We start from the raw sequence: 144179 nt of genomic DNA, 5'->3' as shown, positions 1-144179 counted from the left end.
GAGAGAGAGGAAGAAGAAGAATAAGAATAAGAAGAAGAGTAGAGAGAAAAAAGAGTTAAAGAAGAGGAGGAGGAGAACATAGGGAGAGAAGAGATAGTGAGAGAATATAGAGAAAGGGAGAGATGAGAGGAGCAAAGGATATATATATATATATATATATATAGAAAGAGAGAGAGAGAGAGAGAGAGAGAGAATTAAGAAGAAGAGAGGGTGAGATAGAGTAGAAAAGGAACCTAGAGGGAGAAAGAGAGGGGGTAGTTAGAGACTTGTGCAAGGATCACAAGGAATATAAGTCGGCTTCCAATTCATCACATGGAGACACCCTACCATAGCTAAAGTACTTCACCAAGATTACCTACCCTAGTGCAACTTGTAATCATCACCTTGCTCTTGTCATATCTCCTATTCGTAGAATTATGTCTCATATGCTTTAAAAGATTCTGACATAATCTCAATACTTAACCCACTCCTATAAACAAAAATGTTTGATCTCTTAAATCCCACTCCCACTTCCCTTGCATGTTTTCCCCTGCTTCTACAAACCTTGGAGTTTTAAGTTCAAGTCCAAAAGGAGGAATCGAGGAAGCACTGACAACAATGATCCTCAAACACCATAGAACTGGAGCGAGACAAGTGGTTGCATATGCGAACAAAGTCCCATCTGCATCGACTTCTACTCATGTGCCATTGAATATATTTAAATTTAAAAAAATGATTGATTAGTTTATACCTAGTTGGCTACTATTAGTACTTGCAACAATGAAGGGTAAAGAGTAGCTACTATCCTTGACTATTCTTAAATTATTACATATTTAGGAGAATTTTACAACTTATAACATCTTATAATATGAAAATAAAATTTACATTAGAAGCTAATCATGATTATGCCTTAAAGAATGGAAGTACTAGAAGTAAAGATAGATGTTGTGCTCCTATATGTTAAAGTGTTGCATGCCAATGAGTGATATATAGGAGAAAAGCTTATGACCTTCAGGAAATACGAAGAGGATCAAGAAGTATCAAACCCCAAACACTAGGGGGACTATTATGTAATGTGGAAACATGTTTTGATTTGTGATGAAATGTTTATGATATGCTTGTTGCTAAAAAAAGCGATGGTTTTCTAATTGAGAATAGGCTACTTACCTTGTTTGTGGATTTTGAAAGTGATATTATATCCACTTGGGCGAATTCTTGGATATGCCCTAGGTCTCTCCCAAGACTAGTGGCAAAGCTCTTTACCAAGTTGTTGGATTTGTTGATAATGGGTATTAGGACTAGCCCCAGGTGCAAGAGGTCTCTTTGTAAGAAGGATATTAGGCTAGGAGGCAACAAGGGTAAAGGACCGGCCTAATCCTTGCAAGCCTAGGATAGTCCTATTGGGGGTAAAGATGCCTACGTCTAGCTGCCCATGTATTATGTATTACTACACTAATAGTACCCGCACACTTGTACACTGCAAGTGGCATATGCCCATCATTGTCACTTCATTCTTTATTTTTTCAGTGACATTTGAATAAAGGGATGATCGGCCACACATTGTGACTGTTGGAGTTTCCACATCTTATGTCTCTCTATCTCTTGCTCTTGCTCTTGCTCCTTCCACCATAGCTCTTGCTTCCACTCACATGCTTCACTTCGGGCTCACTCCCTTCAACTGGTATTAGAGCCATCTTCTCTGAGAGCTTGAGCCCCATGCAACATTGCTTCTCAGCTTCCATTTGAATACCTACAGTAGTTCACAATCATGGGTAACCATAGCTTCAACCTTCAAGGTATGCATTGAGCTCCATCTTCTCCTAGCTTCTTTCCATCACTTGAGGCTTGTTCTAGGGATTCTCTAGGACCTACTGGAACTCCCCTTGTGCCACATTCAGCTTAGCAATGGCAACAAAAATAACTAGCAACTCAACATGCATTGTGCGAGTTTACTGGTATCTATCTTTGATCAGCATCTGATCATTATCTTCAACTCTTGAGCTCCTAAACACTCTTGGGCATTAACTTGGCATTGCACTCAAACCTTTGGGACTGAGTTTATGTATCATTTGAAACTCATGAGATCAGCCATTGTCTCACAGTTTATAACAATTTGCTGTAATACAATGTAGGATAGCACTTATCTCATTGTCTAAAGGTCACTTATGCCTTTCGGAATGTCTATTTGATGTTGGATCACTTAGGGATGCTTTTTCAATGTTATGAGATGTTATTGGACTAATTTGAGCATAGTTTTGGCTCAGTTTTCTTTGAGATTTCATTATTGTAATAATATGGTTGAATGTTATTTATCTAGAAAAAGCATATGACTCTTGTCATTTGATGCTTCTAGGGCTTGATATTGATGTCTGCATGTTAGCTTAACACTTGGGGATGCTTGGTACATGTCTTGAGATGCTTTTTGGATAGGTTTGAGCTTTCTTTGCTCAGTTTGAAGTAGGGTTCTTTGTTGTATATACAATGGACAGCAAGTATTTATCTTGAAAGCTTTATGCTTTGAACACTTATATGCTCATAAAAGAGAGTGGCATAATTAGATGACTAGATGCTATATAAGATCTACCCAACAAGGATTAATGGCATAGATTTTAGTATTGCGCCACTAACATGAGATATATATATATATATATATATAGAGAGAGAGAGAGAGAGAGAGAGAGGAGGAGGAGGAGGAGGAGGAGAGTAGGGAGAGAAGATAGAGGGAGAGAGAGAAGATGAAGAGAATGATAGTAGAAGGAGATAGTGGAAGAGAGAAAGTGAGTGAGTAAGCGTGGAATGAGGGAGAGCAGAAGTAGTGAGAGATAGAAGAAGAGGAGGAGGAGGGAGAGAACATAGGAAGAGAAGAGATAGCAAGAGAATGGAGAGAGAGAGAGTAAGGAAGAAAAAGAAGAGGAGGGAGAGAGAGAGAGAGAGAGAAAGAGAGAGAGAGAGAGAGAGAGAGAGAGAGAGAGAGAGAGAGAGAGAGAGAGAGAGAGAGAGAGAGAGAGAGAGAGAGAGAGAGAGAGAGGGAGAGGGAGAGGGAGAGGGAGAGGGAGAGATTTAAGAAGAAGAGAGAGTGAGAAGAGAGATAGAAGAGGAATCTAGAGGGATAGAGAGGAATCTCTTCACCAAGATTACCTACCTCAGTGCAACTCATCTACCTCTAATCATCACCTTGCACCTATCATATCTCCTATCCATGCAATTACGCCTCAAATCCTTCAAAAGATTCTGCCATAATCTCAATAATTAGCCTATGCCTTTAAATCAAATTTTCTAATCTCTTAAATCCTACTCATAGCTCCCTTGCACATGTTCCCATGCTTCTATAAACCCTAGCTCAAAGTTCAAGTCCCAATAGGAGAAGGAGAATTTGAGGAAGTGTTGACAACAATGGCCCCAAAATGATGGAGAGATGGGGCAAGACAAGAGATTCCAAGTGTGAACAAAGTCCCATCTACATCAACTTCTACTTATGTGCTATCACATAGATTTAAAGTAATTAAATAATTGATTGATTAGTTTGTACCTAGTTGGCTATTGTCTATATTTGCAACAATGAAGGGTAAAGAGTCGTTACTATCCTTGACTATCCTTAAATCATCACACATTCAGTAGGGAGTTACAACTTATAACATCTTAGAATATGAAAATAAATTATCCATCATAAACTAATCATGATTATCCCTTAAAGACTGGAACTAATAGAAGTAAATATAGATGCCTTGCTCCTATACATTAAAGTGTTTCATGCCAAGGCATTATATCATCTAGGAGAAAAACTTATGACCTTTGGGAAATACAAAGAAGATCGAGAAGTATCGAATCTTAAACACTAGGGGGACTATTATATATCGATCTATATGATTGCACCATAGAAGTCACAAATTGTGGAAAAATATTATAATTTTTAATGAAATGTTTATGATCGAGAAGTATCGAATCTTAAACACTAGGGGGGCTATTATATATCGATCTATATGATTGCACTATAGAAGTAAGTCACAAATTGTGGAAAAATATTATAATTTTTAATGAAATGTTTATGATATGCTTGTTGCTCATAGAAAAGAGATGGTTTTGTAATTGAGAATAGAATAATTGCCTTATTTGTGGATTTTGGAAAGTGATATTGTGCCCAATTGGGAAAATTCTTAGATACACCCTAGGTCTCCCCCAAGACTAGTGCTAGAGTTCTTAATCACCAAGGGGCTAGATTTGTCTGCAAACAGATGCTAGAATTGGCCTCGGATATGAGAGGTCTCTTCATAGGGAGGATATTAGAAACACGTGCTAGAATCGACCGCATATATGAGAGGTTTCTCCATAGAATCGGCCCCCTCTCCATAGAGAGGACATTAGAAAGAGGTGACAAGGGTGCCAAGGAGCTCTAACCGTAAATTCCTTGGGCATCTAGGCTAATCCATGCGAGCCCCCTAGATAGTCTTTCCAAAAGGATCTAATGCTAGATAAGGATGGATTAGTAGATTGTGCCCATGCATGAGTATCAAGAACTTTCGATACAATTCCTAGTGTGAGGAACAAAATGTCGGCACGAGATTGTGCCTCTTGGAGAAGGTGCAAGTAAATATACTACTTGTAATTATTTACAAAGGACCGTTTGAATTGTATTTTTATCTATCTATAATCTACAGGAATGAATATCGAATTTAAAATGATTGATTAAGGAAGGTGACTATTATATATTAAATTAACTCATGCTAGGACTAATTAGAAAACTAAAGAAAACCCTAAAGGGAATCAAGTGGCTAGATCCATGGGTCTTGCCAAAGGTAGGGTGGTCTCAGTTTGCCACCAAGAGGCTTCCATCACAATTTAAGCATTAGATAAGCAATGTACTAGGAAGAGCTAAACGTTGGCTGTCCTAGCATGTCATCCATCGAACCCAACCAATGCAATTTTAGGGGGATAGGGCTGAGACTTTACCCTATGAGTAGAGGGATTGATGCACATTACTTTTCCCTCGTTTATCACTCTCTTAAAACCAAGTGTAATAATACCATATATCCATGCTTATGGTTGATATTGCATGCTTGATTAGATTCCAGAATGCATTTGAGAAGTGGTTAAAGCTCATTCTATACCATGTATCCATGCTTATGGTTGATATTGCATGCTTGATTAGATTCCAGAATGCATTTGAGAAGTGGTTAAAGCTCATTTTTTGGATCAGCTTTACCTACAAGTCTATTGATGTACATTCAGGACAGTTTTCTGCATATTCATGAGAGCATACCTCACTGTTAGGAAATTTGATATGTTTCTATGCAAGAACATTATGGTGATGTTTTGAGAAACTTTGCATGATCTTTAGAGCTCAATCTTAGTAATTCTTAGAGGTTATTTTAGTTTTGAATTTTCAAGACAAATTTTTCTTGAATTTTAAGACTGCACTCCTAAATTGCAGGATAGCCACCTGTATTGTCAAGAATTTTAGGACTGCACTCTGTTTTGGTTAGGAAATTGGTATGTTTACTATCACTAAATGCTTTTGAGGGATTTTGGGCAATGAATTGATGTATGTTCTTTCTTCTACATACTTGGGGATATTCCTAACATACTAGTAAGTGGATTTTGGAGCTTCCATTGCTTAGCATTAGCTACCATTTACTATCCTCTTCCATGAAGATCGCATGCATAAGCAGTCCCATAAGTCTGAGGAAGTCAAGAGGGTTGTTTTCAAGGAGGATGTACCTTTTAGAAAGCCATTTGTGCCTAGTGGACAGCAGCATATACCTACTATAAATACTCTTGACAATGCAAGAAATGGTGTTGGAAATGACCAGCAAGGTATTGCCCATGATATACCACAATTTCAGCCTGAAAACATGCAGTTAGGACAACCTAAACTGTCAAGACAGCATGCTGGAATTTTAGGACAGTAACCTATACATGCAGAATTACAGGCCTGTATTTCAAGACAGCAACCTATAAATGCATATTTGAAGGCTCAACAACTAGCAAAAGCAAAGCCTTCATTGTGTAGGTCAACCCAACCTTCAAGGCAGCCAAATAGGTTTAACCCTAGTGCGCAGTATGTTGTAGATTATGTATTGTTGATAGATTGTGGTGAGCTATCATGCTTCAAGGAAGCAATGACTAGACTGGATAGCAAGAAGTGGTTCAAGGCCATGCTGTCGGAAATGGAATCACTTGATAAGAATGGTACTTAGGACTTGGTGCAACTGCCTAAAGGGCAGAAAAATCTTCCATGCAAGTGAGTTTACAAAATGAAGGTCACTCACAGGTCACTTCTCGTTCTTCGCCAAAGTACAAAACACGGTTAGTTGCAAAGGGGTACAAGCAGGAACATGGAATTGACTTTGATGAGATCTTATCTGCTGTAGTCAAGATGACTACTCTAAGAACCATTTTGGGCTTGGTTGCAACTGAAGATATGGAGCTCATACAGATGAATGTAAAGATTGCATTCTTGCATGATGATCTATATGAGGACATATATGTTGCTCAAGGCAAAGAGGCGATGGTCTATAAACTGAAACGGAGTTTGTATGGGCTGAAATAGGCACCGGGGAAATGGTATCATGAGTTTGATACTTTCATGCAGTCTCAGGGCTTTTAGAGAAATCAAGTTGATCATTGCTTGTACACTAAGAAGGCAGCAGATGGCAACCTGATTATCTTGGTTCTGTATGTTGATGACATGTTGATTGCTGGCAAGGATACTCATGCCTTAGATTCATTGAAGCAAAGTCTTCATGGTAGCTTTCACATGAAGGATCTTGGTGATGCCAAGCAAATTCTTGGGATGCGAATACTCAGAGATAGATTGAAGGGGTTACTCTATCTATCTCAGCAGGAGTATGTATCCAAGATTTTCAACTTTTCAATATGGAGGGGGGGAAGCAATCGGAGTTCCATTGCCTTCATATGTAAAACTCGGTGCAGATGAAAGCCCTACATCCAATGATGGAAAGGCTTAAATGGCCAAGACTTCATATGCTTCAGCCATTGGCAATTTTATGTATGATATGGTTGCTACACGTCCAGACATTGCCTTTGCAGTGGGAATGGTTAGCATGTACATGGCAAACCTTGGCAAGAAGCATTGGGAAGCAGTGAAAGGTATTATGAGATACCTCAAGGACACAAAGGATTTGTGCATCTACTTTGGTAAGCAGAATACATCTATCATTGGCTTTACGAATGCAAACTATGCTTGACATGCGGACTACAGGAAGTCCACTATAGGGTATGTGTTTACTTCATAAGGGGATTTGGATATCCATGCTGCAAAAGTGTATTGCATTGTCTACTATGGAGGTAGAGTATGTGGTTGCCACCACTGAGGCATGCAAAGAGGCCTTATGATTGTCACATTTTGTTGCTGAGCTTGGGATTACTGAGGTTCCTATCCTCCATTGTGGTAGTCATAGTGCTATCATGTTAGCACGGAACCCTGTCTTTCATGCAAAGACAAAACACATACAGGTGAAGTATCATTTCATCAAAGAGGTACTTAATACAAGAGAATTGAGCTTGTCAAGGTGCACACTTATGATAAGCCTGCAAACCTTCTCACAAAAGGTCTTCCAGCATAGAGGTTTGACCATTGTCGGCAAATGATGAATATTGGATCGGTATAGTCTCTTCAACTTTGTACATACTTAGACTTAGCTAATTCTTTTCCTCTACCTTTGGGCACATTTCCTTTAGGGGGGAGGTTTTTGGGATAAAGAACAGTGCCCATGTCTGCCCGTAAGGGCTAGGTTGTACATAGTACATATACCTATCTAAAATCATTATTGAGGTACACTCTTCAATACCACAAATCATGTATCTCTGTCTCTTCTCTCTCTCAACTTGCATCTCTACACAGAAGCTCCATTGCATCTAACTCAAGAGTGGATGTGTTGGTGTTGGTTGATTTCCAAAGCTAATGACCATCATGCAGAGTGGCACTAATAGTGGGATCCTACTCTTCGGTGGCGACTAAGACGATGTGGCTTTTTGGGACTCATTGGCTATCTTAGCAGCCCGTTTATAATCCTCCTCTTCATCTAAGAATGGTAGAAAAATGGTGGCTAGCACATGAATCCAATTGTAATAAAGCATAAGTCACCTTAGTCTAAAGTAGGCTAGGGTTAAGTATAAAAGGTGGAGATGTAACTTGTGAGGGATCTTTTTGCCATTTTCAAACAATACATGTTTTGAGGTTCCTTCCTCCCACCAACTAAGAGGGTGCATACTCTTAGCCACCAAGATATGGGGTGCATACCATGTCCCACCTTGACGTGAGGTGAATATTCATGTTGCAGCTTACATCTTTGATTCTCAACCTTCCATGTTGCAGCTTAGCTACCTTGGCTATGGCTACTTTACAAACATGGTGTATTTCTTGTATTTCTTTGCAAGAATGGTATATTTCATGAATTTCCAATTATCTGATTTGCTGTGAGAACAGGTTTATTACATTGGTATCAGAGCATGGAATTTGATCTATGGGAAGAGTCATTTTCTTGGAGAATTTAGTCACAGGGATAGGAACCAGTTAATTGGAGTACCAAGATTTGGTCACACAGTGTAGTACAGTTCAAACCTTGACTAGTTAGAGATCTCTGCAACCGATCGGGACTAATGTTGGAGGTTTCTTGAAGAAGATCTTGAGAAAGATGGATATTATTAGCTGAAATAGCAAGATGTGCTCAAATGGAGGTCCATTTTGAAGGTTTTTGACCCTAACTTGAGTCTAACTGGGATTACAGATGTTAAATCGTGATTACTTTTTGGGGCCAATTTCTCTCTCTTCTTCCTCTCAAGATTTTTCCAAGATCCATGGCTTCTACTGATTCTATCTCTTCTCAATGATCTCTACTACACAATGAGACATCAGAGCTTGATTCTCCATGCTCTAAGCTTTCTAGAGAGTAGTCATATGGCTTGGATGGAGCATTTCTCATCACATGGTATGTAAGGAGCTGTTGGCGCAATTTGTGCTGAACAGATCCTCCCCTCCTACACAAAAAATCTCAATCAATGAAGCTTGTCTATGGCTTAAGCAAGCTTTGACAAGGTTCCTTCATGTCTTCAGTAAGCATACATGGTTTCTTCACACTTCCTTGATTATCCTTGATCATTCTTGAGCTTTCAAAACCCTGGCTATGGCAAATTTAGGACAACAGTGAGTCTTTTCTAAAATTTCTCCAAAATGTTAAAGGGCTTTTGTTCTAACAAGCATCCTTGAGCTTCTTCAACATTCATTGAATCGACATTGAAGACTTCTTGCAAGATTAGAGCACTTCTTCTCTTGAAATGAGTCAAAACAGGGCAGCCACTTGAATTTTCAAAATTCTTGGACTTTGAAGGATGGTATCATGGGGCTTTTAGTTCTTGATGCATCGTAAAGCTTCTATGCATGGGATTATATCAAGAATCCATGGTCTTGCATCAATATTGTAAGAATAGGGCTTCTTCTTGTCATTGCAAGTGTATGGACAGCATATGCAAGCTTCAAGCTTCAATGGAAGAGTTCTTTATCAGGGATTGAGGTCTTCTACCTTTGTGGATGCTCGTCATTGATTTCTTTCCAAAAATCCAGCCACATTTGGGCTACAAGGATCACTTATATCAAAATTTTGGATATTGGAGCTCTCTTGAAGATAAATTGGAATCTATGAGAATTTCATCATGGGAATTGAAATTTGAATGTATTCTTGGTTACATCAAGCAGGAGTTCATGAATTTCAAGTTTCATACGGAGCTTCCATAATCATCTACTTCAACAATACAAGAGATATCTCTTAATTTTGCTCTTAATCCCTTTAAAATCCGATTGCTTAAGCCATCCATTTGTTGAAAAGGGATAATTAAGAGTAATCTCATCTAAGAATTACCATTTCATTGTATATAGACCCAATTTAGGGCTGAATGATGTCATGCTGAATTCTTTTCATTTTGCCCAATAAAAATCAGTAATAGTCAATTGTTGTTAATCCTTTCCATTTGTTGGAAAATTTGTGCTAATCCTAACCTTGAATGGCTTGTTGTGATGGAATGTGATATGGCTGAAAATAAGAATCAATCAGTAAGTGGAATAGAATCGTAAAGCAGTGAGTCACTGCTGTAGGTATTCCTTACCCATATCCATTTCAATTCAGTCCTATTCCATTTTGTTCTTGCATGTCATGAAATGGCAAGATCTTGATTCAGCTAGGTGGTGGACCATGGAAGACCACTTGGGAAAGAGTCGATGAAGATTTGAAGACTAGGGGTACCAAACAAGGCAGTCTATGACATCCTTGGGTAGATTTATAGGTCTTTTCACACAAGTACCTACTATCAATTGCAAGGGTTTCCTAGATACTTACAGGTGTCTTATAGCCCATCACAAGTCTATTAATTGCTTTGAAGGTCTACAAGTAATACATGATTCATCTCAGGGTCAAACAGGGTTCCTATAGGGTGTTAACAAGTTGCAGGAATTCTTAGAACAAGTACACAGTTCCTATTACAGAAAATTCTATCATGATCTGATTTGGGATCTTGATAGCTTGATTTGAAGAGCGAATGTTAAGATTTTATTTGAATCAAAAAATTTATTAATCGAACATCGGGAGAAAAAGTTATGGCCAATTTACTAAGAGGGGGTCTAGTGGACTGTACCTAGACAAGCTATCTTGGATGCACTATTTGAGTTCATTCTGCCCATATACCCTATTGCAAGCTGAGATATTACAAAATTTGGAATATCTCTAATATATAAGCTTCATTTGGTTCAATAAACCATTGGCATTGGTGCAATACTAATAAGCAGGTTATTGACAATTTTCTCCTCCATAGTCATTTTGACAGCACCTATCCTTAATGGCCAAACACAAGAGAAAAGATCAAGTCATGGAGACCATTCAAGAAGAATACATCAACGATCAAAACAATACTAATGAAGCCCTCAATCATGACCAACAAGATGATGATGTAAGCATTGGTAATGCCCATAGTGCATGGTTGGGTTATGATGGAAATCCCTTGTCTCACGAACTTTTTGAAGAGCACATGTTTTCAAGAGAGATGCGTACTTTGAACATTGGGATGCGTGATCAATATGAGAAACTTTCCAAATCCTTGGGGAAGATTGAGAATACATCCAACAAAGTGGATGAAGGACTTCAGCAGCTAGTCAAGTTCATGAAGAGTGGATTTGAGGCTATAGTAGCCGCTATCAAGGATTTGAAGACTCAACCCACATCTTCTACACCAAATGAACCCACTATTCATATTGAAAATACTTTAGTTCAGCCCTCCAATATGAAAGGAAAGGTGATTGATCAGCCTATTATGTCAACCTTTGAGAAATAAGAGCCATCTACAATGAGGAGTACTCATTAATAGCCACCAATATCATCAAAGCACCATGCTTGTCCTCAATTCAATCCAAGACGTGAGGCTACTTATGAAAAAGAGGAGGATATAAGAAGAGAGGAGAATGAGGAGTTTCATGGATGTGACCCCTTCTACAAATCTTTTCCCTCTCAATCTGGCATCAAGCAAAAAGAATTGGACTTTCATGATAAGAGTAGAAGATTTGATGAAAGAATGTCATTTCATGATATCACCCACAAAGATAAGTCATTTTATGGTCATCCTACTAATGAATAGCATCATTCTTTTGGATTGGGACAATCAAATCATGGTGGTAATAATCCTATACCAAATTCCTTTGGAAGAGATTCAATGAATAGAGATTTTTTGAGACAATCATCTTTGGGACAGCATTCCAACAACTTTCAGCCAACTTATAATGAAAGGGAGTACAAAGAGAAGGTTACCATTTCCAACTTCAAGGGGATAATGCATCTCTAATGGAGTGGGAAGAATGGGTAAACAAATTGGAGATGTACTTCACACTTTTTCCTCCCCATGATGAAGCCAAGTACTATTTTGTAGTACTCCATCTTGAAGGCTACATGCATACATGGTGGAGATATATGCAAAGAGTTGGTCACAATTTTACTTCTTGGGAGGATTTTAAGAAGGCAATGTTGGAAGTGTTTGTCTCTCCAATGGAAAAAAAAAGATTGCAAAGAAGATGGTATGATCTTCAACAAAGGGGCATGTCCGTTTGTGATTACTCTAACATGTTCCTTAATCTCTATGTACATTGAAGGGATTGATGATTTGGCCAAATTAAAAAAAAATATTTTTGGTTTAGATTCAGTCCTCTCTTCGAAAGTAGGTGCAATGCAGCCCAAGACACTTCATGAAACCATTTTATATGCTAAAAGGTATGGGCAGAAATATAGAAGAGATTCAATGGGAGATCAGCCAAAAAATGCAGGGTATTCATTACCTAATTAGCCTTCAAAGATTGGAGCATATTTCAGCCAGCAAAGGGATGTTTATAGGCAAGAAACCAAGGGAACTAGTAACTACAACAGTAATTACAACAAGTTGCAACGGTCTATGGATCAAAACCAAGTGGAGAAAATGGTTATAGACCAATGGTTGAAGCAAAAAAGAGCTTTGCAAGGGCTAAAAATGCACAAGAGGGATTTCAAAACTGCACTTACAGCAAAGTTCTTTCAAATGAACAAATTAGAGACATGAGGGCAAAAGGGTTATGCTTCAAGTGTGGAGAAAAGTGGACACAAGACCATAGGCTAAAATGCAAATCTAAAAATAGCAAGCTTAACTTTGTCATCATTGATGAGACGGATGAGGATGAAAGTGAAGAGGGGAATGTATTTCAGGTAGAAGCAAACCCTATGGTTGAAGAAATGCATGACGAAGAGGAAGGAAATAATGATGAATTTTATGATATTGTGGACAGTTTTCCTTTTGATCCGGGTGGTTCTTTATGTGCAATTTCTCATGATGCTTGGACCGGTTGTAAAGGAGAAAATACCCTTAGACTTGAAGGGCTGATCAATAGCAGAAAAGTTCATCTTTTAATTGATATGGGCAACACCCACATAGCTTCATTAATACCAAATCTTTGCATGGGTTGAGACTGCTTCCTCAACAAATGCAAGTGTCGTTGAAGATTCAAGTTGCTAATGGAGCGTATGAATCAAGTAATGAAGTATGCCTACACACTCCTATTACCCTATCTTCTTCATGTGTTATGGAAGTGGACTTGATCACCTTGGAAATGGGTCCCATAGATACTATCATTGGCTGCGATTGGTTAAAAACCATTGGAAAGTTTTCTTTGGATTTTCAAAACATGTTGATGGAATTCCAATGGAATGGACAACCTATGATATTGAAGGGCATTGATCAAAAGCAAATGGAACTCATCTCTAGGAAGAAGATGCGGAAAGAAATCAATGCAAGGTCATGCATATTCACTCTTTTGCTTGCGAAAAGTGGAAGATGCGTAAAGAAATCAATGCAAGGTCATGCATATTCACTCTTTTGCTTGCGAAAGTGGATGAAGAGTAGTCACTAAATAAGCCATCTCCAAGAATGGAAAACCTATTGGAAGAATACAAAGATTTATTTCAGCAACCATCATCTTTGCCTCCAAAGAGAGAGGTAGACCACTTTATTGACTTGCTACCCAACACAAAACCCATCAACAAACCTCCCTATTACCTATCAAAGTTTGAAAGGGAAGAAGTGGAAAGACAAGTTAAAGAATTGCTGCAAATGGGTTTAATTCAGCCAAGTCAATCTCTGATTGCCTCTCCTGTGCTCTTGGTAAAGAAGAAAGATGGATCTTTTTGCATGTGCATTGATTATAGGGAGCTTAACAAGTCCACGATGAAAAATAGATACCCAATTCCTCGCATTGATGACCTTTTGGATGAGCTCAAAGATGCAAAGGTCTTCACTAAGATTGATCTTCGTTCGGATTATCATCAAATTCGAATGAAGGAAGGGGATGAATATAAAACAACCTTCTTGGTTATGCCATTTGAGCTTTCAAATGCACCCGCTACTTTTCAAGCACTTATGAATAAGATATTGCAGCCTTTCTTATTCAAAATAGTCATTGTATTCTTTGATTATATCCTCAATTATAGTAAATCCAAGGTTGAGCATTTGATGCATGTTCGAGAGGTCTTTGACACATTAAGAAGACATACACTCTTTGCCAAAATGTCAAAGTGTTCTTTCATGGAAGATGAAGTGGAATACTTGGGTCACATTGTTGGAGAGCAAGGCATTCATAAGGATCCTAACAAGGTGAAATGCATCAAAGGGTGGCCTACTTCTACGAATTCTACTACCTTAAGGGGTTTCCTTGGATTATCTTCATTCTATAGAAGGTTTATAAAAAAGTATGCTCATGTGGCAACTCCTTTGACTGATAGGCTAAAGAAAGAAGCTTTCTTTCGGGACTCCATAGCCGACAAGAGTTTCAATGAGCTGAAATCTCTATTAGTTTCAACACCTATTCTTGTATGCCCATATTTCTCTAAGGAATTCATTATATGTGCGGATGCTAGTGGACAAGGAGTTGGGGCTATTTTGTATCAAGACCATGGAGTTATAGCCTATGAAAGTTGCAAGTTTGATGACAAGGAACATCAACTATATGTCTAATGAACAAGAAATATTAGCAATTTTGCATGCTATCAAAAAGTGGCATCACTATATATATAGCAGTCATTTCAAGGTGAAAAGCAATCATCGTGTGCTGAAATACTTCCTTTCCCAACCAAATTTATCTTCTAAACAAAGAAGGTGATTAGCTACTCTTCAAAGCTATGATTTTGAAATATCTTACATGGCTGGAAAAGATAATGTTGTGGCAGATGCTTTATCACGTATGTGGGCATGTTCTTTATCCTCAATTTCAATCATACACAAGGATTGGACACATGACATCCAAGAAGAATATTTGCTTGATGAGCAAGCATCAAAGGTGATGAAGGAATTTTAGCAAGGAAAAGGAGAAGAGTATCCCAATTTTATTTGGCACAACGGTCTTTTATGGTATCATGATAGAGTCTACTTGACACTACAATCCTCTTTCAAAGACCATATTTTGCATGAGATGCATTCTTCACCTTTAGCAAGTCATCATGGGGTATTCAAAACGTTTGACAACATCCATAAGAGCTTCTATTGGAAGGGCATTTGGCAAGATGTAAAGGATTATGTAGTGCAATGTCTTTCATGCCAACAAAATAAAGACTCGTCTCTTCTATCTGGTCGCTTACTTCAGCCACTTCCTATTCCTCAAGGCAAATGGACTGATATCTCTATGGATTTCATTGTGGGATTGCCTACAACTAAGCATGGGTGGAATAGCATTTATGTAGTAGTTGATCGGCTGACTAAATCAGCCCATTTCATCCCTACAAAGGCCCAATTTATAGCAAAGTAAGTGGCTCAACAATTCATGGAATGTATTTTCAAGCTTCATGGTTTGCCAATGAAGATTGTGTCTGATCGCGACACTAAGTTTATGGGCAACTTTTGGAAAAGTTTATTCTCTTCAATGGAGACTCTTTTGACTCCTGGTACCACATATCACCTGCAAATGAATGGGCAAACTAAAAGAGTTAACAAATGGCTAGAGGTTTATTTGAGGCACTTTTGCCATGAGACACAAAATGCATGGGACCAATGGCTCCATCTTGCGGAGTTTTGCTACAACAATACTTACCATATGAGCATTGGAATGTCTCCTTTTGAAGCTTTATATGGCTACAAAGTACATGTACCTTCCGCATTGTTTCATGAAGTTGTAAATCCACAAGCCTGTGAGGAGGTTGAAACGATGGGGGCCCTTGTGAAGCAATGCAAGGACAACATTCATAAAGCTCAAGAGACAATGAAGGTCTATGCAGATGAGAAAAGAAGACATGTGGAGTTTGAGGAAGATGAATGGGTATTTTTAAAGGTTCCCAAGTCAGGTTATGCTTCTCTTAAAGGAGGATGCAACAAACTTGCTCATAGGTTTTATGCCCCTTATCGTATTATCAAGCAAGTTGGGGATCTTGCTTATCAATTAGACTTACCTTCCAACACAAGAATCCATAATGTCTTTCATGTGTCTCAACGTAAAAAGTATGTGGGACCTCAAATTCAAATTCTTGAAGAATTACCTCCTTTGGATGATGATGGTTTAATCATCTATGAGCTCGAGAAGATTATTGGCAAGCAGAAGAAGGTTCTAAGGAACCGTATTCTTGTTGAATACCTTATCAAATGGAAGGGTTTGCCTATCGAAGAGTCTTCATGGCAACAAACATCATATTTGAAACAATTTCTATGGCTTCAGCAAGAGGACTGTTCATAAACAGAGCAGTAAATAACTTGATGTATTAAATTTCTGTGACAAAGTAAATTATCTTATTGGCTTGAAACTTTGATTTTGAAGGCATGTTTCTATATCTCAAACATGGAAATCGGCCACTTCTAGCTCAAGATATGGCCCATTTTTGTAATTTAGCCTGTTTTGGATAGTTTTACAGCAGTTTGTTCCATTTATGTGGTCCATCTTCATCAACTTCTATGATCTTCATCAACATGGAGCTTTATTTCAGCATGAATTCCAAATGCTTCAAGTTATCTTTGTAATCATCCTTGTAATTTGTTTCCAATTCAGCATTGAGAACAAAGCTCTTTTAGGCCGTGATGGCTTGTAATAAAGCATAAGTTAGCATAAGTCACCTTAGTCTAGAGTAGGCTAGGGTTAAGTATAAAAGGGGGAGATGTAACTTGTGGGGGATCTTTTTGCCGTTTTTAACAATACATGTTTTGAGGCTCCTTCCTCCGACCAAGTAAGAGGGTGTATGCTCTTAGCCACCAAGATATGGGGTATATACCATGTCCCACCTTGTTGTAGCTTACATCTTTGATTCTCAGCCTTCCATGGCAATATTACTTCAAGCTTAGCTACCTTGACTATGGCTATTTTACAAACATTGTGTATTTCTTGTACTTCTTGAAAGAATGGTATATTTCATGAATTTTTAATTAATTGATTTGCTGTGAGAAGTGGTTTATTACAAGAAATCTATTCGTTTATGGATTGCTTTGCTGGATATAACCAGATGACTATTGCAGAGGAAGACAAATTGAAAACGACATTTATTAATGTCTTTGGTACCTTAGAGTATCATGTGATGGCCTTTGGTCTATGCAATACACCTGGGTCTTGGCAATGAACAGCTGATAAGACCTTTGGTGATATCTACCCATAGGAGTTAAAAATCTTTATTGATGATTTGGGGGCAGCCACCACAAGGAAGCGACAACTGATTATTCTTCTTAGGAAATGTTTTGAGCGTTGTAGATAGTTTTCAATTTTCTTGACCCTGGAAAGTACGTATTTGGAGTGCCCTATGGGTTGTTACTCAGCCATGTGGTTAGTTCAACCGGTATTGCGACGACTGACCTTGAAAAGATAAAGGTTATAGTCTCTATAAGCCCACTGCATACTCCAAAAGAGGTGCACAGCTTTCTGTTATCAGTGGGATATTACCAAAGATTTATCAATACACTAGTGGAAAGAGCATTGCCATTGACAAACCTCCTATCTTTTAACTATATGTTTGAGTAGAATGAAGCATATCAAGTATCCTTTGAGGATATGAAGAAGGAATTAGCAAAAGTGCCAATCCTAAAAGCATCCAGAAGAGGTGAAGTTTTCTATATATTTTTAACCATCACAATGCATAGTATCAACTACTGTTTAGCTCAAATTTGGGAGGAGTATCCAATTGCCTTTGCTAGTAGGAAATTGAGGATATCTAAAGTTAACTATATGTACATGGAGAAATTGTGCCTTAGAATGGTCTTCTTTACGATGAAGAAATTTAGGAATTATATTATCTATGAGAAGCTAGTATTATTTACGAAGGCAGAAGGACTCAGATTGTTGGTGAAAAAGTTGCATTCGCCTAACCATTTAGCAAAGTGGTTAATCACTTTGCAATAGTTCAATTATGAGATTAGGAGCAAGCCACCAAAGCTAGAGGGTATTGTGGAATATCGTAAATTTCAAAGAGCCAAATGAAATTCTAGCTAAGGAAAGTGATATTGAAGGTCTATTTAAAAGTAATACGACTTCCATCCCTTCTTGGTATGCGGCTATAACACATCATTTATCTACATGAGGATTCAGAGCTGCTTTATCAAAGTCTAAAAAGAGAAAGATCAAGCAACAAGCATTATGCTTTTCGATTATAGCAAGTGTCTTGTATCAGAGAGGAGTACATGATATCTATCATTGTTGTGTAGTACCTGATGAGGTACCATTTATTCTTGAGGAGTGCCATGATTTAGCATGTGGGGGACATTTTACTGGCCAACTTACTACCCAAAAAGCTCTTCCTACTACTGGATATTGGTGGCCATCAATTTTCCAAGATGGTTTCAATAATGTTAAGCTCTGTGATGTCTGTCAAAGATATGATGCAAGGGAAAATCGTAGGTAACCTCTAAATCCCATTTTGGTTACGTTACCCTTTGAAAAATGGGGTATTGATTTTGTGGGACCAATATACCCTTCATCAACTACGCAAAAGTGGTATATTATTGTAGCAACGACCAGTTATATTATGGAGCAAATTGTTTGCCGCTTCAGTCCACCGAAGGAGATTGTGTCTGATTGAGGGATACACTTCTTGAACAAGGTTATAGTGGCCCTGACTGAAGCTTTGAAGACTAAGCACAACAAGACTACCCCATATAATCCTCAAGCAAACAGTCAGGTTGAGAGTACAAATAAACAACTTGTGGGAATCTTATCTAAGATAGTATCGAAAAGCAACCATGATTGGGATAAGAAATTATACCTGGCAATGTGGGCTTAAAACACGACATTCAAGAGAGCCACAGGCCACACCCCATTCAAGCTAGTATATGGGGAGGAGTGCTTTTTGCCATTAGAAATAGAACTTTCCACTATGTGTTTTGCCCTTAATCATTCTTTGGGAGAGGGAGAAGTGTTACAAGAACGATATACTTATCTGGCACATCTTGATGAGATTCAGTTGTGCAGACTTGTTGAGAGCGGAAAAAGACTAAATTTTTGACTGATTTTTGTTGTTTTTGAGGTCTGGATTATTGATTTTTGATGGATTTAGAGTGATGTATGGTTGTTAAAGGAAGTGTTTGAGAGTGTTTTGGATTATATTAATTATGTTTTGGAATTTCATGATGATTCTTAATAGAGATATGAAGCTCTGTGATGTTCTGATAGGTTCTATTGAGGTTCTGATTGGTTCTGTATAGCTTCTGTTTTGTTTTGATTTTCTTATGTATGAAGTATGGATTGATGATTGATGAAGATTGAAATCTTTTGGAAGATTATTGAATAGTTTTTGATAGTTTGGAATGGTTTTAGTATGAGTTATGAGGTTTTGATGACCTTCTGAAACCTTCTGTAAACCTTCTGTAGAGCCTCTATCTCTGCTCTGTAACTATTCTGTATCTGCTCTGGTCCTGTACTGTACTGTTCTGTAGATATTCTGTAAGTGTTCTATAGAATGTATGTGTGAATTTGGGAAAGTTTTTTAACTTTTGGAAAGGATAAATCTAAGTTCAAAAGAGCTAAAACAAATGGAAGAAGCAGCTGTTGACTGAAGAGAAGATTAGAGTGACAGTTATAGTAGTGAGCTATGATGAGACACTGTAGTGGCTCTGGTGCCTCTTCACATCAGACATACCTCTTGGGAGGTGCATCCACGACCTAAGAAGGATTGTTGAGAGTTATTAGTATAGTATTGTAGTGAGGAGATGATGTACTATTGATAGAGAGAGAGAGAGAGAGAGAGAAAGAGAGAGTTAGAGATAGTCAATTCTATCAAAACAGTGCAACTGTATATGAGAGATTGAGAGAGAGAATTATGAAGACATTGAATATGAATACTATGTGATTGATTTCCATTCAAAAATGTTGTATTCTTTTTTGTTCATTGTTCTATTGATGGATTCTATGAAGATGTTGAAGAATATGATTGATTCTATCAAATCCGTGGGAGTTATCTACTATGATGTTGCGTGAAGATTTGTTGTTTTCTTTGTTTTGATTATCAAAAGAATGAAATAAAAGCTTGTTGATGTACAAGATAGATTTTCTTGCAGTAGAATCCCCTTTTCCTTAGTGTTCCTCTTGGGGCTCCATGTTTTTGGTGCGCATCAGGGGAAAACTTGCCATCAACAAGCATCAGAAGATGTTGAAAATGAAGGAAATGGCATTGCCAAGAAGAGAAGAATTCAATGGATGTTTGCAAAGTTCCTTCTTCCACTGAAGAGTTGGAGATTCCCATTATCAAAGCCACTTTCCACAAGAAGTCCATTCCACAATGGCGGAAACATATTACCATCATGATGCATGCTCTATGTGGTGGACTGTTTCCTCTCCCTGTTGAAGCAGCAGAAACTTGCATCTTGGTGGCAAATTGTTTTGGAACAAACTGAAGAGCAGAAACAGAGAGAATGACCATCCATGGATGATTTAGTATTCATTGAGAAGTTTTCAGACATCATCAAGTGGGAGATTGTGAAGAAACTTCAGGAGTCGTGGTCTGTGGAGGTTCACGAAAACAAGAAGGAAAAGAGTTGGAATTTGTTCATGGATGCTCAACAGCAAGATATGTGAGATGCTTGGTGCACTGACAATCTTCTGTTTGTCAAATTAGCAACCCACTGAAAGTTGGTAGATAGAGTGTTTTTCACAGCATACACTGTTGAAACCCTCAGAAGCTGGCATTATTATGATGACACAACAATGATCCTAAGAAGAATGAGTTTTGATACTTTCAGAATGGAATATCTCCCCCTCTATAGTGGTTTGAAAGCCGAATTCAGATATGTTGAAAAGAAGGAAGTAGAAGAGATGTTGGCCAGAGAATCCCTCAGATACTATCATGTTGAGTACAGACCAACAGGTTAGAGCCAACCACCTGATGAATGATGCAATCAAGAGGCAAGCATTAGAACCAACCCAGAGGTACGTGAGAAGAGAGAAGGCAAAAATCAAAGCTAAGAACGAGCTCGCAGAGCAGAAGCCTCCTTTGACGCCCTAAAAGCGCTCTTTACAGAAGTCCCCATGGCAACTCAAGGTCCCCTTCCTAGTCAAATTCATCGTGGAAATATTGATGACTAGCCAGCAAATGTAGTCCCATTGCCAATTTTTAAGGGAGAGTACAATGAAGACCATGATCTTCATGTAGCAAAGTTCATGGTAGCATGTGTGGCTAACAATGCCAGAACCCTTAAGCATTGGTTAGCGATATTCCCTGCCACTTTCAAAGGCGCGGTGTTTCAGTGGTATGAGAGACAAGCAGTAGGAACTTTTGGCACTTGGGACGACCTGAAGTTGGCATTCCTCACTAAATTCAAACGTGAAGGTTTTGAAGAGCAGATGCGAGAGGAGTTCATGAACCTAAGTCAGTCCTCTGGAGAAAGAGTAGAAGCTTATGTCTCGCGAATGGAATCCATCCTGAAGAGATGGACTAACCATCATTTGGATGAAGGCATTTAGAAAGGAGTGTTTCTTAGAGGCCTACAACCAGAAGTTTGCAAGTTTGTGGAATTGAGAAGACCAGTCAATCTGTAAGCTGCAATGGAAGGTGCAAGATTGTATGATGAAGTTGAAGTAAGGCTATCAATGACTCCAGGAAGAGTCTTACCTCCTCCCATGCCAGGAATGGTATATCCACTAAATGCAGTCCCAGGGACAGTTCCCTATCCCTATCCCCAGATGCAAACAGTGTCGCAGTATAATGCACCTAATCCACTGTGGTCACCACAGACGACAGTGCCTCAAATGATGGTTCAACCACAACAATAGTAGCCTCAAACAGTTTCTCCAATGGCAACTCAACAACAATGGAACCCTACCAACTGGAATCAACAATCCCAAGTCTCAACAAGAGCTCTGAATCAGAACCAAAATAGAGGACCCTCTGGATCGACCCAACCAGTGTATGTAGTAATTACAGAAGCTTCCCAAAACCCTACTACAAGTACTTCAGGAGGTGAAAATCTGAATGACTACTTATCCAACTCAGTTGCAAGTATCAAGAAAGAGCTTATGGATGTGATTACAGAGCAGCTACAGACACTGAAGGTGAATACTGCCAATATATCCACTCTTGCGGGAGCTGGAAGAGATGTAATGTGCTCTAATACATGGTGCGGAAAGTGTCATCAAGCGGGACATTTAGCCACTGAATATACTCGAAAACCAACCATTCCTGGAGCCTTCTGTTCCTATTGTTTGTGAAAGAACCATACAAAGGATATTTGCTCTCTGAAAGAGATGCACGAACAAAGACAGAAAGATGAACATGCAAGATTCAACTTGCTAGAATCCAAAATAACAACACAAGATATTGGACCAAAGCCTAGGGAGTTTGGTCCTAATTTCGGTCCAAGGAGATTTCCCTCTCAAAGTTACAGAGGACGACAGTCTGGCGGTGGTCAAAAGAAGTGGAATGTTATAGGTGTGGAGAAAAGGGTCATATCTCCCCGAATTGTCCAAATCCTAGACTATCTGTGGATTACAAGCCCTTATGTAGCCGATGCAAAGGTGAAGGCCACACTGCAAAGGACTGTCCAAGTCTAGCCCTTGTAAAGGCCAATGGCACTGGTAGCCAACAGAAGGTACAAGAGCCGGCCTCCAATTTCGTAGAGTTGGAAGTTGGAAGTTGTCACGCACGCCAAGAAGAAGGGACCAGTTGTGCAAGAAGAGAACAACTCACCTACCAAGACTGTGAAGTTCAACCTACCAATAGAGGGACAGAGCAGTACAGGACAGACCAGTGCAGTGTGCCACAGAGAGTTACAAAGACAATCCCAAAAATAGAACCAAAGGTCCAGGAGATAGATGATACAGAAGCACTCCAGAAATAGAGGAATTACCGATGCTGCAATTATTAGAAGAAAAAGGAAAGATGAAAATGGGTGTAGCCCCATTCCCCAGCAGGCTGGAGAAGCCTGTGGATCCTATCAAAGATTATGACTTGCTCAAAGACCTAGACACCTTTCAACCTAACTTAACATTCCGGCAGTTTTGCTGATGCTGTCTCCCAACTGTCGAAAGAAATTCAAAAGCATCTTGACAAGAAGACGTGGACTAAGGATTGTTCCTTCAACAATGACCAAGACCAATAAGGCCCCTGAGCCTGTAAAGAAAGTAGATGTGGCTAATGCCTTCCTAGATCTTGGAACCCCAAAGATTAGTGTATGGATAGAAGGATGCTTTATTTCAGATGCATTGATTGATGGAGACTCATCAGTAAACATAATGATGGATGTGACAATGAAGGACTTAGGGTTGCAAGGAATTGAACCTACACACTGACTTATCAGATTGGCAGATCAAAGCAAAATTAAACCGTTGGGTATCCTCCCATACGTAGAAATAACCCTTGCAGGAAGAGACTATTGGCTGACATATTTGGTGGTCAAACCAAATTCTTATGGGACCTCATACCCTCTGCTCTTGGGAAGACCTTGGCTTTTTGAAGCAAGAGTCAGGACGGACTGGTTCAAAGGAACCCTGACCCTAGGCAGAGGACCCAACAAAGGGGTGTTGAAGTTGTATGGATCGCAAAAAGGCAATGGATCCACATCCATTGAAGTCATAACTGACTCCTCCAATGAGGTAATAGATGGTACATTAGGAGATGAAGAGGCTGTTAAGCTGATCTTTCCTAAGAAAACAGAAGCACAGTCCCTAACAATGGGCACTGTAAGCCAACTACCAAGGGAAGCAAAGTCATTGTCCATGGGAGAATACCTCCTGCCTCAAATCGAATAGACTTCTGAAATCACCTCTAACAGTGAAATAGAAGCATGGATGTATTGTTCTCCCTGTTACATGACAGTCGCAGAGACAGAACAGATACAGAGCAGTAACAGATACAGAGACAAAGCCTCCAGAGGAAGAGGATGAAAATGATGAGGAAGAAAACGAAGCAGGCTAGAAAATGCAGATGAAGAATTTCCTCTGATAATGGATGATCTTGTTGATGTCCCTACAGAGACCTCAGAGGCCGAAGATCTCAAGGTGTTGGATGGAATGACCATGGTTCCATTTGGGTTGGCCAATGGACCACAAAGTATGCAGAATCTGTATAAGCAATGGATTAAAGGCATAAAAATTAAGTTCACCAGTGGCTCCTGTCACCCTGACTGTTCAGTCCAAAGAAAAGATGATGATGATGCCCCTTGTCAACAGAAGCCAAACCCCTCAGAGCCATGGCCTCTAGAAGGTCCGTGCTATGTGACATTCCTGGACACATCCTCTGAAGATGAATACCTAAGTCCAGAAGAAAGTACCACTCACGCAGAAGCAAATAAAGCTCTGATACCCTTCCAGCAACCTCAACAAACAAATGAGTCATCTGTTCAGAAGGAGGACACTGGTTCTAGTGGAACATCAGATGAGGATACTACTCTTTTGAAAGAGTCAGACCTCTTTCCATAAGCAATCCGTGGGACATTCATCTGCGAAGTGGAAGGTGAAAGACAAGTAACATTCTTGGATACTGACGACACTGAACGTCACCTGAAAGTGGGTCTCAATCTTCCAAAAGAAGAATTAATGGTCTTGCGAGACCTACTCAAAGAGAACTTAGACGTGTTTGCTTGGTCATATAAAGACCTAAAGGGGATTGATCCCACAGTATGTCAATATCACATCGACCTAGAGCCTGATGCCAAACCTGTAAGGCAAAGACAAAGACAAATGAATCCTAATTACTCTGCTCTGTTGAAGGCTGAATTATTGAAACTTCTTGAAGCAGAATTCATTTATCCCATGGCTAACGGTGAATGGGTTTCGCCCATTCTGGTAGTACCCAAGAAGAACAGGAAACTTCGAATATGTGTGGACTTTCGAAGATGAAGAATGATCATTTTCCTATCCCTTTTATAGACCAACTGTTGGACACAGTGGTAGGCCATGAGCTCTATTCCCTCTTGGATGGATTCAGCGGATATAACCAAGTCCAAATTGCAGAAGAGGACCAATCTAAAACAACCTTCACCACAAAATGGGGGACATATGCCTATAGAGTGATGCCATTTGGGCTCTGTTATGCTCCTACCACCTTCCAACGAGTAATGATTGCTGCCTTTCAAAATCATCTTCATGATTTCATTGAGATGTATCTTGATGACTTTTGTGTCTATAGCTTAATCAGTGAACACTGGGGACACCTAGAGCAATGTTTTGACAGATGCCAAGAGTATGGGATTTCTCTCAACCCTGACAAATGTGTCTTTAGCATCTCATCAGGAGTTCTTCTGGGCCATATTATCTCTGCACAAGGGATTGCAATAGACTCAGCAAAGATTGAGAAGATTGCCACCTTGGCAGCACCAACAAACCTCAAGTAATTGAGAGGAATTCTTGGCCATGTGGGCTACTACAGAAGATTTATTGCACATTTTGCAACCAAGGCAGCCCCTCTACACAAGCTCCTAAGTAAAGATACAAATTTCCTTTGGACTGATGACTGTGAAGACGCCTTTAATACCCTAAAAGAGTGCCTTATCCAAGCACCTATCTTGTAGCCTCCTGACTGGACAAAGGAGTTCAATGTGCACACAGATGCATCAGTTGAAGGGCTAGGTGTTGTCCTATGTCAAAAGGGCCCTTCTAAATTAGATCAACCAATATATTATGCAAGCCGAAAGGTCACTGATAGGGAATGGAACTACACAGTGACAAAGCTTGAGTGCTTGGCAATGGTGTTTGCACTAGAGAAGTTTAGACACTATCTACTGTCAACGCATTTCAAGTTCTACGTGGATCATGAAGCCTTGTCATTCCTAATGAACAAAGCAGATGTTAAAGGACGATTGATGAGATGGTTACTCCTATTCCAAGAGTTTGACTTCGAAGTGGTAGCTAAGCCTGGCCATTCCCATGTCCTAGCCAATCATCTGTTCACAGATACCTCAAACTGCACAAGAGGAACATGATGATCCTGACCTTCCTGATGCTTCTTTGTTTCTAGTTGAAATAGTTACTCCCTGGTATACAGACATACCCAACCTCCTGGCGACTCAACAGTATCCTCTTGGCATCTCAAGCCGTGAGAAGAAGAAGCTTCTATTAGAATTAGTCCCCCTACACCTTGCTAGGCGGTGCACTGTACAAGAGAGGCAAAGATGAAGTCCTGCGAAGATGTGTTGCAAGGGATGAAATCGGCATAGTATTTAAAGCATGCCATGACGAACCATGTGGTGGACACTTTGCAGGAGAAGCGATAGCCTGAAAGGCTCTGTTAGTAGGATATTGGTGGCCGACCCTCCACAAGGATGCACATGACTACTCTAAGAGATGTGATGCTTGTCAGCGAATGGGGAAACCCACCAAAATAAGTGCCATGCCACTGCAATGCATTCTTCCCCTAAAGCCATTTGAGAAGTGGGGGATTGATTTTTTGGGTCCCATTGATCCACCTACCAGACAGAAGCAAAACAGATACATCTTAGTATATACGAATTATGTCACAAAGTGGTGTGGAGTTAAAGCCTTGAAGCGGGACAATGGTAATAGCATAGCCCTGTTCATGTACAAGAATATTATCACCCGTTTTGGTAGTCCCCTCTGTTAAGAAACATGGATCTTGAACTCAGTTTAGCTATGGAGGCTTGAACTCGTAAGCAAGAAACATGAAGAAGATTGATGATTAGATACAAACTTTTACTCAACTGAATTAGGTTCCAAGATAGATTAGCTTGGACTCATAAACACAATCTTGAGTGGATAGAGTTACAGATTCTAAGTACAAAGTACAATAGCATTCATACAGAAAAGGTGAACCAAGTACATGCTTTTATAGCTTTCCAACTTCTCCATTGTCCTCACTGTGCATATGGGATTCAGGATAGCTCTTCTTGGAGCCTACATCATTTGTCTATTTCTCAACACCCCCCCTCAAATGATGAGTCCCTACACTTGCTGGCTTTTGCCCCCCCTTCATGATAACATGGCCCGGAAGACTAGCTCATAGGCAGCCTAGTCAAGTTAAAGCTTGAGACTTTACATCTTGGCAAGGGTTGTACAAATCAAATCCACTAAGGAAAAGAAAGATCCACTATGAAAAAAACATATGAAAGGTACAATGAAAGTTCTTCAAAACAATCTGTCAGAGTTGTTGATGGTAGCGGAAGCATATTCTTCTTCTTCTCTTTCTTCCATGTATTGGTTCTGGTGATGATCACTTTGCAATTGTTGGGCTCTCTTCTTGTGGAAACATTCACTGGCTACATGGCCAGTCTTACGACAATAGTGACATGTAATCCGATCCTTGTTGTTGTTGGTGGTGAATCCTCGACCTCTTCCTTTAGGTCCAGCAGCTCCTCTAGTGTATAAGAGGTTTTCCCTTGGGCTAGTTTCTTTTACATCTTTGCTTTTAAACTTGCTTTCTTCATCAAGCAGTGAGTGCTCAATATCTTTGAGTGAGAGACTCGGAACATTACTTAGAGTGGACACAAGGTTTTCATATGGATCCTTGTTTACACTTGCAAGCAGTACGGCTATTGCTTCATCTTCCTCAATATTCTTTTTAAGAGATGCAAGCTGAGTTTTTAAACTCTTAAACTTATTAATATGTATGGTCATAGAAGCACTGTCTTTGATATCCAGTTTATAAAACTGCATGAGAAGTTTTACCTTTGAATTCTTTGCTTGAGTACCAAACATTCTATCAAGTTCCTCCCAGGCGGTTCTAGCATTTCTAATGCCAGATATATGATGTAGCACATCATCACTTAATCCCCAGGCAATGATGCCTAGTGCCTTATTATTCATCTTCTTCCATTCTTTGGATTTGAACTGGTCTTCTTCAACGAACCCGTCTTCATCATCTTCCTTCTTGTTATTTGCATCATCTTCAAACAAGTCCCACAAGTCTTTCCGCATAAGATGGTACATGGTCTTCTCCTTCCAAGCATGGAAGCCTTCACCATTAAATTTTGCTATATGTTCTACTTCAGTCATTTTAGTAGGAGGTCTTACCACGAGAACTCTCGGGCAGTGTCTATCCCTTTACAAGAAGATTGAGATTTACAAGTGATTTGATAATTTTAAAACCATTACATAACTTGAGAATGTTCTTTGAAATTGGAATCAAAAGATGAGTTACTCTTGAGTAACTGAAATATTCAAGTGCCAAGAAGCACTATTTGAGTATCAATAGATACTATATCTTTGAAGATCTTGATATTTTGCTCGATGTTGCTAGGTAATCCTTGAACTTCAGAGATAATTTCAGAGTGATCAAGGTCACTATTGATGATGCCAATAAGAAAAAGATAAGGTTGCCAAGCTTTCTAAGTTCTTGGCTATGGCTTCCACTGTTTAGGGTTTCAGACAGCCCTGGTTTTTTTGCTGTAGTAGGAGCTTGGCGCAGCCATTCGAGCTGAAAATTGGATGGGGGATAGCCTATAGTATAGGCTTTAAATGCCCCATACAAGCAGGGCGAATCACAGCCTCCAGACGTCGCCCAGGCTGTACGACTGCCACAGGGCGCAGCAGAGACAGCGAAGGCCGATTTCTGTAATGCTGGGCTCTGCGATGGACAATGTCGTGCTCTGATGCGATAGGGAGCTACGCTGGGAGCAGAGGAAGAGTTTCTCAGTAGACACCTTAAGCTGAGATTGCCTGTATGATGAGATCTGAGAGCTCCACTGAGGATAGGTACAATCTGGCTATGGTGGCCAAGAAGAAGTGTGTGAAGATAGAGTAGGAGATGAACTCAACCAGTTGTCTTGAGCTGGGGTTGAGCTATGATAAGCTAGAGAAGTTGGAGAAAGGGCTAAACTGAGCTCACCATAGCTCTGATACCATGTTAAGAAACATGGATCTTGAACTCAGTTTAGCTATGGAGGCTTGAACTCGTAAGCAAGAAACATGAAGAAGACTGATGATTAGATACAAACTTTTACTCAAGTGAATTAGGTTCCAAGATAGATTAGCTTGGAGTCATAAACACAATCTTGAGTGGATAGAGTTACAGATTCTAAGTACAAAGTACAATAGCATTCATACAGAAAAGGTGAACCAAGTACATGCTTTTATAGCTTTCCAACTTCTCCACTGTCCTCACTGTGCATATGGGATTCAGGATAGCTCTTCTTGGAGCCTACATCATTTGTCTGTTTCTCAACACCCTCGAGCTAGTAAGTGACAGAGGTACTCATTTCCTTAACAAAATCATGGAGCTGACAGAGCTGTATAAGATCCGCCATCGCAAGTCTACTCCGTATTACCCCAGAGCCAATGGCCAAGTTGAAGTCACCAATCGCATCCTCTGCTCGATCCTGACAAGAACAATTGCCGCACATCATCGCGACGGGTATGATCGACTTATAGAGGCCCTCTTGGCATACAGAACCTCCCATAAGGCAACTACAGGATAGACCCCTTTCCAGCTAGTGTATGGTACAGAAACCGTCTTCCCTATTGAACTGGAATTGCCCTCTTTGTGAGTGGCAGTTAAAGAACGCTTGGGAGATGATGAGTCACTGCAACGCCGTCTCCTGCACTTGGGATGCTTGGATGAGATACGGCAAATGGCCCTACAGTGCATGGAAACCACTCAAGCACGACGCAAAGCCTATCATGATAGCACAAGGAGTTCAAAGAAGGTGATATTGTCCTAGCCTATGATTCGAGATTTGACAAGCTTCAATAACGGTGGATAGGCCCATACAAGGTCCTTGCTATCAATCCTAACGACTCTGTTCAGGTGTAGACCATTGATACCTCTGATGATCCCTTCCTGATCGTTATTAATTTTTGAAGTAATTCCCGTAAATTGGACGGTTTCCCATGTGAACGCGTCTTTATTGCTTTGGAACCCTGATTTGATGTGCCAATCCTGCCCTACCCATTCCCCCTGACATTTTTTCTTCTTACTTTGTGTCATTTCAATGCACGGTTAGTCCGTTATTAATTTTTGCAGGTTTTTGGATCCTTTTTGTGCCTATTTTTCACATTTTTCCATGTGAACCTACCCTATTTTCACTAGAATTCCAATTTAATTTGACAGCTGTGTCCCGCCAGCCTTTCTCCCACTTTTTCCTTTTTCCTCTCCCTCTTTTAACTGTCGGATTTTTATTTAATAATTTTTCAGAGTGTTTCGAATGTGTTTTTTGTGTTTTTTCCATATGAACCCTCCCAATTTTCCCCAAACTGAGTTTTGATGTGCCAACCCTGTGAATCCCTTTCTTTCAAACATTTTTCCTTTTTACTGTCCTCTATTCCATCACAAGGTTTTTCCCGTATTAATTTTCGAGTCCATTTTTGGGATTTTTCCCATGTAAATGAGTCCTATCTCGGCCGAAACCGTATGTTGCCATGATAGGGTTGTTGGACACATTGTTTTGCACATTTTTCCTTCTTTCTGCACGTCGTTCCGATGGGCGGATTTTCCAATATTAATACACGTAAGTGTTTTCGGGCTTGTTTCTTATGTTTTTTCCATGTGAACACCCCAATTTTGCCTCAGAACCCGTGTCGCATTTTTCAATCATCTTCCCCTCGTCTCTCGAAACCTTTTTTCTTTGTACGCTTTTTCAATCCAATGCACAGTTTGGATGTCAGAGAGAGAACCAGGGAGAGAGAAAGATGAGAGAGAAAGACTGTAGGAAGAGAGAGAATAAGAGTGACGAGGAGAGAGAAAGACTAGATTTAGAGAGAGAAAAACAAGAAAGAAAGGGAAGCCATAGAAGCTGTGAGCAAGAAGGGAGAGAAAGACTGTAATTGTATTAATGTGTCAAAAAGATATGTAAAATTACATGTCCTCTCCTTTTATACCAATGTTAGTGTGACATGGCATAATATCAATATTATTTACACTAATTCCTTATTCTTAGCTTCTTACAATCCATCCCTTCCCAAAAGTTTTTGTCCTCAAAAACAAACCTGAAAGACTAGAAAAGGATAGATGAAACAGAGTACTACTCTGATACAAGGGCTACAAAAAATAGGAAAAGCACTAGTTTGTACTAAGTAATGGAGAGGATCGTAAGTGGGAAAAGTGAATAGGCCATATGAACATCCATTTTGAAATGATAAAACTGAAAACTGAACCATCATAACTCCCAGAAAGGACACCTGCAAGAAATAGACAACTTGATGTCTACTACAGAACCTGCTGTAGTAAAATGGAGATATCTTATGATGGGCATATCCAAATCAAGTGTGCTATGAGTCAAAAGAAAACTCATTAGACATACTTGCAACCCATATAGATATCCTTCTTTTGTAATCAAACCAGAATTGAAGCTGAACCAAAATAGTAAGCTGTCCAGAAACTGTCTGCAGTAGAACCAGAGATAAATGGACTAATTTTCAGCCAAATAAGCCTCTCAAAGATGAAAATTCTGAACCCCAATATGGATGTTGGCCTAATGAAGGTGCAAAATCCTGCTCAAAACCTCCTGGATCAAAAGATATTCCGTCATAATGATTGTCCAAGAGAATAGAATGCCTCTCAACCACATACTCCAATCCACCTGGATCAAATGGATACGATGAAGTATCCCCATAATCAAATGATCACATCCATAATCCCCTGGATCATAGGGAAGCACAATGCCATCTTCATATTCATGTATGCCCAAATCATGTATTATATCATCATCAAACATGTGCCAATCATCATAACCATGATCAAGGTACTCATTATCAAATGCGTTCAATGGCTGTTGCATACCTTGATTAAGTGTAAACTGATGCCCAAAAATATCATCATGAGGTTTCTCTAAGAGTCTAAAACCTTCAACATGACCATCTACATCTGCAAGTGTTTCATGTGATTCATCAACGAAGATGCCATCAGCTTGTACATCTTGCTCATCTGCAAGTGCCTCATGTAATTCATCAACGAAGATACCATCAACTTGTACATCTTGCTCTTCATTGTTCCCTTCTTGTACATCTTCTTGGACTCGTACATCTTCTTGGTCTTCTTGCTCATCCTCTTGTTGATCATGTTGTTCATTATCCAAATCTTGTTGTTGAAGAGGTGGATGCTCATAAGCATAAGCATGTTGACCATAATAGCCATTCTGCTGCCAAGGTTCAATGGAATGATACTCTGCATTATAATATGGTACATCATATTTATAAGCATTAACATGCTGTCCAGATGTATTTGCATACTGCTCATATTCATTTGCATGTTGTTGCTGTTCATATTCATAAGATGCATGTAGATCATAGTGTGTACCATCAGCATATACATGTTGTCCATAAGCATAAGCATTTGATTCAAGTGTACCATCAGCATATAGATGATGGCCATAAGCATAAGCATTTGATTCAGGTCTTGTTGTTTTTTCCATAACCGCCTTTATAAGAGCAATACACTGATCAGTCAAAACTCCAAGTTTGTCAATTCTAGCTTGTGTTTGAAGCCAACCTTGTCCAAGTTTGTCAATATTAGCCTGTGTTTGAAGCCAACCTTGTTCACTAGAGCTGGAGCTATTGATCTCAGCTGCCATTGCAGTCAAGTTGAAGAGATATGTTGTTCCTTGAAAAATATAAGTCCAAATAAGGTGTATGATAGCTTGACTCGAAGGTTAGAATGTCTAGTATCAAGTAGAAATCCTGGTTTGAATTTAAGAGTAGCAATACCCCTCTCTGTTTAAGAATTTCCAGAACTGTCCACAGTGAACTGCTATTGAACTGCCGGTACTAAATAGGCTCTAGCTCGAGAAATATGTGTCCAAATGAGACGTTTGATGGCTCCACTCGAAGCTTATGATGTCTCAATTGTTCCTTTGTTGTTAGAATGATGCTACTAATTTCTGTAGCAACTTTCCCAATATGTCCCTGTTTGGACTGCACCCTGTTTTGGCCCTGTTCCAAGTGTTTTGAGTACTTCTTATCCAACTTGAGTCAATATCCAACACCTATACACTCAAATGAGTAGGAGAGAGCATTCCATGAATATGGCATTACAAGATTGCATCCCCAAAGCATCATACCCTTGAGAATGCTCCATCGGTCTTCCATAGGCAATAGGTTGATGACGAGAAGTCAAGTGGCACAAGATTCTTCAAATAGATCATTGCTGAGCCTTCAAGAAATGATTCAATCTCTTCAATGTTGGGGAAGAACCTTCAAATGTTGTCGGTCACTGATATTAAGAACATTCAGGAAGTGTTGAAGAGAAAAAGCCCCATGAAATTCTTCAAATTTTTGAACGATTTTAGTGCTGTCCAAAACTGTCAATCCTAGAGTTCCAAATATCATTGATGATGCTAATGCAATGTATGAATCTGGATCTCCAGTGAGCCAGGAGACAATCAAATCTTCTCTGAAGCATGGGAAACTGCCATTGGTTGCATTGTCGATGGATGACAATCAAGCTATTGATGCGATATGAAGCCTTGCGTCTCCCAGATAACAGATAGTGTTAACTGTCTTATTGCATTCACAAACAACAGATTTAATCACGATATCAGTTTGAATGCAATTGCATTTTTACGATTCAGAAGGTTAACCAGGTAAGAGGCAAATACTGAATGTGTAAGAGAGAAGATTAATCAGGAGAAAGGCATTACAGCCTCCTGAGCAGTGACAAGAATCCTGCTCATGGATGCAGATTTGCAGCAGAATTTGGTTTCTTATGCTGATGTTGCTAATGGCAACGCAATCATGGCAGAGTATGCAGATGGAGACCCCGAATCATCATGCATGGCTTTAAAATGCTTGCAACATTTGCCTCCCCTGCATAGTAGGTTCAGCTATACGACCTGTAACCGCATGTTTATCTGCCTAATTGAAGGCCTCTTCATCTATTGTGTAATTGTTGATGAGGCTCTTAACAAGACCAAAGCATTCATGTTCTTGGAGCATGTCAGGGATGCATTCAAGGTGCTTCTACAGCAACAAGGCTCTGACAGAGTGAACCCTCCACCCTACTTCTTGCTTGAAGCTATATTGTGACTGCTTTGTAGCTAGAGTCTACTGTGTAGATTCATTTCATGTACATGTCAGGGTTGCTTGAACAAGCCAGAGTTTGAAGAAACGGTCTTGGGGACAAGACAACAAATTGAGTCTCGTAATCCACTGGCCTTTGCCCCCAAGATTATACAAGGAGCTGATCCTTCAACAAATGGGGATGATTCTGGTGAGACTCCTGCTTCTGCAAGGCACAAGAGAGGTTGTAACTGCAAGAGGTCTCAGTGTATGAAGAAGTATTGTGAATGCTATCAGGCAGGTGTTGGCTGTTCAGACGGTTGTCGCTGTGAAGGGTGCAAGAATTTGTATGGAAGGAAAGAAGCTTTGGAGGAGACAAGGACCTCCCGAAAGGGCCTTTACTTTGTTTGCAAAACACTCATCACAATTATGTGAACCTAGCAATTGATGGCAAGAATCTGAAGATAGAGATTCTCAAGTTGAGAGAGTAGATGAACAGTTAGTAGTGGATGAGATGGACACGAGAATTGGGACTGAAGAGCAGCGAGATGATTTGACTCCAATCACTCCTTTCCAAAACTCGGGACCAAGCAGATCTACTTTGAAGTCTAGAACTGCTACTAGAAGGCGATTTTCATCTGAAGTGCTGCCCTCTTCTGAGAAGCCTTCTGGGTCACCTTCCCGACTTCTTAGATCATCAAAGGTATACAAAGCAGCAATCATGTTGTTTCTATGCCGACACAATTACCAAACTCAGCAGCTTCCACAATGTCTACGCCTAAAATGCTGAAGATTGGGGAGTTTTCACCCATGTGGCGGTGCCACCCCACATGCGAAACATCCTACGGCAGATGTTCCAAGGTCTGCACCTGAGAATGTCCCAGCAAATGCTGTGATTGTAAGAAGCAGTAGTGAGATAGAAGAACCAACATATAAAGACATGTGGTTCCTGTGAGGAAGTGGGCAAATCTTGGACTTCTTTGAACTCTTGATCCAGTGTGCCACCGACTGGAGGTGGAGTAGCTGAATGTACTAGGTCTGGAAATGCTTACTATTCTTGGCCAAGATGGAACCTGAAACTGTGGATCTGGTCTCCAGGACTGTTGCAATACTCTCCAACTATTCAAGTATGCCAATGTTTATCAATGTATTGCAACTCCACGCAAAGCATTTGGCTTCTTCCATTTTTGCCTCTAGCTTTGAAAAAAAAATCTTCACTGCTACCTGCAATCTTTAGGGTTTCAAAAGACAAAATACTTGTGAAGAGAGGTTGTTGAAAACACCATAGATGCTGGAAGGAATCCTTGAAGAAGGAGAAAAAGAAGAAAAGTTTGCTCTCTAAGCCTCTTCAAAGCCTTCAATAATGGTGCTCCACTTGTTAAGAATGAAGAGTAAAGAAAGTTTCCAGCATAAAATGCCTGTAAAAACCTCATGGCCGAAAGCTAGGAGAAGATCTTTGCTACAACTCCATGAAAGCTTGGCAAAAGCTTGGAGAAAGAGGAAAGGAATACCTCTTTTGAAAAGTAACCACAGTTGAACTCCAAACTAAGCCCGGTTAACCATCCTTTACCCTAGTTAATTTTGCATAAAATTTGATGACGTCCAGCCATTTAAGCCTTTATCCGCCATATCTAACCTTGGATATCTCCATATGTAGTCTCTTGCTAACTGTAGATGTCCTGCAGCACTCCACTAGTCACTGTCTTGTACCATTTTTGTCTGAAATTGATTTTGAAATAGGAAAATGGGACTGAAAATGGAAGAAAATAATGGATCAAAGACTCAAGCTCTAATACCACTTGTTAGAGAGAGAACCAGGGAGAGAGAAAGAGGAGAGAGAAGACTACAGAGGAGAGAGAATGACTACAGGAAGAGAGAGAATAAGAGTGACGAGGAGAGAGAAAGACTAGATTTAGAGAGAGAAAGATAAGAAAGAAAGGGAAGCCATAGAAGCTGTGAGCAAGAAGGGAGAGAAAGACTGTAATTGTATTAATGTGTCAAAAAGATATGTAAAATTACATGTCCTCTCCTTTTATACCAATGTCAATGTAACATGGCATAATATCAATATTATTTACACTAATTCCTTATTCTCAGCTTCTTACATTAGATTTTGTTAAATTTCCTTCCTTTTTGCCTTGTAGCCGCATTTCTCGTGTCACGCATGAACGCACCTGTTTTTGGTTTTACATGCCTCAGGGCACCCCCGTCGCCTCAGTGCCTCGCGTCACCGTCCTTGCCCCATCTGATCCCACCGATGCAAATTTTTTTATTCCCGCTCCGCACATGCACGCGGGACGGGGGTGCGCTCCTTTTTCACACCCATAACCAATTTATCTTTAAAATGTAAAAAAAAACAAACAAACAAACAAAAAAACAACAAACCCCATTTTTTAAAAACAAAAAAAAAACTATAATACCAAAACAAAACCCACACAAAAGCCATATATATATATATATATATATATATATAATAAAACAAAAAAAACAAACAACAAAAAAACACCCACCTAAAAATAATAATAATTAAACAAAACAAATAATAATAATAAACCCACATTTTGAAAAAAAAACAACACACAAATAACCAAACACTAAAATTTATTTTTTAAAAAACACATACGAAACGAAAAAAAAGAGAGAAAAAAAAAACAAACGGTTACCTGATTCCCCTGTCGCGTCGTCCTCCCTCTTCGCGCCCTTCACGCCCAATCGCCTGACTCCTCTCCCTTCTTCCCGGCTCCCTCCTCCTCCACAATGCGCCCCCCCCTCGGGTCCCCCCCGGTCGTGTACCGCCCCATCTCCACCACGTTGTGCAATGCTATGGCATGCAGTGCCCCCTCATCGTGTAGCGGCTCGTCTCCGCGCAATGCCCCGCATAGTCATCACTGTTGACATTGTCCACCACTTGCCATCGCGCCCCTTACCCGCCCGGTTTCTGCTGCGGGTTTCTGCCGTCAACACCGCTTGGCTCATCACATGTCTGTCATTATTGGCCCGCTCCACCACACTCGCCACGACCTGCAACGCCGTCACGCCTGTGATGTGACGCCCTGCCTAGAGTCATCGGTTGGTTGCTGCCCTACCGACCGCCATCCTTTGCCCTCCCGTAGCCGTTGATCCATTGCCGCCTAGCGCCTTCGCCACCTCCGCCCCCACCTTCTCACCCCCGTCGCCTCCTCTCCTCCTTCCCTGCCACCATAATCTCCTCCTCCTCCCCTCCTTCCCTTCCACCACCTGCCGCCCTCCTCCTCCTTCCCCTCCACCACAATCTTCTCCTCTCCTCTTCCACCGCCACCACCATGCCGTTCATCAATTTCCTCCTCCCCCTGGTTAGTCTACACTAACTTAACCTAATTGACTTAGGTTACTAACTTCACCTAATCAACTTAGGTTACTACCCGCACCTAATTAACTTAGGTTCCTCACCTCCCCTACTTAACTTCGATTACTACACTAACTTACTCTAACCTAATTACCTTAGGTTCCTTAACTCACTTACCCTAACCTACCTTCCTTAACTTATTCACCGTAATTCAGTTACTCACCTAAGTTCCCTTCCCTACCTTAGCTCCCTTCTTTCCCTCTCCTCTACTAACCATCATTTTTCCCCGTGTAAGCCCCCGTTTTTACCCCTTTGCCCCTCTTTCTCCTTTGTTCACCCGTAGCGCGCATGTGTTTGTGAGCTACTAGCGGGCGTTCACGTGCGAGGATACGCCTTCGACTTGACCGTGCAGTGGTGTGTTGCAGTCAATCGTTCACACGCAGTCATTTTCAACTGTTCACACGTAGCTCGAGTACCACCTTTTAATTTCAAAACCCAAAAAACATATAAAAACACATAAAAATAAACATAAAACACCAAAAAACTTCAAGAATTCATTAAAATTTCATTTAAAATCCAAAAAGAAATCCTAAAATTTTACCAACATTGCTGAAATCATTTGCACTATTTTTTAAAGTGGGAATTCAAGAAAATAAATTGCAAAAAATTCAAAACTTTAAACTTCCTTCAAAAATACATGCAAAATGAGTAAAATTCATTAAAAATTAGTAAAAATTCAAAAATATTTCCAAAAATATTTCAAAAATTTTCACAAATTCCCTTGCCCCTTTTTCCACTAAATTCTCAATTGAAAATGCTTCCATAAATGGCCAAAGTATTATTTGAAATCAAAATCCTAAATTTAATACTTCACCTCATGAAATTTCATTTTAAATTCCAAAAAATCAGCTGAAAAATCATGGATACATTCAAACACATTGTTGACACTTGTTTAATTGCTGAAATTTCACCATTACATTTCACAACATATTCATGTGTCATATATCCTGTTTTAATCATTTTTTTAAAGGAAGAAAAAGAATGAAAACAAACAAAAAAAACCACACAATATACACAATACAAACACACTTAAATTATAATTTAAAAATTAAAAAAAAGGAAAAAATTAACAATAATAAAAAATAAAAAATAAAACAAACACACTAAGGTGCTTTATCATTTTTTCCAGTCAGTGGTTTTTGCTTTTTTGACTGGATTCCTTGCATTTGGGACTACTCAGTGTGCCTTCAGTCTATTGCATACACACCCCTACCATGTATTTATTTTTTGTGCTTTATTCATTTTCATCATCCCTTAACCACAGTTAATTGCTAAAGTGAACTATATTCACTCACTTTTTCACGTGCGTTCTCACTAAACACACAATGTTTCTAATAATTAAAAATCAACCAGCCGTTCACTTTGCACGTGCTACGTACACTTCAGAGGCACCTTAATTTTTAATAAAAATGAACCAACCGTCACAAAAAAGCACGCGCTAGCAAAAAAGCGCTCCACATCACCATTAATTTCTAATCAATAAATTTGCATTTAGAGACCCCAGTCTGGGAATCGCAGTCCAGGTTTCGTTAAAGCACCACTTCACCCTAATAAATTGTAATTAAAATTTTAAGAAGGAACCGTCATTTTCTTATTAAGGTTTATAACCTAATAAAATATCACCCATTGTTAATAATTTCTTAAAATGAACCCTTCATTAAAATCATATTCTCTCACTGCACTTTTTTTCCCTTTTTAATAAACACGCTTCATGGGATGGGCACGTAAAGTCCTCTTAGCTGAAATTGTTGGTCAAAGTTATGGTTAGGTGTTGAGTAGGTTTTTAAGGTATTATGGTTTGCTTATGTGCTACAATTACGGGTGCGGTTTGAAGTTTTTTTTCTTTTTTGCCTGATACGGGGTCTTGGGTGCTTGTTTGTTGCATCACATAAAGTTTTTGGTTGCATATGTGTAAAGGTCATGCTAAATTTTTTCTAGGATGTGGGTTGTTTAGAATGGTAAATTGGTTAGTTACGTTTGTGTGTGTACTTCTTTTTATCGATTTCTTTTTTATAGCTATTTTGGTTGTTTTGCAGGCATTCTTTGTGATTGTTTGTGTTTGTGGTGTGTGTGTGTTTTCAATCTGAATGGCGCCTCACGCTCCTCCTCCTATCCAGTATGTCCCGTTAATCAATAGGGATTATTCTTCCCTACTGGCTTTTGAGCCTATAGCAAAAGCAGGACTTGCAACTTTCATGATTGCTTCACTCCCACTAATTCCAGACGATCCATCTCTGTGTGATGAGTTTCTTGACATACTCAGCCCTTAAGAAGGGTGTGCTTCCTCCTCCTCCATTTGATCCAGTTCCTCCCCCTCCACCTTCAGAAGAGTCGGAACCTATTGACATAGAGGATCTTGATTCCCCTCCTCCATTGGTCATTCAGCGAAAGCGCTTGAAGCGTGTGGCAGATAAAACTCTCTGAGTCCTTCCTTTAGTTACAGTTCCTGCTACATCTGGCAGTGACCTCCCTGCCTACCTCACATGTAACAATTTATTCAGGGCACATAGAGAGGGTTCTTTGGAAATATCAGTCCCTTCACTGAACAGTTTAGTATCAGGAGATGCCATTCCATTCCTTTGTAATGACATCCAAAGTTCGATTGAACTTTCAGTGTGACAGCTTGTGTTCAACAGCTATATGTTTCTTTCTATGAAGAATTGATGCAGTCCAAAGACCGGTTGCATAAGGCAACCTCAGAGTTAGCCTCTGCTAAAGACACTCTTGCAGATCTGTTTAAGCAGATGGAGCAGCAGACCCAAATGATTGAGACCCAAAGGGAAGAAATATCTTCTTTGAAGATTCAGTTAACAGCAGCTCAATCAGAGGTCACTAGAGTCTCGGAAGAGAAAGAGAGAATGTCCAAAGAAGCTCAAGAGTTTCAGATTCTTTTAGATGCAAAACTACCAGCTTTGCAGACTGCTCTTAATACATTGGAATCACAAGCTTTCCAGATTAAGCAGTTATAGGACCAATTGACACAGTCACGGTCTATCCCTCCAAGCCCCAATGTTCCTATTATTCCTTCTATATCTCAGCAGGACTTGGGAGTTCTCCAAAGACAGGCCACATTGTATTCATTGTTTCAAGATAAAGTGGAAAGATTGCAGTCCAGAATGGATTTGTTATGGTCTACATTTGAGCACTTTCAGGAGTATGTTCCTCTGAACCATTCTTTCTTTGTCCACTATCAGTTTGCAGAAGTTGGCCTTCTATATGAAGCTTTCAATGATGGACTTCTACATTTGAGCACTTTCAGGAGTATGTTCCTCCGTACCATTCTTTCTTTGTCCACTATCAGTTGCAGAAGTTGGCCTTCTATATGAAGCTTTCAACGATGGATCTTCCTCTTTCAGAGGATGGTTGGAGTGGGGCTTGGTCTCCTGATTTGCTGACAGAAGTGGTCCTTATGGTTTTTGAAGATTCTGTGACGACGGATACCATGTTGCTGTCTTACATGTATCTACGAGGTGATCTGTTGATTTCAGATGATGTAGATCTGGCCTGGTATGTGGGAGATGTGGTTTTGCAAGCTATCTTGTATGTCAACTATTTGGAGTTGAGGATAGATGACATGTTCCAGTGTTATTCTTCTAAAGTGGCTACTTGCCCTGACAATTCATGGCATTCAATGATTGATTCTATCGTCCTGAATCAACGTCAAAATACAGCTTCTACTTATGTGCAGAGCACTAACCAACTGAGGGTGGATCTCCTAGCTTATCTTTCCAAGAACCATCCATTTGATTCATCTTTCTTTGATGCCTATCAGAGGCGATCAGTTTTAGGTCCCACTATTCCTAGCCTATTGTACTACCAACAAATGGCCCATTGCTATGATACTTATCTTTCCCTTTATCAAACCAACTCATCAGCTATCTTACCTCTCCTTTTCCAACCTTAGGGTTTTCCTCAAATTCCCATATTTACCTATTGTTCTTTCATTGAAGATCGAGTCTTTTCCCCTTCTCCACCATGCCCTTCTCCATCTATCCATATACCTTCTACTTTTCCTATTTATCAATTGACACATTTCCTAACTCATTCACTTAAATTTTCAGCCACTCCTTCTTTAGCTTATTCCTCCTTTTATGATTTTACTTGCCCATCTCTTCATCCTCTTTTACTTATTCCTCTTCCATCTCCTGCCACTTCTATTTCTCAACCCCCTCAGTTGGTTAGTGAGTATGATGGATTTGATCAGCAGATTCTGAGAAGAAGAGGATGGAGCTCAAATGATTCTCTCACAAGACCACAGATTAACTGGCTATTAATTTCAGGGGACTGGACAACTACTATAGTCAAGCATACCAGAATTACCTCCATTTTGCTCACCAATATTCACAATATCTAGATCCTTCAGTGAGATTGACAGCTCATTTTGCTTGGTATCTAGCATATATGCATAGGCATTCCCATAACGATCAAAAGGCCATTCCAAGCTTTGTATGAATGTCAATATGAACATTGGTCCCCCAACAGTTGGATGTCCTATATTTTCATGCCCTATGTCTACCTAGCAGATACCTTGTTTTGCTAGAAAGAATGTACTGTCTTCAGTTCTTTCAAAATCCTCCAAAGACATTTGTGGATGAGTCCTTCTCCATAGATCGTTTTCGAAACCACCAAGCCTTCAAAAGGGATCACCTCATTGATGCCTTTGCAATGTATTTTGGATGATTCTTAATAATGTATATCTCTCTTTTTGGAGGTGTCATTCAAATGGTTGTGTTTATGTATATGTTGTAATAATTGTATGTGATGAGTTTGTGCTGGTTGAATAATTTGTTCGAGAGCTCTTTTCAAACTATTGATGGTGGATGGCAAGCCTATGATGGAAAGCTGAAGAAGAACCTCTTATATCCTTTACAAATTTGTTATGACTTTTAATTGATTATCAAATGTGTTAATGAATAACGAAGTTTTCCTTTAGAAGTATTCTTTTCTGGAGATACAAGTGATAAGTTGGGGTCATGGTTTGGCGAGATTATTGCAAATACTAAAGAAGATCAAAATTGATCTCTTTAGTGAACTTATATTCTTCTTTTCCTTAGATCGCGAGGACGCTTCCTTTCTAAGTGTGGGGATATATTGAGAGTGAAAAAAGACTGAATTTTTGACTAATTTTTGTTGTTTTTGAGGTCTGAATGATTGATTTTTTATGGATTTAGAGTGATGTATAGTTGTTAAAGGAAGTGTTTGAGAGTGTTTTGGATGATATTAATATGTTTTGGAAGTTCATGATGATTCTTAATAGAGATATGAAGCTCTATGATGTTCTGATAGGTTCTGTTGAGGTTCTGATTGGTTCTTTATACCTTTTGTATAACTTCTATTTTGTTCTGATTTTCTTCTGTATGAAGTATGGATTGATGATTGATGAAGATTGAAATCTTTTGGAAGCTTATTGAATAGTTTTTGATAGTTTGGAATGGTTTTAGTATGAGTTATGAGGTTTTGATGACCTTCTGTAACCCTCTGTAAACCTTCTATAGAGCCTCTATCTCTGCTCTATAACTATTATGTATCTGCTCTCGTCCTGTACTGTACTGTTTTGTAGATATTCTGTAAGTGTTCTGTAGAATGTATGTGTGAATTTGGGAAAGTGTTCTAACTTTTGGAAAGAATGAATCTAAGTTCAAAAGAGCTAAAACAAATGGAAGAAGCAGCTGCTGAAGACTGAAGAGAAGACTAGAGTGACAGTGACAGTAGTGAGCTATGAAGAGACACTATAGTGGCTCTGGTGCCCCTTCACATCAGACATACCTCTTGGGAGGTGCATCCATGACGTAAGAAGGATTGTTGAGAGTTATTATTATAGTATTGTAGTGAGAAGATGATGTACTATTGATATATATATATATATATATATATATATATATATATATATATATATATAGAGAGAGAGAGAGAGAGAGAGAGAGAGAGTTAGAGATAGTCAATTCTATCAAAACAGTGTAACTATATATGAGAGATTGAGAGAGAGAATTATGAAGACATTGAAGATGAATACTATGTGATTGATTTCCATTCAAAAATGGTGTATTCTTTCGTGTTCATTGTTCTATTGATGGATTCTATGAAGATGTTGAAGAATATGATTGATTCTATCAAATCCGTGGGAGTTATCTACTATGATGCTGCATGAAGATTTGATATTTTCTTTGTTTTGATGATCAAAAGAATGAAATAAAAGCTTGTTGATGTTACAAGATAGATTTTCTTGCAATAGAATCCCCTTTTCCATGGTGTTCCTCTTGGGGCTCCAAGACTTTACTACATCAAGAAGTAGGGAAGAGGAAAATGAAAGCCCTTCATAATCTTTGGGCTAAAAAGTACAAATTTGTGAAATGTCAGTTAGTGATGTATTATGATGCTTGTCAGGAGCTCTTTCTAGGAATATTAGAACAACCCAAATGGGATGGACCATACAAGATTGTACTTTTAGGAAAGAATGGCTCTACGGCCCTTCTAGCAAATTTACAGGGGTAAGAATTTAAGACTAAAGTTAACTTTAATAAGTTGAAGCCTTATTAATGTGTAAGGGCTGATGTTAGGCTTGGTGCCTATGCAAGTCCTCATGATTCAACTTTAACGTGCAATAGGTACCAAGATGAGCGGATGGGACGCATCATTCCCTATCTGGAGCATCCGTACCTTGAGCAACATTACCGCCAAGGTCGAGTGATTTGGTGGAGCAAAGGGTATCAGGTTACTGAGTGGCAAGACGGATCCTTTATGTGGGAAATTAAGGTTTACTGCCACCATTGTCATAACGACTTCTGACTAGCATTCTTATCGAGTTCAATGATTAGAAGGAGGGATTGTGCATGTTATACATCCTCTGTCTCGACTTGATTTTGATTATCATAAGTACAAGTGAGCTTATTATTATGGCATGGCCTATCAATGAAGCCTAGGTTTATACTTTGTATTTTGGCAGAGATTCCAAAGGGCATGCTAAACATGCAAGCATTGGCGTGTTCATTAAAGATCCCCAACATAGGGTTGTCATGAATATGGGAGTTTATTTAGGAGCCACTTTTACTAATAATATGGAAAAATACAAGGCCTTGATCATGGGGTTCAATATAGCCTGATGTGGTGGTATCCACCGATTATTGATTAAAGGTGACTTGCAGTTAGTAATCAATCAGCTAAATGGGACTTACAATGTGCAAGATCCCATCTTATGGATGTACCGTCGTGCAGCCTTGGATGTGTTGCATATCTTTGAGATGGTGACTTGTTAGTTAGTTCCTCGACGATGGAATCGCTTTGCAGATTCCTTGGCTAACTATACTTTCATGGAAGATGTCTTTTTTAATTGCGGTCCTTGGGGAACCCTTACAATTACCTCCTAACATTAGCCATGGACTACTTTGGGGTATTCTTGTGCTGACATGTCATATTTCGAATGCCGATGGTTAGTTTGGGTTATGAGTCAGGTAGCAAGTGAGCATGTTCTTACTCTATCATGGACGCATAGGATTATGTATCATCATATTCATCAAACACCCCTTGTTATTTATGTAGGGGGTTAGCTAATAACCTAATGCACTTAGTGTAGGGCCTAAGAAGCCTTATCCTTGTTCTCCTTGTTTAGTTTTGTGCTTTAGTCAAGGAACATTAGGACTAAGGGATTGTTTCAACAGTACGTTATGTTGAATAGTAGTAAAATGTTTTATTTCATAAGGCCAAGAGGGCCGTCCTATTGGTTGTGAAAATGTTATATCTCTTTAGGCCAAGAGGCCCATATGTCTGTTTAGTGTAGGCACGTTTAATGGTTTTATGTTTTAGTGATTGCATCACACAGGTTGGATGAAGTGCCTAGAGGGAGCCTTTGTTGCGCGGGAGATTCTTGTGGCTATTCGAGGTAGTATCGTCATCTTTTTAAGTTTTTCCCTTAAGCTAATAGTGTTATATGTGTATGTGGGGGTTATTTTATTTTTGTTTGGGAGAGACTAGAAATCAAGGCATAAAGTCCTAGGGTTTGGTTAGGTATATTTGGGGGAATATTGAGTAGTCGTCTACCTCCTGTTGAAGACCTGTGATAGAGGGTAGTCTTTGTGACCTTGTCCTTCCTGCTTGCTAGGCAGATGTCCTAGGAGTCCCTGCTAGTGTGAAGCAGTTAGGAAAGCCTGTCAAAATAGAAAAGAAGAGCAAGTTCTAAATATATCTAAAGATATAAATTGCAGAAGTGTGTAAAAAGGGGTTCTAACCCCTCAATTAGAAAAGGAAAAAGGAAGAAAATTCCTAGAAGCAGTTGATTATCACCTTGCGGAGGCCTACCATCAATGCCTTGTCTTCCTAGGGGTAGCAACTAGCCAAAATAAAAAGAAATAAGGAAGGTTGGAGCAGAAATAAAAGTGAGTGAAATAGAAAAGGACTAAGTGTTGCCTCGCGAGAGCTTGGTAGGTTCTTGGGGTACTGAGTTAGGACCTGAGACCAATGCCATGTTCTCCTTGGGTCACTCTACACTCAGCTCTCTCCTTTTTACATGCTCGAGTATGGAAACCTTGGGAGGAAATTGTTTTACAAGAAAAATATGATGACCAGTCTATAGGAGTCCTTGCCTAGTAGGAGGTCCTGGTCTAGTTATCCTAAGTTAGGTAGGTAGTTCAAACCACCACTAGAATGACCTCTTTGATAGGATTTTTAGTCAGTCCGTGTTAGAGTAGTTGGTTAGCAACTCACTTTGGATTTCGATCAAATTATGCCAGGCCTATCCCTTGTGGATTCTCATGCCTTGATTTTGTCAGGGGGTAGGGTGAGAGCTGTTCTTGTGCTTTGTTGTGTATATTTTTTGTGGCAGCTTGATTTTTTCTTTAGTTGTTGTTTGTACAAATCCATTCATGGAATTTGACGGGCTGAGTCACCCTATCCCATGGTCGCCAATGAGAGCAGCATTTAGAGACCCATAAAGTGCTAAAAAGGAACAGACTAATGCAAATTTTATGCAAGAATTCAAAGCCAATGGAAGAGGAACATGAGTATTTGATAATTTTTAGAGACCAAGGAAGATGAAAATGGCAACTTCGACTATTGCGGTGGTTGTAGATTTTTCATAATTTTTTTGACGGTTGGATTGAAGAAAGATAGCTTCTCGGTCATTCGAGATATCAAGTTGGACATGCAGAATTTTTCAAATTTGTAATCGGTCAACAGATGGAATAACTGTGAGAAGCCAGGCAACTCAAAGGTAAAAAATTGACCAAAAAAGTGGACAACAATTGGGCATGGGCTTTAGGAGGGACCATGGCTCCTTTTTTTAAAAAAAGGGGGGGGAGAGAGAGAGAGAGAGAGGGGGCGCATTTCAAAATGGCGCGATCAGAAACGACCACCCCCATGGCGACGATTTGATGTGGGAGGGGTTGGAGGCCTAAAAACAAGCTACAAAACATATCATGGCCAGCAATTCCTTGATTTTTACACTCTCCATTGCCACTTTCTGATTGCAAAATGGCTACTCGAGGTGGAGAAGATGTAGAATTAGTCGTTCTCTCTCCTCTCTCCTCTTACTACCCGTTTATATGTGTGAGAAGGGGGTGGGGTTTGGTGCAAGATGTTGATGGAATGATGGTGTTGAGCAAAGGAGATCGTAGATCGAGCTATAATAGAGCATCAGTGGCCAAGAACGAGCGTCAATGACCTCCCAACCATGAAATACATATCTCCAAAACTGTGATTCTATGCGTGAGTAGTTATTCCATTTATTTCATGATAGATGTTTGATGGAATTGTTTGTAAATGGTTGCCTTTGGTTCTTAGTGCTAAAATCTATCAAAAATCTTAAAGAAAACCGAAAAAATTAGTCATATAATAATGTATACCAAAACACGCAAAACCTGCAATCATGCGATTTTCATAGAAATGATAAATTTTGGAGGTTTTGTTGTGTTAGTAACTGGCAATCAAAGTATGAAATCCCATGATTAGGTTAGGTATATCTGGGGGAGGTTTGAGTACTTGTCTACCTCTTGTGTCATGACATTGTCAGGTCTTAAAGACCTATTTTAGAAGTCAGTCCAAGTGACCCTGTTTTGCTAGCCTACTAGGCAGTTGTCCTAAGAGTCCCTACTAGTGTGAGACAATTAGAGAAGCCTGCCAAAGTATAAAGAAAAGAAAGTTCTAAATATATCTGAGAATAAATATACATAGGTGTGTAAAAAGGGGTTCTAACCCCTAAAATGGAAAAGAAAAGAAAGGAGAATCCTAAGAGCAATTGATTATTACCCTCTGTAGGGGCTTGGCAGGTTCTTGGGTACCGAGTCAGGTTTGAGGCCGATGCCCTATTCTCCTTGGGTCACTGTATGCTCAACTTCCTCCTTTTTACATGTCCAAGTATAGAAATTTGAAAGAAACATGTGTCACAAGAAAATATATGATGACAGGCTATAGGAGTCCTCGGTTGAGTTGGAGTTCCTGGTCTTGTTGTCCTAGTTAGGTAGATAGTTTAGGCCACCACTAGGATGACCTCTTTTGGCAGTTCTTTTAGCTAGTGTGTGTTGGAGTAGTTGGTTCGTGACTCACTCTGGATTTCTGTCAAATTATGCTAGGTCTATCCCTTGTGGATCTTCATGCCTTGATTTTGTTAAGTATATTTTTTGTAGAGTGAGAGCTATTCTTCCGCTTTGTTAAGTATATTTTTTTGTAAGCTTGATTTTGTTAGGGGTAGGGTGAGAGCTATTTGTCCACTTTGTCGAGTATATTTCTTCTAGCAGCTTGATGCTTTTTATCCTCAATGAGTATGATCAACCCCAACCCATAAATCAAAAATATCAAAAATTTTATCTAAATAAATGAAGAAAATTAATGAAAAAATTAAAAAATTTAAGTTTTTGCGTTTAAAAATCAAGAAAAAATATGCTTTATGTTTGTGGATATATGGCATGACTGGGCCATGAAGGATAAGCCTTAGTTACACCTTGTCTCTATATTAAAGGACATTTTTACCACTTTTACAAGAAAAACACATGGAAAAATGCCTCCTACACTTATTAATGAATGCATAACCTAAACGCTAGGGAGAAGGAGGGGTTTTGAGGGTGATTAGTTGTTGATAACATTTGAAATTATGATCTATTTTCTTGTGCATACCATATAGGATGTTTATAATTTAAGTTTAAGAGAGTCTAGTAGCACGAGAAGGTTCGATGCTGACCCTTAGTAACACAGCATTACATGTAGGCTAAAATCATTGAAAGAAATGTATTTGCACCTCACACTGCTAATTTTTAAATCATAAAATGATTGAGCACTAGGGTTCATGCACAGTTGCATATTGTGCATATCACATGGTGTCATTACTGGATGCATTGCAATTATTTTCTTATGCATATGACCCACGTGGAGTATGTGAGATACCTAAGATACTTAAGATGTAGGTTTAGACAATTGGTTTCCTTGGGGGATTGTTAAGTGAGGAAATATCTTATCTCTTGGAACATTTGAAAACAAGAGTGGAGTTTGTTGCATACATATTATTTGTGTTAGCGGCACATCAAGGGGCCAATCCCCAAGGTGTAGGAGAGCCGTAGTGGGGCCACGACATTCAGTCGAGGGGGGGGGGTGCCTCCTTTTGTTTATGCCTATGAGGTGTTTTATACCGATGTATGTGTAGGGACTCCCTTTGGGGAGTGTGGAGAAGACTTAATTGTTGGACTACAATCCAAAACAAATACGAAATTTATGATAGAAGTTAAGGTAGTGTGTCCCTTATGCTCCTGGCCGCGAGGCTGAGAGGGTGTGTTATTTAAGTATAGAGAGGCTCGCGGCTAGTGCTTAGAGCCAGTGTTGAGCCCATTTTAGATCCTGACACTTCGCCATCAAGTGTCTCAACTTTGAACAGTCCCGATGGTATGGATGGCATGATAATCGAACTAGTGAAAGGTTTCCACCTAGGGCACTCAGCATACAAGTCTGTGATCCCACACTCAGGGCATCTCACGTTAGTCTTCTCTCAATTGGCTTGCTCTCTTTCGGGGCATCGTGGTGAGATGTGTCCTGGGTGATCGCAAGTCTAGCATGAGATGGGTTCCTCGTTCTATCCTTTTAGACCTCTACCTCTTCCCTTCCCAACACCATCACATCGGCACACTAGTTCTGTCCTTCTAGACCTCTATCTCTTCCCCTACCCAACGCCATCACCGACATTGGTAAAAAAATCCATCAAGATGGCATTGGCCTTTTCATTGTACGAGACATAAGGGTTTACATATGCTTCGTCCTCGTTTGGTGCCTCTATGTAATCTATCGGAGCATCCTCGATGGATGGGTCACAATGTGTCCACGTAGTCTAGCTATCCATGTGGGGTTGATGTCTAGTAGGGACAACTGGCTTTGAATCATTGGGTACTAGGAAAGCTAGTGGAGCCCCCCTCCCAAAAGGTTGCAGTCTATTCCCTAGGTAATAAGGCTGATTATATGGCTGTGAGTATGGCAATCACCTCAATAGTTGACAATGCAGTGCATCATGGCCAAACATACCACAATTGGCACAATGTCTAGATCTGGGATCCATGCACTCATTCAGAAGATTATTCCTCCACAATGCATGCATTGCATGTGAGGTCATGCGGGCCTTGTTATCATCTCTTGAAGTCTAGCCAACTCTAGCAGCATATATGTCAACTGTTGACTTAGGTCGATACTCTTTCCCTTGGCTTGGGTGCTCTAGTTGGATCTTTCACCAATGGTCATAGCCCTTTCTAAGGTTCTAGAGATAGTGTTGTCTCGGGTTGTGGATCTTGAGCTCCTCTCCTTGAGTAGGTCATCCACTTGTATGCCTTCTTTAAAGACCCTAGCTAGCATGTCCCTTTGCAAGGTTGAGTTGCTCACCAAGGTCTTGTAAAGCTCTTTTATTTTTGGGTTTTGCTTATGAGAACACAATGGAGATCACTCGTTCACTAGCTCACTTTGTGGGCTAGGATTCTCTTAAAGAGGCTTTGCACGTGGGTGACATAGTTTGGGATATCCTCCTTGTCATTTTGACTGGCGTTCATCAATCTAACAATGACGTTGTCAGAGTATCCCACCTCATAGAATCTCTTGATGAAGAGATTCTTGAGGTTATTGAAGTCCTTGTGTTTGGCATTGTCTAAACTAGTGTACCACATCCGTTCTTTGTCTCCTAGGCAAAGTTAGAAAGCTTGTGCACGTTGAGCAAGGTTCGAGAGGTTGCTAGCTTTGAATTGCTCTACAAAGCTATACGGGTCATTGTTGGGCTAATACTTGTCAAGTTGCTTGGCAACCGCACGTATGTTGGTTTGGCTCCTAGAATTTAGGGTGTTTCCTAGTCCTGCTAGCAACAAAGTTGCCAGGGCTGCTCCACTCTGCTTTGTAGCCTTGTTGTCTAAGAGGAGTCACTTCATAAGAAGCTTGCTCAATGTAAGATCGACTTCTAGTGCTCTGTGTGTGTGTGTGTGTGTGTGTGTGTGTGTGTGTGTTTTTGGTCCTGTTCTATTTTGATTGGTGAGCACTAAAATGTGTTGGACTTCGTGCATTTCTTTGTCTTGCCTCAACTTTTGAGCTCGTTGCTCTTGGTGATAGGCGGCTATGCTTAGTAGCACTTTCCTTGCCAACCTTCTCTCCTCCTCTAGATTGGTTATGATGTCCTTGGTTGATCTACCATAATGCTCCATTTTGGTTTGTAGGTCATCAGTTTGTTGGATGTCAAATTGGGAATTCTCCCAAGTCAAGCTTGTCATTTTTCAAATTGGCGCTGGTTCCTAACATGTTGCCAATTTCTTGGACAACTAGGGTGTTGATTAGATTGATCAAGTCAGGTATATCTGTCTCTAATCGTGCATGTCACTGTTGCTCCCTAAGCAGCTTGATAATTCAAGTCTCTGAGTATTTGGTGATTGGTGTCCTTGGCCACTATTCGATGCCTGGAGGTCTCCTCCTACTAGTGGGTTCATTTATCTTATCTTATCTTGCGTGAATTCCTTGTTATTCAAAGCAATCCTCAATGTTACATGCACTCAAATACTAGTGGGATTGATGTGCACTATTAGAAATCGGGCTTTCGGCTTTTCTGGTGCACTCCAAGTGTTTATGTGATAAAATGTGTGAGAATCACACTCTTTAATCAATTTCGACTAGTGTTAGTTCTTCTATGCTAGTGGTGGTTGCTCGCAATGGTCTACTCTAGGTCCTTGCTATACATTTGAAGCGTGGTTTGAAGGATAGTGGGCTTAAGTTGTTTATTCAAAAATCTCTATTGCAGTATGGTCAGTGACCACAGTTGCTCTTGGACTATTGGGTCTCAACTCTTGAGTCAATTGGCTCTATTGGCCCTTTCACTCATCTGAGGATCTACTGAGGTGTCCTATAGCTAGGGCTTCTTTGCAGGGTGGTCTAGTGAGGTCAGAGTTTGTCAGAATTTGATGTTTAATTTTTTCTTCTGATTTGTAGGTTTTTCTTTCGATTTCCACAATCGAATGTCCGATTCTGGGATGTCTGAGTCCAAACTGTGCAAGTCTGATTCGTCTGAATTGGATGATCAAACTTTCCGACTTTTGGGGCTGTTTGATTCTAGAATGGTTAGGGTTTGTCCGATTAGACGATCTAATTGTGTCCAATTTTGAAAATCGAACAACTTCGAGGCAGTCAAATGGTTCAAACACAGCAAACGAAAACTAATGCAGACCTACCGAAAATCTATTGTGATGCTCCCGATGCCTCGTCCTAGTCCCTGCCAAGCTCTAAGTTCAAACAGCAAGAAGTTAGCTATATCAAACCAACTCACTAATAGCTCGTGAATGTGTCCGATTGCATGAATCAAAGCACTCCTTGCTTGACTGTTGCTCTATAAACAACTTGTCAAGCTCCCTCTCTCCCTCTCAACACTAAATGCAAAAATAAACTTCCCTTTGCTCTCTCTACCTCTTAAACCCCTTGTTCTTCAAACTTCCACTCCCCTTCTTCTCTCTTTCCTCTCTCAATGCATTGAAGCACCTTTTTCTTCATGTTCTACCCTATTTACAATAATAACTCTACTATTTGTTTCTTTGTTTTTCCTGATTTTTCCTTACCTAAATGCATCCAAATCACAAGCAATCGCTTACCCTAATCCCATCTACTTAGCTAAATCCAAAAAAAGTAGAAAAACTTACTTGCAAAGGAGATCAAATACCTCTTCAACTTCCTCACTTCCTACCTATCTCAAGCATCGGTTTAGGGCCAAACCCTAATTCAATGCTCAGTTTGGAGAGTCAAGTACTCAAAGCTTCAATCCATTGGTCCTATGGCAATATAATCAAAATGTGGAAGCTTCTTGCTCAACTGCCAAGACCCACGGACCGTTTATTGCTTTAAGCATTTCAAGCCAAGTATAATGGCTACCTCTCACATAGCCATACACGCTCTTGACATCTGCAAGTGTAGTGAGCTTATCTCCATGATCAATCGAGTTGTCTCCTCCCTCAAACACTTCCGTAGCTCCAAGATCCAAGATGCAAGTTTGATCCTCAAGTTCCATGCTCCATTGATGTGCACGAGACAAGTGAAGAGAAAAGAAAAAGAAGAAGATAGGAGAAGGTGGAGAGCTTCTCTACCATGGTCCCTCACCCTCACACACTCACTCCCTCACACTCCCTCTCTCAAGCACAAGCTTAAAAAAGTAAGAACAACAAGAAGAAGAGAAAAAGAGAGCTAGTTTTGGCCACATACAAGAATGAGCTTCTTCATTCTCACTATTTGCATCTTATAAAAAACCCTAATCCCCTTTGGGCATCCATCCCTTTTTTATATACCCAGTCATTTTAGGTCCTCTTTTCCTATTCCCTTCCTAAAAATTTAGGGTGCATCTTTGCATTTTAAATGTGCATTTTCTCTTTTGTGCTCACCTTGAACTTTTAAGGTTGTCCTTGCACTTTTGGCCTTTTTTTCCTCCTATTTCTTCAATTGGGCCGCCTTTTTCTGCTTTGCCCTGTGTCTTTTTAATTTTCTTTTTGCTTTCTTACACTGGTTAATAGTATATCAGACAGAAGATCTACTAGTGGATTCATGTTTTCCCTTGGCAGTGCAACAATTACATGGAATAGCAAAAAGCAACCTACTATTGCTTTATCGAGTACAGAGGCTGAGTATAAAGGTCTATGGCAACATGTGAGGTGGTATGACTGCAAAAGTTATTGGGTGACTTGGATGTGTAGAGGGATAGTTCAGTTGTCATTCACTATAACAACATGAGCAACATACAACTAGCTAGGAACCTAATGTTCCATGCTAGGACAAAACACATTGAGGTGAACTACCACTTTGTGAGAGAAAAGGTACTTGTAGGAGAGGTCTCTCCATCTATGCCAAAGTCTACCTTGATGCTATAATTGGAGAGTCCATAAGTATCATCTATTAGTAAAGGTGGATCAAGCCACTGTGATGAAAGATAAAGTATTGCATGTAAAACAGATATTGTGTGTGTGCCATGAAAGATATAATAATAAGCATATGTGTGGAATATATATGTCTAATAGAATGTTCTTTCTTGGTCAACTATGTGGAGTGTAAGCCTTCACATTTATCTATTCTATTATTAACTTAAGCTTTGAGGGGAGCAAATATGTGCTAGCTCCCCCTAGAGCTTCATGGAAGACTAGAAGCTTCTCCCCATCTATAACTACAACCCTCGACATCCACCTCTCCTCATTGATCCCTTCTAACTCAAGATGAGCTTAAGACCTACTTCATCTCCATGATGTCCACCCGGTCAACGTCACAACCCTTTAATCTTTGAAGTTTAGAAAGGTGGGGATGATGGATAGAGCATAAAGATGGCAAATCCAGTATGATGGATAAACCATTCTTGATAGAAATAAAACATTGTGCTTGATAATTTATTTGTCCCTTTTGCACTCTATAATGTGATTAGGGCTAGGTTGCCCCAAGATGAGTGGGGCAAATGGCTCAAACCCATGTGTTGCTGACCTTCAGGTTGCACCCACAATTCAAAGTGGGAAGAAACAATTAAAGATGGCAGCTAATGATGATGGTGATGAGCATCATGCGCATGAGAAAATCAAAATAAGAAAATTTAAATCGGATATGATAAGTTTGCTGATAGAACAACATGTTGGGAGCAAGACTAAAAACCAATGGGAATCATTCTCGACTATTAGCCATGTTAATACTACGATAAACTTAGCTTTTTGGCAAGGTTTTGCATCACTTATGGAAGGCTAACTAAACCCTACTAGCCCATCCTTGTATTGGTGTGACATTTGTAGTTGTGGGGGGGGGGGGGGAGGGGGGGAGGGATTAGCTTCCCCCTACTAAAGCTGGGTGTGACCCGGTTTTAGGAATGTAAATAGGGGTAGAGGTTCAAAGTTGTACTCAACTATATGAAGTATGCTTAGGACATGAAGTGCACTATCAATAGGTAGTGCGAAGCACTGGGAGAATCTAGGCACAGAGCCTAGAGTTAACATATAATTACTAATATAAAACACTTAGATTGCTCGATACATAGTCACTAGTTAACATTTAATTACTAATATAAAACACTTAGATTGCTTGATACATAGTCACTAGTTATCATTCGGTTACTAGCATGAGCTGGGTCGCACTGAGGGTTAGTAGGTGTAGTGCGACCCCACTCCCTTTGCTAACCCTTAGTCGCACCTAGGTTTAGCAGGGTGAGTGGGGTGAGCTTAACCCCATACTCACCCTGCTAATACTTGTGAAAAACAGGGTGCTAGCATAAGGTTAGTAGGGTGAATCCCATTTGCATGCTCCCATTGGTTGACAGGAGAAGGTGGACAAACATGGAGCCAATCAATGTATCGTCTTTTTCGACTCACAAAAATTACCACCATCTGTTAGTATTGTTTTTCTAAGCACACCTAGCGGAACAAATCAGATTTTATCTTTCTACATCTCGTCTTTCATTTTGGAGCCATGGTCTGACCTCAGATTAAGAGAGGAAATGTTTTAGCTGTCCGCCCAACGAATCGAGTGAGAAAATGTTTTAGCCGTTCAGAACTGGCTTTATTGAAAGCTTAGAAGGCTTGCAGGATACACAGTCACTCTATTTCGTGTATAAATGCACTAACTGCACATGCGACACGGCTACCAAGTTTAGGGAGTCAAATGCCTTACTGAAGGAGGGTCTGACAATGCGGCAGTCCAAGATCACTGCGGACCTGTTTGTAGGCACCGAGACGGGCAAGTGAAGGAAGGGGCTACATTTACGAACGTAAGAAAACGGTTTTGCTAACCAGAGAGGGAGGGAAGTTGGGAACGAAAGGTGCCGCTTGCAGAAGAACCATGGCGGGTGTTATTCGAAGTCTTGCACAGAGGTTGCCATCGCAACCGTTGTTGTCTCGTGTCTTCACGAGGAATGCTCACACAGACCAGGTAACATCTTCCTAGATGGCTCTTCAAATGCTCTATTGTTTATCAATTTTGTAAGTGCTCTGATTACTCGTAAACTTTTAAGCAATCAAAGTAAAATTTTCACTGTCTCTGTTTTTTTCGTGAAGAAGTTTAAATTAATGTATGGAAGTATTTACATCAAGCCTTCAGGCCAACCAAGACCGACAGCAACAACACACACACATGAACCCAAAAGGCTATACAAACAGCATTCTATAGGAACAAAAACTCTCTAAAAGGCTATCAAGCACCATTACATAGGAACAAAATAATGGGATCATTGAGAAGGCACAATAGGGTTGGAGGGAGCAGCAACCTCTCCAATTATGAGGCTAACTACAATCATAGAAGAAATTTGCCATAAAAGCAAGCTCGCACTCGTCCTACATGGCCGTAGATACCCGAGGCCGAATCAAAGATAAATGCATTGTGAGCCCGCCAAATATGCCAAAGACCAGTCCATCAAATGTAGTGAAAAGGCAAGGATGATGAGACTGCAACTTGGCCATGGATGGGATCTTCCCTAGGATCCAAGAATAGATAGGCATTCTCAGACCTGTCAGTGAGGTAAAATATCTGAGTCTCACACACACACACACACACACACACACACACACACACACACACACATTAACATTTGTGAAAGGCCAAGGTGGCCTATGGGACTCAAATAGTACAAAAGGTGTTGTAAGGTTGTGAAGACTATGATATCTAAAAAGGCTAGAGAAATCTGGATAAAGCTGTAAGAGCTGTAAATATGAAAGCTCCTATGTCAATGAAAGAGGAAAATTACTATCCTAAGAAAAGACTGGACTGATGGTATTAGAAGGCCAATCTGGCCTCTAGTATCCATCTCATGGCTGCAATGAATGCTTGTATTTTGCTAGTCTATTATTTCTTGGTTGTGAGCTCTGTCAGACTCTCATGGATACAAACGAGCTTTGATTGTTTCAGCCCATTCTTTTCTGTGTATTTATTTTTCAGTGAGTTTCGGGTGTGTTCGTTTTGTGGAAGGTCATTTTCCAACCTCATGCATTTCTTTTTCAGTAGCCAGAGCACCCATTCACGTGGTAGAGGCCAATCAGCCTATTCAGGCCGTGGTCAGCATTTTTGAGGCTGCCAACATTATTTTATTGCTGGATATTCTGTATGGCCAACATTTTTGTGGTGAGGTTGGCCAATTTTTCCAAGCATTGTTTGGCAGCAGTCGGCCAATTTTGTTCTTTTTGGCTATATATATTGCTCCCCCTTTTGGTTGCCATCATTCACCATTGTTCTTCTGCAGATTTCTTCAGCACATTTCAGCTTCTAGCCTCTCCTTTATCTCTGGTGTTGCCATTTGTCATCAGTTTGATCTGCTACCCTCATTGATGCCTTGGGTTGCTTGCAAGGCTGATTAGTCCATTCATTGTATTAAACTTTCATTTAGATTTAGTGCAAATTTATCACTTCATTCTCTTCTTTCATTGCAATCTTTTTCTTTCCTTCTCTCTCCTTGTTCGTGTTCTTCTTCCATTGCACACTCTCACATAGTATCATTGCCAAACGAGAGGACTTGGAGACTCTAAGAAGAGAAGTCTACACTAAGTTTTCTCATTCGAGCAAATTTGTTGCGAAGAATGTGAATTTGCTTTGGGCCTTCTACGAAGTGTGTGAGACATCTACAACTTCTCCTTGTAGGGTGTAGCTGATTTACCCTCTAGTACCAAAATCAGAATTTTTAGTGCGTTTGTAGGTCTACAAGAATTATGGAGTGCCGTTTGCTCTAGGCGTTTGGTAACTTAGACAAGGAATCTATCTATTTTTCAAAAGACAAGCACTTTCACTGATTTGAACGTCTCAAAGAGTGATGCAAAGAAAGAAGATTAGAGTCTTGTTCAGAAAGGGAAAGCCACATTGATCTGTCATGAAGATTTTAGCAACTTGTGAAGATATGCTAGGGTTTGTATTGAGGAAATACAGAATGTATGACCATGATTGGAACACAAAGACTTGGATAGTGACGTGCAAAGCTCAAACCCTAACTACAAAATGCAAAACTCAAAATGCAAGAAACACAAACATAGACAGAGAAAGAAGACAACTTAAAGTGAATGGATCAATGCAGCAAATGAATGTAAGAGTGTACAAAATGTTAAGGACAGAGCAGTGAGTATTGGAGTGTGATGTTTACTGATGATGGATCCTAAGTGCTGTAACCACCAATTGGAGTTGAAGAAGGTGAGGAAATCGCAAAACATTGAACACCAGAGACTCTGGAGATAGAGACGATAGTAATAGAAGGTGGAGAAAGATGTCGACGACGGAGGGAATTGCAAAATGAACCCCAAGAGGATGTTGTGTGATGTAGGAGCTTGTTTCTAGGTGCTAGAGATGCAAATGTAGGCTGATACACGCATTGTAGAAGCTAGCAATGGTAAGATGCACCAAATGCAACTGAGTGGAGGATGCTAGATAACAAGACAACAGCTAGAGGGCAATCGCCAAGTGGTGGGAGGGCTGAAGGAGAGGTGGCAACAGTAGGTTGTGAAGGCTGGACAGCCAGTGTATGGGAGGTTGATGGTTGAAATCTGCACACAAGGGCGAAAAACTTGCATAGAAGGATAGGGCTGAATGGCAAGCAACCTGTTTATTTATAGACATGGGAGAATCCTCCCAAATTAGGGTTTTGCATGTGGGACACAGAAACTCTCTAGAACAACTCCTTGTTTAATAAAACTTTTGGTAATTTGCTATTTTGGGGCTGTTTTAAAGAGCAAATCAAGATGTAATGGATTTTTAGCTCAACACCCTCTCTTAGGCCGCCAACGTTTTTTCAAGGCATCCCACCCCAAAGTAGCCAAGGCATTTGACAAAGGGTGCATGTTGGCTACCCAATGGCCTACCAAGACTACAGAGGTGATGGTTATCTTATCAAGGGAGTTCAAGTAGTCACCTAGAGAGGATAGGGCATTTAATAATGGGTGCTCATTGGTTGCCCAATGGCCTACTAAGTCTTGCAAAGGCGGATGGAACCACAACGAACCTTTTTTTGTGGGTTTTTTTGGGTGAGAGTAGATATGGTTTGCGGTTTTTCAAGTAAGTGTGTCCTGTGTGGAGAATGAAAAGAGATGGTTAGATCCAACACCTCACATAAAAAACAAGCTAATTTAACCACTCAAGGATGTCGGTGACGAGGGAAAGGGTGATGAAGGAATAAGGTGGTGAAGAATTGCCAATGGAGACAGCTTAGGATCCATTCGGGTGTGCTCTGCACAATGAGATGCATATGTGAGAGTGCAATGGAAGAGAACTACGAAACATGGAGAGAAAGAAAGAGAGAGACATCAAGAGATGAAAAAAAAAGAAATTTGCACAGATTGAAAAGAATGTTGAATATAAAGGAGTGGACTGATTAGTCCTTGCATGCAACTCGAGGTGTCAGCGAGGGCACCGGATTAGGTTGAAATGATGACAATAGCACTGACGGTGATAGAGACATTGACAGAGATGGAGAATATCAGGACGGACAATATCCAACATGTTGTCCATGCTGAAGATAGAGAAGATTGCGGCCACTTGACGGAGCTATCAGAAGTGAAGCGGCAATGGAAGTGTAAACATATGCTATGATAAATTGCTAAAACACAAGGCAAAAGAGAAAGGAAAAGAAAGAACACCGAAGAACACAATACATATGAGAACTCAGATGTATGCTTGGGAAATGGAATCCATATATCCCTCACGAGATAGTCGCATACAACAGTGAGTCATTGGCTGCGTGGGCACTGGCTGTGGCTTCTCTCTCCATGGAGTCTCCACATGTGCGATGGCAGATGAGTGACTGAGTGAGGAGGAGCTTGAATAAATAGGCTGAAAAAGGACAAGTATAAAATGCTAGTTGGCTAGTCATAAATGCTACAAATGACCATAAAATGGCACAAATAAAAAATGCCTAAATATCCTAAATAATGTGCCCAGCTTCTTCATGCACACTCACACATGAACTGACATATCTACTAACACCCTTTCTCAGGGCATGGGTGATCTGATACAATACAATGGTACAATGAGAAGAAATCATAAATCATACGATATAAAACCACCAAGTAGAACCATGGACACTCAAGTAGTAGGTGATCAAGCCACTATCAAGTTGTCTCGGAGAGAACTTGATGTCGATGTCGAATGTACCGGCCATGTAAATAGAGAAGACCATAACAAATCTTGGTGTTTGTCAACAATGTCTCGTGGTAGTATATAAGACCATCTTGTCAAAAATGCCTTTGAACATATGTGACCAAGGATTTTCCACCTTTGGCCAAGACCACCAAAGTGTCCCCTTATGTGAGCTTAAGATTAGGAGCCAATCCCACTCATTGTCAAAGAACGGCCCATCATGAACTTGGATGTCAATCTTGTGCCAAGACTTCAGTCCGATGTGTCATGGACGTCCCACACTAGATCTTGTGCATCTATATAGCTGTATAGATGAGGCACGATTGCCCCATCTCACCACCCTCTCACACTCCCTCTCTGGCAGTGGAGAGTTATGAGAGGTGCTGTCATCACCATTACTAGAAAGCAGTCGAGGAAGGGGCCATCGATCCCTTCTCGCAATCTGAAGAAGTTGATCCTTTCCATGCCTTGAACTTCTCCTTTACAGAGGATCGGAGTCTCAGGTGGAGGCAAATGATGATTTGTCAGAGGAGTCCACATCCCGCGTCGTCGTCTTCTCCTTCTTCTTCTTGGAAGCCGCTATCTCTTTGTAGCCTTTCGTGAATGACCTTTCTTTCCACAATGGTAACACAAGGCTTTTGACTTATTCTTCAAACCCCTCTCTGAAGCTGCAAGAGCCTCACTAGAACCTGACAAAAGCCTCCCTTGTAACCGCAATGATGCCTCATGCTCAAGCAACATTGAGGTCATATGTGTAAAACTGGCAAGAGTCGATGATGTCTGCGCCCTCAAAGCATTTGCCACTCCATCAAACAGCGGAGGGAGTTTGGAGAGTATGAGTTCAATAAGGTGAGCCTCTAGAAGGGCAGATTGCATTTGTCGAAGCTAGTCTTGGATCTAGGTCACAAATGCAGGCTGGGCAGAAATTTAATGCAGCAAGAATGTCGCCTACAGGCTAAAAGGTGTCGCCAGTTGTAAATGCAGCCTTCTAGGCAAAAATGCAAGCAGTTGGGGATGTAGGACAGGCTGAATGGTGGACACCAGCTGTCACCTGATCAGCAAGAGAGATAATTAGTCCTGAATTAAGCAAATCATAGCGGAAATAGCATAGAACCTGAAATCTGATACCATGTTAGAAGTGGAGCAACAAGGGAAGCGTGAACATATGCTGTAATAAATTACTGAAAAACAAGACAAAAGAGAAAGGGAAAGAAAGAACATTGAAGAGCACAATATAGATGAGAACCCAGATGTATGTTCGGGAAATGGAATCCATATATCCAACACTAGATAGTCACATACAATAGTGAGTCATTGGCTGCATGGGCACCAGCACTAGCTCCTCTCTCCATGGAGTCTCCACATGTGTGATGGTAGATGAGTGATTGAGTGAGGAGTCGTCTGAATATATAGGCTGAAAAGGAAGGAGCATAAAATGCTGGTCAGCCCGTTAGAAATGCTACAAATGACCATAAAATGGCACAAATAAAAAATGCCTAAATATCCTAAATAATGTGCCTGGTATCTACATGCACAAACTCACACATGAATCGACATATCTGCTAATAGGAGCACCTATGAAGCAGAGGGGTGGATAAATAACCAGCCAGCTGGGTACGGCTATAAATAGCCTAATATTCTTGAAATTGGCCAACCAACAATTCTGAACTGCATAAAATGCTGATGTGGCATCACAAACCGCTAGCAACTGTTGATGTGGCAGCAATGAATGCGGGATTGCACAATAAATGTTGACGTGGTGCACATGTGCCAGACACTGACTAAAAGAAGAAATGCAGACTCTAAAATGAGTTGCCTCCATCAAAGCACATGATATACATGTTAGAGCTCCTAATGTCCCCGTATGACTTAGATGAGGTTCATAGGTAGGAAATGACAATGCATGACAAACATGATTGCTAATACCCCTTCTTAGATCTTGGATGGAGCTGAAGGCTGAAAAAGATGCGCATTCGACAATGCTGGTGAAGTCCGTCGATGTAAATAGCTGATGAAGAAGCTCCTTACGATCTTGGGAACCCCCCTTTGAAGCAATGAGCACTAGGGTCTAGGAAATCCATAGCCGCATCACCCAGATCGTCCCCCTCTGAAAGGGATGGGGGTACTAGGGAACCATTAGAGTAGAGGGTGGGGGATCTTGTAGCACATCTCCTTGTGGAGTCATATGACTCGAAGCACCATTGTCAATGAGCCAAGGGCTCTCTGAAGATGAGTCAACCACTGAAGAGGGCTCCTCCAACACATGGATATGAATAAACATGAACTTGTGGGTAACAACTGTTGTAGAGGTAGAGGAAGGCCCGGATGGTGTAGCTCCATCCTTCGCTCCTCGGATGAAGGTGAGGGTACTTCTTTCAACACTTCTCCTCAGGATGTGTCCCCTTTCCACAGTGTAGGCATCGAGGCTTATTTGAATCTGTGTCAGAGCGTGAATAATGCTCCTATGTCTCCTTCTTAGGCTTGGTCTTTGTTTGCTCCTCCTTTTACTTCCCCTCCTCTTGTATTTGTAGTAAAAGCTTTTGTGGAGTTGGATCCACTGCTATATCTTTCAGATGCTCGTCATGCTCCAAGACAAGCGGGGCAAGGGCCTCTCAGAAGAGTCTCGTGGGTCCTCGATGTAAGAAGGCTGGTGTAGAAGGCATCATATTTTGGAGATGGCTGTTGTCAAGAGAATCATGTCTATATCCTTCGAAGAAGAGATGATCCTGTCAAGGGAAGAAACCTCACCCCTCATGTCCTCCAATCTGTTGATGTGATCCTTCATGGAAGGAGAGTCATCAATAGCAAGCATTTGTAATTTCTTCTCAAGAGTAATCCAGTGGGCAAATGTCTTCTGATGGTACAAAGAAGTGTTGTCTACACTTAAACTTCTTGCCGCAACTTGTGCACATGCACCAAGATAGAATCTTGCAAGCTTATAAAGAGGAAAGATCGAGCTCTAGAATTGAGCCAATCCCATAGGGTTGCATGATCCCTTGTTGATCCCACTTTGGGATCCTCCAAGAGATGGGGAATAGGGTGGGTAACAAACTCCCAAAGATCGAAGGTGTCAAAAATACATTTCACCTTCTAGGATCAAAGTGAATAATTTGATCCATCCAAATGGTCTTCTTTGGGAAGAGAAGAAAGATTAGACACATACAAATGGTGCCATCATAGGCGTTGGAGGGCTAAAAGGACGGGCCTTTTTGGAGACATGGAGAGAAGGCCATCATTGCTGTCCCAAGGCGAAAAGAAGTGCTCACTTGTGGGTATGTGGAAAGTACAATGTTAAAGGGTGGCATTTCCCCTGATGTATTAGGGTGCAAAGGGGTAGTGAAGTGAGAGTAGGTAGAAGATGGTGTGAAGAAAGAAAAAGTGCGAGGAGCAGAGATGGAGGATCCAACTCCTAGTGTGTTGGATGCGGAAGTGGAGTGTATCCAAGGTTTTGGAACGAAGAAGAAAGGAATGCGAGATGTGGATTAGAAGAGGGTGGGATGCAAGGGATTCAAGAAAAGTGATTTACATGCTCAAATGAAACAGAAGATGTAGATATACCTGATGAAGGATGTTTGCTTTGAGAGTCCCCTCTATTGAAGTTTATGTATTGAAAATGGTCCGGATCTTGCACATTGAAAGGAGAAACTGAGAGGGTTTTGATTCATACGACTCAAAGGGGTTGTACGAATGTGATATTGGGTTTGGTTGAGTTGAAGAAGATGGGTCAATAGTCATCCCAAATGTCGTGTGTCCTTCGTGATCGTAGAGGTGCTAGCCTCACTAATTGGTTGTGATGGAGTAGCAAAGCTGGTAGGAGGGGTGTAAGCTCAACTATATGTAATGTGCAAGTACTCTTCAAACTCCTCTATCAAGAGACTAAAATCTAGAATAGGAGAAGAAAAAGAGGGTGAAGGTGAAGGTAAAGGTGGGGTGTTGTCTTCCTTGCCAAGTCCATGCTACCTCCTCACGATCTTCAATGATAAGGAAGCCTGATAAGACATCGTGGGGTCTTGGGAAGGTTGAGACATTGTGAATCAGTTATGTGACGTTAGTATATGTTGCTCAAAACCAAGCCTCCACAATATCCGCAAGATACTCTAAACAAGGGCACCAGCTCTGATATCATGTGAAGATATGCTAGGTTTTGCACTGAGGAAATACATAATATATGACCATGACTGAAATACAAAGTCTCAGACAGTGATGTGTAAAACTCAAATCCTAAACTCAAAAATGCAAAAAACACAAACACAGATAGAGAAAGAAGAGTACTCTAAAGTGTGGATCAATGCAGTAAATGAATGTAAGAGTGTACATAATGCTCAAGGGTAGAGCAGTGAGTATTGGAGTGTGACGACCACCAAAGATCGATCCCAAGTGTTGTAACCACTAGTTGGAGCTAAAGAAGATGAGGAAATTACACTAGAGGTTGTGAAGATAGAGGCAACAACAACAGAATGTGGAGGAAGATGCTGACGACGGAGGGAATTGTAAAACACAGCCCAAGAGGATGTCACCTGATGTAGAAGCTTGTAAATGTAGGCTGATGCAAGCACTGTAGGAGCTGGTGATGGCAGGATGTACTAGACGTAGTGAGAGGATGACACCATGCAACAATGTGGCAGCTAGAGGGTAGTCACCAGGTGTTGGGAGGGCTGAGGGAGAGGTGGCAGGAGTCGCAAAGGCTAGACAGCCATTGTGTGAAAGGCTGAAGGCTGAAATCTGCACACAAGGGTGAGAAACTTGCATAGAAGGATGGGGTTGAATGGTGGGCAGGCTGCCTATTTATAGACATGGATGGATCCTATTAAGTTAGGATTTTGCTTGTGGAACACATGAACTCTTTAGAACTGCTCCATGTTTAATGAAACTTTTGGCAATTTGCTGTTTTGGGACTCTTTTAAAGAGCAAATCAAGATGTAATGAAATTTTAGCTCAACACAGCCTTCTCCTCCACTTGCTTCTTTACATGCTTCTCATAGGGCTCGTACTATTGGCCCTCGCATAGCCATTATGGCACCCTTTGTACAAGTGCTAGTTCTTCCTTCATTACCAAAAGAATACTCCCATTGGTCTTGTAAAGTAGAGAACATTCTCAACACCTTCGATTTGTGGACCTTTGTTACCGCCCCTGTTTCTCATCCATTGGTGGCTCCCAACATTGGTTCCATGATGGACCACGTTGACTTATGGGATCAGCTCAACTCTCAAGCTTGATGCTTTCTCTTCATGATTTTGCAGGATTTTGGTCTTGTATTGTTGCATGAGCTTGCATCCCTTAGTTAGATGATATCTTCGAAGGACATGGCGATGATTCTTCTTACCCAATTGTTATCTTGAAAGTATCATGTTTTTACACTAGCTTGCTTACCTCCAAGGTTTGTGACACTCTTCTTTGGGAAGAGCTAGCTCCGGTTGTCTTGGAGTACAACTAGTGACTCAAAGAGTTAGGAGCTAGTGGATTTGGCTCCACGAAGGTCTTTACAACATGTGCAGGAGAGGGGAACAAGTAGACTAATAACAAGAAGTAGGAAAATAAGAAGGATGAGAAGAAAACCAAGCCAAAGTGTCCACATTGTTGGAAAGGCACTCATTTGGAGAAGTGTTGCTAGAAATACCTCCACTTAGAAGCCAAAGGATGTTTCCAAAGGTTAAAAGGCTATTCTGGCTACTATAGAGTTTGTCTTCATCCATCTGTTCGAGATCGAAGATACAACACTTGCTTCTTCCATTGATGAGAAGCCATTGCTCATGGATAGTGGAGCCTCTTCACATATGACCTATTGACAAGATTGGCTTCAGTACATTCATGCAAGAGGGGGTTTTCTTTATCATTGATTGGTGACAACTCTTTTGTTCCAATTCATGGAGTGGGGACCATTTCCCATTTACTAGATCGCTAGATGCCAATGTTCTTTTTGTACCAAATTTGGGTTCTAACCTTCTTTCTATCCATGGTTTGACACATCTATGTACATGGGTTGTCTTTGTTGTCAGTGCTGATCTACTTTTCTCTGTTTGCTGCAGCAGGTCGATCAATTTCTAGGGATTTTCAGCCTCTGTTTACGGCCTTTCATTTTTTACTTTTTAATGTTGCTGCCTGTGTTTGTCATTTTTTGCATTATTTTAATGCCGGTGACTGCATTTAATGCTCGTTTATGTGTGCTTTTATCTGCAGCTTTTGCGTTTGCAGCATCTTGTGCTCCTCAGGCTGGGCGACCGGGTTTTCAGCCTTTGTCCATCTTTGATTGGTTGATTATTCCTGATTTTTGGAGATTTTGTGCTTGGTTACTCTCAACACTGCATGGGAACTCTTGGCAATGCACTTTGTGCTGTGTTTGGCTGTACACACACACACACACACACACTCTCTCTCTCTCTCTCTCTCTCTCTCTCTCTATTCTTTATCTTCTCTTTCTATCCTCTCCAAATGGCTCCTCCCTGCTGTTCTACTGATCACAAACTTCATGGCCTTGATTTCTTGACATGGAGTGCTGTTATGAAAGTACGGTTTGTGCAAAAGTGATTGTGGTACGTGGTTTCTAGAGCTCTTGAGCATCCTTAGCCTCCAACTCCTCTTCTTGATTGGGACTAGGATAACTATGAGGAAGCTATGCTTACATGGGATTCCAATGATGCACATGCTTATTCTGCTTTTCTTTGTTGTATCTCTAAAGAGGTTCTTCCAATGATCACCTCTTGCAGGACAGCTTCAACAATATGGGTGAAGCTTCAGATGTTGTACGAGGTTCCCTCGGCCATGCATGTAGTTACTCTCCACTATGGCGAGCTTTAACAGATGAAGTTCGAGCCTAAGGATACTATTTAGTCCTTCTTGCTTCGTGTTACACAGGTCTAGGATCAGCTTTGTCTCATGCAGTCTGCCCTTCTAGAAGCACATCTTGTGGGGACTATGCGCTATAAGCTTCCTCCATAGTTTGATGGAGTAGCCAATGCTTTGTGGGCCTAGACATCATCGACGTCAATGAGCTTTATCCATGTGCCCTTGATGTCACTTGAGCATGAGGTGTCTTTGCAATTATGGAGGAGGCTTCCATCTTAGTATGGTGGCTCTAATGAGGCCTTTGTAGCTTTAGAGAGGGGTGTCATGAAGAAGTCGAAGGCCTAGTGCTATCGCTATGGTAAGAAGGGACATTTGCGCTAGGATTGCAAAGAGTTAGTAGCTTTGAGAAAAAAGGAGGAGGAGAAGAAGAAGTAGAATATGGATTCTGCCGCCGAGTCATCCTCCTCCTCCTCCTACTTGGATCTTCCAGCCAAGGCAAAGGCCAAGGCCTGGAAGGAGTCATCTTCATTAAATTGAGGGAAACTTGGCAGCCACTTGTTTTGCTGCTTTCTAGTGTAGGTGATGTGGTTATGCCTCACAACTCTCCAGTGCCAGAGAGGGAGTGTGAGAGGATGGTGAGGTGGGGCAGGGGAGCCCTATCTATACAGGAATATATATGCACATGTTTCAGAGAGGGAATTTCCCTGATGCATTGATTGAAGTCTAGTAGGTTTTGAAATCTTGGAGCTGGGATTGACTTCTTGGTTTAAAAATAGATGTTACTTGACAGTGAGCAAGATTAGCTTCTAGTTTGAGCTGAAATGGAGGGACACTTTGGTGGTCTTGGTCGAAGGTGGAGAATCCCTATTCACATATGCTTAGAGGCATTTTTGATAGGGTGGCCATGTATGCTACTACGAGGCATTGTTGATAGTTATAGAGAGGTGTTATGGTTCTTCTCTATTTTGAGGAGCTAGTATGATCAACATTGACATTAGGTTCTCTTCGAGGCACCTTGATGGTGGGTTGATCACCCATTGCTTGGATATCCATGGTCCTATTTTGGTGGTCTTTGTTGTATGGACTATTATGAGTTATTATCATTGTATCATTGTATTGTATCGGATCACTCATGTTTTTTGAGAGAGTATTAGTAGTCTAGTCAATTCATGAGAGAGTTTGGGCATTTGTTTCAGTGGGCTAGACATTATAGATGTTTTTATGCATTTTTTATTGATCATTATTATGTGATTTATACTATTATTGCTGGCCGACCAACATTAAGTGCTGGTTGACTTGATGCATTTATTGCATTATTTTTGGCCTATATATTTAGGTTCCCTCCTCCACAGTATGTCATTCATCATTTGCAGATTCTAATGCAAGCCTTGTTGGAGAGAGGGAGCCAGTGCGAGTGCCCACACAGCCAGTGACTCACTGTTGTTCACGACTGTCTTGCGTTTGGTATATGGATTCCATTTCCCAAGCATATATCTGAGTTCTCCCTTTGTAGTATTCTTTCGTTTTCTTTTGTTATCTCTTCTCTTGTATTGTACAGTCTATTATAGCAGTCTTCTACGCTTTCTTCACTGCACCCACTTGTGACAGTCTTCACCTAGGATGCTATCAGAGTTGACGATTCTTCCACAAGTGCTATTCTTTGGACAGGTTCATAGGAGGGTGGGTGCTACAAGCTCATTGACCTTGCTAGGCAGACTTCCCATGAGTTTGGGCTACTTTGAGATGCCCATCTTGGGCACTTTAGCTTTGACTCAAGTAGATGGGCTTCTCAAGAGAAGTTGATGGAGGGGCTTCCAGATTTTCTCCTCGTCCACACTTTATGCCCTAGTTGCTTATGGGGCAAGTAGCATAGGCAGCCTCATCCATAGGTTGCCTCATGGAGGGCTGCTACTATGCTAGAGTTGGTGCATACTGACTTGTGTGGACCTATGGGCACAGTCTCCCTTGGGAATGCCAAGTATTTAATGCTTATATTGATGATTTTAGTAGATATGTGTGGTCCTATTTCTTGGCCTACAAAAGTGAGGTATATTTTAACTTTTGTGACTAGAAGCTAGTTGTAGAAAAACAAATGACTTTCAAAGTTTGACTATACGAGCTGACCATGGCAGCAGGTTTTACTCTAAAGTCTTTGACTAGTATTAGAGAGCATGTTATTTGGATAGATTATTTCCATTTGAATGTGCCATCAGAGAATGGTGTGGTGGAGCATGCCAATCGAACCATGCGATGGTCTGATTAATGTTGGAGCATTGTGGTCTTCCTCACTCCCTTGGGGTGATGCAATTTCTACATCAGTTCATATCTATAATAGGTCTTCGACATCAACTTTACAAGACATGACTCCCTGCGAGGCTTTTGTTGGTAAGAAGTCTTCAATCTCTTATTTTCGCATCTTTGGGTGTGATGCTTATATCCATGTGGACAAGAAGAAACGAGGCAAGCTTGACTCCAAGTTGACGAAGTTTATCTTCATTGGTTTTAGTACAATCACAAAGGATTACATGCAATATGACTTGACTAAAAAAAGATAGAAGTTAGTCAGGATGTGGTCTTTCATGAGGCTATTGCTTCAAATACTCTCTTTGATGGGTGATGCTTTTTGATTAAATTTCGCTCTCTCCCATTGCTCCCCCCTCCCCCCCCCCCCAAAACAACAACAAATTACCCTTTGGCACTACTCCTTTGCCTGTGACTCCTCCCCCTCCCCCTCCTTTTACTCCTCTTTCACCCTCGATGCCACCTCTGTCTTCACAAAGAGTATTTCCACTCCTTCCCTATCCCCTCAGATTTCTTCAAGGGATACTGAGCTATTAGAGGGGAAAGCTTTCTTTTTCTATTCAGGGGGATATATCTTTACTCAAATGAGGGGAGTCCTTATCCTAGATAGGTACTTCACAAGTATTGAAGGCCTTTAGGTCTCCATTGTGACAAGATTAACCTGTCATTGTTCCAAGGTGGCTTCGACTGCGTACACAAGATTCAATAGTGACTCACTTTTCTAAGACACTTGCGAGCCCATGTAGATCAGCTAGGTTACATACTAGGTAGGGTAGTTTACGGTTCACTATGTATGAACTATGCTCTCATGTCATGGATTTTACAAGTTCATGAGCCTACCACCATTGATGAGGCTTTTCCATAGGATATATGATGCCATGCTATGTAGGAGGAGCTCGATTCTATTGAGTGTAATCAAACTTGGGAGTTGGTTTCATGTCCAAGGAAGTAGGTGATTGGTGTGAAATGGGTCTATAAGACTAAATACCTAGTTGATGGCACCTTGGACAAGCATAAGGCTAGGCTTTTTGCTAAGGGTTTTACATAGAGGGTAGGCTTGGACTATTTCGAGACTCTTGCATCGATAGTTAGAATGTCTACTATTTTGACTATTTTGTCTCTTGCAGTTGTCAATGATGGTTGGTTAACTAGATGGATCTGAAGTATGCCCTCTTGAATGGCATTTTACATGAGGAGATTTATGTTGACCAACCTCTTGGATTCCATATGCAAGGGAAGGAGGATCATGTTTACTGGTTATGGAAGCCCCTCTATGGCTTAAAGCAAGCTCCTAGGGCTTGGTACTAGTGGAGATTAGTTCTTTCCATAGAGTAGCTTTCACTGAGTAGACCATGATCCCAACCTTTACCATAAGGTTGAGGGCGATAGATGCGTTTTAGTCATTTTGTATGTGGATGGCTTGATTATTATAGGGAGCAACTTATGACAAGTGGTTTGGACTAGACAAATTTTACGATAGGAATTTGACATGCTAGACCGCGGTATCATTCACCTTTTCCTCGTTTTTGAGATCTATCAATTGATATAGGGTATATTTATCTGCCAGGATAGTGTAAGCCCATTTCATGCCCCATTGACCCTGAGTCCAAGTTGGTAATGTTAGCTTGCCTATGTTAGTCATGTTAGTCTATCATCTCCTGGTTGTGAGCTCTTGTTAGAGTCAGACGGAGACATAGGAGCTTTGGGAGTTTAGGTGCATTTTGTTCAGTTGTTGGCTCCTTGTGTGCATTCCTAGGCTAGTTTCTGTTTTTCACAGTCTGCCTCTACTTGTTGGATATTGTCATCGTCATCTGGGATTTTTTCGGGGCCTATTTTTAATGGCATTTTCTTTAGTGTGATCAACATTTTGTTAGAATTTGCCAATTCTATGGGCAGTGCCCAATATTTTAGTCTTTAGTTCTTTATTAGTTCTTAGTGTGGACACAACTAAAGTTATAAGTTGTGTCACCACTCTTAGAGTCAGAGTTAGAGTTGGTTAACTCTAGTTGAGTTAGAGTTAGGTCTATCTTAGACCTATCTTGTACATTCTTTCAGTTCAGCAAGTACACTCTACTCTTTTGCGTCATCACACTCTCATTGTCTTTCTTTTCTCTCCTCCACAGTTGGCTGTTATTTTCCAGCATTTGGTATCAGAGCAAGGTTCTATGTGCAGACGCAGTTCCGGCTAGTGCCACCTTGCCTAAGGTCCTATTATTGTCAGCCAGCTCTTTGCCCGAGGAAGAGAAGGATGAGCTGCTGCTGTTTCAGCTCTGCCCCTTATTTTCTCACCTTTGCCCACCATATTCTCAACTTTGCTTGTGATTTTTTTGCAAACCCTAAAAACTGTAAAAACCCTACTTTTCAGATTTGGGGTTTTTTTGAAATTTCTGCAATTTCCTATCCATTTTGGCCATCTCTTTCCGAATCTCAGCTCGTGCCGCCTAAAATTTGGATCTTTTGTCAATTTTCGCTCTTGGAGTTAAAATTGACAACGAAGTCGAAGAAATTTCACAATTTCTTTAATATTCCTGCCATAAATTTTGGGGCTTTTGCCTAATTTGCAGTCCCACATGCGAATCTTCATTGGAAACACTGACATTGCACAATTTCATCGACAGTTGTGCAAGAAATTTGGGGCTTTTTGTCATAGAGGCTTTGACATGCATCACGAGGCAGATTCCAACTGCTGTTTGCTGTTGGCCCAAGGTGAATTGCTTTAGAAATTCAAGTTGTAATTTACAAAATGTTTTAATTTCTTTGAAATTTAGGAAGAAATTTGGGGCTTTTGCCCAACACACATTCCAAGGCAGTAAACAAGCGGTACAATTGCATTTAATTGCTGTTACAGTTAGATTGAGCAGAAGATTTTAGGGAAATTTAGTAAATTTTGGCAAGAATTGGCATTAAGTTGCTGTAATTTGTACTTTTAAGGGCATGTTTTATGAGCCAGGTGTGGTCCAATAGTGCATTGCTGTTATTTCTTGGCCGATTGTTGATTTGGGTCAAATTGGGCACACTTTGGCATTTGTGTAATAGTTTAGGACTTGTTGCATAATCTTGAGGGGATTTTTAGTACTCTGAGGAGTACAATCTATACTGCAGTAGAGAAGTATTTGGTTGGAGGTTTTTGTCCATTACTGACAGCATGGTACGTCAGGGGACTAATGATCAGAGCAACATCCTTGGTGTCCTCACTCAGGAGGACAAACTTGATGGATCAAACTACTTGCTGTGGAGTTTTATGGTCCGCAACCTTCTTATAGCGAAGGACTTGTGAGACTATGTTAAAGGTGATTTGTTGTGACCAAGAGGTCTTGTATCTCAAACACACTAGAGGATAGGTTGCTGGTGCTGTTGTTCGTCCTCCCCCTCCTACCGAGGATCAGAGGAGATGGGACTCAAAAGATGCACAGACACTTTCTTTGATTGCCTTGTCAGTGAAAAGATCAAGCATTCCACATATCCGGTCTTGTAAGACCTCAAAATCAGCATGGGATGTACTTGAGTGTGTTTGTAGCATGTAACGAGGCTAGAATATCTTATCTCTATAGAGAGTTGGCCAATGTGAACATGCATGAAGGTGATAGCATGACAGATCACCTTACTCACATACAGGATTTGCACGAGCAGCTACTCAATGTGGATGAAATCATTTAGGATGTTGAATTGATAAACATCACATTGAACTTTTTTCCAGAGTCGTATCTTGGTCTCCATACCTCTTTGATGTTGTCTTTGAGGGGAGATAACAACCCCTTACATTTGTGGAGTTGGAAGGCCTCTTGTTGCAAGAGGAATAGACTCAGAATAATGTTGCATTGCGTTTAGGAGATATGGCTATGCTTTCCAAGTTCAAAGGCAAAGGAAAAGTCAAGAAAAATGCAAAAACTTAACAAAAGGGCGATGTAGAGCAACTATCAAATAATGCTGTCCAAGACATAGAAAGTGTAAAAAGAAGGGGAAATGTCATTATCGCAAGAAGCCAGGTCACTATATTGATAAATGCAATAAGAGATTAGCCAAAGAGAAGAAAAAGGACTCCGGTTTGGTTGTCCAAGAGACATTAGGCTACATATCTACTGATAGTGATGCTTCAACCTGGTGGTGCTGTTGGATCGAGACTGAGTGAGTTGGGATTGAGAGTGTCAGATTTAGTGTAGGAAGCAGCAGAAAAGAGTAAGTTATAGGAGTGTAAGCACGACACAATGGGTATATGGTACAATAACAAATGTACCACTTTTTAGATTTAGATTGTATATAAAGTACAAGAGTATAAGGGTGTGTTCATATCCGAGCACTGTAAAAGACACAGTAAGCCTTTATTGCCAACAACCTCCCACCTAAAGGCAACATGCTTGAAGAAATAGAAAAGAATCAGCTAAGTCTATGTATGTACAAAGCTGGAATATACATATACTATCCAATCCCCATCATCTGGCGGCAATGAGCAGACCGCTCTGTTGGAAGACCCTTCGTGAGAAGGTCTGTAGGGTTATCATCTGTATGTACCTTGACAAGCTCAATGCTCTTGCTATCAAGTACATCCCTGATAAAGTGATATTTCATTTGTATGTGCTTTGTCTTTGCATGAAAGAAAGGATTCCATGCTAGCATGATAGCACTTTGACTGTCACAGTGGAGGATAGGAACCTCTGTAATACCAAGCTCTCTCACCAAATGTAAGAGCCATAAAGCCTCTTTGCATGCCTCAGTGATAGCTATATACTCTGCCTTTGTAGTAGACAATGCAATACACTTTTGCAGCCTAGATATCTAAGAGATTGCTCCACCTGTGAACGTGAACACATATCTTGAAGTAAACTTCGTGTAGTTAGGATGGCCAATATAGTCTGCATCTGTGAACCCAACAATAGATAACTTCTGCTTACCAAAGAAGATACACAAATCCTTTGTGCCCTTAAGATATCTCATGATACCCTTCACTACTTCCCAATGCTTTTTGCTAGGATATGCCATGTATTTGCTAACCACTCCCACCACAAATGCAATGTCAGGACGTGTAGCAACCATAGCATACATCAAGCTACCAATAGTTAAAGTATAAGGTATCTTGACCATTTCAGCCTTTCCATCATCAGATGTAGGGTTGTCATTTGCATTAAGTTTCATATATGGAGGCAATGGTACACTAATGGCTTTCCCCCCCTCTATATTGAAACGTTGCAAAACCTTAGAGACATACTCCTACTGTGACAGATAAAGAAGACCCTTCGATCTGTCTCTGAGTATACACAGCGAAGAATATGACATGAGCAAGATCTTGCTGATCATTTTCAATATCATTTCTTGCATTTTCAGGAACATTTACAGTAGGTATTTGTTGCTGCCTAATGGGCATTTTTTGTTGTCTTGTTAGTACATCCTACTAGAATACAACCCTTTTGACCTCCTTTGTCTTTTTGGGTTGTTTGTGCATGCGATCTTCCTAGAAGATAACATCATTGCTGCGTACTACTTTTCTTTTCTCGGGATCCCATAATCAGTACCCCATCTCACCTTCATCACCATATTCTAGGAAAATATATTTACAGGACTTTGGCTCAAGTTTGCTGCGTTCTTCCTTGCGAATGTGCACAAATACCTTGCAGCCAAACACTCTCAAGTGAGCATACGAATGTGGCTTGCCTGACCACGCTTCTTAAGGGAAACCCCTCCCCCCCCCCCCAACAACCTCCAAAAGACGTGTTTGGTGATCGATTAATCAACTATATGGCTGTCATAACAGCCTTTGCCCAAAATCCATGAGGTAAAGCAGCATGTGACATCATTGTATGGACCTTGTCTTGAATGGTCTTGTTCATACGCTTTGCAACACCATTTTGGGGTGGATTAAGAGGCGTAGTAAGTTCCCTTTTAATCCCTTTGCTGTCACAAAAGTCCTGAAAGGCTTTGGACACATATTCCCCACCATTGTTAGAGCGAAGGCACTTTAATGTCTTGCTGGTTTGATTTTCAGCAAGTGCCAATAATTTTTTAAATTTTATCCAAGGCCTTGTCTTTGTGATGGATTGGATAAACCCATACTTTGTGTGTGGCACCATCAACAAAGGTAATGAAGTACTTCTTCCCCCCTAGAGATAATCTTGGAATTTGATATACATGTGAATGTACCAACCAACTCTTAAGGGTGAAGACTTTAGAGAAAGATTTTTTATATGACATCTGAGCATGTTTACCATAAATACAACAATCACAATGTTCAAAATCAGCATATCTCAAAGACAGCAAATAACCCAAGCGAGAAAGCACTTTCATTCTAGTTTGACTCATGTGTCCCAACCGGCTATGCCACAAAGAAACACTCGGCTGCTCGGTTATGGCGACTACATGGTTACGCATACTAGATACTTGCAAAGGATACAAAGTATCACTTTTGGAGCCCTTGGCAACAATGTGAGAGCCTTTACAAATTTTCTATTTGCTATCCCCAAAGGTGGTGTGATAGCCTTCACCATCTAGTTACCTTGTGCTTATCAAGCTCTTCTTGAGCTGAGGTACATGTCTCACATTATGCAAAATAAACATGGAAAATTCTAGTTTCACACTGCCAATGCTTGCAATTTTACATGATAGTTATCCCCCAAGTGGACAACACCACGTACACCACCATTGTAGTCAGAAAACCACTCATGATGTGGTGTGACATGAAAAAACACACTTGAATCAAGTATCCAAGTGTGCATATCATCCTCAAAATCTGCAATCAATGCATGTGCACTCAAAGAAAAAGCAAGTATATCACCATCACTGTCATTCTTATGAGTGACTACATTAACTTTTATTTTCACATTGCTCTGCTTTGCAGGTTGGCTGTTCTTTTTCTCAGCTTTGTTGTCTTTAGTGTTTTTGTATTTGCCTTTCTCTTTCTTCAATTGAAAATAGTCCTGTTTGTAGTGCCCTTTTTTGCCACAATGATGGCACTCCACATTTTTGCCACGAGACTTACTGCGTGCTCTATTTTCAGAATTGCCCTTTGAAATCTACCTCTAGTGTGCGATGCATTAGAAGACTTGTTTGCTGAGTTATTTTACCTATTGAGTTCTTCCATCAGCAAGGAACTCTCCACATCAGAATATAACTACTGAGCATTCGAGTTACTCAAAGCTGTTGTGATAGTATCCCAACTTTCAGGCAAAGTGCATAGCAAGAAAGTAGTCTCAAACTCATCATCAATATGCAAATCCAAAGCAATCAGCTGACTGAAAATTGAGTTGAACTCATTCAAATGCACAAACATGGCTATACCTTCTTTCATGCGAAAGCCCATAAAAAATTTTCAGCTAATAAACCTTGCTGGCTGCACTTTTCTGAGCATACAATTCTTTAAGCCTCTGCCACATTGCATATGCTGAATTCAGCTTCTCAATGTTAAAGAGCAAGTTGTTTGACACTGAGAGCTCAATGGTAGAGCGGGCAAGCTCATCCAAGCCATCTCACTCATCTTGTTCCATGTCTGCTGGTTTTATTGCCTTTGTTTTGATAGGCTTCACATGTTTCTTTTGCACCAAGACATTGTAGCACTATTTTTGCCATATTGCAAAATTATGTGCACCCTCAAGCTTCTTGATGTGCAAAATATTGGTGTTGTTACTATTTCCAACCATAATTTATAGTACCAAATTAACTAAGTAGTCACCAAAGGCAAGCCCAAATGTTACACAAGTAACCACGGTACACTGCAAGTACCAATTAGCAATGAAAATCCCAAGATTGCATAGATTTCAGATCTGCAAGTAGATTTTTAGAATTTAAAAAAAAGTCTGTTATTACACTCCTCAAGCAATTACTGACACATTTAGGTAAGAAGGCACCAATTACATGTGAAATCTCTAGTATTTCACTACAATTTTTGCCCCAAAAGAATTCTCGAGCATAAATTTGACAATTTTGATCAAAAGCCCCAAATTTTTAGAGAATAATCCGTCTAGATTGCATCAATACATGTACCCAATGTTAAGAAGAGTGCTAGGGTTTGCATTGAGGACACATAGAGTGTACGACCACGACATAAACACAAAGACACAGAGGGCAAAACTCAAACCCTAAACGCAAAACTCAAAACTCAAACCCTAAACGCAAAACTCAAAACTCAAACACAAAAAGAAGAAGGGAGAGAGAGAACACGACTCTGAAGTGAATGAATGCTGTAAATAAATGTAAGAGTGTACAGTGTGCTCAAGGGCAGAGCAATGTCGGAGTGTGACGTCCACCGAAGATGGATTCCAAGTCTGTGACCACCAGCCGGAGTGTAGGAGTGCTGAATAGTGAATGGCAGTAGGCTAGTCACCAAAACGCAGTAGTTTGGAGGTTGGAAACTGGTAAACGCAGTAGTGTACCACTGATTGGGGGCTGGAAACTGTGCACAGTCTGCTGTAAATAACAGGCTGAAACAGTGTCTGAGAGTATCAGGGCCTGCAATGCTGAGTACGTAGGCTGGCTGACCTTGGAGATGATGGACATCAGGCTAAACAGCAGTCTGGGACAGTTTGGAGCAGTCGCCAGCAGCTGAGAGCTGTCGCCTACAGCAATGGACAGGCTGAAGATGATGTGGCTACAGTCGATGATGGCTGGACAGCAAATGGAGGCGGGCTGCAGGCTGGAAACTGGGTGCCAACAGCAGCAGAGGGTGTGTGGGCTGGTGTAACCTGCAAAACAAGGATGATTGTTAAATGGGGGCAGCTTGTCTATTTATAGATGTGGAAGGGCGCCCCAAAAATTAGGGTTTTCACTAAACTTTCTCGAACCGCTCCCCGTTTTAGGGTTTCCACTGAACTCTCTCGAACCGCTCTCGGTTTAGGGTTTTACTCTAAAAGAGCATTTTTAGTGTGTTTTGGGACTGTTTAAGAGGCTAATCAGCAAGTAATGCATATTTTAGCTCAACACCCCCTCTCAGGCCTAAAACTGAGCCGAAAGGTTAGGCCAGCCATTGTGATGTTGATGTACCCCAAGGCGTTCCACCCCAAAGTAGCCAAGGCATCGGACAAAGGGTGCACGTCGGCTGCCCAGTGTCCTACCAAGACTACAGAGGCGATGGTTATCTTACCAAGGGAATCCAAGTAGTCACCCCAAAGAGGATAGGGCATCGGACAAAGGGTGCACGTCGACTGCCCAGTGGCCTACCAAGTCCTACAAAGGCCGATGGAACTACATGGAACTTTTGTGTGTTTTTTTTTTTTTTTTTTTCAAATAAGTGTGGTGAATTTTATGGGATGCGGCCGATTTAGAAATAGTGACTTAGAAGATGGGAGTAGGGAGGGTACACCCAACACATCACAAAACAGTACAAGGTAACCTATCCACTCAGGGTGTCGATGACCAGGAAAAGTAGGTGATGAGGTATCCATGTGATGAAGAAGGATGGTGGTATGGTAACAACAGCCGCCGGTGGAAACAACTTAGGATCTGCTCAAGTGGTGCTCTGCACAATGAGAAGCAAAGTATTCTACATGCTGAAGAATGCTCATGCAGCAGGTGCCACTTGGACAGTGTCCCTCATGGAGAAATTGTTTACTTGCCCAAGCGCCCTAGTACAAAGATGATGAAATCATGCAATGCAAAGGGTAGGGTACAACAGGGGGGAGAAGCCAATGTCGAAGACAAAGTGCTGAAGCTTGTAGAATACCAAGAAGGGTAGGAACCCCCTCTCAACCTGGATGTAGATGCCGAAGAAGGAAGAGGAGCCTGATGTTGGTCTTCGTGTGGTGCCGAGAACCATAAGGAATGAAGAGGAGAAGGAAGCATCCCAGCTGGAAGAGCTAGGTGTCAGAGTGCAGCGATGCAGAAGCGTGGGACCAAGACTGAGAGAGAGAGAACGCAGAGAGAAGAGAGAGAAAGAGACAGTGGAAGATGAAGATCTGCTGTATAAAGTGTGCTGTATACAAAGATATGCAGATATGTACATGGGCGCGGTGCGCGGGACTGTGTGTCTCCACCTCGACGATGCAACCTGCTGTTCACCTCGAAGTCCGCTGCAGTCTGCACGATCTTCAACCTAAAATCTGCAAACAGAGATATAATCTGCACGAGTCTCCAGCCTGAAACCTGCGATCAGAGATGGGAGAGACTGCAGAACAACGGCTATAAATAGCCAACATAAAATCGCCCAGAATATGCAGGTCGGCTGCATTAAATGCAGCCGACTGTCCAGGTACAGGTCGGACTGCCACGTGGCAGTCCGACTGTCTGCCTGTACGGACAGGATCTGATCGCTAACACCCCCTCTCAGAGCCTGGGCGGGGCAGAAGCCTGAGGGATCTCGCATGTCTCCGAAGTAGAGCTTGGGGAAGCGCCTTCGTAAACGAATCTGCAAGATTGTCCTCCGTCTTGCAGTACTCCACAGCGATGGTCTCATCCAGAAGCTTCTCTCTGATGAAGTGGTACCGGATCTCTATGTACTTCGTCCGCGCATGGAAAACAGGATTCCGTGCCAAGGCAATGCAACTCTCATTGTCGCATTGCAACAAAGTAGGACGAGTCTGGGGGCAGCCAAGCTTCTCCAACAATCTTCGAAGCCACACAGCCTCAAATGTGGTGGAAGACGCGGCTCGATACTCCGCCTCAGTAGACGAAAGGGCTACCGTGGGTTGCTTCTTGCTACTCCATGAGATAACACGTGCACCCAAGGTAAAACAGTAACCTGAAGTAGACCACCTGTGGTTCACATCACCAGCCCAATCCGAGTCGCTCCAACTTGCAAGTACAAGATCTGAACCACCTGTGCGTGCTGGATAATGAATCCCTAAATCAGATGTCCCCCTCAAATACCGAAGTATCCTCTGGGCAGCCTGCCAATGCACCTTTTGAGGTTCACTCATGAACCCCGCCAAGTGCCCAACAACAAAACAAAGATCAACACGAGTGTTGAGGAGCCAAATCAATGATCCAATCAACTGACGATAGCGGGAAGCATCCGCCATAGGAGAAGCTGAATGTGAAGTGGCCTTCCAGTTCGGATCCATAGGAGTAGAAATGGTCCGACAATCCTCCATCGCAAAAGAAACCAAGAGCTCCTGTACATATCTTTGCTGAGAGATGAAAATCCCCCTCTGAGATTGATAAATCTCATGGTCCAAGAAGAAATGGAGTAGACCCAAATTCGTCATCTCGAACGTCTGATGTAAAGCTGCCTTCGTCTCTTTGACCTTCTATGCATGATCACCTGTGACAATCAAATCATCAACATACAACACAAAAAGCACACAACCAGCCTCGGAAGTGTGTACATAAAGCTGCGGATCGGGCTTGGAATGCCGATATCCCAACTATGATTGAAGGAACGAATCAATCTTCTTGTTCCATGCACGCGGAGCCTGCTTGAGGCCATACAAGGCCTTCTTCAACCTGTAGACTTTCCCATCTGAAGATCCAAAGCCAGGAGGCTACTCGACATAGATCTCCTCCTTCAAATCACCATTGAGGAAGGCCGAATTCACATCCAGTTGGTAGACACGCCATCTCCTATGGCCAGCCAAGGCAAGAACAGCTCGAATAGTCGCCATACGGTTTGTCCTGCTGCCTACCGACAGGTTGGGACCTGTCGTCCATCAACGTGGAGCACGTGGAGCTTGTCACTTGCAACGTGGAGTCAACTGCCTACTTGGTGCTTGTCGAGTCTACCATCTATGCGAGTCGCCCCGACTGTTGTAGGTTTGTGACAACGTGGAGCCTATCTCGACACGTCCGTCTTCTCACGCTGTCAAGCCTGTTGTTTGTCTTCTCATACCAATCACCTCACTCTAGTCACCTGCTTTGATACCAATTTGTTGGTGTTATTGGATCGAGACTGAGTGAGCTAGGATTGAGTGTGTCAGATTTAGTGTAGGAAGCAGCGGAATAGAGTAAGTCATAGGAGTGTAAGCACAACACAATGGGTATATGGTACAATAACGAATGTATCGCTTTTTAGGTTTAGATGGTATATAAAGTACAAGAGTGTAAGGGTGCGTTTACACCCGAAGACTGTAAAAGGCATAGTAAGCCTTTATTTCCAACACAACCAACTTTATGGAGGGGGACTATATATTTTTGACTTATAGTTATGATTCTTCAATGGCTCATTTAGCATTTAATGCTGTTGAAACACAACAGTCATGGTATTTTGACAGCAGAGCTTCAAAAAACATAGTACTTTTAGGAAGTGTTTGTTTTCCTCTTTGCATTCAGGCCTTGCTGAGAAGTATGTTACATGTGCGAACAACAACAATTATGATGTTTGTGGCATTGGGATAGTCACTATTATTGCTATAGATGGTTTTGACTTCATGCTTCTAGGTGTCTTGTTTGTGCCTGGCATTACAAAGAGCTTGTTGTCTATCTTTGCTTTTAACAAGCATAGCTTTTAGGTCATCTTTGAGGATGACAAATGCACTATTAGAGATAGGGAGATGGATTATGCACTTAGGTTGTCTGGGACCATGTATAAGGGTTTGTTTTTGTTGGATATCTATGGTGCATAGTCTCATGATCATAGTAGTAAAGAAATGTGTTTCTTTGAGTTTGAAACTTACGAAACGTTTCTTTAAGTAAGAAATGTTTATGACAATATAAAATGTGTTTAAAAAAGATAAAAAATAAAATAGGAGGAACCCAAAAATATGGGTTTTTTGATAAAAACTGTTGGGGAATGTTAAACATGATCATGATGATGAGTAATGACTCATGAGGACTCAAGATTTTGGATGACAGACTTACTTTTATGGAATTTTATTTAGTTATTGGACTTTGTTAATCTAGTATCTAGATTCTATTCTTGTCTTGAGAGTTGATTATTGTACGACTTTAGCCTTATTTATGAGTTATTTATGATATATTATGATCCATTTTAGATTTTGACATTTTGTCAGTTTGTTTTGGAGTGAGAATCATGATGTTGCAACTTGACTTAGTCCATATGGTACATGAGCTGCTTACATGTTTATTTCAATTGTCTTTCTGTGATATGTATGAATCATAATGTTTAAGGTTTCAACTATAGTATAGCTTGGTAACTTTGACATAAGTCAATAATGGATCATGGATATGTAACGTATTATTCTCAATTGGGTCTCATGTTTGATTACTCAAGCTTGATTGGCCTTTTCTTTGTTTAAGAGAGAGTTCCATAGAGGTTTAAAACCTCTTTTCCTAGTTAAAACTATTAAAAAATCCCTAAATAAAAAATCATTGTTTCTTATTTTACCCCCTCTTGAAAGAAACTTATGAAACATGTTTCTAATGTTTTGTTTCTAAACGTTTTTGATGTTTCTAGTTGCTATGCTCATGATGCTCTAGCAAGCACTACCCTATTGCTTGCTATACAGAATGCGGATCTATGGCATACCCGCTATGGACATACGAGTTTTGGAAATTTGATGACCCTTTAGAGGTGTCATATGGTAGATGCATTGCCTCCAGTGGAGACTCCACCTCCTCATGCATGCGAGGGATGTATTTTGGGTAAGATGAAGATGCATAGATTTGCCTTAAAAAATGATGGTGCAGTGCATCCTGTCTAGAAATTGCGGTTTATTCACTTTGATGTTTGTGGTCCCATGAGGACACGTGCACTTGGAGGTCATCTTTACTTTGTAACATTTATTGATGGCTACTCTTGGTATATGTGGGTGTATGGGCAAAATTTGACGTGTTTATGCATTTTAAACATCTTATTGCAAAGTTTGAGGTAGAAACTGGCTCGAAAGCGCAAACACTTTGCATGGATAGAGGGGGGAGTACATGTCTCGTGCTTTTGAGACATATTTGCTTGATCATGGCATTACGCATCAAGCCACTGTTAGAATGACTCCTCGGTGAAATGGTGTTGCTAAAAGGAAGAATTGCATTCTTATGGAGATGACTCATTGTATGCTCAAAAGCAAGGGACTGCCTCATAAATTTGGGTTAGAAGGCTTTCAGTGTGCAAATCATGTGTTGGATCATGCACCCACTAAGGCACTAAAGAAGATCATCCCGTTTGAAGCTTGGCATGGCAAGAAACCTAAGGTTGACTACTTTCGGGTGTTTGGTTGCATAGCCTGTGTACATAACCCGAAAGAGCTTCGTGGGAAGCTTAATGACAATGTTGTAAAGTGCATATTTACTGGCTACAATTTGAAAAGAAAGGCTATTACTTGTATGACCCACACACAAATAAAGTTTTTGTTAGTAGGGATGTCATATTTGCTGAAAATGCTGCATTTTCACACAATCAATTTCAAATGCTAGCCACCTGTGACATTGGTGATGTCTTTGAGGGTCTCTTGCCACTTTCTTTGGAGTCTGTGCTTGTTATAAATGGCCGGATAGACATAATACAACAAGCTGTTGTTGCACCATATGCGCCTGAACAACAGGGTATTGATGATGGCTTGCCACATGCAGTGGAAGATGCAACACAACATGAAAAGGCTGCTATAAATGCAGCAAAAACAGTCTCGAGATGGTTGCTACAAACTTTCCAAGAGAGTAAAATGGATGCTCTTTAGCTAAACGCACTAGAAGGGCTGTTAGACATGCAACACATGATGTAGGGGGAGCCCATTTGGCTGATTTTATGGAAATAGATGTTTGTGATGAGCATGTATTTATGAGCTCACTGTTGGATGATAATGAGCCTACTTCCTTGGACGAAGCTCAGTAAGATGTACATTGGATGTAGGCCATGCATGATGAGTTAGACTCTATTGCCACTAACTCTATATGGAATCTTGTGGATTTACCACTTGGCAAGAAGGCCATTGGCACAAAATGGGTTTTTGAACTCAAACGCAAGGCTGATGGTACCATTGATAGATACAAAGCATGGTTGGTAGCAAAAGGCTATGCACAGAAGAAGAGCATAGATTATGAAGAGACTTTTGCTCCTACATCCCATATGAGTACGGTGAGATGTGTAATTGCTATGGCTGCAAATTATGGTTGGAAGGTACATTGGTTGGACATCATTCTTGAATGGGGATTTGCATGAGGATATTTATGTGTCACAACCTCCAGGGTTTGTGGTTAAGGGAAAAGAGCATATGGTATGTAAGTTAAACAAAGCTCTTTATGGTCTTAAACAGACTCCTCATGCATGGTACTCTAAAATTGATGCATATTTGGCCAGTAAAGGGTTCAAAAACAGTCCAATTGCTCCCACTCTATACATTAAGAATGAAGGGGGAGGGGGGGGGGGGGACTTGTTGATTATCATTCTTTATGTAGATGACATGTTGCTCACTAGACCTTCAGAAGTAAAAATTGCAGATTTCAAGACTGAATTAAAACATGTATTTGCTATGTCAGATATGGACTGTCTACACTATTAGTTGGGGATTTAGTTCACCCAAAATCAGCACAGTCACAATATGTGAATAAGTTGTTACATAGGTTTAAAATACAAGATTTCAAACCTATTGTAGAGGCGATCATCCGCCAAGATTCACGGACCTCTTATTGCTTTAAGCATTTCAAGCCGAGCACTAATGGCTATCTCCCACATAGCCGACACACTATCCATCTCTATGGGTGTAGTGAGCTTATTTCCATGCCCGATCAAGTTATCTCCTCTCTTGAGCACTCCGGTAGGTCCACGATCCAAGTGCAAGCTTCAAGCAAGCTCCACCCTCAAGCTCCACACTCCAAGCTCCATTGCCGCGAGCAAGACGAAAAGAGAAGAAAAGAGGAGAAGATGGAGAGCTTCTGCTCCACGGTCCCTGATCCTCACACACTCACTCCCTCACACTCTCACACTCCCTCTCTCAAGCACAAGCTCAAGCAAGCAAGCAAGAAGAAGAAGAAGAAGAAGAAGAAGAGGAGGAGAGCTACTTTTGGCCATACATAAGAACGAGCTTCTCATTCACTTTTCAACTTTATATACAAAACCCTAAATTTCTTTTGGGTGGTCATTCCTTTATCCCCTTTTTTTACATGACCGACCGTGGCCTAGGCCATTTTTTCCATTGTCCTCCTATCTTTCTACTTTTTTTTCTACCGTCCGTCTACCTTTACAAATTGCACGGGTGAGAGCCTGGCGCTCTTGAAATAAATCATGGTGCGCCTTGCGCTTTTTTACAAAAGTATTGACTTGCGTTTTTTTTTTTGTGCGCCTTTCTCCTTGATTTAGGACTTTTTCACATTTCTTGTGTTTCCATATTCTTCTTGGCTTACCTTCGTCCTCCGTTTCACCTTTGCCTTGGCCTTTGTCTTCTGCTCTAGATTTTCCGGATTTTCCACCTTGTTCGTATGAGGGTTAACACCTATTTACACTCCTATGGAGCCAGGCTTAAAGCTGTCTATTCATGATGGTGAAGAGATGTAAGACGTTGCAATTTACAATCAAGCTGTTGGTTGTCTTATTTATCTTTGCAACACATGCCTTGAGATTTACTATGCAGTATCTTAGGTGAGGAAGTATATGCATAGTCAATGGACTATACATTGGTAAACTATTAAGCGGATCTTCAGATACTTGTAAGGTGCTCAGTCACATGCATTATTATTTCTTGGGGGGGGAAGGGGAGACTTGCAAATACAGGCTTATAGTGATTTAGATTGGGCTGGTGATGTAGACACAAGGCAGTCTACTAGTGGACACTATTTCTTTTTGGACCGCTCATGCATTTCATGGCTAAGCAAGAAACAATCTACAATGGCTACCCCATCTTGTGAGGCTGAGTACAGGGCATCCTTCATGGCAACATTGGAATGTGTATAGTTGGGTGGATTGTTGGATCATCTACATTTACTATTGGAGGGTCCTACACCCATTCTTTCTGACAATGAGAGTGCTATTGTAATGGCACGAAATCCGGTGTTTCATGCTCGTACGAAACATATTGAGGTGCATTACCATTGTTAGAGAAAGATGCTATGTAGAAGAGATTAGCTTGATATATGTTCTTACAAAGGAAAATGTTATAGACATTTTCACCAAGGCATTACCTCGTGAGAAGTTTGAGGCTTTTTGCAAGTCCTTAAACTTGCTACCCTTTGATGATTGATCATTCCTATACTTTACCACATTGGCACTGTGGGGGGGTGTTAGAATTTGCCAATTCTATGGGCAATGCCCAATGTTTTAGTCTTTAGTTCTTTTTCAGTTCTTAGTGTGAACACAACTAAAGTTATAAGTTGTGTCACCATTCTTAGAGTTAGAGTTAGAGTTAGTTAACTTTGGTTGAGTTAGAGCTACCTCTATCTTAGACCTATCTCGTACCTTTCATTCCCATTCTTTTAGTTCAACAATTATACTCTACTCTTTTGCTTTAGCACACACTCATTGTCTCTCTTTTCTCTCCTCCATAGCCGGCTGTCATTTTCCTACACATTAGAGAGTATTTCTGCGTATGTCTCCACCTCAAAGATCTCACACTCCGTGAACCCCGAGGGCAGTTTCCATAGTTAGCAGCTTGAAAGCTTGAGAATACAGCTCAACAAGAGTGGAAATTGGGGCCTATAGATAGCCCAAGGAAAATACATCAAATAATGGAGGTTGGTTGCGTAAATGCAGCCGACTGGACAAAAACTGTCTGACCATCGATCTATTGCAGTTGTTTGACCTGCCACGTGTCCCATCACCTGTTGACATCAGCTCTTGCCACGTGGATTGCCTGATGTAACTGCTAGAAATTGCTCAGATCTACACCTTTTTGTCTAGGAAATGTCAATCTCTAACACCCCCTCTCAGATCTTGAACATGACAGAAGGCTAAGGGATCTGGAGTGTTGTCGAAGTAAAGCTTGAGGAAGCGCCTTGGTAAACAAGTTTGCAAGATTGTGCTCTGTCTTGCAATAGACCAAGGTAATAGTCTCATCTAGAATCTTCTCCCAAATGAAATGGTGCTGGATCTCTTTGCAGTTCCTTTGTAAATGACCTTTCTTCCCATAGTGGTAACATTGGGGCTTCTTCTTTGAACCCTTCTCTGAAGCCACAAAAGCCTCACTAGAACCTCCATAAGATGACGAAAGCCGCCTCGGTAACGGGGTGTGCACAAACCAAGCTTACATCACAACGCTTCATGTGAGATAGTCAAGTCCATGTAACTTATCATCAGTGGATCTGCATGGAGGAGTCATCTGGAGAGGATGAGATGATAAGGAGTGAAAAGAATGTATTTGGAGAGGGAATACAGCCAAACCACAAGCACAGACTACAAAAAATGAGAGTTAACATGTAGTATTTACCAAAATTTTACCAAAACAAGAAGAAATCTGCTGCGAAAAGTAAAAAAATCAGCCAGAAATAGCCTGAAACAGCAAAAACGGCATGAGGATGTAGTCACCCAGCTAGGAGGAGATGGAGAGACACCAAAATGCAGGCTGGATCAGAAGCACAGGCAATAGAGGGGCTGATGCAAGGTGTAAGGGTGCTCAGTTGGAACAGCAGTGGCCTAATCAGTAATGGTTAGAACAATCCTGAAATCAGCAAAGAAAACACATTAGGAGCATTGAACCTGAAATTTGATACCATGGCAAAAGTGGATGCAGCAATGGAAGCATAAACATGTGCTGAAATAAATTGCTGAACACGAGACAAAAGAGAAAGGAAAGAAGGAACACTGAAGAACACAATATAGACGAGAACTCAGATGTATGGTCGGGAAATGGAATTCATATATCCAACACAAGATAGTCGCATACGATGGCGAGTCATTGGCTATGTGGGCATTGGCGCTAGCACTAGCTCCTCTCCCTAGCAGATCCACAAGTGTGATAGTGAGTGAGTGAGTGATTGATTGAGGAGGAGCCTGAATAAATAGGTCAAAAATATGTCCTCAATATGATCAGGTCAGCTAGCATTTAATGCTGGTCAGCCAGCAATAAATGCTAAATACAAAATAAAGACCATAAAAAATGCCTAAAATAACCTAAATATTGCCCAGCCCTAAAGCATGCACAGACTCACACATGAGCTGACATATTTGCTAACATCTAGGACTCTCTCTACTGAATTCAGCGCTCATTTTTCCCAATCCTCAAGAAATCAGGTCCACAAGCCTCCTCTTGACAAAAACAGGTCCAGGCTGCCCTTCTAATCTCAAAATGTGGCAGCTCTGATCTTGTTGATGCGATCTCCAGCCTGCTTCAGCAGTTGCCTAATGCACAACCCACCCACATGCTGAAACATTGCTCCTATCCCATAGTGAAACTCCTTCAGGTTTGCCCTCCTTTGCAGCAGCCTGCTATAGTTATGATACCTTGTTAATGTGCTGAAATGCAAGAGCAGATCATGGTCTGATAAAAAAAATGGAGAGAGAGAGAGAGCCTTATGTTTTTTGTACCATTTTGGCTCCATCTATCCTTTTCTACCTATCTTTGATTTTGCTTGGTTGTCTAGAAAGACCCTTTGTAAATATTTCAATCCATTAATTCAAACTTTGGGGGGCGGGGGGGCAGGGATGATATATTAACGTCAGCCAAAAGGTCAAAATGACCTATGAGACCATGCGTTACAATCATATGTATGATAATACAACTATTTGACAATAGTAAAGGAAAATATAATAAACTGTACAAGAAAACTAAAAGCTATAAATAAGTGGAACTCTAGCTGACAAATAGAAGAGCTCTAGCTGATACAAGCTCATGGGGATTAGAGGGCTTAGCTCTAGCCCAAGCAATAATCTCTTGTATTTGCCTATGGAAGTGTTGTCGATACCTGTGTTGAGCTTTGGGATGTCTAGATTGGCCAAGCTGGTCAGCTCAATCAATCAATACCCTCCATGTATGTGTGTAGATGAGTGAGACTGTGGCTGTGCTGAAACCTTCAGGGTGTCTCTCGCGAAGAAATCTGTAAACTGCCTGTGGATGGGGCCTTGATGTCTTGGAGCTGCTGTATTCCTTAGGAGCGAATCATGAAGCCATTGGATCTCTTAGAGCTGGTTAACGAAATCCATGACTCTAGATAGTGGCCCAAATCCTTACCTAAATAGATAGTGGAAACAGCCTTGGATCTTGTAGTATGTTGGGCATTGGCAAATATAGTGCTCCTTTGTCTTTGCCTCTAGTTGACATATTTGGCATATGTGCTTTTTTGGTGGTATGGATCTGTATCTACCAATTTCAATCTCTAACTAGTGTGAAGAGGTGCGCAATCGACCAATAGCACATGTGATCCCATGTGAGAGGTGGGTGTCCATGTATCTCTGGCGAATGATAAATCCATCATTTGTAGTATGGAGAAGATGCTCTCTGTAGAAAGCCATCTTCATCTCTAGCTCTTATGTTGGTGCCAACCATGTTCTAATGTCTAGCTCGGTAAGATCCATCTTGATAACATTGCCAATCTGTGAGTGACTCAAGGTAAGCAATAGTGCATCAAGGGAGTATTGAAAGGGGGGTAGCATGCCCAAGCTAAAGCCATATGACTCAAACCAAGGTAACATTTATGCATACCAACATGAAGTGTCACTCTCTCTGGCAAGCTGTCGAGAGGACTCAAGGGCCAACCGTGCATATCTATGTCTGCATAGATCCCACAAGCTATGTAAATATATGACTAATTAGGTGAGGGCCTCCACTACAACTAGTATGGTTGCTAGCTTAGCTCTAATGATCTCATGTGGTACTGAAGCCTTACATTAGATCATCTTGGAAATCATGGATGCAAGTGGCCTCTCCATCGACCTCCATCCATCATGTGTGCAACCCAATCGACTCCAATGATGTAGACTAGGGCCCTGTACCTGTACTCCATAAAGCATTGTGGACATAACTAGTGTATCAAAGAGCCACATCTTGGTATGGGGTTCTTGAAAGTGCACCTGTGAACACATCCTCTCTAGGCCACCTAATGTTGCATATCCTTTGGTCAATCTAGTATCTGTTGCCTTCCTCATAGTGAAAGTGGGACCTGTAAATAGCACTCCCAAGTACGTATATGAATCCACATACTCCAATGCCTCTTGTCCATATGTGAGTTTAGGTGCTGATCTCCTAACCCACTGTGGTGTAGTGTTAAACACTATCACCTTGGTTTTACCAAGGTTCATTGAGTGTCCATTATCTAGTGCATAAGAGTATAGTGCATCCAGGTGTCTTTGTAGTCCTTGTGGGGAGTCATCTATTAGTACAATATTGATTGAATACAGGAGAGGTATCCAAGCGCTAGCTAGTGGAGCTTCTCTATCCCCTTCCTGGGATATATATGTACTCCACCAACAACCCTCTCATATGTGGAGCTAGTGGAGTGAACATGAGTTGAAAGGCTCTTGGGTGTATGTACTCTACCAACAACCCTCTCATATAGTACCAAAATCCCCTAACTGAGCTCGTTAGGCACTCCCATAGCATGTAGTCTGTGTATCAATATGTATCAAACTTATGATACCATTCTCTTGATGCTTGTTTCAGCCCATACAAACTCCTTTTGAGTTTACATACCATCTTCTCTTTCCCTTTTGCCACAAACCCTTCAGGCTGCTACATATATATGTCTTTATGCAGATCACCATGTAAGAATGCAATCTTTACATCCATCTGCATGAGCTCCATATCTTCAGTTGCAACCAAGCCCAAAATGGTTCTCAATGTAGTCATCTTGACTACAGGAGAGAAGATCTCATTGAAGTCAACTCTATGGTCCTGCTTGTACCCCTTCGCAACCAATCTTGCTTTGTACTTTGGCATGGAACCAGAAGTGGCCTTCATCTTGTAAACCCATTTATATGGAAGGGTTTTCTGCCCTTTAGGCAACTGCATCAAGTCCCAAGTGCCATTTTTCTCAAGAGATTCCATCTCTGACAACATGGCTTTATACCATTTCTTGCTGTCTTGTCTATCCATTGCTTCCTTGAAGCAAGATGGTTCACTACAATCTGTCAACATGACATTATTAGCCACATTGTTTGCATCAGGAATGAATCTATTAGGTTGTCTAGTAGCCCTAGACGATCTCCTAACCCTATGATCATTGTTTGCTGGCTGTTGAGCATTTTCAGCTTTCTGTCCTAACATTTGCACATCTAGTGGCTCTTCGTTATGGGCAATAGCTGGCTGATCATTTCCAGCATTATTTTCTACATTTGCAGGCTCATTTACAATAGGTATTTGCTGCTGTACAACGGGCACATTTTGTCCAAAAGGTATTTCTTCCTAGAATACAACCCTACGGACCTCCTCAATCTTTTCGGGCTGTTTATGCATGCGATCTTCCTGGAAGATAACATCATTGCTGCGTACTACTTTTCTTTTCTCGGGATCCCATAATCTATACCCCATTTCACCCTCGTCACCATATCCTAGGAAAATGCATTTACAGGACTTTGACTCAAGTTTGTTGCATTTTTCTTTACAAATGTTCACAAATACTTCACAACCAAACACTTTCAAGTGTGCATACGAAGGTGGCTTACTCGACCACGCTTCTTGGGGAACTCCCCTCTCCAAAGACATGTTTGGTGACCGATTAATCAAGGTGTACGGTGTCATGATAGCCTTTGCCCAAAACCATGGGGTAATGCAGCATGAGACAGCATTGTACGGACTTTATTCTGTGTGGTTCGATTCATAAGCTCTGCAACTCCATTTTCGGATGGATTATGAGGGGCAATGAGCTCCCTCTTTATCCCTTTGTTATCACAAAATGCCTGAAAGGCCTTGGACACATATTTCCTATCATTGTCAAAGCGAAGATACTTAAGTGTCTTATCAGTCTGATTTTCAACCAATGCCAAGAATTTTTTAAACTTATGAAGCACTTTATCCTTGCTACGAATAGAATAAATCCATATCTTCTGTGTAATATCATCGACAAAGGTGACAAAATATTTCTTTCCCCCTAAAGATAATCCTGGCATCTGACATACATCAAAATGTACTAACTCTAGAGGAGAAGATTTCAGCGAAAGAGACTTCTCATGAGACGTTTGTGCATGTTTACCATAAACACAATGATCACAATGCTTAAAATCAACATAATGAAGACACGGCAAGTAACCCAAACGAGAAAGCACTTTCATTCCAGTTTGACTCATGTGTCCCAACCGGCCATGCCACAAAGAAACACTAGGCTACTCAGTCACGGCAACAACATGATCACTCATACTAGATACATGGAGAGAATACAAGGTATCACTTTTACAACCTTTGGCAATCACTCTAGATCCCTTATAGAACTTCCATTTCCCATCACCAAAGGTGGTATGAAATCCATCCTCATCTAGTTGCCTTGTGCTAATCAAGCTTTTCTTGAGTTGAGGTATATGCCGTACATGCTGAAGCGTGAAGACAGAGCCATGCTGAAACTGCAACTGCACACTGTCAATACCTGCAATGTTACATGTATAGCTGTCCCCAAGAGAGACAACACCATGTCGACCCCTTGTATAGTCAGAGAATCACTCACGATGAGGGGTGACATGAAAGGAAGCACCTAAATCGAGAATCTAAGTATGCATGCCATCATTTGTATCTGCAAGTAAAGTATGTGCACTAAAGTGTGAAGAGACCAAGAGTACGTCATTCCCACTGTCATTGTCATGAGTGACTACATTCACCTCTTCAATTTTGACACTGCTCTTCTTAGGTTGACTCTCTTTTTTCTCTTCCTTGCTATGATCTGTCTTGTTGCCCTTTCCTTTCTCTTTCTTCCATTTGTAGAAGTCACGTTTAAAGTGACTCTTCTTGCCACAATGATGGCATTCAATATCCTTGCCACGTGATTTATTGCGTCCCTTGCTATCAGATTTGCCTTTTTGCTGTGATCTGCCCTTAGTATGCAAAGCACTGGAAGACTTACTAGATGCAATGTTTTGCCGATTCATTTCTTCCATGAGTAGAGCACTCTCTACATCAGCATATAAAAGAATCGCATTAGAATTGCTCATAGCAGTCCTGAATGTATCTCAACTCTCTGGCAGAGTGCAAAGCAAGAATGTAGCCTTAAATTCTTTACCAATCAAGGACTTCAAGGCAACCAGCTGGGTGAAAATGGAGTTAAACTTACTCAAATGAGTAGACATTACTGTACCCTCTTTCATATGCAAATCCATAAGCTTTTTCAGCCAATACACTTTGCTTGTGGTACTCTTCTGTGCATACAGTTCTTCCTGTTGAGTCCAAATAGCATATGTAGAATCCAAACCTTCAATGTTAAACAGCAAGGCATCAGAAATCGATAGCTCGATGGTTGAGCGTGCAAGCTCATTTAACTCATTCCAATCTTCTTGTTCCATATCTACAGGCTTTGCCCCTTTAGTCTTAATCGGTTTTGCCTGCTTCTTCTACAACAGGATATTGTAGCACTGTTTTTGCCAGACTGCAAAGTTATGTGCTCCTTTAAGCTTCTTAATGTGCATGAGATTATTGTTGCCACTGCTGCCAGCCATGATTTTCAGCCCAAAAGTGACTGAAAAATTCAGCAAATGCAGGCCCAAACTGTCAGACAAGTGACCAAGGTACAAAGATAGAAAGGAAATCGGGCCGATTGCATAGAAAATCTGGCCGATTGTAGGTGCTGACATGGCACTGACGTCCGTACTGTCCAGGAAATGACTGTCTAACACCCCCTCTCAGATCCTGGACGGGTCAAAAGATTAAGGGATCTGGAATGCTGCCGAAGAAGAGCCCGGGGAAGCACCTTCGTGAACAAATCTGCAAGATTATCCTCCTCCTTGCAATACTCCACATCAATGGTTCCATCCAGAAGCTTCTCCCGAATGAAGTGATACTGGATCTCAATGTGCTTTGTCCGGGCATGGAATACTGGATTCCGGACCAAGGCAATGCAACTCTCATTGTCGCACCGCAGAAGAGTAGGATGAGTCTGGGGGCAGCCAAGCTCCTCCAACGATCTCCGAAGCCACACAACCTCACATGTGGTGGAAGACACAGTCCGTTACTCCACCTCGGTAGAAGAAAGGGCTACCGTGGGCTGCTTGTTACTACTCCAAGAGATAACACCTGTACCCAAGATAAAATAGTAGTCTGTAGTAGACCGTCGGTGGTCCACACATCTCCAGCCCAATCCAAATCACTCCAACCTGCAAGAACCAGATTTGTAGGATCTGTACCTGCGGGATAAGAGATCCCTAAGTGAGAGGTCCCCCTCAAATACCGAAGAATCCTCAAGGTAGCCTGCCAATGCACCTATTTGGGTTTCGTCATGAACCCTGCCAAGAGACCCATAGCAAAACAAAGATCAACACGAGTGTTGAGAAGCCAAATCAAGGATCCAATCAACTGTCAGTAGCGTGAAGCATCCATCACAGGAGAATCTGAGTGTGAAGTGGCCTTCCAATTCGGATCCATAGAAGTAGTAATGGGCCGACAAGTCTCCATCTCAAAAGTCACCAAGAGCTCTTGAATGTACCGCTGCTGAGAGATAAAAATCCCCCTCTGAGACTGATAAATCTCGTGACCCAAGAAGAAATGAAGAAGCCCCAAATTTGTCATCTTGAATGCTTGATGTAAAGCTGTCTTGGTCTCTTGGACCTTCTGTGCATGATTCCGTGTTAAAATCAAATCTTCAACATATAACACGAACAACACACAATAAACCTCGGAAGTGTGCACATAAAGCTGCGGATCAGCCTTGGAGCACCGATATCCCAACTTTGACTGAAGAAACGAGTCAATATTCTCGTTCCATGCACGCGGAGTCTGCTTGAGGCCATACAAGGCCTTCTTCAACCTGTAAACTTTTCCATCTGAGGATCCAAAGCGAGGAGGCCGCTCAACATAGATCTCCTCTTGCAAGCCACCATTCAGAAAGGCGGATTTCACATCCAATTGATAAACATACCATCTCCTATGGCCAGCCAAGGCAAGAACATCGCGAATAGTCGCTATACGAGTAGTGGGGGCAAAAGTATCATGGAAATCAATGCCTGGGTGCTGAGCAAAACCTTTAGCAACAAGGCGAGCCTTGTGCTTGTCCAAAGAACCATCGCTAAGGTACTTGGTCTTGAAGACCCACTTGATACCAATCACCTTCTTGTGAGAGGGATGAGGCATAAGAGACTAAGTGCCATTCCTCTCAATAGCCTCCAACTTGGCTTCCATGGCCTTTCGCCAATGATCAGACTGCAAAGCCTCCGTCACTGAAGTGGGCTCTTGATCTTGCATAACACGGCCCAATAAACAATAGTTGGAGCAGACAAGCTCCAAAGAGTGTGCCTGGTTCCTTCGTGACCTCCGCGGTCCATCCTGCGGTTCCCACTCCTCAGGGACCCCCTCGATCCCTGAATCTCGGAGAGTGTCACGGGCCCAACGAGGAGGAGGATGAACCTCTCTCCGTCGCTCTCCATTTGCTGAAGACTCAGGAACATTCACCGGCGGAAGCTCCTCGGGGGTGGTTGGTGGAAGAGAAGACTCTGAATCCGAAGAAGAATCTCCATCAAGAGGCTCTGGCTCCAAAGGAACTGTCTTGGGAGCCCAACTCTCCCGTGGATCTCCAAGGACGGAGTACTTCTCACCCCCCTCTGTGGCCGGTATTTCCACGGACCGCACATCTCAGCTCGTGTAGACATCCCACTTAACGGGATCAAACAAACGATAACCTTGGGATTGGGAGCTATAGCCAACAAAAACTTGTCGTCGAGAAGTCGCCTCGAACTTATCATGTTGCGTCTTCGGAATGTGCACATAAGCGTTACACCCAAAGATCCTGAAATAAGAGACATCAGGCTAAGTCTTAAAGTAAGCCTCAAAAGGTGTCATCCTGTCAATGGCCGAAGTGGGAGATCGATTAAGGATGTGAACTGCGGTAGCTATTGCCTCGGCCCACAGAAACTGAGGTGTCTGTCGGTGCTCCATCATGGTGCATACCATCTTGATCACACTTCAGTTCTTCCGCTCCAAAATGCAATTCTCTTGGGGAGTGTTGGTGTTAGCAAACTCTTGGTGAATGCTCCTATCTGCACAAAAACGAGCAAACTCATTAGACATAAATTCACCTCCCTTGTCTGAACGCAAGGTCTTCAGTCACCGGCGAGAACGGTTCTCCTTAAAAAAAAGCCAATCCTGGAAATGAGAGGAAGCCTCCGACTTCAAAGTCAAGAAATAGGCCCAAGCCATCTTGCTGTAGTCATCTACGATCAACATGAAGTACAAGCTTCCTTTAGGGACTCGGTCCTCATTGGGCCACAAAGATCCGTAGATACAAGCTCCATGGGTAAAGTAGACCGCCTAGAAGCTTTGTTGGGAATCGCATCCTGATGCAGTCTCCCACGAATGCAGGAGACACATGGTTGATGGCTCACCACTATGTCCGGCAAGCCTCGGACAAATGACCCTCGTGATGCCTTCCGAAGGTACTCGTAGTTCAGATGGCCAAACCAAGCATGCCATAGCTCGGACTGTGTCTGAGAAGTAAGAAGAAGAGAAGTAAGAGTTGAAGAAGACTTCAATTTGTAGACTCCATTCTCCTCATACCCTTTAGAGAGAAACTTCCTCGATTCACGATCAAGGACTCCAACAGTATCACTGTCAAACTCCACCAAGAGGCCAAGAGCACAAATCTTATGAACTGAAAGTAAATGATACCCAATCCTGGCACATGCAACACGTCAGAGGTGTGGGTACCACCATGTCCATCTGAAATAAGCTGCACCTTACCCTGTGCAGCAATAGACATAGAAGAGCTGTCTCTAATGAGAATCTGCCCACGCGAAGGTCGCAAATGGGCAACAACGGAAGGAGTCATGTGCCGTGAGGCACCACTGTCCACAATCCACTCTCGAGCCTGGGGAGCTGTCATTGCAACATCAGAAGTTGTCGGTATTCGTTTTTGGATTTCTATTGAACGACCCTGTAGAGTCCTGAATGACTGCTAAGTGTAGAAAAGCAGCTGCTGAGGGTGCAGCCACCGCTCCAGAGTCCTTCGTGTCCTTCTTCTTCTTTTGGTCCTTCCCCTTCTTCTGAGAGGCTTGACCAACCAATGTCTCAGATTTGGAAGCATTTTGTCCCTTCAATTGTTCCTCCTGGTCCAAGGCCATAGGAACCAACTCTTTCCACCGAAGAGTCGACTCCCGCCCTGAAGCAATAAGAGCGGAATGAAAAGTACTGAGTCGTGGCGGCAACTGGGATAGTAAAGTGATCGCCATGTCTTCCGAAGCTTGTTGATGTGTTCCTGAAGCGAAGAAGACTTATTCACGGACAAAGTCCATATCTACACCTCCAAAGAAACCCTCCTCGTCAGGGTCATCTGGTTGTACATTTGATCGAGCTCCAGCCATATCTCACGAGCCACCGTCAAGTGCTCAATGTGAGCTATCACGGCTGTGGTGCAAGACAGAAACAGAAAAGATCGAATCCTAGCATTGAGTTTGTCCCAATGAGACTGGGCCTTGGTCAACTCCGCATGAGCATTGGAAGAGAGTTTGGACTCATCCCTCACCGAGGGCCTGATAATCTCCTCCATCACCAGTTCCGCCAAATCATAAGATTCTAAAATGGGCAACATCATGACCCACTAGATGCGGTAATCGTCACCATCAAGCTTTTGATCCGTTGGAAGAGCCGGTAGGACTGGCACCTTCCTGTCCATGATCGTTTGGAACTCTAAATTAGTCTCTGAAGACATGTTAACCTGCAATACCTGCACAAATGCAAAAGCAGCCCCCTCTGACTGTGAAAACGTAGCCTTCTAGGACTGATTCCTCCTTTGCCCAAACCTTCTTCACCAGCCGAAGGCGATGAAAAAGTAAAATCTGCAATGGAAGGCCTGAAACGCAGCCTTCCTCCCCTTCGAATAGCAATAACCTGCAGCAAATTCACCGATTAGACTCCTTTCCCACACGCCACGCTCGCTTCAGCCCTGATCCGATGCCGAGCCCTCCCGCTCGCCCTCGAAACCTGGAAACGCAGCCTTGTGTCGCGATGAAATCTCCTCTTCAGATAGGTTCAGCCCTTAGTCAGTCCATCTTCACTGCTCTGATACCATGTCAGAGTGCAGTGATGTGGAAGCGTAGGACAAAGACTGAGAGAGAGTGAACACAAAGAGAAGAGAGAGAGAGAAAATGAGACAGTGTAAACGCAGAAAATCTGCGGTGTAGTATGCTGTATAAGAGTGCAGAAATACACAAGGGGGCAAAGGAAATATCTGCGTATGTCTCCGACTTGATGACCTCGATCTCTGTCAGCCCGAGCGCAGTCTGCCTCAGCCAACAAATCTCAAGATCAGAATCTGAATAATGAATGTTGGAGTGAGCCACCAAACAGGCTATAAATAGCCAAAAAAATAGAAAATCCCAGCACTAGGTAGGAAATCCGGCCGACTGCAGGTATTGACGTGGCACTGACGTCCGTACTGTCCAGCTGTCCAGTAAATGACTGTCTAACAAAAGCATCAACAATACATCTGCACTATCTCTGACATGCATGGAACATGTCAATTTTGCCAAGATAGAGCAATGTTAGCAAAACTCCCAAAATTTTCCAAGTGCTAGGTGTCCAAATTGCATGGAATTAAACCCGCATGTACATAAAATGACCAAATGGCACACAAATTTTGCCCAAACAGCAAAAGGCCCAAATTGCATGGGGTCCAATGTGCATCAATATCGAGAAATTGGGTAAATTTCAGCCCAATTTTGCATGTACATGAAAAGCCCCAAATGTGGGAGGCAAAATGTCACAAATTCCTGCAATTTTTGAGACAAATGGTCTTGCTCTGCATCACAATCCCCAAATCCAAGAAAATCCCCAAATTTCCGAGCCAAGATTGCACAAATCTGCACTGTGTGCTATGCGCGCGAACCCCGGTTAGAGGGAGGGGTTTCAAAAAAAAGATTTGAAGAAAATAATGTTTTGGATGACGGGTCTGTTGACCTGTCAGGACTGATAGTGCCCGTTCGGCCACGTGGATCTCATCAGCTGCCGCCTCCGTCATCGGCGCACCTGCCTGTGAGTCGCCGCGCGTCAGTTGGTTGCCGTGCAGTCACCCGTTGCATAGCAGCGCCTCGTCACGCAACATTGTTGCTTGTAGCCCTGTTGCGTGCCCTGCTGCTTGCTTCATTCGCTTGCGTTGGGCCCGTTCGCCAGTCATCTGCGTCGTCAGCACATGACTACCCTATCTTGCGCCTGGAGCAACTATCGCCTATCCATGGCCTGTCGCATGCCGTCCAACAGTCCATCACTGTTGCACGCCCTCATCAGTCCTGTTGCCCACTTCTGCAACTCAATGACTTAGACTTCGTCAGTCTTGTCGCCCAACCTACAACTCCGACTCTGCCGACTAAGTCATGTCCAATTGATGGAGCATTCAACACCTGCGCTCTGATACCAGTTTGTTGCCACTTGTGGCGTGAGGATCGAGGCATAGTGCTTGCTAGCAGCAGAGAGATAGAGAGTGCAGAGTAGAGAGTGAGAGTGAGCACGACTTGTGGGTACAGTGACGAGTGTACCTCTTTAGGTTTTTAGATAGATATATATATATGAAAGTACAAGTGTGCTAAGGATGTGTTCACACTCGGGGACATATAAAAGGCATGAGGGCCCTTTATTCCCAACATTTCCACCCATTTGCTCAGCTCTTGCTCAAAGATGGAGGCATATAACTTAGCTAGTGTGTGTCTAACTGTAATAGTCCGATAATTGCTAGGTAGAGTGGGATCTCTTGACTTGAGGATGGGTATAATGGTGTTTGTGCATCAACTCTTCAGGAGGCCTTCACACATAGCTCTGTCAAACTTGTAAGCTAGGAACCATAGTAGTTTTCAGACGCGTCTGAAATGAATTTCAGACGTCTGTAAACGTCTGAAAACCCCATATCAGACTTGACGTTTTTTTAATTAAAAAATGTTGATGACTTTGCACAAAAGCATACAGAATGTGGTTGCCTTTATCTGCCGACTCTTTCCCTGGATCCAGGCAGTCTGAAACACACACTCCTGAGGAATCGTGATTGAAAACGACTGAACTCAGCCTGAGGAACTCCACAAACTGTGGGAAACACAGCTCTCTACTTGGAAATACTGCTGCCTGACGTACTTAGTTGATGAGTAAATTTAATGAATGATGAAGATGACAAGTAGATTAGTTGATGACAGATGAATCATGAATCATGATATATGATGTGACTCTATTATGCAGTTTTCAGTTTTGCTTTTGGTTGTGTTTTTTTCTCATATTTTGTTAAGAATATGTTAAAAAATTAGGGTCACGTATGATTCAGGTCTAGGGTTTGAATCATACTCGTTTCATACTTTCATACGCGTTTGCGTTTGACGTTTGATTCACGTATGGAAAAACTATGCTAAGAACTTTGCTACGAAGTCCCTAGCATGAATCAAGTGCTCAGCTACTAATCCATCATGGTCTTGTATAGGCCTTACCTTTGCTAAGTTTGTCAATAGCCTTACAAACTCAGCTCTTTGTAAAGGTGGTGATCTCTGGGTAGGACTCTGGTGGATTGAGGAGATGAGTGTGGCCTACTACTGTGTAAAGGCTAGCTGCGTATTGCTCCCATGTACTTGGTGACATGATAGGTATGGGAGGACAATGCTCTCTGAGAAGCTGCCATGCCTCTCTAGAGTCCTGATTGAGGAATAGTTGATATAAGTCTCTCTGCAATTGGACTAGAAATGCTCTCTTCTTTCACTGTATGAGGCATCTAATGATCAGCTGTGCCTGCCTATGAGGAGTGGATCCCAATGCTTCTTCTCTTTGGAGTTGAGTTTTGGTCTTGTGGCACTCATCATCATACCAGCTGTTTAGAGGTATCACCTCGGTGGAGGCCTTATCTGTGGGACTGGAGTGTAGAATTGCTGCCCTTGCTGCTATGTGCAGAGCCTCACTAAATTGTTGGGTGAGCTCCTATAGTGGAGTGTTAGGGTCTACATTGTGTACTAGTCTGATTAGATCCGTTTCATAGATATCCTCTATCTCTCTAGAGAAGTACCTTGGATGCTAGTGGGCTGTATGATGGGTTTGCACATTGGTAAACTAGAGATCCATAGTAAAGGATAGATAAGCATGATCTATTGATACTCCTAGGAGATGTGGTGAGATTGAAGGATCCTGGATATGGGGTATAATTGTTAGTGGAGCAAGTACATAGTCTACCAAGCTAGTACCATGTTGGTAGGGGTAACATGTGAAGGATCTTGATAAGAGGTATCTAGCTAGGCCGTTAAGGATGGCTATTCCATTTGCAGTCCCCATCTCCACAAGATACCTCCCATACTCTGTGACTTCTTCCATGTCTTGAAAGGTTCTCTCTATCTGTAACTTTGGTGGATCTTGCTTCTGTAACATCTCCTCAGATGTGTCAAAGAAAGATATTTGATATGGGGCGTCTTGGCATTGAAGTCTCTTAGTAGGATGGCATCTCCTTTCCTTGAGAACTCCCAAATGTCCTCATTCAAAGCTCCATATAGAGATTGCCCCTTGGGTGGGGTGTAGCGAGATGTCATAGGGGGGAAATAGCATATGGTGATGTATAGAGTGCGCTGTACACCTTATACTCTCATCCACATATATCTGGCCTGCTCATCTCTCCAAACCACCTAGATCATCTGCTAGAGTTTCTCCCTAAAAAGCATTGCCTCTCCTCTTGACCCCTTACTATGACTTGTGCGTGTCTCCTTTCTATATGTCAACTTCCATTTATAACTTGTCACCTGGGGGAGTGTAGTATGTGGTCCTTGATGTGTCTTTGAGTTAAAAACTGTCTCTCCCTTTGAATGTCTCTTCAGATGCCCCCACATCTAGTCGTAGAGCTCCATTACAATTCCAAACTGCAATAGCACGGTTGGTGCCATAGGTCTTACACGGTCATTTGGTGCCTCTCTCCATGATCACCACTTTTCCTCCTTTATAGAAAGCTAGCTTGCATGCATCCCTAGCTGCCTTGATTCTTGGCATGCACTCCGGGATCATGTGGGCTAGTTGGTTTGGTGTGAGATCATTACCTAGAAACATGTTGGTACCTTTCAATGTGCACTGAGCAAGAAATATTGAGCTAAAACACGCTTTTCAGCTGATTAGTATTCTTAAACAGCCCCAAAACACACTTAATTAATGAAAAATCCTAAAAAGGGGAGCGGTTCGAGAGAGTTTCAGTGGTCTCCCAAAAACCCTAATTCTTTGGGCCACCCTTCGACATCTATAAATAGACAGGCTATCCCCATTCAGCCTCATCCCTCCCATGTAGGTTTCTCACCCTTGTGTGCAAATCTCAGCCATCAGTCTCCCACCACGTGGCGGTTAGCCTTTGCGACTGCTACCATCATCTCGTTTCACTGCGGCGTTCTACTGTTGCGTTTTAATTGCAGCGTCTTATTGTGGTGTTCTACTACGACGTTTTACTGTAGCGTGTGTTCTACTGCTACGTTCTGTTGCTTTGCCCACATCATCAAGCATCATCCTCTGAAGTCGCCTCAGTCTCTTCACACTCTAGTGATTAGCGTTTGGTGTTTCTCTCACTCCGTCACTCCGACCAGTGGTCACAACACTTGAGATCCGTTTCCGGTGGACGTCACTCTCCGACACACATGGTCTGCCCTTGAGTATGTGTACACTCTTACATTCATTTGCAATATTCATTCACTTCAGAGTTGTGTTCTTCTCTCCCTTCTTCTATTTGTGTTTGAATTTTGAATTTTGCATTTAGGGTTTGAGTTTTGCTTTCTGTGTCTGTGTCTGTCCCTTGGTGTTTTTGTCGTGGTACACTCTGTGTTTCCTCAGTGCAAACCCTAGCAATTTTCTTCACAAGAAAGTCTCTCCTAGCCTTTGTGGTAGGAAAGCGGAGAATAAGGGGACACTCTTTTGAGTTCTCCCCTTTAGTGTCCTTACCCACTCTCCAAGCTGAGGCGTGCGAGTCTTTCTCGATGTTCATCAACGCGTACAACTCGGTATCTTCTTCCACATTTTCATGCATTTTCAGCCTTGTTACATGAACATGCATTGCTTGCACTTTCCATCTTTGCTCCTCTTCTAACATGCCATTAATTGTGGCTGTAGGTGATGTGTGTATTGGTTGCTTTCCTTTTCTTGCCTCTTGAATCCATTGTTTTGCTTCCTCTACTTGTTTCTGAGTCTTCTTGAGCATCTCAGCCCAAGAGATGGCTTCCTTTGTTGTCTCATCTTCTTTCTTTTGGAGTTTTTGCACTTCCTCCCTAATTTGACCGATGCTAAGTCGTATCTCAGCCAGCTGCTGTTTTAGGGATTTGATTTCTTCGTCTTGTGCCTTAATTTTCTGCTCAAGCTTTTTAATCCGGTCACTTAAACTGCCTGTTGACTGTGGTTAGTCCATCGTCATACTCCCTTTCAATTTTGTTGATGGCATTGGTGATTAATAGGTCAATCTGCACCTGTTCCATTTTGTTGGGAAAGTTTATGATGATTGAGAGCTGTGATCAGCCGTTCTGATTAGAATAGGACTGACAGGATGAATGGCAGGACTGAAGGAGTCAGGTCAGGGAGGGTTAGGGAAGGGGCAAGTTAGATTGAGGGCAGGGTAGGGGTAGGGCAGAGGCAGGGCAGGTCAGGGAGCAGGTGGGGCCAGCAGGGCAGGGTTGGGTCAAGTCATAGGGCAGGGGTAGGGGCGGTGGCAGGTGGGGAAGGGGCAATGGCAGAGGCAGGGCAGGTCAGGAAGGGGCAGGGCAGGTCAGGGGGAGGGCAGGAGTTGAGGCAGGGCAGGTCAGGGGTAGGGGCAGAGAGAGAGAGAGAGAGAGAGAGAGAGAGAGAGAGAGAGAGTTTACGAAAAAAGAGAGAGAGAGAGAGAGTTTACGAAAAAAGAGAGAGAGAGAGAGAGAGAGAATGAATGCTGAATACTGAGAATAATAAGAGCAGAATATTTGAAGACTGCCCAACATCAGTCTCGGGCTGATCTGCATTTTGCTTCCCTTTTCCTTTGCCTTTGTACCTAGAAAGCATGGCTGAATCACTTGACTTAGGGCCATATACTTTGGAGTTTTCTCCTCTTGAAGCAAGAGGCTAGAACTCCATGAATGTGAGGGGCTCAGCTGCCCCCCTCAATGACAAATTCAGTGAAGTGTGAAGGTATGACTCTGAAAGAGAGTTCAATGTGATTTTCACCATCCCACCGTTTTCAATCATCTCATCAATGTTGAGTAGCTGCTCACACAACTTCTGAATGCATGTGATGTGATCTGTCATAGAATCATCTTCATTCATGTGAGCAATGAGAAAGAGATGCAGGGCTCACTCATGCTGCAAACATCTGCTCCAAAAAAACACAAGTTGCATGTGAGGTTTTGCAAGACTGAATGTGAGGTATGATGGCTCTTTTCACTGATAGAGCTATCAAAGACAAAGCTTGTGCAGCTTTAGAATCTCATTTCTTTTGGTCAAGTGTAACAACAACGGGGGCAGCAGTAGATTGTCCTTTCTCCCTTGCGCAAGAGGAGGGGTGCCAAGAGCAATCGTTGCAGAACATCATTGTTATTCCCTGCCATAGGTGAATAAAAAATAATGGAAGCTGTAACCAAAACTTCCGACACAGAAGAGGTGTAAATGACCAAAATCCTTTTCAAGATCCCAATGCATATAAGAGGAATCACTGTTGTGTGGCCAAATAGTGGCTGTCAATGCCTCGATTTCCATGGCCAAACTGATCAAAACAGCAATTTAATGCTATACTACCACCTATAGTATGCCTTTAAAGGTACAAGAGCAAAAAGCCCCAAATTTTTCTACATAAATTTTGAGAAATTGCAAAATTCAGAGTTACTTACAGCCCATGACTGATGTCGGTGATGAATCCCGAGATTTCACCGCTGCCAATGGGAATTGATTTCAACAAATGTCGCAGTTTTTTATGGAAATTTCAAGAAATTTCAGAAATTGGGTAAGTAGGTCAAAAACCCCCAAATTTCTTGGCACTAGGTGTGTTGAAATTTGGGATGAGATGGGCAAGATGGATGAGAAATTGCACAAATTTTCAAAAAGCCCCAAACTGCAAAATTTGGGTTTCTACACTTTTAGGGTTTTTGAGTATTTTTGCACAATTGAAAGTGGTAGAGATGGGCAAGATGGATCGGAATTTACACAAATTTTTGAAAATTCCCAAATTCATAAATTAGGATTTCTTTGTTTTTCTTTCAAATTTGCAGAAAATGGTGAGCAGGGCTGAGAAAATAGCAGGCAGATTCAGAAAATCGTGAGTAGGGTTGAGAGAGGCTGTGCTTAGGGTTCCATACAAGACTACGTACGGGACTGCATGCAGGCTGAAAATAGTTGCAGCTCCTCCAAAACAACTTCTCTTCCAAAATAGCAGCTCCCCCTCCAAAATAGTAGCTCCTCTTTCTTCGTCCGCTAAGTGGACTTTGCATGGGTGGCACTGGTTGAGTGGTGGCGAGATGGAACCCATGTGTCTAGCTCTGATACCAACTCTTGGGAATGAGAGAGAGAGAGAGAGAGAGAGAGAGAGAGAGAGAGAGAGAGAGCAGATGGAACCCATGTGTCTAGCTCTGATACCAACTCTTGGAAATGAGAGAGAGAGAGAGAGAGAGAGAGAGAGAGAGAGAGAGAGAGAGAGAGAGCAGATGGATGTAGCTCAGTTGGTTAAGTTGGACGCATGGTGACCAGATGTTCTTAGAGTTCAATTGCTACATCCGTACAGTCATCTCATATAGAAATATAAAAGGAGGATTTGAACCTGGGTTAGTGGGTTAATAAAACTTTAAACAAGTGACTTACCACTTGGGTAGCGACTGGATGAGGTGGAAAAAAGAGAGAGAATGAATGCAATATAGTGAGCAAGAGTGGGCAATAGTCCCACTCAAAAGATCCAAGTGCTAGAATAATAGAATGAAAGTACAATAGGTCTTAAGTAAGTTAGACCTATCCCTAACTTAACTGGAACTAAACTAACTCTAGAAGTAGTGACAAAACTTATTAACTTGTGTCACCACACACCGAAACATTGGGCATTGCCCATAATTGACCAATTCTAACAGTGGTTAGGTAAGCCACAGACTTGCAAAGGTTCTCAAGAGAGTAATTTTGCTATTAAGAATGTGGTGCATGTAAGTGAATGCCTATAGAAACAAGATTGGAGTTAATAAATTTTCTATCGGAGTACGTGCTTAGTTTGGAAGGCAGAAAGTTAACGTTTTGTATTTGTTTTGAATCTGAGGATGTTAAAATTTCTATTGGAGTACGTCCATAGATTGGAAGGCAGAAAGTTCCTGTTTTGTTTTTGTTCTGAATGTGAGGATTTTCCTGATTCTCAAGCAACTAGCTTTTATGTCAGAGTCTTTTTGCTTTCAATCCAAATCAAGGTTTCTTTTTTTTCCCCTGTTAAGATTGCTGAAATCAAAGTCTCTCTCTCTCTCTCTCTCTTTCTCTCTCTCTCTCTCTCTCTCTTTCTCGTGTAGAAGTTTGAATTAATGAATTAGTTACAGAAGGCCTTCTGGCCAATCAATCTCTCTCTCTCTCTCTCTCTCTCTCTCTCTCTCATAGCTAAATCTTATTTGAAACCTTTTCTCAGCATTACAAGGCCCCCAAGGGTGCCAAATTTTTCAAAGACAAGGATCTCTTTAAGGACCACGAACCGTTGAAGACTAATAGTGAGCCACCTTGGAAAGAGAGAGAGAGTGGAAGGTTCGCTACCAAGAAGCCAAAGAAAGAGAGGCGGCTAGTCAGGTCATTTAGGCATAGGACAGAAGCATACATGCTGCCATTTACTCTGGACGTGTTCCTGTCGGCAAAGTACATACATGCCAGCATCATGCATCGCATGTGCAACAAGGTTGTTGCTGTTGCCTCTACTAACTCCAAGGACCTGCGATCTGTCCTCAAGTCGCGCTGTGATATAAACGCCTGTCGGGTCGTTGGGCAGGTGTTGGCTGAACGTGCCAAAGAGGCTGATGTCTTCACTGCACTTTATTATACTAGGCCAAAGGAGAAACTTGAGGGAAAACTTCTAGCTGTTGTAGATTCTGTGAGAGAGCATGGAATAAACCTGATTATGTAATTTCTTCATAGATGAAGCAACAACAAAGGACAATCCTATCAGGGTGTTGTACAAAAGGCTCTCTCTGCTCTTTTGATTCGTAGTGCTGCTGTTTTGTTGTGCTTTTCATATTATCTCAATATATGCACTTTATTTCAAGTGCAGAAGGGAAGTTTTATGACTGGGGAACACAAGTTTCTGCAGAAGTCTAAAAAGGTTGCAACATCGAGCAAATCATGGGTTGTTTTAGTCATGCAATGTATGTTTATTGCTTTTTCTAGCGCAGTTGTGTAGCATATCTGACACTTCTGAGGTGTTACCTAGCCTTGTAGATTTTCCTAGTTAGTTCTTCTGTAGTATGTTCAAGCTGCAGGCATGCCATCGTTGGCCTAGTGTCTGCTTTTGCTTGAACCAACAGGAAATCAAAGTTAGTTTAGTTATAGAACACATTCTACTTGTCTTCGCATGGAATGTGTTCTACTTATCTTCGCATGGGAATGTTGTGAAGCATCTTTAACACTTCATTGCTTTGCATTCTAGACTTTCTTGGTTAGCCATTTCTCAAACATTCGCATGAATTTGCAGCAGCATGCAATAATGCTCATATTATGAAGTGAAATGGTTTAGGCATATGCAGTGCAAAATTGCAATTGCAACAATTTATGCATGCATGGATGCACGCACATACAATGCAGGTGGTAACAAAATAGAGGGATATTAGAAGAGAGTTAAACAAGATGGTTATTTTTGTAATTGTTGAGTTACATGGCTGACTTTTGAACTTAATGTTTGTATGTAAATGCTTTAAGCATGGGTGGAGACAAATGTAGGGGGGATTTACAAGGCATTATGAGGTTGGTACAATATTTCTGTTTGATAGTTAAAATAGCATAAGGTAGGAAATAAAAGGGCTAGAGGCCTAGCCTACTAATGTGATTTTGATTCTTTGTATGCATCATTGATAGCTGTCTAAGATCACAACTCTAGGTAGGGACCTCATGTAGCTTTGAGGTATATTCTGGATTTGGATTTGGTGTGTAGAGGGAAGGTTATGAGTGGGATGGGAGATCGTGCAACCTCAAAACAAGCCCAGAAGTTTTAGCATTGGCTTCTTTTGTTGTTCCTTGAGGACATGCTTGGTCTTGGGCTCTTGGAGTGTTTGTGGATTGAGGGGTTGAACGTGTTTGGGAAGCCGCACTTGACAATTGCCTTGAAAGTATCCCTATGCCTTGAGTAGGGCTTTGGGCACCCATTGTGATGATGCACACAACTATCCTTCTGTCAAGTTGAGACATTAGCCTTCTATCCCCCTTAGCTAGTTCCCGTGAACTGTAAGCAAGAGATCACTCTAGCTCCTAGAATATTAAATGAATGCATTTTATAGTATAGTTGACCATTGCACTTCACCTTGATATTTAAATGGCTATCCTAAGAGGATTTCTTTCTCTTTATCTTCTTGATTTGGAAGAACATCGCATATTAAGGGAATGCTTTCACTTTCCATTGTTACCACAAACTTGCATTTTCCTAGCAAGGTGTATGGAGTGCCATTGCAAGGATTGAGCTTTGTGTCAGTGGACAGTGGTTGTGGTTGGCTGAATTTGTATCAAAAGTAGTATGTTAGTGTGTTGAAGTTGGACACTCCATCAATGGGGATATTAGCATTGGCCTCTTTTATCACATTCAATTTGAATCAAAGGTGTGAGGGTGAAATAATTAGCACATCCTGAGGGTCTAGATTCGTGATTATAATAGATTTAACACGGACGCTTGAATTTCTATTTAAAGTGTGCAACTCATGTGACTTAGATGAGTTTGACAATTGAGTTTTGCTTGTTATTTGAGCTACTCACACCAAGTTTGCTTTGCCACTATGATGGCTCTGACTAGGATGGTAGGCTCATTCGAAGGAGTTATGTTTGTAATGCCTTGTGGGGTAGTACTTCTTTATTCTATTTCTATTGAAATGCCATGCACTCCGCCTCCAACGTTTTAAGTTATATATTACTTGATTGGCTGATAATGTAGACGTAGTAACGATTTGATGCCTCAACTTGATTCTTTGCTTATGGCCTTTGATTGAGTACAAGATCAGTAGACCACCTCTCTCTCAGTGTCTCTCTTGCACATGTTTATCAAATCATGCCTTCCGTTGGACCTTCTTCTCAATCAAGGTTGTGTAGCTAAAAGGCGTGTCTCTATTAAGTGCTTGAGTTCTATTAGGCAATTGTTCCAAGCTTTGGTGCCTTCCCATCACTTTGGTTCGGCTATTCATAGACTAAGGATGAGAAGCTCTACAACATGATGGCATTAGTGACATATGATAGTAGACATTTTAAAAACATGTGGCTCCTTTTCATGGGCCGATTGATTTAGAAACAAGATGTTATGAAAGGAAGAGTAACGCTTGTTCATTCTCTCCTTTAACAATGCCTGAAGGCATGGGGTTGACCCTTTTATATTTTGCCTAGCTATATCCATGGTCCTTTTCATTCTATGAGAATAAAAAAGGTTCGGACAACATTCAATCTCATGATGAATGGAAACCTTAGCCATAGCATAACAAAAACACACACATTTTTGTTTGGACAAGATGAGTGACTTTCTCTAACAAGTTCTCAATGCCCTGCTCACCCTTGACATTGTTGATATCCCTACCAATGATTTCCAAGATTTAGCCCCTTGCAACACTTATCTCCATCTTTTTGCAATTGAGATCTAGAATGACCTTTTGCTTCACCAAGGTATCCATAATTGGCATGTCCTTCCTATAGAACCACATTGATATCTAGAAGGACCATTTGCTTTGTCAAGATATCCACTACTTATATGTCCTTCCTACAGACTCCAAACATGGTGGTTGTGATATCCTTGGTGTATTGTAGTTGGTTGTATTGGTTCTACTTTATATGCAACACTCATAAACAACTAAGCACTCTATGCTAGTGAAATAGTGATGACACCCCAACATTCCATTTTCCCATCTCAAAATCCCCACAGAGGACACTTGCCATAAATTCCCCCTCCATTTTGTTTGATTGTATTCTTTGGTGATTTCATAGGAGTAATCCAAATTAAAACATCTCAAATGTCTTGCACAAGAGCAATGATGGATCACACCTTCAAAGTTATATTTGGCGCAAGTTTTGTACTCCATCCAAAGATAACCATTCATGTTTGTACTCCATCCAAACACGATCATTCATATATTTGCTCCACTCATGACATTGGCTTACCCTTTGAGGTTGGAGGCGACTTTAAGACTATGTCTCGATCATATTGAGGAGGCAGTTTGTTGACTTGGATAATAGTGGAGGCATTCATCACTGCAACAAAGAAAAAGTCGTTCAAAGGAAACTTTTTGAGGAGAGTGAGGATACAAGTCAACTTTCCCGACGTAGTAGACAATATAGAAGATCCCCCACAAAGGACAATTGAGAGAAAGAAGCGAGTGTTCTGGGTGACTTGTTTGCAATGGTATCCAAGTCTATGCTTGGTGGGTTATCAATAGGAGTAGAGACAATACAATCCCTTTGCATGGCAGAGGTTAATTGAAATGCAAACTTACCATTTTCTTATAGGATTCTAGGTACACTTGCACAATAGGATTGTAAAGATTAAACATTTGGGGTCAAGCTCAACATAATCTTGAAGTTCCTTCTCTATCACAATTATCTCATTTGACTCAAAACGTAGAGATACTGTTCGAAGGGAGACATCACTCTAAATGTCTACTATATGCACCATTTTCAGACTCAAGATGCAACATGTAGGGCATGAGAGGGAAGAATACATATAATTAAACAACTCTTAAAAAGTATTTAAGTAGTGATGTATAAAAAGAAGTTGACCCCTTTCATGTCTTGCACACACTCATAATTACCAATAAAGAGGAATCAACTCTCCACTCTCTACCGACCATTTTAAAGTTATGAGCACAAATGCATATCTATACATGTATGAAGCAATCAAGCCTTGGAAGTTAGTTTGGAGGGGGCATTGGGCCATGTCTCACCATATGTTATGGGAGGAGGGGGATGTGACACATATCTTAAAAGGGGGCTTGCAAAAAGGGAGTAATAGGAAGCAAGCCCCCTTTTTTCAATCTCCCCTCTGCAATCCCTCTTTCACACTTTCTCCTTTGACACTTCCAAATTGCATCCGATAGTCTTGGGCGGTGCTTTTACTCAAAATTATAGTCAAAGGGTGCTCAAATCTAATTCGTCTCACCAAATATGCCCTCATTTTGCTCCTCAATCTTATGGTTTAGGGTCCATAGCATGTTCAGGACATGTTGGCCATTGTGTTAATTGCTTGCTCATTCACAATAGTGGAGCAAAGTACTAGTGCTTCTGATGGGATGTCAACATTGTGTTGATCATTGTGTGAATCGCTTGCTCATTCAGAGCAATGGAGGGAAGCACATTCATACTAGGGGAGCGAAGCACTAGTGCTTGGGATGTTAGCACACAATACCAACATTCGTTGGTCATTGTGTAAATCATTTGCTCATTAGTAGCAGTCAAGTGATGTGCTAGCACATAGCATTTTTGCGATGTGTTGATTAGGTCACTAATGGTTTGTCTAGTCAACCACTTTGGTACATTAATCTATGCAAGAATTTTGTGTTCTCTGGAGATATGGTGAGATATTGTGAGTTGCCTTCAACTCCAATATCCACCACCATGGAGCTTGGAATGTAATACCCTTGGCATTCTCTTTCTCAAGGTCCACTAGCTTGGAATGTGAGTTGCCTTCAACTCTAATATCCACCGCCATGTAGCTTGGAATGTGATCAAGCCCCTTGATGTTCTCTTTCTCAAGGTCCACTAGCTTGTTAAACATTTATTTTTCCTCTATTAGCATGTCATCCTACATATTTTTGGCCTCCTCTTGCATTTCACACACACACACACACACACACACACTCTCTCTCTCTCTCTCTCTCTCTCTCTCTCTCTCTCTCTCTCTCTCATCCTTCCCTTTTCCCTTTTCTTTCTTTGCATAGTCACCTTCCTTCTCTTTCCTCTTTTCTTTGTCTGCATTATTAGCTTTCTTCCCTTTTCCCTTTTCCCCTTTGCCTATATGGATTTTGTCCCTAGTGAGTTCTTCAATATGGACATTCAACTCCATGGATGCCTTAGACTCCGTAGGCCTTCTTTTAGTGGGAATATTTAAAATTTTATTATCCTTCAACTATGTGTGTTGGCACAAGCAGTTTGTCAAACCTTTACCCAATGAGCTTTCTAGTGTGCATGCCTTGATCCATCATTGTGGTCTTGTGAGCATGGGTAATTTAGACATATCTATCCTAGAGAACATCAATCAAGAAGTCCTTTACCAAGAGTTGAAGGTAAGCTAATGCACTTTTCTACTTTTTTGATCTCTCAGTGTGCATTCAATTATTGTCTAACCTTCTTCTTGATAGACTCCTGTGCCTTTGCTCGTGCACTAATGGAAATTGCACGGGAAAGGCCCTTTGTTTTCCTTTGCCAAAGTTTCAAGCTTGGGTAGCCTTCGCCCTCAAAAGTTCCAATTGGACCCTAGAGCATCTGGCTCCTTGACTGGTGTGCTTTAGGCCTCTATTGTCTCCTATATCTCATTTCCGCTTGTAGTCTCTTAAGGATGCACTTTGGGCCTCTACAATATGTTATGTCTCCTCTCCTCTTGCAATCTCCTATAAGGATGTGCTCTTTGGTCAAGAGTGCTTTGAGCTTGTTGGATGTCCTCTTGCCTTACATCCTTTGGTATATTTGCTTCTTCTAGACTTGCATCTTGTGCAAGGTTTGCCTCTTCCTAGGTGGGTGTGCTCTAGCCTTTTGCAATGTCTACAATGACCTTCGAAACCTTCCTTGATGTGTGTCTCACATTTATCATTGTATGAAATTAACCTTTGGATAAGGAAAACAAAAAGATAAGTGAAAAACATGGGAAACTATAATAGAGAAGAGCATTTAGAAGCATGTAAGTAGCATTATTCAATTTCAATACAGATTTTAAACATGTTTTTATGGCTTTATTCAATGCTTTTTTGACTTACGGTCAAATTTTCATGTTTGGCAATTTTGGATCAAGAAGCTTTTAAATCAAAAGGTCTTCAATTGAAAGGTTTTAGATTGAAAAGCTTTCAATCGAAAAATCTTTAGTACAAGTAAAATTGAAAGCATTTTGATTTTTTCGCTCTTCCCCTAGCTTCCAAGTCTTCCCCAATACTTAGCCTTCTTTTGATGCATTGATAATTATCATTGAAAAAATTAATTTAGTTTTCTATTATTAAATATTTTAATCTAAGCTCTCATTTTGTAATTTCGTCACCCATTCTTTGTGTGTTTGAGGATTGGCTCACAGTTTAGGATTGGGATATTGATATAAAAAGTAGTTTTTGATTCGTCTATCATTCTATGTATATGTGAGACTTGCATCACATTGTAGGATCAAGACATTCAAATTAAAATGTTTTTTAAAGTTTTTCTCTAATTGGTGTGTGTTAAAAGGCTTGCCTCATACTCATGATTTGGGATATTAGCAAAAAAGTATTTTTTAATTTTATCTTTTGATCTGTGTGTTAGTATTAGAGGCTTGTCTCACACTCCAAACCTATAATATTAGTGAAAAAGTACTTTCTAATTTAGTCCCCTATTTTGTTTATTAGAGGCTTGCCTCACACTCTAGAAGTGGGATAATATGATTTTCTAATTTAGGCTCCCGTTTTGTGTGTATTAGAGGCTTGCCTTCTAATTTAGTCTCCCATTCTACATGGGTTAAAGGCTTTCCTCACACTTTAGAAACGGGATAATATGATTTTCTAATTTGGTCTCTTGTCCTGTCTGTGTTAGAGAATTGCCTCAAACTAGAACTAGAATAATAGGATCAATTGCTTGGATTATGTTGTGTTAGAGATTTGTATTTGTACTCACCCTCACAACAAAAGCAAAAGAGTTGCGTGGATTTGCTATTGCCAGTCTTGGAGGCTTGCATTCACACTTGGTAGCAAGTCAAAGCAATAACACATTCGTTTTTGCGTGAGTTGGAGGCTTGCCTCACCTTCAAGCAATCTTTGACAATGCCAACAAGGGCTCATATGGCCAATTCATTGCCAACTTTTTGATAGATGCATTCAATTACTTTCAAGGGGATCTCCCATCTGAGCATCTAAATATAGAGTTTCAAACATCGAGGGTGTGGTATATTGAAATTAGGCATATTATAGGTCAAGTTTTGGTCATAGAAAATATATTGTCCTAACACATGTTGCAATAGTCAATATTTGAAGTGAGGATCCAGTTAATGCATTGGCTCCTATAAATCTACAAAGGAAATGTCCAATTTGAATGCTTATTATACAAATGTGCATGACTGGAGCCAGACATGGAAGAGAGCACAACAGAGCCCCAAGGCTACATATAATCATACATTCTATGACCCTCAACTATTTCTTTTTTGCTAAAGCCTCATTTGGGAGAGGGAACATTTGCATTCCTTTCCAAGATCAAGGTCAATGATGGAGTCTTTCCCAACAAAATTTATGCAAGGAAAATGTTTAAAAGTATATCAGTGTTTGGAATGAGCATTGAAATGGTGAACACTATAGAAGCCACATGCATCCCATTTAAGCACTTGGACATTATTACCCCACTAGGCTTGGTTCATAATGTTGAGCGACCATTGCTCGTCTTCAAGTACTAGAATAGCAACCATTTGCAACAATGGCTAAATGTACTAAAAGGAGATGCAACTAGACCTACATCCAAATATTTCATAGTGACATAATGAAGTTTGCAACAAGTATTAATCCGATATATAGGTTATTATTAATGGACTCGTGCACTATTGAATTTATGCATCCCAACAATTTTTTTGCATAACGATCTTAATGCATGCAACACTCACGCAATATCTGTTGCATTTTGGTGATATATGTTGGAATAGTGGAATTGGGGATGATCTATTACATATTTTATAACAAGTACATTTTCCAAGCTCCCTAATGTAAATCCATATACTAGAAGAGATTGGATGAAAGCTCACGAATGCATTTCTACCAATCATCCACCTTATAAAATAAGTGATAAGAAATGTATAGTCTCACCTATATAATCGCTAGTTTCTTAGAGCATACACATCCTAATCCCTAATCTCATGAATATTTTTTTAGAAAATTCAAGTCATACATTGCAAAATACTTAGATAAAGACCTTTGAATAGAAAGATAGCAAAAATTAGTATCTCTACTACCTATAGTATCCCATGTGGATCTTTTGAGTTGTAAAAAGTAATGGACTATACCCAAAAGTTGATCAATGAAATGCTTTTTCTAGTGGTATTCAATATCTTTCTTTCAACTGTTCTATTTGATTATGGATGTTAATGTCTTATTACAAATAGATATAAATTGAAATGTCTTTCAATTAATTTACTAAGTTCAAAATGGTATGGGTTTCAAGTGTGTAACTTGTGTTTTATTTGATAATATATTTTAAAATGTAGCAATTATAACTTTTCTATCCTCTCTCTAATATTCTCTCACTCCCTCTACTCTCTACTCTACTCCCTCTACTCCCTCTACTCCCTCTAATCTCTCCTCTACTCCCTCTACTCTTTCTATACTCCCCCTCTTTCTTTCTACTCTCTCCTCTCTACACTCTCTATTCCCTCTCTTTTGCACTCTTCTCTCTCTTCTCTCAACACACACACACACACACACACACACACAGAGTTGTGTTGTGTTGTACTATACTTTCTCTACTTGCTCCTCTCACTACTCTCTTTTCTCCCCTCACTCTCTTATTCTAAAGTGTAAGAGACTCTCTAGCACAATTAAATGCGTCGAAAGTTTGAAATTTTCTATGAGCTTATCTCAAAGTGTGGGGAAGTCTTTAATACAAAAAAAAAAAACTCTTAACCATTACAATCATTTTAAGTGTGAGAATCTCTCTTAGTAGAATAATCAAAGTTTAAATTTATTTAAGGATTATTACTTTGTGAATAAATAATTTCATATAAAATTAACTAGTTGATAATTTAATAACTAATTGATATACCAAAATTTAATATATTAATGAATTGGTTTATATATAAATTATTTGATTAATTTATCTTAACTATTTAACTATTAAAATTATCTCACATTTATTTTAAGCTATTAGATAACATCTAAATAATATAAAAAATCTAATGTACATTTAATTATTTAACTATTTCAACTAATCTTACATTTATTTCAAAGTATTGGAATAGTAGATACAACCATAGGGACATATGGTTTCACTGTAGGTTCTTTGCCAACATCGGTAGCATGCATAGCCCTTATATGTAGTCTCACTTTATTCTTTCTCTCTTAACAATCCTGTTAACAACATCACATATGACTAATCTGTTTTTAGCTCTTATCTCTGTTGTATAATCTTCCAAATGATTCCCCAACCTTTCTAGCAAGGCAAGATTTGCCGCTTTAAAAAACAATTCAACCTTCTGACCTTCTAGAGCTACTCAACAACATCCAACTGTGCATACATGTACTCAAATTCTCATAGTAATGTAGTAGTTGCAAGACTCTTCTTGGGTTTCTCTACCCAGTCCATAAATAGCCTACATGTAACCAAACCATTATCTTCTAGGAAGAGCTCCTCTCTTAGAACCTTTTTAAACTTTGCCCAAACTAAATATTGCCTAAATAAGGCTACAATACACTCTTTAAGCACATGAATGGCAAGCAAAACAAAGTGTCAACTCAACAAAAAAAAATAAATCCATTTTTGATGCATAAGATTGTAAATAAGCTGATACATTATGCCCATGAAACTACTCGATATCATGCTCAATTACTTGCAAAGCATTTATAGCCATAGACTCATGCTTATCAGTGTCTAACTACTGTTGTTGTTGCCAGTACTATTGCAACAGCAAACACGTGCCTCATTTCATCACTAGACCTTGCAAAAGCACTTGAACCCATTGCATCACCCATGCTTGCAAATCTTCCGATGGCCTTCACATTGGGTTCACCAAATGTGGTCATTTTTTTACGGAAGAAGGCCTTAACCAGGAGGGTTTAGGTAAAAAGGTTGTAGAGAGTCATAGATTCAAGATGCATGGATAGAGGTGCAATCAAGATGCTTGATTCATGTATAGTTTAGCAGAGCAATTCTATTATGTTCAATACATTTATTCAATTCATAAGCATAAATAATGACTTAGAACAATTACCCAAAACACTTTGAGACTATAGCTCAGTAAATACCTTGATACAAGTCAAGACTTTACTGTACATAGACCATATCCAATGCCAAGCACCTCAAAATACATACTCAATCCAAGAAAACATAGCAAATTAAGAGGCTATCGATATCTTGGCATAAGACTGAGAGTCGATATGCACCAACTCTAATAAAAACCCTGTATGAGATGGACTTTTGGTCCTTCACCCCTGTTATTTACTTTTATGAACAATAGTAAAAGAACCCATTAAATAAACTCCAAATCCCTTAAAAAATGTCCTCTTTAATAGCCCAAAGCCTTTACCTATTGTATAGAGCTTTAAGCCAAAACTCTAAAACCAATGAAAGATGCTTCAAAATCCTCTATGTATAGTAGTACCCAGTTGTATACCCTATCAAAACCATGTGTATTCTAGCCCAAAGAGCCACCAAATCCCATTTGAATGGCCCAAATCCCTTCGCTCAATATCAAAGAGAGTAATTAGACATGTTCTTGCTTGTCTAAGCTTGGAAAACCTTGTAGGGAATGAAGAAAATTGACTTCAATTGTCATACCCTATTTAGGATAGCATGTATCTTCTTTAGAGATCAGTCCCAAAAATCTTATTGAAAGTCCAAAAACGACCCTTGAAGATGACAAGGAGCTTCAATACTCCCCTCAAGCTTTCATGGTAGTAATGTTATCATTTGTAACATTGGCCATTTTGACAATGAGATTGACATGCATGGATTGAGTCCCTATTTTGGGCCCCTCTTGAGCTTGTCCCATGGATATTGGACACTTCTCATTTGCATCATAATGGGCAACCAACAAGCTCATCCCTTTTCACACTGTTATTGTCTTCAAACACATTCTTCTACCTTTGGCCTTGCTGGACCCAATCTATAGACATGATCACTTACACAAACTTGAGGTTCGGTTGCATGCATTGAGTCCTTTAGCATCATGGCTTGGAAGCAAGTACTTATGGAAATAAAAGAATTGAAAAATTATAGGTTAACATGGCATTCACTAAGAATACTGAAAGCTTGTGAAACTATGATCCTCTCAGTTTTTTTGTGAGTGGATGCATAGCACCACAACAACGTAAGCAAATTAGAGAGTGAACACATGGATAAAATTACCTTTATGGAGAATTTTTTCATCAAGATAAAATATCTTAAGAAGTAGTTAATTATTTGAAATGTACTCGCCTAAAGTAATAGAGTAGGTAATGTTTGGTAGCTATATAGGGACCTAATTTGGACAACATCATCCTCGTCCCATAGAACTTGTAGACTTAGTTAACTAGTTAATCCCTAGGCTTGCCTTGCAGCGAATCACTTCTAGTTTCTACCCATGAGGATCAATGTGAGGTACCTAAATGACTCTATTAAGTCATCTCACAACAATCTACCATCAAATTGAGAGCCACTTGTGTGATCATTCAAAGTTTGAGGCAAGCATGCACCACACTTGATTCAATGAGAGTGAGAAACAAGGGGGAATAGAACATCAACCCCTTTGCCCATAAGTTAAAGTCTCACATTAGGGTCCCCTAAAACAATATTGGGCTAGTTTTAAGACTCTAACCCTAGTATAGTCAACATTTACAGCTCTAATATTAATTCTATTAAGATGTGGCTTGACTAATAGGGTCCACCTTGTCATAGAGTTCTCCCATTGGAGGAGACACTCTCTTGCTTCTCACTCATGTACCCCAAGTAGCTTTAATTATCTAAACAAACATGCTACTCACATTGTAAAACACTTAAAAGTAGCTTCCTTAATTAGTTCTTAAGACTAGGTTCATTAGGTGTCTTTTTAAATAAAGCACAAGAGTATTAAATTGTTCCTTTCCAAATAGGTTTCTTTATTCCAAATGATATTTAGAAGGTCCATCATGCTTGTAAAAGTGATAAAAGAAAGACAACCCGACACGAAGTTAACTATCTTGCCTTATTCACTTGGGTCTTTTGATGCTAAGCTATATTGGGCTTGCATATGTGTTCTCCCCTATCCAGGGATTGGGAGTGAGACTACTACATAGACAAGAGTCCCACTAGTTCTTGCCTTGTTGTAAGGGGGAGACTTGTTGATATAGGGACCTCTTATCTAAGCAATGGTCAATCATATTAGGTAGTTAATTTCAACATTGGATGATAAGACCCGACAAAACCCTAGGGGAGGCACTTTGCCTTATTCTCATCCAACGACTACTAGAAGCATGGACTATAATTAGAATTTATCCACCATTTACCTTTTGAAATCATACTCAAAATCAATTATTAGTCATTTATCAAATAGTCATTCACAAGCATAATGTGCAAAATTATTACTATTTAATACTTGGCTTTATAAACAATTCAACAATACCAATAATCTATCGAAATTTACAAGATTATTTTTATTGGTGTAATATGGATAAGATGTTGCAAGTTTTGTTTCTAAATATCAAACTTGCCAAAAGGTAAAAACACGCCATGAGAAACAATATGGTTTGCCCATACCACATTCTATCCCTAATTTACATTGAGAGAAAATTTCAGTGGATGTTATCATAGGCTTTTGAACCATTTCTTCTCAAAATAACATTAGCTAGACTATTCTTAACCATTTTAGTAGAGAAACTTACTTTCTCCCATGTAAGAATACTTTGACTACTTCATAAGTTGCTCATCTTTTCTTAAATACCATTTTTTTCCATCATGGTTTATCATTTTTTATCGTGATTCTTGTTTTTGTAATAACTTTTGGGTCACTTTATTTACCAACGTAGGCACTAAAATTGATTTCAATTTTGCATTTCATGTTGAAACTAATGGACAAATTGAAGCCATAAATAGTGCAGCTCTAGATTTGTTGCATGCAAAGATCATATCACATCTTTGCACTTGGGATACACACATTCACTTAGTTTTCTTTGCTTACAACAACACATCACACACTACTACTAATAAGCCAAAATTTGAAAATTTTGTATGGTATATATGCCCACACCTACATTTCATTTGTCTAATCACATACTAGCTTGCTGATGAATTGGTGTAAGATAGTTCTAGTATTTTTGAGCAAGTGAAAGGATTGGTGTAAGATCATTCTATTATTTTTGAGATCAAGAAAACACAAAAAGTGAGCTATAGAATTTAAGAAAGGTGATTTTATGTGGTTAGGAATTGAGAAATGAATACTAAGAACTATTGAGAAAAATCCAAATGCTAAGCTTGGCATTAGTTTTTATGTACTATTCAAAATCATTATGAAAATCTTAAAAATCATTATGAAAATCAATGAGAATGCCTTCAAACTTGACCTATTGTTACACTACAATACTTTCAATACTTTTCACATTAGCCTTCTTAGAGGCACTTTACCTGTTCACCTTGTTTATGACTAACTGCATTTGCTAAAAGCAAACACATAAATTTTAGAACTTAAGGCTACAAGAGAAAATAACCAAATGACCACTAGATATGATAACACCTAATTCTTGATATTTAGTAAAATTCAAAAACTACCTTGTTGAGGAATCCCAATGGATAAAAGTCCACATGTTGTGCTCCTATCTTGCTTTGTTCTCTACACATCAGGTGATGGGCAATTGAGGAAAATTGCTATAGCCACCTTAGAAATATGTTGCTAGAAGCCATTACTTAGCATATGTGAGGCATACGTGACAACCAAGGTTTGGTATTTTATATTTTTGTGCTATAGAAAATGATTTGTTTATAATTATTCTCACACTTATTTATTGTTAGAGTCAGTTGACGTATAGAGACATGCAAATGTATGTCTACAATGCTTGGCTGAACATTGGTGATTCTAGATTATTCACATTTCTTTATTGAGATTATCATATTAATTTATTTGTAAGTGACATCGTGATGGATATATTTATTTTGACAATGTTGTCTACATTATTTATCAAATATTATTTGTAAGGTGCAATTCCACTATTATTAGAAATTTATTTAGGCATATGGCTAGATTATTTATTTTGACTCAAAAGGGCTAAGAATCTTAATTCAAATAAGTAAACAAAAAACTTGCATTATTAATGTAAAAAGGGTTGTCGATGTCGTGTGCTTTCTCTTGCTTTTTTCCATGTTCATGCTTTCTTTCTTTTTTTGTGAATCTATTGTGTATTGAAGATTAAGCTATGATGTAAGGTTCCAATACTTAATCCATGGCCTAGGACAATACTTAGACTTGAAAGGTATTATAAAAACTAAATTATGTGTACATATTGGCTAGTTTATTGGACAGATTACTAAAAGTCTAAGTTGAGTCTTTTTGGTATGAATTTTGTGTCATTCTTGAAAGTTTCCTTGGAATCCATTTTTCTACTTACATTCTTTAGCCTTTCTTCCTCCCATTTCTATCTTTTCTATCTCTATATTAACTTGCAAAGCAAAGTCTACTTTAAAGCCATGAATAAGATCAACATTTCATTGTTGGATGGTGCTTTTATTCCTAGCTAACACAAATTTCTAAAAATAGAAACTTCTTAATCAAAGAGCCAAAAATTTTCCCTTGATTGAAGTTCTTTCCAACTATTAGTGGTAGGATAAATGGTTTTCTTAGTATGTGTAAGAAATTTAAGATATTATGGCTAGATTTTTTATTTGAAGACTTTGAGTTATTTTTTTTGTTTCTATGGCAGGCCTTGGACACTGCATGACAAATTCCAAGTTAGTATGTGTAAGAAATTCAAGATATTATGGCTAGATTTTTTATTTGAAGACTTTGAGTTATTTTTTTGGTTTCTATGGCAGGCCTTGGACACTGCATGACAAATTCCAAGTTATTTTTTTGAGATATTCTTTGTATGTGTAAGAAATTCAAGATATTATGGCTAGATTTTTTATTTGAAGACCTTGAGTTATTTTTTTTGTTTCTATGGCAGGCCTTGGACACTGCATGACAAATTCCAAGTTTTTGGCTTTATTTGCTTGTCTTGAGTAGTATATGCTACATAAGGCAATCCACGATGGAGCTATAAGGATAATGAAGATTGCACGCGTGTGCGCGCACATGCATGCATGCATGCACGCACACATGCACCCGCGCGTGCACCCACACACACGCACACACACACACACACACACACACACACACACACACACACACACACACGCACACGCACACGCACACGCACACGCACACGCACACGCACACGCACACGCACACGCACACGCACACGCACACGCACACGCACACGCACACACACACACACACACACACACACACACACACACAGTGCTATGGTTGTGGTGCCGCTCTGTTGGAGTAACACTTTATTTCGTTATCATTGAAAGAATAAGCAATGAGTGTATACATGTATAGTTAGGGTTAGTGAGTAAGACAGATGATTTACCACGATAGCTTTTCTCATCCAATGAGTATTATTTCCATGCAATGTGAAAAATTTTCAAAGGGTAGAATCTTGGTGAGAATATTTGCAAGGTTACCATGAGTATGAACTTCGACAAGCCTAACTTGCTTGTCCTCAAGCATATGGCAAATGAAGTTATACCTCACTGACATGTGCTCGGTTTTCACACAAAATGTAGGATTCTTCACCACCCAACACGATGTACTCTAATTATCATAGTGCAACAATGGCATATCTTTGTCAAGGTCCAAGTATCCCATTAGATGAGTGAGCCATATGGCTTTTTTGCATGGCATCTAGTGGTTGATGACTTTTTTTCCACCAAGGTAAGCACATTGAGAACAATAATCAATTTTGCCATATAATCTTCAACTTATAGATCCACTTGGATGGCGAATAATTTTTGCTCTTTGGCAAAGGAACCAACTCACAAGTCAAACTCTTTATAATGGATTCCATTTCAGTCTACATGCATTAGGGAAAATTTGAACTCACTTTTGGGTCTTTTAAGAATTGTCATGTCATTGTCCTATTAAAACAAGAGGGCCCACAGACATTGTACCTCAAAACTATATCATCTAACATATCATTGGAAAGATCTTGATGAAAGGATTCGAATACACCAACCTCCGACAAATTCGGAGTTTATATGCTCAAGTTATGGCTTCCTAATCAAAACGTAGCCTCAAAAGTTTCCTAACACTAGCCTCACTCTCATTTATCCATATGGAATATTCCCTAGCATTTCAAAGAGCTTAAAAGTCCCAAAAGTGAGTCCAGATTTTCCCTAATGTCTAGCTCCCACTTAACTTTATCATCACGAGTTGTAGCCTCTTTATAATAAGATGGCTCACTATAGTTTTTCAATATTAAACACTCAAACGCAAGCTAAAATCTCTCATGGGGACAAGAGGTACGAGTAGATCTGCATAGCACAATGGGTTGACTTGAAGTGGAGATTTCAACCTCCACTCTTTTTTCTTGAAACATCATAGGGTTCTCAATCTATTGCTCAATATATCTTCCTACTTTGTGCTCACTAGCAAAAGCATCACTTGTGCTCCCTTTTTGCACTTGATGTAATAACACTTACCCCATGTCACAAAATAATAGGTGACACTATATCCTAGAAAGTAAATTTTGTTTCTACTTTCTTAAGAGGCTACTTATGCGCCTTGTTCTCATTGAAGATCACATCATTACTACAGATAATCTTTCTATCTTCTAGATCGCAAAGGTGATAATGATGCCAGGAGGCATATTCCACGGTGGATTCCGTGAGGTTTTACGGTGGATTCCGTAAACTTAGATGACCGGGGCTCATACGCAAAGAGGATTCTTTGTGCGAGAAGTTGATGGGGACGCCTGTCCTTTTCGGGCGTTTCATTAATTTAGTGTGTACATGGGTGATTCCATAGCGGGTGATTCCGCAAAATGCATATTAAATTAATAAACGTTTATGAGTTTAGAGTGCGCACTCGTAATAAATTAAGGTTAGGATTTATTTCTAACCAGTTGATTTATTTATGTAGCTGAAGACTGCTAGGTATTCACTTTTGTCGGTTTAATTGTGTTATTTTACTAACGATTGTGAATGCTTCAGTTGATGTGTAGAGATAGCAGCAGTGGCGGAGGAAAGCATTGGAGTCTAGCAGGTTTCCGATCTTTGGACTATATTTTGATAGGCGCCACGCCTATATTTTGATTATGTCTATAGAGACATCGATTATTTATTATTATTTTGTATGCGCTTATGCGCCTGGATATGTTATTTTTATTTGGACATTGAGATTGGGCGTGCCAGACTCTTTGGGCACCGTCCATTAGCTTTATTTTCTTATTTTTGGTAGAAAGCAAACTCAAAAGCTAAAAGCTTGTCATATTTTTGTAATTGGGCTATTTTTGAGCATGAAGATTGGAAATATACATTAAATACATGCTTTGTGAAGCGCTCACACAAGGCATGGGGGAGATTCAACCCAATTTGTCTCTTGTCTCATGTCGTGCTTGCTTTTACATTGGTTTTTGTGCTAAAAAGTAGAGTGCTTTGTTCTTGGGGACCTTTGGGAATTCACTACATGAGCTACCTGCGTCCGATCTGCGCACCAGTGGTATCAGAGCGGAGCAGAGATCAAGGGCTTCCAATCGCTACCAATCTCGGGCGAAGGCGGAGCTCCAGGAACAAACGGCCTCTACAGTCAATCTCGTCGCGAACCGTCGATACAGGCAGACTTCTGGCGATCAAGAACCCCTATTTCCACTGTCAGATCGCGAAGGACCACTCTCTGTCGGCGGAGGACCACTCAAACACCTCCTTCATGAAGTCGTGAAGAAACTGTGAGAAAAACTCTTAATCCTATTAATCAAAAGCCTAATCATAAAGCTTAAGAAGCTTATTTAGCTTCCAATCATCAAAACGTCAAATCGTTTGGCAAGAGGAGGGCCCCGAAATTTTCGACGGAAAAAAAAAACGGACCCCCCCCCACGATCAGAAAAAAACGGCGCCTTCTTAAGCTTATTAGCTTAAGCTTAATTTATTAAGCTTAAGTCATCAAGCTACTCTGCAAGTTCTACTGGGCAGACAAGTCTGCAAACTCTCGGTCACGCACTCCAGAAGACAAGTTTCGCAAGTCGACACTAATCAAGTACTGCAAGTCCTGCAAATCGGCTAAGTCCAGCAAGTCAACAACCCTGCAAGTCTGCTAAGTCTGCAACTCTGCAAGTCAGACTAAATCAGAACTGATTAACGCTCGAAACTCCTAGAAGACTTGTTCGTTTGCAAAAACTCAGAACTGGAAAGTTGTTCGCAGCAAGCTGTTTTACCTATCTGCAAGTTCGTTGAAGTACTTTCAGCAAACAGAGACAGAAATATTTCAGAATTTCTGAAAATTGAAGAAGAAAATACGCAAAAATACATAGCCTTGTAACCCCAAATTTGAGCTACGCTCATCCCGCTAACTGATTTTGAGTGAGAAAGGTTTGTTGAGTTTTACAGGATGACTACCCCACATATGGATGATCCTATGGCTGAAGACGACCTACCCGAGCCTACCATGGAACAAAAGCTGGATCTTATCATGTTGCAATTGGACGAAGAGCGAAGAGCTAGGCAAGCCTTGCAAGCGCAATTGACAAAGCTACAAGGAGCGTCCACTGATAAAGAAGAACCTCAAGCTGAAGATTTGATACGCCGTACCATCGACGCCACTCTTGAAGCACAAACCATTCGCAAGGAATCCAAGATAAGTAAACGAAGTTTCAAGTTTCGCACTTTCAATGGCATAAGAGAAGGAAAGACTGTTTTATCATTCATTAGCCAGTTTGATGACTATTTTCATGAGGAAACTTATCCTGAGAAAGATAAAATCAAGTGTGTTACTAATCATCTGATAGATAGAGCATCACTTTGGTGGACTGTCGTCCGCAAGAGCATAGAATGTCCTGCTACATGGGAAGATTTCAAGAAGAAGTTCATGCAAAATTTCCTTCCACCGCAATTTCATGAGAAGGCTATCAAGCAATGGGATTTACTTTAACAACGCGACCGTGAGCCTATTCCACAGTATACAGAGCGTTTTTGGAATGCACTTTTACAGCTACGCATGCTTGAAGACGTACCAGAGACGACACATAAGCGGAAGTACATGTCTAGACTTCTTGGACATTACTACGCTGAGGTGAATATGTTCAAGCCTGCTACCCTTGAAGATGCCATCTCCTTAGCTCACGACACTGAAGATAAGTTACGTGGAAGAGATCGACGACCACAGCCATTCCAAGCAAACGGTAATTATGGATCTAAACAATTCAATTCAAATTTCAGAAGGTTTAATCCAGGTCGTTTCTCATCACCATCTTTCCGCAAGAATTGGCCTAAACCACCTGCATTACCATCCACTGTCAATACAAATCCTAAGCCTATTCCACAAGCAAATCCAAATATACCCAGACTCCCAGCCATTGCAAATAATGTGACCAAAGCCAAGCCTATCGTATGCTACAAGTGTCACCAGCCAGGCCATCTCGCAGCAAATTGTCATTCAAAGAAGCCATCAGCACATATCAACTACCTTGGAGCTATGGACGAGGACGAGCATGAGGATATGCCGGATTTCACTGAAGAAGAAGATGATCCTACTACTACTTCCGACACTTTACCAGGCATGCCTACTTTACATTCATTGTTGACTATGAAATGTATGGTGCATGGAAAAGAAAGAACTGTATTGCATGATGACGGTAGTACGCATGACTTTATTTCAGCAAAATTGGTAAAGGAATTGAAATTGCATACTGTACCTACGCACTATCGCATAAAGGCTGCATTTTTAGGCACTAGGTACAATGGCACACAAGAAGTTCAAGATTTAGAAATTCAAATTGGTCCATATATTGAAAGAAGAAATTTCTTAGGTTGTCCCATTACAGTCTAGCGACATTATTCTAGGAATGCCATGGAGACACCAACATAATCCCAATATAGATTATTCTACGCACACAATGAATATTAATTTTCAAGGAAAATCTATTACCTTATTTGGTATGCATGCATCTCATATGTTTCCACTGCTTTCGCATACTCAAGCAAAACGTGCACTACGCAAGAATACTAAATCATATCTCATTTGGGTGAATGAATTGCACGCAAAAGAAACTCATATGCACCCTAGGCACAAGGAATTTCTTGCATATTTTAAGGACTGTTTTGCAGAAGACCTACCACCAGGTTTACCTCCATCACGTCCAGAAGACCATAAGATTGACCTAATACCTGGCACACAACCACCTTGCAAAGCCCCATATAGGCACAATCAAATAGAGCAAAAAGAAATCCAGAGTCAAGTAGAAGAATTACTAAATAGAGGTTTAATTCGATCTAGCAGTTCCCCATTCGGTGCACCTGTGCTCTTAGTCAAGAAAAAGAATAATACTTATCGGATGTGTATTGACTACCGAGCATTAAACAAGATCACTGTAAAGAATAGGTATCCTATACCTAGAGTTGACGACCTTATGGACAAACTGCAAGGATCTTCTATATTTAGTAAAATTGACCTTAAATCTGGATATCATCAGGTGAGGTTAGATAGATCCGACATATTTAAGACTGCATTCAGGACACAGTTTGGCCATTACGAATTCTTAGTTATGCCATTCGGATTAACTAATGCACCTGCTACTTTCAGTAGAATGATGAATCGTATTTTTCTAAAATATCAATATTGTGTGATTGTTTTCTTTGATGATATTTTAGTGTTCAGTCAAAGTGAAAAAGAGCATTATGAGCATTTATCATTAGTTTTTCAATTACTGAAAGAAAATCAATTGTTTGCAAATCCTGACAAGAGTGAATTCTTTAAGACAGAAATAGAATATCTAGGTCATATTGTATCAAAAGAAGGAATAAAAGTTGATCCTAAGAAAATTGACGCAATATTGCATTGGCCTATTCCTAAAAATGTACATGAACTACGCTCATTCCTTGGTCTTGCTAGTTTCTATAGGAAGTTTGTACGTAATTTCTCATTACTTGCTTTACCACTGACCAAACTTCTTAAGAAAGGCATTGTTTATCAATGGACTGAAAACCAGCAGAAATCCTTTGATTTACTTAAATGTGCATTGACCAATGCCCCTGTCCTACAATTGCCTGACTTTAATAGACCATTCTTTTTAGTTGTGACCGATGCTAGCGGATCAGGAATAGGAGCCGTGCTAATGCAAGACAACCATCCAATAGCATATTCTAGTTCTAAACTGAAACCCTCTGAGCTCAAATATTCCACTTATGACAAGGAACTCTTAGCAGTTGTACAAGCATTGAAACAATGGAAGCATTATTTAATGGGTTCAGAATTCATGATAAAGACCGACCAACAAAGCATTAGACATCTACTTAGCCAACCCCAAATTTCTGACCGCCATATCAAATGGGCTTCATTCATTCAAAGTTTCCATCCTATCATTCAATACCAACCTGGAAAAGAAAATGTAGTTGCTGATGCATTGAGTAGAAGACCTGCAATTCATAACATTTCTATCATATCTTTTGATTCTTTGATTGCTATGAAAGATACATATCACCAGGATATTACTTTTCATTCTGATTGGCAAAAATTAGTTCAAAATAATTTCATTCCTGTTGATTCATTATCATATAATGATGGATTCATGTTCTTTGAAAAGAGACTGTGTGTTACTATTCCATTCCGATCTTTTGTTTTAAATGAAATTCATTGTCCCCCATATCAAGGTCATAGAGGTATCATTTCTACATTACGCATGTTAACTGAAGATTTTTATTGGCCGCATATGGATGCAGATGTATCTAATTTTGTTTCTGAATGTCTGATTTGTCAACGAATAAAAAGACATCATGGTAAACAGTATGGGTTATTAATGCCTTTATCTATTCCATCTAAACCTTGGGAACATATATCTATGGATTTCATTACTGGCTTACCAAATACTAAATCTAACCATGACATGATTTGGACAATTGTAGATAGATTTAGTAAGCAAGCATATTTCATTGCATGTAAGAAAACTTTAACAGCATCACAAGCAGCACAGTTATTTTTAAAAACTGTTTTTACTAACCATGGATTGCCGAAAGTGATTATTTCAGATAGAGATTCTAGATTTTGTAATAATTTCTGGATTACACTGTTTGCAAATTTAGGCACAAAGATTGATTTTTCATCTGCATTTCATCCAGAAACAAATGGACAAACAGAAGCCACAAATAGCACTATTCTAGATCTTTTACGTGCATACACTATCTCTAAACCTCAGACATGGGATACTCATTTGCATTTATTACAGTTTGCTTACAATAATACACCGCACACATCTACAAAGAAAGCACCTTTTGAAGTTATTTATGGATATAGATTATCTACACCTGTTGCATCTTTGTCTAATAGAATACAAAGTGCCGATGATATTGCTGTTATGCATAACACTATTTTTGATGAAGTAAAGGATATGATTGCTAAAGCCCAACAATCATATACCAAACAAGCCAACAAGAAAAGACAAGCCATGAATTTCAAAATTGATGATTATGTTTGGCTTAGAATAGAAAAGCGTAGACTGCAAAGTGTAGATAGACATCCAGTTGTCAAATTAGCCCCTAGATTCTACGGACCATTTAGAATCATTCATAAGATTAATGACAATGCATTCAAGTTAGAACTGCCATCACATTGGAAAATTCATAATACCTTCCATATTAGTTTATTGAGACCATTTAGAGGACAATTACCTATCCACCCTGTCTATGAAAACCCACCTTTACTAGAGGAAGAGACTGAAATACTTGAACCAGAAGCCATCATAGACACTGACTACATGACCACTAGAACTGGCCGAAGGTATTCTAGATATCTAGTGAAATTTAAGAACCATCCTGTAGAAGAAGCACAATGGATGCACGCTAGAGACCTAAATGCTTTCCCCACTCTGTTAGCTCCACATTGAGCTAATAGCAATTGAGGTCAATTGCTATCCCACCCCGGGGGTATGATGCCAGGAGGCATATTCCACGGTGGATTCCGTGAGGTTTTACGGTGGATTCCGTAAACTTAGATGACCGGGGCTCATACGCAAAGAGGATTCTTTGTGCGAGAAGTTGATGGGGACGCCTGTCCTTTTCGGGCGTTTCATTAATTTAGTGTGTACATGGGTGATTCCATAGCGGGTGATTCCGCAAAATGCATATTAAATTAATAAACGTTTATGAGTTTAGAGTGCGCACTCGTAATAAATTAAGGTTAGGATTTATTTCTAACCAGTTGATTTATTTATGTAGCTGAAGACTGCTAGGTATTCACTTTTGTCGGTTTAATTGTGTTATTTTACTAACGATTGTGAATGCTTCAGTTGATGTGTAGAGATAGCAGCAGTGGCGGAGGAAAGCATTGGAGTCTAGCGGGTTTCCGATCTTTGGACTATATTTTGATAGGCGCCACGCCTATATTTTGATTATGTCTATAGAGACATCGATTATTTATTATTATTTTGTATGCGCTTATGCGCCTGGATATGTTATTTTTATTTGGACATTGAGATTGGGCGTGCCAGACTCTTTGGGCACCGTCCATTAGCTTTATTTTCTTATTTTTGGTAGAAAGCAAACTCAAAAGCTAAAAGCTTGTCATATTTTTGTAATTGGGCTATTTTTGAGCATGAAGATTGGAAATATACATTAAATACATGCTTTGTGAAGCGCTCACACAAGGCATGGGGGAGATTCAACCCAATTTGTCTCTTGTCTCATGTCGTGCTTGCTTTTACATTGGTTTTTGTGCTAAAAAGTAGAGTGCTTTGTTCTTGGGGACCTTTGGGAATTCACTACGTGAGCTACCTGCGTCCGATCTGCGCACCAGATAATCCATGTTGCTACTTTGTCCATAGCCCAAAAAGATGCATTTAATGGATTTTGGCTATATACACATAAGCTTCACAAACATTTCCAAGTATGCAAGTCAACAAGAATAATATATTCCATAAATATTTGGCAAATGATGGTTATCTTGCTCACTATTGTGGTATATGGTGAAGGCCATAAAATCAGTTGACCCCACTTGATTGGTCATGTACATTGAGAAAAAGCCATGGATGAAGAAATGGTTGGATTGGATTAAAAATGATCATAAGAGGGTTTTTGCTTAACCTTGTCTCTTCAAGAATGCCATAGGTGACCTATTTATCAAATGTATAACAGTCTCCATAGCCTTAGTCCAAAATCCTTAAGTAAGAATAGCATTAGATAGCATACTCAACAACCTTTCATTGACTATCCTATTTGTATACTTTGCAATACCATTTTGGAGAGGATTACCAGAGGTGTAGTGAGTTCTTTTTATATCACCTGCTTCACAAAAACTCTAAACTCATGAGGGACATATTCTCCATCATTATCCATTTTGAGACACTTAAGTCTCTTGCTAGATTGATTTTCTACAAAATAACAATTTTTTTTGAAAATAAGACAAAGCCTAATCTTTCCTACATGTAGTGAAAGCCTACACTTTCCTAGTTGCATCACTAAATGAATGTGATAAAATAGGATGCTCCATAGACTTTGTAAATCAGCCCACATGTATCACCATACACTTAGTTATGTTGCTCACTCCTTTTTTTGTTTCAGTTCTTATTATGGGCTAAACATACATGATTTTCATATATACAATGCTCACAAATAAAAAGATCAGAAAAATTTAGGAGAAGGCAAGTAACCCAAATGTAATAACATTTTTATTTCTTTTCTAGACATGTGAAGTTACATTTTTCTTCTTGTTTATTGCAATTACATGATTTTTTGACAGAAGATACATGAAGGGATACAAAGTGCCACATTTGACTCCTTTAGCAACAACAAATGGCCCATTGTGGACTTTCCATGATTGGCTCCTAGAAGTAGTAGAGTATCCCAATTCATCCAATTGACTAGTAGATATTGAACTCTTACTAAGCTTAGATATATGGTGTACATTCCAAAGAGTAAAGGTAGATTCATTCCAAAAAGCAAAATACATGTCATATATACCAACTATATCACACATACAGTTGTTATTGAGATGACTGTATCTACTAATGTCATATGAACAAAACCACTCTTATGAGGAGTCGCATGAAAAGATACACCAAAATCAAGTATCCAATCTTGAGCCAATTGTTGATCTGCTACAATTAGCATATGTGCAGGAAGAGTAGAAGCAAATATTAGTATCATCATTATGTGGAATTTACAGCTTTTTTCTTCAAACTTCACCTTTGCTTTACCTTCTTTCCTATTAGCATCCTTATCCTTCTTCTTTTTATCTTTTTGCTCTCACTTCCATTTGTAATTGTCCTCCTTGATATGACATGTTTAACCACCATGGAATCATTCAATGTGTTTCTTAGACCTGAATTTGTTGTGTGTCTTCCCATGGTCATGGTTCTTGTTTTTATATTATTTTGCCAATTTCTTCTTGAGTTGTCGATGCTTGAGTGTTTCTGCCCTTGTGCATATCTCTTTAGCTAATAAATTGACCACAACATCATTAAGCTTTAGCTCACCATGTGGACCCAAATTATTGATGGCTCCTAAAGGTTTCCTGTGATGTAGTCAAGGAGCACAACAAAAAATGCCTAATCTCATCTTTCAACTTTAACTTTGAGCTTGTATCTAGCTTAATATAGTTCCTTGTCATAAGCATTGCATAGCTTCTTCCATAAGTCATGTGCAATGATCTCATTCAGAACTATGAAATACACAAGTTCTGCCTAGTACAACTTAATAGTGGATTTGGCTATGCATCAAGATCCAACCAATCCTATTCGGACATGTATATTGGTTTTGTATGTGTGCCTCTTATATATCTCAATCGCTTCTTCTGAATAAGAACATCTTAGATCTACTCCTTCCACAAACTAAAGTTAGTATCATCAAACTTCTTGATGTTATACAAATTTGTGTTAATTGTAGATGACAAAGCCATTTGTGCAAAGCAATGACTAATTGTCAAGTAATAATAACCAAAAAATCAACAAACTACACCACGAAATTGGTCAAATTTTTGCAGCACCCACTTAGTATAACTAGAACTAAGCAAAGATACAAAATGAACTAGTGCTCAACAATAAGGCATGTAACATATCCAAACGATGAAAATCAATGTGTATAGTCAAAATATTGTATTATTGTATAATTTCTTTTCACAAATATAGTAGCATAACAACATCCAACTATTTAGAAGTATATTAGTAATCTAACCTTGCCAAAACCACTATAGTATATACAAAACAATGTTCTTGCTCATTCACAAGCACATGTGTATGGATAGTAAAATAGATTAGGTAGCTTAAGAATTGCTACAATATATAATCCAATAACACTTGCCGAATATAATAGCAATCAACAATAAACTCTAAAATTATGAAATTTGTAATCTCTAACCTATGTCAAACAAATTTTAACTTGAAATTACTTGTTTCAAATAGTTTGTCATTGGTTACCAATGCTTGGTAGCCTATATATAACATCTCTACAATGAACATAGTAAGCCTTGACCTATTTTATAGGTTCTAATTCACCTTTGTAGAATTGTAGAAAAAGACAAAACAATGTGTAGCACTTATAGATAAAAAATAGAGACTAACATAATCTCATATTAAAAAATGGAGCAAACTTAGTCCCTGTGGGCTATTCCTAAGAATGTGTCAATCTCTTAATTTGAATATTGTCCAAAATGGAGACTACAAAGATTCATACTGGTGGTGCTAGTAGTTGGAGACTCCCACCCACTTTGTAGCTAATGTAGCTGCAATGAGTACGGAGATTGCATACTATATATATAGACATGTGTGTGTGTGTGTGTGTGTGTGTGTGTGAGAGAGAGAGAGAGAGAGAGAGAGAGAGAGAGAGAGAGAGAGAGAGAGAGAGAGAGAGAGAGAGAGAGAGAGAGAGAGAGAGAGAGAGAGAGAGAGAGAGAGAGAGAGAGAGAGAGAGAGAGAGAGAGAGAGAGAGAGAGAGAGAGAGAGAGAGAGAGAGAGAGAGATACCTCCAATAGCTTTATTGAGTAGCACACCTTATAACTTGATCTCTCAAAGAATAAAGAGTTAGTTAGGATTAGTGAGTAAGATGGGCCATTGGCCACATTGGCCTTTACCCCAACAATCCATTTTAGGTTGAATGCCACTACCTCAAATCATTTGAAACTTGTAATTCCTTTAGGTTCACCATTTAGTATTTTTTAAAATGAGTTTATTGGGCAGATATAAAAGTGGTTTTCCATCATTCTAGAATATCCCTCTTCGGTTGAATTACATATCCATTAGTATAGCTTTACTGAAATGAGGCATCCAACAACTCATTTCATTTTGGAGGATCTAGATAACTTGATGGTAATTTTGCCTAAGTTTTTGAACTTGCATCTAGCTCCTGTTGTTGGTCGTAGACATACCTCATTTTATGGTTCCTATTTGGAAAATTTGATAGGATATATACAATTCTTAAGCTTCTTTGGTTTTATGGAATGTGTTAAAATAGATAGGTTCATGGGAGATCCAATGCATGGCAAAGCTTTTGAAGGGGGATAGGGCATCAGCTCTTTGTATGGCATCCAATCCCACCAACAAATTTCTATAAATGTAGATTAGTTTTTGACTATTACTTTGACCTTACACAATGCCACTATGGTTGCATCAAGCTCTTTCCACCTGGGGTTTCCATAACTTGAAAGGATTTGTAGTTGTTATATAAAAGAATGGCCTAGTCTTCCGTTTCATGGTGGGAACTTCTTACAATCCATTTGCTTGTCCATTAATTCTAGGTTAGGTAGCCCAAGATTTCCCTTATCTTTTGGCAATTTTCATGCCACTTTTTGTGTTTTCAGTATGTCACGATTTCCAACCGATAGAAATTAATGGCTAGGCCTTCTAGAGCTTTCCAACATCCTTCGACTAGCTTCCAACATGATAGGAAGTAAATGGCTGATGAATCACAATATATTTCAAAAAGATAATATTGGGCGAAATGTTAAACTATAGTCCTTTCCGAGTTTCTAGCATTTTCTTGACTTTATCTAGGACCCACATCCATCTTTGCTCTAGGGTTATACTCAAACCCATGGGGATTCCTATAAGTTGGAAATATTCCCTTCCTCAATGGCATGGGAGCCTCCATCTAGAAGTCATTGAGGTGGAGGCCTTGTCAAAATACTCATTCTCCATTTTGTTAGGTTTTACAATAGATCATGATGCCATATAAAAAGTCATATGGCAATCCCAAATGTAGGTCATGGAAATAGAGATCATTATAGACTATGCCATTTGTAAAATCAATAAACAGATTTGGGACTATTCTTTATTGTTTAGTAGCTCAATACCTTTCAAGCTTTCTCTTTTGATCTCATTACAATAAGTAGCCATTCATGGTGCCTCATAGATCTCAAAAGGGAGAAGGGGTTATAAACTTTCCCATTCACTCCTACCCTTGCACTTTCTCATGAAGGGACCTGAGAGGAGAGAGAATATTGCAGGAAAGAAAGAAGAAGAGTGCAGAGGAGAGAGAAATTTTTGACAAGGAGAGAGAAAGAGTAGAAATGGAGAGAGAAAGATAGGAAAGAAGAAGAGAGATGGCTAGAAGCCATGAAAGAATAGGAGTAGCTAGAGAGAGAAGAAGGACAAAGTTGTATTCTTGTCTAAAGATTGATATCCCCTACATATGTCCTTTTTCCCCTTTATATACCCCTAATTCCTCTCTTTACATTCCATCCCCACTCGGATGTTTTTGTCCTCAAAAACAAAAATGGCACTTATTACGAATTGCCAAGTGGTGGAAAGGGGCAGAGTACTTTGCATGGACTAAAAATAAATTGGCCTAATCTTCAAGGATTCATGAGAGTATAACTAGAGAGCTGAGTGTAACGTGTTCGCTTGTCCACTTGTGGGACACGTCTTAGCAGCCCATTGGGAGGAGGGTCTAGAAGGCTCCGCCTGGCACTCGCAAGGAATGACACAGGGTTTGCAATCTAGGTCTTCCCGAGTCTGCCCCGAGCGGAAGTGTCCAGGCATTCCCACTTGGGATCGACTTGAGGTCAGGTTCCTTTCCTATCAACAAAGTCTCTAGGAAGAAGCTAGCGTCGAGCTTCAAATGTACCACTTTGCGTAGGAACAACAGAGTCAAAGCGGATTCATGCTACACTTGGTTCATGGAGAATGGGGAACGAGAGGGATGCGAAGCTCAACCTCTCTGCCGTATGGCATAGTGCCATTCCTTTCCCCTAAAATAGAATAAACCGGGATTGTACATCTATTGACACTAGGTCTTCATAGTCTTATTATCTCATCACCTTGAGAAAAGTTTCCAGCCAACCACTGGGACCACCCTTCCGTAGGACGAATCTAAGTCACGTCCACCACACTTTCCTCAGTTTGCTTTAGTTATCTAATTACCTACCACATTATGTTTTGACATGCAAAAACAACTTCCTTAATTAATCAAATTAACCATGGGTTCCTTCGCACAACTTAGGCACTGACACAAAAACAATGTCAAGCAAGTTCCTTTTTTTCTAATCCCTTTGCACCCAAGAGTCCTCCCACTCCAAGCAGCACCCACGGAGAGACCTCTCGTGGCGGGTTAGGTCCATATACTCGGCGTGACTAACAACCCCATTGGATAGGGCCAGGCAGACAGTCGGAGGTAACTGTTCCTGCCTCTCCCTCCAGGCTTTCAACCTGAAGCATTAAGTGTTTTCCTTGAATTAGTTCCTTGAGCAAAAGAGATCAAATAATGTACCTAAGTACAAGCACGAACATTTCGGAGGTCGTTTGTATGACCGACTACTAAGGTGTGGCTCCCTTTTCCCGGATGCTCCCAGCATCCGATCTTGGGTCTTTTTCCCGGATGCTTCTAGCATCCTATCCTAGATCATTTGTGACTTGGCGAGATCCCACTAATCTCAAATAAGGTTACACAAGCAAATGTAAGTTAACTTATTTTGACTTGCCCTTTTGCCTTGGGTTTTACCTTATGGTATCCTAACTTATCCCAAGCATTAACTGGACAATCAAGGCAACGGTCATGCCTTCATTCGCAACACAACCAAAGGTCTTTCATTCTTCTAGTTCTAACCAAGTTCAGTTATTACACTTGGCAACACAGGATTCTTCATTTGGGCCTTCAAGATATAATCTAGATGCATGTGTTTCCTCCATTTCTCTTAGTGCGGTTCCATGCAGAATTTTTCCAATCAACCTTATCCATCATGCACATGGTGCACTTAGTAAAGTTGAACATCCTAAACAACCTTTATCTCACATCATTCTTGGCAATGAGTACTTATTCCTAATGCACCGGATCACATGTGACTTGCCTATATGAAAGTCTAGGGTTTTCTCCAACGATGCAAATGTATCTCATGAACAGAAACTAACATTTCATGTGTTTCTTTTAACCATGATTGCAAAACGTGAATGCTAAATGACTATTCATGCACTGAACTGGTTAAAAAGCTATTATTTTATGTGAAGCAAGGTGATAACCTTATCATTTTATGTGTGTAAAAGCTATCATTTCATGCATATAATCTTATGTGAATTCCATACTCTATCATTTCATGCATACGACTTAGTGCTTAGAGTAAACAAAAACCCTAAGACTCATTCTTGTTCCATGCAAGTCACCAACCCTTTCATCACTTCCACGAGAAATAATACCTAATTAATTTTAAAGCTTAGAACCTAGGTTTGATTCGTGTTTGTTGCGTTGGTCGCTCCGCTCGCCTCTTCAGTATTACCGGTAGCTTGGGCACCTACGCTTCCCGCGACTTTCTTCTTGGGAGCCATTCGCCTCGCGGAGATTGGACAATTCGGATCTTAACGGTTTTCGGGATGACAGGTTCGGGTAGGAAAGATCGCTAGATGGGGTCCTTCGCTGAGGGGGTGGTTTGAGTGTGGCTCCTTGAAGTTACTCACCAACTCTCACTCCCTCTCCTTCTCTCTCTCTCTCTCTCTCTCTCTCTCTTCTTCTTTTTCTCCTTTTCTCCTTCTTTCTCTCTCTTCTCTCTCTTCTTCTTCTTTTCTCTTATTCTCCTACTCTCTCTCTCTCTCCTTCTCTCCTTCTCCTTCTCCCTTTCCCACTTCTTTTCACCTTCTTCTCCTTCCCTCTCTTTCCCTTCTTCTTCTCTTCTTCTCTCCTTCTACCTCTTCTTCTTCTTCTTCTTCTTCTTCTTCTACTTCTCTCCTCTCTCCTTCTACCTCTTTTTCTTCTTCTTCTTCTACCTCTCTCCTTGTACCTCTTCTTCTTCTTGAGTCTACCTCTCTCCTTCTCCTTTTTCTTCTCCTCTCCTCTCTTCCAACCCTTTTTTTTTCTCCTTCTTCTACTTCTCTCTCTCCTTCTCTTCCCTTCTTCTCCTTCTCTCCCTCTTCTTCTCTTCTCTCTCCCACTCCTTCTTCTCTCCTCCTCTCCTTCTCCTTCTCTCCTTCCCCTTCTCTCCCTCTTCTTCTCTTCTCTCTCCCACTCCTTTTCTCTCCTTCTTCTCTTCTCTCTCCCTCTCCTTCTTCTTCTCTCCTTCCCCTTCTCTCCCTCTTCTTCTCTTCTCTCTCCCACTTCTTCTTGTCTCTCCTTCTCCTTCTCTCCTCACGGCCCACAGCTGGATGGAAATCAGGGGGGGAGATGGCTTTGTTCGGAGGGCCCAGGGAGGGACCCGTAGTGATTGGCAAACGGGGGGGTGACTACGGTAGAGAGCCCCCAGGGGGAGGACCCGCAGCGACTGGCCATCATGGGGGTGGCTATGGTAGAAAGCCCTGGGGGGGGGGGGGGGGCTATTGTTACTGCGGACGGAGGGGGGAATGACCTTCAATCGGAGGCCCAGGGCCCTGCGCAGCAGTTGATGGGGGTGGTGTCGTATGGAAGGGGGCGTAGTCTCCTGTGTAGCCGAGGGAGGGGAGGGGCCTCCCCTTATATAGGGGGGGAGGAGGTGGGTGGCATGGCCACCCCTCCCACCTAGGGGGCTACATGCCCCCCATCACCACCACTCCCTCTCTCTCTCTCCCCGACGTGTTGTCAGCAAGGAGAGAGAGGGGGTTAAAAAAATTTGCACTGGTGATAAAAATATTTTTTTTTTGAAATTAAAAAGGGGGTGTGTTCCTATGGGGAGAAAACATGGAACTGTTACACTGAGAATCAAGTACAAAGTATTGATAGCCATTTGGAAATATGAAAATGAAATCTTGGATCAAAATGTTGTCAATAAGAGCTCCTCCCAGATGGAGACTCTGTGTTGTCTACTACAAACCTTGTTGTACTAAATCTATAATAACTTTGGATTGGCTAATCTGAATTAGACATGCTAAAGTTCCAAACAAAGCTCTCTTTAAGTACTTTCAGCCCATATGACTCACACATCTCTGAAATTAATTCAACATTAAATCTTGCCCAAAACAGAGGTCTCTTTTGCAATGAAACAAAGCCTACTAGTTAGCATGATATTGTCTCAAAATTCTTGAAGGTAAGGAAATCATTCCCAAAGTAATGCTAGTCCATGCAGAGAGTTAAGTTCAGCCCTTAACCTCTTGGGTCAAAAGGAAAGGTGACATCCCTTCCAAGCATTAAAATCATTACCACCGAATCATAGATATCATCATTCATGAAATAATATGCATGTACTTGTGAATCCACATAACCATAAGCAATTGAGTCAAATAGAAGCCCATGGTCATGGTCGTCCTCATTAGAAGCTTCGTAGGCTGCAACTTTAAAACCTTTATCTTCCTCTTGATCAACATCAAAATTTTCTTCACCATGATTGTCTTCATCCTCTTCATCTAAGTATTCAAGTACCACAAATATCCTTGCATTCTTTGCTCTACACATGCCTTTGTGATTAGAATACATTGGTTCAACACATCTATAGCATAACCCTTGAGCATGCAATTCTCTGATATGATCATTGGTTAATTGTCGAGCTTTATAGGTTTTAGACACAATGTTGCCTACATTATCAATATATAGATTAGCAATAGAATAATCATATTGTTGTCCATGGTACTCATGAGAAGCATCTGGTTGAGAAGGAAATGAATGTTGCTCATAGTCATATTGCTACCCATATAGATAATGGTGTCCATAAGGGGGTGATTGGCTATACTCATTACTGCACATATTTGGCAATGATTGCAATAAGTCTAGTTGAGCTGCAATTGATACAACCAGTATATGCTTGTCATATACATGCACTAAACCCTCTTGCAAAAAAACATTACCATAAAGATTGATGAGATCTTTCAAGATGCATGATTGTACTAAAACTGATCCATATGAGATGTCAAGTGTTGGGCTCAGTCTATTTGAATTGCATCCACAACTTTAGTTGTCATCATGGTTGCATCAAAATCCATAAGTGCATATGCCAATAAATCAATCATACCAACCATGTGAATAACTGACTTTTTGAATTCCATTTCTTGAATGATACTCATAATATTGCTACTAGATGCTACTTGCCTCCTATAAGATGCTTTAGGGTTAATATTGCCTTGTGGCACATGATAAGGATCAAAACCATGTGAGCAATACTCTTGCTGAGACATCTCTTGCATCATAAAACATGGTTATCGATGAAGTTTTCCTACCATTGTTGCTTGGAATTCTAACCAACAGTAACTGTTGCTACTATTGTTGCCACAACTAGTATCACTGTTGAAGCACCAATGGCATCAAGGGAGCAATTCTAACTAGTAGTAACTATCGCTACTATTGTTGCCACAACTAGTATCATTGCTAAAGCAACAATGGCATCAAGGGAGTTGAAGTAAAAATAGACTTCTTTGATGCGAGTCTAATCCCAAGGATGTGGATATACCAGTTCTTCAGGTCCAAATAACATGGTCTATATTCTCTTCGTGGAATGCATGTGGGAGCTTTCACTCAACCGCCAAGACCCACAGACTGCTTATTGTTTCAAGTGTTCAAGCTCCATCCTCAAGCTCCACCGCTCCAAGCTTCATCGCTGCGAACAAGAGAAGAGAAGAGACGAAGAGAGGAGAAGATGGAGAGCTTCTCCTCCTCGGTCCCTCACCCTCACACACTCACTCCCTGACACTCTCACACTCCCTCTCTCAAGCACAAGCTCAAGAAAGCAAGAAGAAGAAGAAAAAGAAGAAGAAGAAGAGAGCCACTTTTTGCCACACAGAAGAATGAGCTTCTCATTCACTTTTCAACTTTATATACAAAACCCTAAATCCCTTTTGGGCAGTCATCCCCTTATCCCCTTTTTTACATGGCCGGCTGTGGCCTAGGCCCTTTTTCCCATTGTCCTTCTATCTTCCTAGCTTCCTTTCCACCGCCCGTCTACATTTACAAATTGCAAGGGTGAGAGCTCAGTGCTCCTTAAATTAAATCACGATGCGCTTGCGCTCTTTTACAAAAGTATTGACTTGCACTTTTCCCTGTACGCCTTTCTCCCTTATTTATGACTTTTCTCCTTGTGTGCCTTGGTCTTCCGTTTCACTTTGCCTTGGCCTTTGTCTTCTGCTTTAGCTTTTCCAAAATTTCCACCTTGTTCGTCTTCCGATTAACATTACCCCCCTCCTAGATAAGTGCCAGTCCCGTGGCACTCACCATTGTAGGTAGCAGGCTTTAGCATGCATTAAAGATGTGGGTGGAATGGACATCGGTGGTTGCCGTGGAGGAGTGTTGGTGGTTGTGTGGAGGAAGGTCGTTGAGGGCACATTGGTGGCCTAGGTGGCTAGTTGGAGTTGGTGCTAGGGCTGTTCTTTGTTGGGGATTGCATTGATGGCTAGCACAAGTGTTGGTTTGTTGGGGATTCGGCACATGACGATTCTTGGCGGGCTTGCAAGACGATAAAGGATAAGAATTCAGAGTTGGGTGTTGATGAAGAGCGAATGACACTGTCGTTGGAGTCTTCAATACCTGCAATTGAAAACCTCTCATAGGTGGTCTCTTCCTAGGGGTAGTGCTAGTCTTCTCTATCATGCACAAGACATAGTTCAATTAGTTTGGGAGACAGGTCGAACTCTAAGCAAGCTGAGAGTATTGTCCTGCACTTGAGGACCCAAACTGTGTATATATTTCGGTGTAGATATTCTGTGAGTGCTCGTGCATACTTAGATATTACGTAGTTAGAAGACCGTGGGCTAGTTTCTCATAACAATGTGTGGATGATGCAAAGTTGTCCATGCTAAGAAGAAGTACATGTGAAGGTGTATGAGACATCCTTTGCGTTGTGATTGCATGACGTAGCATAATTGAATACAAGGACACCGCACTTTCGGTATAGCTAGAATCTATTGGACTTGCTTGATGAGGACGGTGTACTTTTCATGGCCATTCGTGCGGTGCTTACCACAATTGACTGTAATGGAATTAAGGCAGAGTGCAAGGGAATTGTGCGAATGGGTCGGGGTGACAGGTCTAACCATAGGCGAGGCAAGCTCCCTAGGTATGTCCTGCCCTTGATGTGCCTTGAACAATTGTGGGTGATGCTAAAGGGCTAGGGGATTAGGGACGGAGTCAACCGACCAAGGTCACTGGACCTACCTAATTTGAGGACCCCTAGGTGTAGTGCTGTGATCGTGGGTGCTTCTTATTTTTTCGTTCTTTTCTTTTCTTTTTTCCTTTTTCTCTTTTCTTTTTCTTGTTCTTTTTTCTCTTTTTTTTGTGGACTTGCTTGAGTATAACCATTGCAATATGTTGAGGCTATCAGCCTTTCAATGGGTTGGAAAATGTCAAGCTTCGAAGGCTCAGGAAATGGATATTACAGTGATGACTGTGCCTTAGCCTCGTTGTTAGAGAAGCAGTCGTTGAGATAGGGAGATACACTTGAGATATTGCAACCCTCTTTGGAACGTGTGATGTTGGTATAATTGAGGTAATAGCTACCATGAGTGCCCGGCGTAGAGTGTAACCTAGAAAGAGGAAGTGGTTAAGATCATGCTTTGGGCCATGTGACGTGGGCACTCACAAAGGTGATTTTCGCTTTCGATAGCGTGGCTTTGCCGCGGTTCTTTGTGAGGTTGGTGGTCTTGCGGTGACTTAGGCATTGAACACGTTCGCATGAAGACCTGAGTCGTCTTGCATCCACTTATCACTTCATGAGAGTATATGCAAGTCGCATGCATCAAATACAATGAATAGATGCAATCGTGTCAAGATATTACTTTATCAAAATCCTATGATACTGATTGCAATGCATATTTTGGTACTTGTTAAAGACGTGGCATATATTAGCAACATGTAAGGAAAGTGTATACTACCCCTTTAACCATTCTAAGACAAAAAGTTATGGGCAGGATAGCCTTTGTTAAGCTGCTTATATATCATAGGGGCTACTCTATTTGCATGAGGCAGGGCAAGTCCGGGTGGTTAGGCGATTAAGGCTTTGCTGGTGAGGAGCTCCTGTAAGGTTGGGCAGGGAAGATGTTGGCCGGGACTTGAATGGTGTAGTCCCTAGCTGCAACAGCTTCCAAAATGCTTTTGAACAATGCATCAAATTCTTGCCTGTTTCGAGTTGCCCTCTCCTCTTTCGAGCACCTGGTGCCCGAACATCTGGTGGGGGCCTACACGACTGGTGTTGCCACACCCCATGTGCTCCCTTGAGCTTCTATTCTCTTGGCCTGGGGATTTTTTGGCCTACGTCCGGGGCGGTGATGCTTGGGGCCTTGTTTCTTTGAATATCTTTTAAGGGTAGGTACGTAGCGTTCCGACAGAGGAGCTTGTGCTGCATGCTCCCTTCGATGGCGGACAACGTCCTTGCAAGCCAGTGGTAATGGGCGCCCCATGTCGGCTACCGTAGGGGGACCTACAAAATGAACCAAGGATTAGGCCTTGAGGCAGGATAAAACTATTCGCATGGAAGGGATTATACAGTGGGTTATCAAGAGCATATGACGAGAAGGGGAGAGGTGAGGCATGCAGTGTTTGTTGTAGAGGGATGGCCCCCATGATGATGTTCGTTTTGCCTCCAGCCATTAGCAGATCTTGGCTTATGCTAAGTTGTGTGGGCTGGTTGTCATGGAGTGGGGCAGGTGTGGGAGCTTTCGCTCAACCGCCAAGACCCACAGACCGCTTATTGTTTCAAGTGTTCCAAGCCGAGCACTAATGGCTACCTCTCACATAGCCGACATGCCATCCATATCTACGGTTGTAGTGAGCTTACCTCCATGCCGTTCGAGTTACCTCCTCGCCCGCGCACTCCGGTAGCTCCACAATCCAAGTGCAAGCTTCAAGCAAGCTCGATCCTCCCGCTCCAAGCTCCAAGCTCCATTGTCGCGAGTAAGACAAGAGAAGAGAAGAGAAGAGAAGAAGAGAGGAGAAGATGGAGAGCTTCTCCTCCTTGGTTCCTCACCCTCACATACTCACTCCCTCACACTCTCGCACTCCCTCTCTCAAGCACAAGCTCAA

The 144179-nt window shown here is 40.7% G+C and overlaps 1 protein-coding gene across 1 annotated transcript; it reads left to right on the top strand.

Moving 5' to 3' along the window:
- Window positions 1-55085: 55085 nt before the first annotated feature.
- LOC148019272 (uncharacterized) lies at window positions 55086-106889 on the top strand. Its single transcript, XM_087701161.1, has 2 exons — window positions 55086-55568; window positions 106204-106889. The coding sequence occupies exons 1-2, from the start codon at window positions 55479-55481 to the stop codon at window positions 106687-106689; spliced, it is 576 nt and encodes a 191-aa protein (XP_087557287.1). The 5' UTR covers window positions 55086-55478; the 3' UTR covers window positions 106690-106889.
- Window positions 106890-144179: the final 37290 nt, after the last annotated feature.

This window comes from Lygodium microphyllum, chromosome 20 (assembly GCF_053477565.2).
Source record: "Lygodium microphyllum isolate KBCC chromosome 20, Lygodium_microphyllum_v1.1.10, whole genome shotgun sequence".
In the NCBI taxonomy this organism is placed as follows: Eukaryota; Viridiplantae; Streptophyta; class Polypodiopsida; order Schizaeales; family Lygodiaceae; genus Lygodium; species Lygodium microphyllum.
Note: the sequence above shows the minus strand (reverse complement) of the source record. Positions and strands in the feature narration are given on the sequence as shown.

Bases quoted from the DNA above. Each gene is read 5' to 3' on its own strand.
- LOC148019272 (XM_087701161.1), top strand. From the start codon at position 55,479: ATGGCGGGTGTTATTCGAAGTCTTGCACAGAGGTTGCCATCGCAACCG. The intron at 55,569-106,203 runs GTAACATCTTCC...ACCTTTTCTCAG, and splicing joins GGAATGCTCACACAGACCAG to CATTACAAGGCCCCCAAGGG.